Raw genomic sequence first — 144179 nt, forward strand, 5'->3', positions numbered from 1 at the left:
GGATAAAGAAAATCTTTGGCTAGGTCAGTTATGTTTGCAAAAATGCACCGAATATAGGGGGATAATTAGGAGCTATTATATTAAAACCTACTCTTATACATGATTAGTTTAAGAAAATTAATCTTGTTCAGTTGTAATGACAACTCCAGTTTGCGTGGCATGCGTTAAAATCACTTTCAATGATTTGATTCGGACCAATTTGAATTAGGATTTCAAGACTGAAAGTAATTATGGTGAACTCTGTATTAAGGGTATAAATAGAAGTAATTTTGATGGGATCTTTATTTTTAAAATTTAGCATTACCCTAGAGGTTTCTACGTAATGAAATGTTGGGGAGGGGTGGGGGTATTTCATTATATGGTAAGTTGTTTCAATTAAGACAGCGGTTCCACCTGCTGCTTTCCATTATAATTTGTATTGTAATGGTAGCTATAATAGGATACGTAATTTTCTAGAAAGATCTTTTGTGGTCTCAAATACGTTTTCTGAAGTAGTATTATATAGAGGCTATACCTATTCATAAATGTTCTAAATTCATTAATTCTATTTTTAATCCCATTTGCATTTCAGTAAATTATGAGTGAACTATTAAGATAGAACTAGTCAGAAGCTTTATTTACAACCCTTCTAAAAGCCATGAGAAGTAATTGTAATTTGTGTTTTAAGTTTTTTGCATTTTCAAATTCTTTAAAGGTTTGACTGTATAAATATTTTAAGTTTTGATATACCGTGATTATATTAGTTAATTCGTTTAATTCATTAACCATATCTCTGAAATTCGTTGGATCCATTTCGCAAAGGAGTATCTTTATCAATGTTTTTGTTTATAATAAATTCATCTGACTGACGACGTGGTGACATCTGTTGTTTGGAAGAAGAATAAAAAAAAGTTGTGCATAATGGTTTTTTTTTTCCTCTCCAATTTTTCCAGTTTAGAGTTAAAATTTCTTTTGGTATGATTGTAATAATTTTCTCTGCTGTTAGGATTGGTTTGCTGCTTAAGAAAGGCTGTGTGTGTTTGTGTGTAATGCTATCTTTTAATCTAAGTCTTAATTAGTTTATTAATTTTTATCTTAATTTAACCCATGTTAACTTCATTCTAAAATGTTTTCTTATTTCCTGATCTAATTACCACTTTTTTTATTTAATTAATTATAAAACTTCTCACTTCAGCATTTTCTCATACTCCGTGTAAAGGGATAAAAATCCTTAAGCCGATTTTAAGTGTAAGGCTGTAAGCATTCTTAAGCTGAACTTTAAGTGATAATTTGAAATAGGGGTGCTTTTACTATTTAGATAAATTATAAAATTTTTGTTTGTGGAACTTAAAACGGAATGTGGCTTAGAATCAGAAGTGAAAGGAGTTCGAATTTTGCTGTTTCTAGGTATACAATTAACTATAGATTTACATGGATTTTAAGAACTAATAGGCTCGGTTTTCTCAACATGAAAATTATTTTTGACACGTATGTGGGTGTCACAAACATTTGGAGAGAATTTGTAGAAATGAGATCAGATGGTAAACATTAAAAAAAATCCATTGCTTTATTGTTTAAAAAATTAATCATTAACATTATAACGCACTGACAACTAAAACTGAATAAACATAGCAATAATTTCTTTATGAAAAATTAATTGTTTTCGTGTTTTTGCTTTAATAGGTTTGAATTAAAGTAGCGCTGTGAAGGTTGATTCCAATTTTCTGCCCAGTCGATATTATTATCAAACCAATCAGTCTTTTTGAGTCGCAATCGATTGCATGCCTTGACCGATTTTAGTTTTGGAAATTACTTTGTGATACTAATAATAAAAAATGTGATAAATAAAATACATCAATCCATATCTGGAAAAATAATGTTAATAACTGAAGAATTTTTTTGTTTTAAATTTAGTTTGAATCCCTTATAGGTTGATCCTATTATTCGTATTTTAATTTTAATTCTTTTTTTCTGGGTCGAACAATGAAAATGATTCAAAATTGTATGATACACCCAAAATTACAAAAACTTTCATCGGGAGTCTGCATTTCGGATATTCACCAAAAATTCGTTTCAACATTTTTCAAGATCATTATCATTTCGAATGCTCACTAAGAAACATGTCCATATAATTTAAACCATTAATTGCAAAGATAATGTTAGTGCTTTTATCTTGAAGCTATCTATGGTTCACAGTTATTTCAAGAACATAATTAAAGATTCAGTGAATCTAAATTTCATAGTTTTAATACAGATTATTAGCTTTCACAAACATTCAACAAACACAACAAACATTCGGTTTCAAATATTTTAATTTACAAAAAGTTGATTTAAAATTATTACTGTAAGTAAAAATATCAATATTTTAGTTTAAAATGGTCAAAAACATTCAATAAAATATAAATAATGAATATCTAGTAAATAATTTCTGTAAATAAAGTCTTAATAAATATAAATAAGCTTTTTTTATAATTTAAAAAATAATTTAAACAAATAAACTCTTTATGAGACACTTTAAATACAAAAAAAAATATGCAATAAAGTTTCAGATTAAACAGTCACCATACTGATGAAAAAATTGAATATATTCATTCATAAAAATATTTAAGTAACAAAACGACTAAATATACAAAAAGTTTTCTTTTATCTTTTTCAGTTCTTAGATTTAATTTCGAATAAGTCAAAATAAATTGAAATTATAGATTATACGTTATTAAAAAATTAAAAGATTCAGAGAAAAAAAATCGAATGACTTATGAATTCGAATTCATATGTTCATCATTATAGTGCAATTCCAGGTTCCCCTTCATTGCCATTCAAATTATTCTGATAATAAGATATCTCTTTCTGTGCTTCACAAGCTCAAAATAAATGCAATCTCAAAATATCAGCGCCCCAAATTTATTTTCCTGTCGTGTTTCATAATCAATTTTTTAATTAAATCTGTAAAAATAAATTAATAATCAAGCACTCCAGTTATTGAGGTCATAACAATGATAATATTTATTCTTAAGAAAAAAAAACGTAATGTAATTAAGCAAAATATTATTATTTATTTGATAAAATATTGAATGTGATGCTGAACTTCGGTATATGAAAATGTTTCGTATTCATATAAAATTCATACGTTTTTTTTTGTGTTTTTTTTATAGTTTATGAAATTGCAAGAAAATTGGCCGCTAAAATATTTACCATATAATCTTATGCATAGCAAAATATTATTGACTTTAAAGATCTGTTTTCTGTAAGAGGCAAAAAAAAAAAAAAAAAGTCTTTTATGGCTTATTTTTCTATCATGCAACAATTGGAATTTATATAAGCTTTGAACTACATTATTTTTTTAAAACTCACCTAACTATAAATTATTAAACAATAAGCATTCCTTTACTAAAAAACATCGAGAAACAATAGGACACGTTATCCATTAAAAAGAGCTTTTTTGTCTAAGAATTACTTTATATTCCCGATCATTATAAGAAAACGCTAAGAAGTTATTCCATTGATACTTCGTTAATGTTCATCAATACTTCCGCTAATAACACTCAACTTCATTTGCAGATAGCCTACATTTGTTTCAAAACATGTATTTACCAAACAGGACTTGAGTGAAATCAAGCGAATCCATTGATTTCTGCTACTCAAACTAATCGATTCATTATATTTATAAAAATGAATTCTTAAGATTTTTTTTTATTATTTTCTTACTACTCTCATGAACTGAGGAGGGATAAAAGTCCGAAACCTGTAATAATATATGGCAGGTGACATATGCCACATAAATTTGGAGACCACTATCATCATATAGTAGTAAGAAACACTTTTTTCGTTAAATGGCTTCATCTTATTTTTTTCAGTGTATAGAAAAAACACTTTTATGCATAAAGAAAGCTTAAGAAACCTTGAAATAATCCAATCACAAATTTACAGGATACACATAGCTCAAAATTTTTTTATTAATTTTTTTTTATTAAGCATGATTCCTTTGATTTTTTTGTGAACGTATTTACAGCTATATACACAGTGTAAATAATCTGTACCGTAACGTATTTTCTCAAGATTAAATATGAAAGGTACTATCGCTATAAAATAATTGACGAATAATAAAAATTTGGGAATATACATATAAATTTCTCATCTACGAATGAGTTTATATCACCTTTGGAGACATAGAATAAAGAATAAATAATTATTTAAAGTAGCAAACTAGTGGCTGTTAATGTTTGAGAGTAGTAACCCGATGTGAAAATGTGAGTAAACGTGAGTCACCTTACACTTATCACATGACCTAGTTTGACTTATTTCAAAAAACATATTTGCGCAATTTCTATGGTCACTGAGTTGAGTGGGCAGCCTTTTTTTTCTGTTTCTAGATATTAACTTTGACCGTTGCGTTTGCTGAAAAATTAATAAAAGCGACGTTATTCATGTTAGTTTACATTTGTTTATTTATGTTTTCCTTTTTCTTGACAATAGTTGTTATAGTTATTCTGTTTTTTTTATAATTATCTTGAGAATTTTTTATAGTTTTGTTGTATAGTGCATTTAGAATGTTTCAAATTATTTTACAGTATTTAATGTTTGTAATCCGCTTAAGCCGTATGCTGAATAAATTTGTGTGTATTTTTTTAGATATAAATTAATTATCTTTCACCCATCATTCATTGTTTATAAAACATCACAAACTAAATTTTTATCAGATCGGTTTACAAGATTTTGATTTTACGTTAATACTCTTTAAAAGGTTTTTAATTAGAAGGGAACAAATGGCAGAATTGAAATGGTGTTCTGAAGTTCTTATAATAAACGTTATTTTCTTTCGAATTTTTTTTTTTTTAAGTTGATACTCTGCTTGTCATTGTTTTTATGTAATCCAATTATTTTTCTTTGCTTTCTAATGCCTTTAAAATCTAAATTGCTGCTAATTACTTTAATCTAAGTGAAGACTTAAAATTAGTATCTGATTTTAAACTGAATTCATTCAAAAATATTAGCAGGTACTTAATTATTTTTATTTTAAATCTGCTATAATTAAATGGCAATTTTACACTTAATAGTTGTTATATAATCAGATTTTAGTGAGAAATCTACAGCTTTTGGCTGCAGCAATTTTTTTTATTGTTAAATTATTTACAAAGTTTAAATTTTTTTTTTTTTTTTTTTCCTTTCTGATGTTTTTTAACTTGTGTATTTTATTGTTTCAAGTGCTTTTATGAAAGCAGATGATTCTATAAAAATTATTGGGAGCAATTTATTAGTATTTCAGTTACTTTTACATTTCAAAAACACTTCATATCTATTTCTGTTGAACTGTCTCTCAATGAACAGTTGGTAAAATTTATCAATGGTGACTTGGATGCCATTGCTAATGATTTAAAATAGGTATTCTCATGTATATCATGCAAATAACTATCATCTTTTAATTAGATTTAATTTTCAAATAAATTTTAAAACCTATATTTTTGTTGTATAGTTTTAAATATTTGATCTTCTATTGTTTATTTCATGCAGTTAACAAAAATTAATTATGCACCTAACAAATTTTTATTAATATTCTAAGAAAAGAGTGATATCTTAGTATGCTACATAATTTTATTCTTTATATTTGTGTTTTATTTTGTTACTCCATTTTCTTCAAAACCCATTGTAATTGTAGAAGCAGATTGTTAGATTTTTAATCATAATGCAATGCCAATTGTACACTAAAAGTATATATTCTGTTTTTTATAGATATAGTTAGCAATGACAGATGGAATTGAGAAATTCGAAGTTACAGATTGGGATCTTGAAAATGAATTTAATCCTAACAGAGTAAGACATAATTTGACAAAAAAGCAACAGATATATGGTATAGCTTTATATATATTTATTTATATAATATTTCCCACATTATTTTCTTATTTTGCATTTATAAAAATACTAATAATTAATTTTCAGTAAATTTCAAACATGGCACATTGCTGCAGAAACATGGACTTTAGCATATCCATAATTCCATTCTATCAATCAATTCTGATTAATTTTTTTCTATGTAATATTTCTACAATTTTTTAATGTCTTAAGCAATTTTTTTATACTATTCTTTTATTCATTTTATTTTTCAACTTGTCACCTCAGGTGATGAAATGGTTTGCTGCAAGTATTAATTAGTTTTGAATTCAGATAAATGATTTTCTGATTCTGTGTTCATGATTCTTCTAAGTTGTCTGACATTAAAGCTGTGTTATTTTATTTGTCTTTGTTTAAGTTCTGTATATATGAACCTTTCTAATAGAAATAGTCCTATAACATCATAGTGATATTAAAAATATAATTATCCGTTTATATATTGTGTATGCTTCTTTGACAGCAGATGCATTTTTAAAAGGTTGACTTAGAACTATGACATCATAGCAGTTATTTCATCTCCAAATCGGTCGAGCTCCAAAACTTTGCTTGCTAGCTAAAAAAATTGAAATTGAAAGTTTAAAAAAATTATATATATATATGGAGAGAGTGAGAGATAGAGACCGATAGAGAAGTCTCGTGATTGTTTGAAACCAGTTTAAACTGGTTAATGACTTAAATTGAGACAAATAATAATTAAAAAAATAATTATGTTCTCGCATGATAACTTGAAATTTGCAATCTTGGATTTTATTTTAATTTTTCTGCAGTTTTGTATATTTATTTATTTATTTTTGTTTAGGTATTTATTTAGGTTTATTACTGTTACTTGGTTATAAAAAATTAAGCAATAACTTCCTATAGTTTATTCATTGTGAGATGAAAGATATTGTAAATAAAGAAATATGGATTTAGCAATTTAAATAATGATGTAGTAATTTGAATATTTACAGATGATAAATTTGCACAATTTATTTGGAATTTTACAAATATTTAGCTGATTTAATTATTTTTCATTTGTTATGTAATAAAATTTCATCTTTTTTGTTCTTATTCTATATTTCATAACATAATTTCATTTTAACTGAAATTAAAAATGAATATCTGATGCTCATTTTTGAATTTGATATAAAATTAGTCTTATTTATTAGTGATAATAGAAACCGATCATTCATTAAAGGCTCTAGAAAATTAGCCTTTTTAGAGATTTCATATCATATTTCTTGTAATTGTTGTCCTATCATCTAATTATATAGGGGAAAATTTATAAGAAAACCTATTTATTAGTAATTATGTAATTTACATTTTTATCATAAAAAATAATAAATGTACTTATATATTTTCTTCTCATCGTTAATTTTTTTTTAACGAAAAACTTCTAAAAAATATATGTGTTTAAAAATTTATTTGATAGCTGGATGGATTTTAATTTTTCAGGAGTTTTTGCTAGTGATGACAGTGATGAAGATGAAAGGCCTAGTTTTGGACAAAAAAATATACCCGGTTCGACTCAAATTAATTTTGTGAGTGGTGGTGTCCGAACTGTTGGCGAAAAACCAGAAAAAAAAGAATCAGAAGAGGAGGTGAGTGGATTTGAAATTTATTTTTTTACAAATGAATTTTATGAACTTCATTCTGAATTGCTTAAATAGGAGAGGGAAGTGAGAGGCTAAATAAGAAATAGACTTTTTTGAGTAATTAGAGACATCTGTCATATCCAAAATAAAATATTACACACCAAAGCATGATGGAAATGAATAATATTAAATAATTTACAGTACTGAACTACATTATGTATTAAAATAGAAATGCCAATTTCTTTCTATAATAAAGGTTAGATTTTTAACTAATTTTTAAAAATAAAATTTAGTTGCTGTTTTATAAAATTGTGAACTATGTATATTTTGTTCTTATATAGTAAAAAGCATTAAAATTGGAATTCTTCTGACTGCAGTTATAATATGAAAACCTGGATGATATTCTATCAAAGAAAGTATCTGGTGCTTCAGGTTATTCCAAAACTAATTATCATATAGTGAAATAATAAATACCTATAATTGTGGTTTTAATTATATGCAATATTTTCTCATGCTAGGGATCATCTTTATATTTATATTTACATAATTCTTTTCATTAATAATATCTGATTTTGAATACATATCCAAATTCTCTATTTTAAAATATCTCAAATTTGTTTTGGTATTTTGAGTAAATAGGTGCTGAGATATAAACAATTGCGATTCTCAGTTCCTAATTTTAAATTAGTGTTAAGTTTCTCCTTCATGATACTTCACTGTGATCTATTATTAACTAGTTGCCTTTGGTGATAGCCAGTTCATCGGTATTAATACTCGATTAATATTTTATTAACTTCGCTTTTTCAGCAAAATATTATAAAGCTTCAAATTTTGATAATCATATAATTCCCTTGTACTATTACATAGACCATTAGCTATTCTACTTATTTTACTAGGTATCTCTCTACTTTTCTGTCAGTTCCCATACAATTTGAACTTTAATTTAAATAGGAAAAGTTAAACTGTGATTAATATAAAAAAAAATTACTAAAGCCAAGCATTGTTTTTTTTTTAATATGAAAATTAAAAGCAGAGTCATTCGGCATTGAATTCATATGTTCACTATACAATAATTTTCATATGTATCTTTCATATATTATATATATATATATATTAATGCTACTTTAAATAGTTTTGTTTTGCTACCTACAAATATTTTTCTCACTTTTCAACTCTATGTTAAAACAACATATTTCTATACTGTGATTTATTCTGCCTGTCTATGAAATTTTTTAGTGGGTATCTAATTTTGTAGATAGATTGAACGGTCTTTGTTTTATTAGAAGCTATTATCTTTACAAAATTTTAGGAAAATTATTTGGCTTTCAATATATTTTCTCTAATCTGTTTTTTTTTTTTTTTTTTTTATTACTTTCAGAAAGGATCTAGTGATGAAGAACCACCTGTTAAGCTACAACCTAAAAGAACCTTTTCTAATCAAAGAAGTGGGTTGAGTGGTAGTCGCAATTCTCGTCAAATTGCAGGTTTAAGATCGCTTCAAAAAAATTCTACCAGGTTATCTTCTCTCTTTTCCACTCTTTGTGCTAGATTATTTGATATATTTCTTTATCTTTGAAATCATGTTTATAAAAATAAAGTTGTAATAATTTTAATTATAATTTAGTGTAAATTTATAGTTCCATAATTTCATTACAGAATAATCAGATTTTAACCCACATTTTAATTTTGCTTTGTTCAGTAACCTAATTGTAAAATTTTTCATCAAACTCTTTATCCAGATGCTAGGACACTGAAAAATAAGCATTTAATTTCATAAACTTTTCAATATAAATAACTATATTTAAGCAGAACCTTTGAGTTAGACTTTTTTTTATTTTTTATTTTTCTTGGAAATTCCTTAATTTTACTTCTGAAATGAGATGTTTGTTCTTAAAAATATGATACTTCCCTCCTCACCTTCAGCCAAATAAAATAAAACTTTTAGCTAAGTTTTCGGTTTTTCATATTTTATAATTATTAAAGTCTAGATTGACCCGCAGAAGTAGCATTTTTATTTTGTTTTTCATCTGTGAATTTTTGAAATAAAATGAGATTTACTTTAAAAATAAAAAAATGTTGCTTCAAATTTTGATTTATAAAAACTTATTTATTATAAAACACTTTTAGCAATGAATTTGGAAGCTGGGAGAAACATACTAAGGGAATTGGTCAGAAGCTTTTATTGCAGGTATGAAGCTCTTTATTTTTGTTACAATTTTTTTTATTGTGAAGTGGTAATGATTAGATTGGTTAGCAATAACATTATTATTTAAGTCAATGTTTAAATCCAGCAAAAGGGAAAAACACGTTTTTTTTATTTAATTTTTCAGTTTATGATTGATTTATTTGATTAGATTTTTCAAAATGTATGTCAATAAAAAAAAGGAAAACAAAAACAAAAAACATAATAAGTAATTTAAATAATTTTTTACATTTTGATGGAGCTTTAAAATTCAAACAAAATTAATTTAGATTGAAAAATATTCTTAAAAATTATGTAAAAAATAAGATTAAATAAATAAATATATTTAATTATTATAATATATATTTTTAGTTTTTTTGCAGGAGTATATTTGAAAATTAAAATGACTTATTTAAAAACAAATAATATAATTATCTATATTGCAATTAAAAGACAATTTATAATACCAATAAGAAAATACTCCTAATTTAATATTTTATCCTTAATTATTGCCTCTCATATTTTTTTCAAATATTGGTATTTTTATTATTTTTAAAGTATAACAGAAAAGTATTTTGTGCAGAATGTCTGTATTATATTACCACTTGGTATTTTTTATGTTGCCATTTTTCTTAACCATGATGTAATTTTCATTTTTTATAACCATTCAGATGGGTTACAAACCTGGTATGGGATTAGGAAAATCTCTTCAGGGAATAACAACACCTATAGAGGCAAAATTAAGAAAAGGTAAAGGAGCTATTGGTTTGTATGGTCCAGAACAACCAACAATGACTCGTGCAAGTGGGCCTGGTGTTATCCAAGAAGAATCTGGTGAAGAAGAACCTGCAAAGCATCAGCGTCAATGGAAGAAGACAACTGGGGTAAGTACTTGTTTTTCTTGCTTGCTCATTCTAATGCATTAAAGCAAAATATTAGGTAAAAATATATTTCTTTTTAAAAAAAATTCCATATGCAGAAATGTTTATTAATGCTAATTTTTATGAATACAGTGCTTGTTTTTTAACTGTTTGATTTATGAAAGAAAAGTTTTAAAAAGCATTTAGATTTGCCTTATAAAAATGTAACAGATTTTAGTTTTGTTTAATTTCATGTGACACAAGATTTCTTAAAGTTGGAATAGGATTACCATAGGAGCCGGAGAACAGGAAAAATGCAGAGAATTTAAAATCATCTATAAAACAGAAAAAAATGGGAATTTTGAAATTTTTTTTAAAATTTGGAAAAGGATAATTAGTTTTAAATTCCATGATTATTTTTTTTCCATCTAAAAATGTCTATTTCTTTAAATGTTGCAATATTGAAAGATTGTCGCCATAGCACTAAAAACAAGACAACAATAAAAACTCATCTCTTTTGTACTCTCCTTTTTTTCTTCTTTTTCTGTTCATGCATTAGCTCTATTTCCAAGACTGAGAAAAAATTCCAATATTTGAATAGCATATGCAATTAATTTCAATATTAGTGGATTTACTGACATTTAAAAAAGATACCTTTTAGTAGAATATCAGTTACTTTTTATATTTGTGAAGAATACCATAAAAAAATTAAATATGTATCCAAAAATTTTTGCAGTTTAAAAAAAAAGAAAAGAAAAGCAATAAGGCATTATAGGCAATAACATAAATGAATTCTTTGTTTTTAATTTGTTTGGGAATCTACAATTTCATTTGTTGCTCTTATTTAAATACTTACTTGGTTTAATTCTATGCTAATTAGAAGTCTTCCATATGTAAAAAATAAAGGATTCTTTTTTTATAAAATTAGATTTGTTTTTTAAATTTAAATTTCTGTTATCTTTACATGTAGTACATATATAATGGGCAAGGACATATTACTAAATCCTATTTACTATAGAACAAAGCAAATTACTAAAGTCTCATGAATACTTTGTTTAATATTTCAAAATGGTATATAAGTTGAAAGCTTGCAGAAGTTAAGTTACTTTTTTTTTCTTTTTTTTCATATACAAAAAGTTGACTATATTACATTTTAAATTTATACTCTGTTACTTGTTTTAATATTGAATTTGTTGACTTTTTAATTTTATGACCTTGATTAAAGATAGTAATTCTCATATTGCTTGTAGTAGGATAAATGTTATTACACAGTGATTGAATGGACTCAGCATAAGTTTTGACAAACATCATGTTAAAGTAGTATTAAAATTGGAAAAATTATTATAAAAAAACTATATGTATACTTCTAGATTTTCTTAATTTATATTTTTACTATCAATTGAAATAGTGAAACAAATGGTAACTTTATTGTGGGTTTGAATGAGAGGGAAAAGTACTCTTCTTTTAATATATTCTCTTTCTCATTCTATGTGCAAAGAAAAAAAAAATTAACATACTCAAATGAATTTTTCATATCCCAACTAAATACCTTGTTTAAAAAAACATGGGAAAGGATAAAAATCCATTTCTACATTTTTTTTTTTTTTTTTTTTTTGTAGAAATAGGTTTTATTTCTTCTCCAACATATTTGAAGGTAAAGGGAGAAATACATTATGAATTTTGTATGTTAAACTTCTTAGATCCTGAAGATCTCTTCTGGATTTTCTTTTCATGGTTTGTCTACAAATTTATTTTAATATTTCATATTTTAAAAAATACTAATGTTTCATATTAAAAAAATGATATATCATAATCGATTTCATATGAAAATGCATTTATTTAAAAAAAAAAAAAAACTATTTGCATTCACTATATTAGTTCTCTAGTAGTAACATTCAGAATTGTACCTCACATTGAAGTTGTAAGAGCATAAATGTACATATACATCATTTATTTAAATTTTAAAAAAGTTATTGGATGGTGAAGTAGTGTTACAATATTTCTATATGTATAACTTGCTCAGAAAGATAATCTAATGCATCTTAATGGTGAATTTTTTTGCTTAAAAAAATAAGTATTTTAAAAATTTATAAAATTTTTTTTAATGGAAGGTATCTTGACTTAATATAGACAGCTTCTTTATAAATAGCTACTGCATTAGCATTCACTGTTAAAAAATATTAGAAATTAATATTTGCATCATTAGGAAATACTTTTGGTTTCTGTATTTCTGCTGTGCAGTTTATTTAAAATTCCTTCTGAAATTTATGCATGTATATCTCAGTTTCAAATCTAAAAATTTTCAAATATTTGTGTTTTTTGTGGAAGAAACATTTTAAATAAAATAAAAAAATATTTTGAATTTTAAGAACTCAAAAAATGTTTCATTCAGTTCTTCATTCCTTTTTTTTCTGTAGGATCGTAAACCAAAGGTTGAATATTTTACTCAAAGTGCTGAAGAAGCTGTCCAAGAAGGAGCATCCAAACGATTCAGAGGAGATGCCAGCGGTCTTAGCAGTGTGAAGGTAATTGACATGACAGGTCCTGAACAGCGAGTGTTGTCAGGTGAGATTGCTAATTTAAGGATGAACAGGGATCATGTTCACTGTTTCATATTATCTAGGTGTTGGGAAAGAGTTTTCAGCATTCAAAGTGTTCAGCTCATTGGCTGAAATGATTTAATATTGAATGGAAAGCTTCGGACCTCATTTTTCTTTATTATATTTTAAATATTGTAAATTATTATTCATGTAATTATGAATATGAATTCTCATTTATTCGGATAATGATGTTTTTTATCCATAAAGATACATATAGGCCTTGAAATTTCAAATTAGAATAAAACTAAACTATTTTTTCAAAATGTCATAATTTGCATGTTGTTACTTAGGTTCATCTTATTAATACATTACTTTCTTCTAGTTAAAAAAAGAGGTACAGGAATCTTTTATTATGCATTTTGTTATTTTAAAACTGTGTTAGAATTTGACTTTAAAGTATACAAAAACATTTTGTAATTTGATACAACTACTTAGTTACCTACTTACAACTACTTACTTCTCCATTATATTTTCATTGAATATTCATACTTTCTTGGTTATGTAAATGAAAGGAAGGTCTATTGTCTTTCACATTCTCTGGGTTCAGTTGTGAATTATTATGTAGAATAAAGTTTCTAATGAATCGTGTAAACTTATGAGTTAATTACTGAATATTTATCTTAATAATTCCATTTTGATATCAGTATTTCAAGTAAATTTTTAATTATGAAATGGTGAAGTTTATATGGCATTTTTCAGATTTGTCTATATAAAATAGGATAAGGTTTTTTGAATTAATTCTAAAATTAATTTGTTCATTTCGGCCTTAATGTACTATTACATTGTAAAAAATTTTAAATACATTTTCATATCTTTTAGATAATTCCTTGTGTTCCTTTCATTAAATATTATTTTAATGCATTTTTCTTTTGGCTTATCTGAATTTTAGGATATCATCAGATTCATCAACAACATAGTAAACCTCCCGAACAAGATGCCGATGAATCAAAAGCCAGCAAAGGGGAACATTTTTCTTTACCAGAATTGGAGCACAATTTGAAACTTCTCAGGGATGATGAAAAACAGAAAATCATCCGCTGTGACCGTCAGAAGCAATATAATGAGGACAGAATCGTAAATCTGGGGCATGAAAAGAAACGCCTTGAGCAGGTATTAGTGCAGGAAGAAAAACAGATTCTAACTTTAGAAAAGGTTCTTAAGATTGTTGACAGGTAAGTGTATGTGTGTTCATTTGAGATTAAGAATGACAAGCTCACATTGGTTGAAAGAGCACATGAATTTAAAATGCAACTGCTAAGAAGTTTTTAGAATAATGTATCATAGGTTTTTTTTTAATGAAAATATTTATAGAAGCAAACTTGATCAATTATGTTCCCACATGCAATTTCCTGTCTTAAAACTTGCAAGTTTTGCTTTTGTTTGTGAAATGATTATTTGTTTCCTTTTTTATTTATAGTCTAAATTCACATTGCTTTTATAATTACAAATTAAGAGCAAAGTGGATTCCTAAATATTTCTATACTAAATTATATATCATATAATATATTAAATTGTGTAAAATTTATAAGATATAAAAATTTTAAAAGAAGAAAAGTTCCAGAGGTAAGTTTAACTTGCCTAACTTAGTAAGTAAGTATTGAAGTTATATATATGTGAAATTTTTAAGAAATACTTTCAGTGCTGAAAGTTTATTTATAACATTCACATTAATGCAATATTTCATTAATAATTAATGAAAAAAAATGCTGTATAATCTTAGATATTTTATTATCACCATGTAAAACTTTCTGTGGGTGAAAATACTTAGGCTCTTTTTCATAGAAAAATGTATACTTTTCTACTCAAAAGTAAAAATTGAATGAAATATTTTAAAAGAATTAAATACTAATGTAGTCGCTTGGAAAAAGATGCCAGGATATATTAGTAATATTTCTCTTCCGATTGGAATTGGGATGTACAAAACTAAAATAAACTTTTTGTTTTTTCAGTATGGACAGTTCCAGCAACAATGATGATAGTAATGAAACCCTTGAGATAGCTGCCAGAACCTTCAAAGATTTGCAGGATGAATTTTATGAAGAATACAAGATGTATAATTTAAGCGATCTAGCAATTACTATAGTTGTGCCTTTGGTATGTAGCATTTTTAATTATCATTTTTGTATATGTATGAATGAAAGTTATATAAAAGTAGTGCTACTGAAAACATTATATTTTTTATCTCTACTATAGTACTGGAAAAACACTTATATAATGGATTATAGATTTCAATTGCATTGAAAAGGGGACTTCTGAAGATTTTAGGCAGATTTATGGAGTTCATTATAAATATTATGAGTGACTTCAGATATATGCAAAAAATTGATATCTTGCTAGATATTCAGTAATACAGGAAATATTTTTATAGCAACTGCTTCAGAAATACTTTGCTTTTGATTGGTCACCCAAATGACATATTTTTTGCTGGTACACATTTATTTTGATGAAATTCCAAACTGTTATGTTTGTGCACTATGTAATTATGCAGTAATCTATTGCTCCTGTCTTATCTCCCTGAAAGATCCTATCCAAAACCTATAATTAATTGTCAACAGACATATGTATGATTTTATTGGGAGGCTTGGATCTATCATTGAGACAACACTTTTATAACTAAACTTTCGTAATTCTGATAGTATCAGTGAGGCTTATAATTGTACCAATGGGGTTAGAGTAACTTACCATATTTCACTATGCAATGATGCATTTCTGCATTACTGAAGTTGTGCCGTTTATGACTAATTAGTTTGTAAAAATAACTAGATTTTTTACTTGATGAATGTAATTAAAGTCTATAAAGAAACTGTTATCAAGAGAAATTTAACCTCAAAATAAATTTTCCCAAGTTATTTTTCCTACAGCTCTTACTCTTTTTTACAATTATTTATGCAAATGTGGATGAACAATAAGAATATCTTGAAAGTTAAAATAAATACACTAATAAGAAAATTGTGTTTGCATTTATCGTTAATAGCCATTCTTTTTTATTTTTTGGCTCATAATTTTTTTTCTATTAATAGAGAGAGAAAAATTTTAACTAGTTTCTAAATCACCATTGATGCTTTTATCTATAATGCTATCTTCCTTTCAAATCATATGGTTGAAAATGCCGAAATCACTTGGCTTCTATTACAAATGCCAAGTTGCCAATCAGTTTCATCTTTCTAGAAATTTGAATTCATTGTACAATAGAGATAATAATTGCCATTCCAAAAAAGGCGATTCGTAAATAAACACTAAGTTATTGCAAATTTACATTGGGATTTTTCAAATTATTCCCCAACAAAAATTAAAAAAAAAAAAAAAGGCTTAAAATGCTTGTTGAAGTTTTTTTAAATGTTATTATTTTGAAGATTACATTTATTTTTTATATTGTTATTAAAAAAAATCAACAATTTTGTAATTGTGTAACAATCTTTTTGATCTCACTAACATTAATTTCAGCAGAAAAATATGTTAACTTTTAAAAGAAATTTCTTTGCAGTTGTAATTACTTGAGAATGCACATTAATTTTTTTAATTTTTAATATCTTATATAGGTTGAGAAATTAATGAAGGACTGGAAACCATTGGAACAAAAACATCACTGCATAGACATATTTCAAGATTGGAAAGCATTGTTGGAATGTGGTAATCCAGTTAGTGGTCATTCAGGATTAGAGCAAGAACTGCAGCCTTATCATCGCCTTGTTTGGGACGTTTGGATGCCCCCTGTTCGTAAAGCGATTTTGTATGTAATTATATTTATAGAGCTAAAAATGAGATGCCATTTTCCAGCATCTGTGAGAAATGTAGTTTTCTCATCAGTATTGTTCATTTTATAAAACCTATTTCTGAATATCTGCTACTATTTGATTATATTATGAAAAGTTTTCCTACAATGAATTAGAAATATTTTCTTTGAATATTTTCCTTTTCATTTTAAAAAATAATTTTATTTATAGCTTTAAGTAATCAGATATGCATTTAGAAAATACCGCAGTGAGCTGTATTTTAAAATGAATTGTTATAGTTTTTATTCTGTATTTATTTTAGATAATATTTTATTTGATAAAGTAGCATTTTACTTCTCAGTCATTGCATCATATTGAATAGATAACTATTTTCAAATAGCTAATCTATTATTAATTTTGAAAGTCCAGAATGTTTAATTTCTTGATTGTGTAATTGCATTAATTAAAAATATGGGTGATTTTTTTAACACATGGAATTTTTTGTTGTTTTATTTAGGTAGAAAGTTATTATTTTAATAATAGGGATTTATTTTAAATTTTCATTTGATTTTTAATAGTGTTACTGCTGCATTCAAATGAAACTTATATGCAGTAAATATCATATGTTTGATTTTTCAAATTGTTAATGAATCAATTCTTCAATAATTGTATTATTATCAAATTTTATTCTTAAAAGATTTTGTTTAAGTTTGCATTTAACAAAATAGGTCTTTAATTCTTTTGAAATTTATAGATGAATCAGATGGTATTAAATTTCCATTTTGATATTTTAAATGCAGAAGTAAAGAGTACGAGGGAAAAAAAATTCTTTTGATTTATTTTGTGTTTATTCTTTAATATATTTGATTATTTTTCTCAGGAGTTGGAATGCTCGTAATTGGCCTCCTTTAGTTGAGCTTCTTGATACATGGACACCTTTATTACCTCCGTGGATACTTGAAAATGTTTTAGAACAATTAGTGCTTCCTAAATTACAAAAAGAAGTTGAAGCATGGAATCCTCTAACAGATACATTACCTGTACATTCCTGGTTACATCCATGGCTACCTTTAATGGGTATGTTAAAAATGAAATAATTTATCTTGATGCCTTTTTAATTCATTTATTTTATTACAAGCCTTATAAATAAATTATGAAATGCGATTATCCTTAGGTACTCGCCTGGAACCACTTTATGCACCAATACGCCAGAAACTGGCATCTGCATTAATAAACTGGCATCCTAGTGATTGTTCTGCTAAGTTGATTCTGGAGCCATGGAAATCTGTGTTTTCACAAGGCATTATGGATGCTTTTGTTATCAACAATATAATTCCTAAATTGGCAATGGCTTTACAAGCATATGTTATAAATCCTCATCAGCAACATTTAGGTATGATTTTTCTGAATATAATCTTTTATTTTTATTCATACTTCATCATATTAGAAGATCTTCATATGAAAATAAAAAGTGATACAATTTTTATTAAATAGACTCATCTTCTAAAAAGCAAATTATTTGACTGAATTGAGGTGGTTGTTTTCATTCTAATTTCTGTTTAATTCATTAAGCCTTTTATGAATAAAATTAAAAGTTGTTTAAACTTTGGAAATGTTAACTTTTATTAGATATATGATTAATGTTATTAGAATGTAAGAAACTACATTTAATTAATTAATTTTGTAGATGTTTGGAATTGGGTTATGGCTTGGATGGACATGATGCCTGAACCATGTATGGTTACATTATTGGAAAAAAATTTCTTCCCAAAATGGCTACAGGTCCTTTTCACTTGGTTGACACATAGTCCAAACTATGAAGAAGTCACAAAGTGGTACACAGGTTGGAAATCTATGCTACCATCATCCTTATTGGCACACCCAATTATAAAAGGTAATTTAATTGTGCTCTATAATTGCAAATTATTAAAACAAAAATATCTTTTATTCCACTTAAATTTTTTCCTCAATTTTTAAAGATGATATTTTATTTATTCATTGATAGATTCAGGTTTTTCAGTTAATTATTCTAAATTCCTTTTTTTATTTATTTATTTATTTATTTTTTTACTTCTACATGAATGCATTTTTTTTTTGTTCCTATTCTCTCTTCCATCAAGATATGACTCATAGGTTATGAATCTTTTTTTTAGATTTAAATCATTCTTTTGGCTTTCAATTAAATTTGTTGAAAAGTTATTGTATAACTTTGTGTAATTGGCATCAGTATTAACAATTATTGTGCATCCTATTAATAACAGGATTTAAGTCTCTTATACCAAATTAGTATAAAAGAGGAGAAATAAAGAAAGACTTAATTAAAATTGACCCCTAATCAGCTTCTGCTTCCCCTTTTCTGTCATTCCTCTTTATCTTTTCATATCTCATGTCTTGGACTGGGTACTTGTCCTAGCAAGATGTACCTCACAGGTTAAACTGGAATTAAAATAAAATATATAAATAAATAATTGATAAAGAACTAGGAAATACTAGTAGTAATGATCATTAGCATTATGAAAGTTGGTAATCTAGAAATAATTTAATTTTTTTTTGTTTAAAAAGAATTGTAATTGAATTATTTTCCTTAATTCTCACAAATAAGTCAAAATATTTTATTTCCAATTTTTGTATGCTATTGAAACTGTTGTTATTTTTTGATTGTGACTTAACATTTTTGTATTACTTAAATCACATGCTCATCTTAAAAATGCCTACAGATAGTTTGTTAATTGCACTTCTTTACAGATTGCTTTCCCTTTTGATTTGATTTTAATTTTCAATATTAGCATTTTAATTTCCTTGATATTGCAAAATACTGTACTATCTCCAGTATCAACATATATGGGTATTGCTAATGTTAAATAAGAAAAAATTTCAAATGACAGGGGGGGGACACTTTTTATGTAAAATAAATTATATTGTGTATTAAACACAATATTTTCTTGATATATCACATAAAAGAGAAATTACTATAACTTCAGTAATTAATCATATATCCTTCTTAAAATAATTAGATTTTTGAAAACGAATTTCAGATGTAAGTTGTTTCCTTGCTAATTGATATCTTCATCCCATCTCTTAGAAAAGTATCGCTTATGTGCTTGAAGTTTTTTTGTTGTTGTTGTTGATTATTGTATTTAAAGCTACTTTAAAAGCATTTATTCATTCCCTATTCAGCTGTTTATCAAACTTCTCCTTACTATTACTTGCTAGCTGGACTATTTCATTATCTCTTATTTCACATATTCATGAGCAATTATCAATTCATGAATATCTTCCATTGAAACACCTCTCACCCAGAAATTTAGTTTATAAAAAGAAAAAAAATGTGTATTAAATTTTTAATGATTAAAACACTTAAACGTTTTTAAAAACATATGTTTTTAATAGCAGTATTAACTACCATTGTGGTCTAATTAGTTTTGAGTCTTCTAGAACATTGACAGTATGCTGATGGAATACCTTGTATTGATTCGATTTTGACCTCTTGTAAATAGTTAAACTTGCCAAGCAATACTGAAAATTACAAAATACATTTTTATTTTTCATTGTTGAAAAGAACAAAATGTTGAGTGATGATACTCTACTATGGAGTTTTCTTTAAATTGAAAAATTAAACATATAAAAAAATGATAAAGAATTATATCGAAGAGTAGAAAATAATTATATCTATACTTTTAGATAATAAATTAAAGATAGAATGTTGCATGCAGAATTTCATCATTCAAATTCATTTCATAATGCTGCATTTTTTTTTTTTTTTTTTGCTTTTAATAATATTTTATAAAGCAATATCTCATTTAAATATACGTTATTGCTATGTTTTTGTAATAATTTTATTTTCAGAACAATTTAGACAGGCTCTTGAAATAATGAATAGAGCTGTTTCTGCACCCCAAGGACTTCTTGGTCAACAACCCGGTGCCAAAGAAAGCATGGCATATCTCACTAACATTGAAAGGCAACAAGAATTAGAAAGACATGTCAAGCCCAGAAGAGATTATGAAGTAAGCATCCATATTTTTTTTAATGTCTATATACATTTTTAGAAAAAAAGAAAAAAGAAACTAATACAAAGTATAATTTACATAGGAGACTCAACTGTAACATTAGAATTGCAATTAAAATAAATGAGTGATAATCATTTAAGAAAGAGACACCTTTAAAAGTATTTACAATACTTTTAAGAAATGGAAATTTTTGTTAATTTTTTTAATACTTTGACAAAATTTTAAATAAGTATTATTTAGTGAAATAAAATATTGTTTTGATTAGTAAATATGTTAGTTTTAAACTTATTATTTTTTTTATATCTATACTTATAATAAAGCTCAATGTGTGTGTGTGTTGGCGCTCTACAGGCCAGACCGTTTGACATACAGCTACCAAATTTGGTACATGTATACCTTGGAGGTTGGGAATGTGCACCTGGGGTTCCTTTTTTCGAATTTTTAATTAGAATTTTAATTATTAATTAAAAACTAACTTTCCCGCCAAAAAGCTTCCATTTTCCCAACCGCCAACTTTTCCGCCAAAAAAATCTTCCATTTTCCTTTCAACGAGAAAGGCTTCAGTATTTTTTTCTCCCAACAGTAATGAGGCTAGGGTTAAAATTTTTCTGCGGATTATTTCAATCGATTCTGTTTATTTTCTTAATGTTTGATGCATTTAAAATTAAACATTGTTAATGAATCGATCTTTCAGATTTATTCTGAAGTACTTTTGAATTAAAATAAAACAGAATGAAGGAAATTAAAAATTTCTAATCCGCATAGCGTTACCCCAACTGGCGTAGAAAAAATCACGTATTTGCGTTACGTAACCGGCGAAGAAAATTCATGCATGCGCATTCTGTTCTGATTGTTGCCATGACAACCGTTATCAATGGACGATTTAAATTATTTTTGGGTTAGTTGCATGCTTTTGTAAGTAAATTGTATTTATGTTAGTTATATATTTTTTGTATATGCTTATGGTTTTAAGTACATCGTTTTTTAAGTAGTTTTTTTAAAACCTGTTTTCAACCGTTTATTTTAAATGATTCGTTTTATTTTCTTAGTGTTTGATGCATTTAAATTTAAACATTGTTAATGAATCGATCTGCTCATAATGAATCTAAGAAAATTTTGTTGACAAACTCTTGAGATATTACATAAATTAAAAAAGATATTCTTTAGTGCCCATAAAGTTTAAACGCTGAGTGACTCTATTTTCAGTAATCAGATTATAAAAAAAAATGCTTTGTTTCAGTAAAAAATATTATTATATTAATTGAAGATTAATTCTTTCCACTTTAATTTAAAGCATAAATTCTACGGGTGCTAACAGAAAATGAGAGATACATATTACATTATGACTGAAGGCCTTTATAATATTATGAATGAATTATATGATAATCAAAATTTGAAGTTTTAAAATATTTTGATGAAGAAGCTATTAAAGTAGAAATTGCATAAAATATTTAATTATTAAAATTTTAACGAACATTAAGATCGGCGAACCGGCTGGTCGCCAAAGGCGGCTAGTTTTTACATAAATTCTACTTGAAACTTTCAGATTTAATTACTAGATGTTAGTATAAATGCAATATTTTAATTATGTTTTTAGGCAGTTAAAGAGTCTTCCAAGTAGAATAGAATTTAACTGTGCTTATCTTGTTGAGATTGTTGTTTCTTTTTGAAAAATAATGTAAAAAGTAGGCAAATAAGTAGACTTAAATTTTTTTTAATTAATTAATTTATTTTTTTACTTTTACTAATTTGTGCAAAATTGATCTTTGGAGTCTGTTATCTTTGATAGTCTGTTAGGTGCTGTTGATGTTTTTTTGTAATATTTAAAAAAAATAAGAAAACAAAATTTCCACTTATAGTCAGAAAGCAATAAAATATTTCTGCCTATGAGCATAATCTGTAACAGCAGAAAAAGGTTTAAATAGAAAAAACACTTTTTTATAATCTTAGAAAAAAATAAAGAAATAAAAATACTTTAAATCTTAATTTTTCAACTTTTAGTGGCATGTTATGTTAATGTTAAAAAAAATATTGTTAAATTGCCTAATTTATTACTAGATAAATAATTTTTATGGGATTTAAAAAGGATTATTGCAATAAAAGATCGCCAACAGTTATTTTTCAATATAACTTGCTTTTGCCATGATTTTCATATTAAATTTCTAAATATGAACACATCTCTGTATATTATTTAAACTAGAAAATTTTGGCTGTAAAATGATTAGGGAACAAAGGAATTTATATTGGGATATTTTTTTAAAAATTCTTGAGCTTTTTTTTTAAAGTTTTAAAAGCTGGTACAAAAAAGTTAAATACAATTTTTTTATTAATAAATAGTTTTGTGCATTGAGTATTTAATAAAGAAGTGCTAGATCTCAAACTGTGAGTGCAGCTTTGTTATTATTTGATGTATTATTTCTCTTATGTACTTTTAAATGGTACCTCTACAAACTAAGTGGCATGACAGCCTATGTGGGCCAAGGCCTACAGTGCCCGTATCTGCTTTCTTGACTGAGGAGCTGGGGTACAAGTCATGTCTTGGTAGGTGGTCAGCTTAATGCGGAATCCCCAGTGTTTAGTTCCCAAGCATGCTTGGTTTTCAGTTTATCAACCCACTGAAGGGATGAAAGGCTGTGTCGACCTTGCCCAGCCCGAAGATCGAACCTCGGACCATTCATTGGGAGCTCGAAGCACTACCACTACACCATCAGGCATCAGTACCTCTACAAACCATTTAAAAATTTTGCAAATTAGTATATCCCCTCTATAAAATTATTCTGCAATAATATAAAGCTTTTTATATTTCAAACAAGAAGTGGTAAAAGTTTACTTGAATTTACCAATTATATTTATTATTTCCTTCTTTCAGGCTATGATGCAAACTATAAGGGGTGCTACATCCACAGCATCTATTACATCATCATTTAAAGAACTTATTGAAAAGAAGGTAAGAATTTGTAATCAATCTTTTTATGAATGGCTCAGATCATTTTTGCTCAGATATAGCAATACTAGTATTTTTTATTATTATGAAATGCAAACGTTTTTCGCCTGTATATTTTCTTTTGAGATAATTATATCATTTAGATATTATATGTAGTTGACATTAAAACAGAATGTAGAAAATTTGTGAGCTTTGGTAGCCTAGATGCTCTACAAATTATAAAATAATTTCTTATTTTATTATTATTAAACAAAAATATATATGAAATTATTCAACCAAAAAATCTCTCACTATTTTTTGAATACCTTAAAAGCTTGCCTAAATTATTTAGTTTCAAGATTGTTTTTTTTTTTTTTTTTTTTTTTTTAACTTTTATTGATTTTTTTTAATTGTATGTAGATGTTCCATCGGTCTTGTAAAGATGTTAATCATTATTTTCCATTTAAAATCAACTGATGTTAATTTACATATTTCATGTTTTAATCCCACACTTGGTTAAATATTTTCATATAGACCAAGGCTTTTCCATAAAAGTATTAAATACAATATACATGGAAATATTTTACTGCAGTAATAATTATTTACCAGAATTCAATCTCCACCCCCCCCCAAATTTGTAATAACCTAGTAATTTTTTTATCAAGTATTTATTCAAATGTTCTTTTAATAATTGTATAGGTAAGCAACTGTGAAATGTATTGAAACATAAATCAACTTTTAATGAACTGTTCCAGATTATATTTTTTGCTTTGGTAATGAAAAAAACTGTTTGAAAATATATACATGCATGAATTAGTGAATTATATTAATATTTTTAGTTAATGTTGAAATTTTTCTCATTATTTTTTAAGTTAACTCTGTACTAGACTAAAATATTATTATTGTTTTTTATTAATGATACACATTATATAATTTTTTCTTTACAGGCTGAAGAGAGTAATATTCTGTTCATGCCCGTCCCTGGTAGATACCAAGAGGGAAAACAAGTGTATAGATTTGGAAGTAGCTTATTGTATTTAGACAGAGGGGTTATTTTTGTTTTCAACCAGAAAACTTGGGTACCAACATCCCTTCAAAGTTTATTGGACACTGCAGGTTGAAAGTTTCCAACATAAAATGAAAATTGTAAATAGTTTTATGTAAATTGCTTTTAGCATTAATAAATTTATACAAAAATTATTTATATTTTTAATAAAAATGTCTTGTACTTTTATTGATCATCCCATCATTGGGGTTGTAAGTATTATTTCTTAGAAAACAAATGTAAAGGTGGTTATTGAAATCTAGTAAATCATCCTAAATTTTTGTTTCAAAATAAATTAGTTATATATTTCTTAGACATATATATTTTCTAAATGATTTTACTTTGATTTCAGTAAGTAGTGTTGATTTTTGATTTTACTATTTGTTGAATTGAATTAGATAATAAAATAATTATCAAATTATAATTTAGCACTGTCGGAAAAACAAGTTTGACATTCAGGCTTCTAGAGTCACTTTTAGATAATAATGCTTTTCTCCATGCAATGTGATCTTTTCTTATTCTTTCATGTAATCTGTTTCTTATTTGCCATTCATTACGCCTAAAGCAGATATTGTATGTAGACATTTTCTTTTATAAGCATATATGAAGTTGCAAAATCTAGTCAAAAATAATCCTGCATATGATATACATCTAAATTTATAAATCTTTTTATTTTTTCAATTAATCAACTTGTTGCTAATTTTTTAAAATTTATTACTTGGTATTTATGCATCAATAGTGTAACATCCCAGTAATTATTTACTAAAAATCACAAATTGATAGATTCTTTTATGACAAAAAGTTGACTGTTTGTCAATGGCATGCATTGAATACTAAAGTTCACTTGTAGCTTGCAGTTATTATGCAACTATCTTCTATCTTTTCAGACAGTAACTTTGAAATATTTTGTACTAGGGGGAAAAAGAAAAGGACTTTTTTTTTTTAACATAAAAATGATATTATTAAACATAGCAGTTTAATTGTACTACTTTCCATAATTTCTTAGCATTTTTAAAGTCATTTCAATTATAGTTTATAAAAAAATACTTTGTTGTACCATTGTAATCATATGCTGCCTTCTATCATTTGACAAAATGATTTTGTTTTAGAAAGGCTTGATTTTTAAAGAAAAGTCATATATTGTTTAGGTGCTTCACGTTCAGATTGGCATGTTTGTTTAAAATTTGATTTTGTTCATCAATTTACAGGCCAAATTTCACTCATCTTCGAATTAATACTCATAGACATTTCTAGATTTTAGAAATCTTTAAATTTTGATATTCATTAAAACTTTTAAGATCATGTATTTTGATGATTACAATACTTTGTTCATATTGTATGTCAGAAAATAAATATCCTGTTGATTAAAATGAATATACTTCAGAATTTTCTTTTACAAATTCTGCAGTAGTTCATTTCTGTATGAATTATCTTTCTATTAGTTGTTTAGTTTCAAAATTTTATGAATACCATTTAAACCCTTTAACTGGATTAGTAGAAAAAATTTAGGATTTTTGTATTTTAAATTTCCAATAAAATGATAATTTACATCCATATATCTATATTTGCCAAAACCAGAAAAATTGTATGCAAGGCTCAACCACTAGTATTATAAGAAAGCTTATGACTCCTAACTACGTAATGGTTGCCTGTCCTACACTACCTTCATTAATTATAGTATCACAAAATAAAACAACAATCCTAACTTCAATAACTAGACCAATTTTGCCACTTTGCAGCTATAATTAACAATTTAAAACTATCTTTGTTGATTGTGCAAGCATTTAAAATAGTATTTTTTGTAATTCATTCAAGTCGGCTGATATGACTAAATTAATGTGCTGAGTGGACAGCTGGTTACTGAAGACATCTCATTGAAAACTTATATTCAAATAATTGAAGCAGCAGCTTGGTTATAAAATATTTTCTAATATAGCATTTATTTTTTTTAAAAAATTGTCACTGCATTTTATTTACTGAAATTTTTTAAATATAGGAAAACATTTCTTTATGGGTATGAATTTCACAAACTTTCTCAGCAAATCTAATACAAGAAGATGTGCATGTCTATATGAACTTTTATTCTGTAATAATATCTTGGATATAATTGTCATAGATTAATTAAAGAAAATTTCATGCGCTTTGTCAGTGAGTGCTTAAGGAATTAAAAAAAAATTATAGCTTGAATTGCACTTTTGATGCATATATAGCAACATAAGTTTTTACTGGCTGAGGGATCTTCCCCATCCATAATGTTCACTATTTAAGCCAAAACTAATCATAATCAATTTGAAACAAATAGTAATTCATTAACATAAAAATGTGATGCCAAATTTTTATTAATAATAAAGAAAGCATGTGATATTTGATTTGCAACTACCAAATTTAGCATATAAATCTTTGAAAGGTATAATGTGCACCTCGGAGCAATTTTTTAAAAATTTTTAACTAAAAATTAGCTGAATTTACATTTTTCTATGATAACTTCCAAAATTATTATTGTACAAATATGAATTTTAAACTGTTTAAAAATTTTAAGAATTACCTTTTAATAAAATTGTTTAAAATCATGTAAATTTTTCTGAATTCTGGAATATTAAATATAAAGAAAAAATTGTAATCGTCAAAAAAGTCATCTCGACATTTTAAACTTTTCCGAGTTTAAAAAATACATTTTTGGAAAATATTGATCAACCTATAATAAAGACAACTTAAGAGCACTTTGAGATAGATGGATGAAATTTGGTATACAGTCCTAACACCAAATTTTTATATTTCTATTGCATTTTGAGTAAAATCTGTCCGGATGTTCGAATATAAGTTAACATGATGCAGGGGTGTTTGTGCTCCGGGGAAACCCCGGAATTCCGGGGATTTTGAACTTCGATACCCGGAAATTCCGGGGATCGTCGTTCAAAAGGAAGTAGGAATAATAATGAATTATTTATTTTGATCTGGGTAATTTTGTTTGCTTTGAAAGCAGAAAACGCAAGTTCAGTGTGTGTGGTGAAAACTTTTCCTTTCTTTCTCCAAAGGCAGTGATAATGCGTGAAAAGGGGGAAAAAACTTCTTTTTTGTTCTTTCCTTATTGCGAGTTATGACTCATTCCCCCGGTTCTCGGACATTCTCTTCTGGATTCTTTTCGGCAAGTAGGCGCGGCAGAAAAAAAAGGGAGAGACTTCGTTCGACCAGATGTGCGATCACGTGACCTGGGTTCAAAGGTCTTAATTTTGCAAAATTAATGGTTATTAATTTTGCAAAAAAAGTAATTCATTGAACTTTTATAATTAGGTCATTCAATACTTCATAATCGTAATTTTTCATTTCTTCCCCCCCCCCTTCTCGAAACTCCAAAATGTCGGTAGTAAGTCCGTAAAAGTTTCAGGGGATTTTTTGGGGTCCCACAAACACCCCTGATGATGATTAAAAAATGAAGAGAGTTAGATAAATAAAAATTGGCACTCAGATTTTACATCTTTAGCGTAGAAATTTATCAAATTTTAGAGCCAAATTCAAGTAGGAGTTGACCTTTTGTCGATCTGTTATTTTAAAAACGTGATAACTCAAAAATGCAATGACTTAAATATAGAAAATTTGGTATGTGATTATTCTGCGTTGTTTTATATCAAATTTTTGTTTCAATCATTTAGGTAAATGCGGCTAAAACATAAATTCGATTTTCAGACACTATTGGCTGAATGCTTGGGATTAATTAACAATCATATGATAGAATCACATTATAGATTCAGTAAAAATTCTGAATTCACACAAAAAGTTAATATTTTGTAATTATTATACACAAGTGCCATGCAAGGAGTTCTTTGGGATAACATTTTTATTAAAGAGTATCCGAAAAAATTTTGGGGAGACTACTGCCGCTGGTTTAATATATATATATTGTCTAATTTTTAACAATAGATTACATTATTGCCCTAAAATTCAAACTGTTTCCATTGTTGCATCAAATGTTTTAATCGTGTGTGTTGTTGAAAGCTAAAATAAGAATTATGTTTAATATCTGTGTAGTTTAAAATATGAATAAAATAGTGACATTACAATATCGCGAAATGTCGAAGCACGTTAACATGAATCCATTAGGAAGATTCAAGTACACATTGAACAGCATATGCAAGACAATTAGAGATAACATTTAATGTCAGACAGAATGATGAATATAAAGCTATATCTAAATGATTTAAGTGAAATTAAATGTAACCAATATTCCTGGCCAACCAGCTGTTGTTAAAAGGTGACTAATATAAAATAAAATGAAAACTGAGAACATTATGAATCAGGATATCTCATTTCATTAATCTTTTCTACAAACAAGCATTAAGAAAAATATAAATAAACCATGAAGTTCATAATCTCATAACTGTTATTCAGGCTTAACTTTATTTGTACAGTCGTCAACGAAAAAATATGGGAGACCACTGTAACTTTATTTATTGTTGCATCTTCACAAAATTTATGTCGATGGAAATAGTTCGAGGGGGCAGGTTTATTCCAACCAACCAACTGATTAACCGAGTTAATTAACTACTATCAAAATTTTTACCTGAATCGATTTATCAGCTTGTAAATAAACTTCTAAATAAAATTTTATGAAATTCTGATGATAATTTCGAAGGTTATCGTATTTTGAAAAAGGGCACTTCCAATGTTAAATGTAATTTATGCACTTTCGGCGATATCTTGGAAACTATTTTATATTTTTCAAGACTTTTTTCTCTCACTAAAAGAAAATTATCATTTTTCCTTGAATCACGAAATAAGAGTATAAATTTATTATTTTTTTAAGAGTTTTTAAACATGAAGATGGAAAAAAAGTAAACAGTAATATAGTAAAATTTTTAAATGGGTGCAGAGCTGACATGCTTACATGTCTGAATTCAAAAAGTTGTGCGCATTTCTCAAATTGTTTTTGAAATATAGACAAAAGTTGTAAAATTTCCAGTCAATTTGCAATGATCACTTTGTGAGGGACCGTATATTAAATTTTTATAGATTTACTCTTCATGAAGCGCAAGCTTCAATGGCAATTGAAATATCATAGCTAGTTAAAATAATAAATTTATTTTCTTATCAAACAAATTTAATTTAATATGAATTTTGTTTTCTTTAAAAAAAAATTTCACTCAAAAAATTACAATTCCGATTTCATGACAGATTGACTGTTGGAGTAGGCTGGCCCAGTGGATTGGCATTTTTTGGACAGAGTTTTGAGCAAACAAAAGTAAGCATACCTCAAGAACTACTGTGCATTTTGGAACGAAATTTGATACACATGCATAAAATGACCTGCTGAGTTGAATTATTAAAAAAAAAATCTTGGTTTTCATAATGGTAAAATTTTGAGATAAAAGTTAATTAATTCGGTCAATCAGTTTGATTAAATCCCTCCCCTTTAGCCATTTCTATTGACACCAATTTTGTGAATATATAACAACAAATAAAAAAGTTACGGAGGTGTCCTTTTTAGTTGTTGTTGATGACTGAGTTACTGGACGCCAAAACAAAAGTTGGCGAGATGTTTCTGCAGAGACGTTTTTAAACTATAAAATGTAATAGATTGTGCTGGACAATTACATATATATTGATGCTAGGCTAACAATGGACAGTCAATAGCCCACTAAGACCTTTTGTACAGCCTGCCACAAATTTTGAAATGCAACTGTTATATTTTGATACAAATCCTAATATAATGAATTTTCAAGGATGTTGTCATAACTTCATTTACTGAAATATTTTTTTCAGTCTTTGTTAAACTTAAATTATGTAGGAAAAAAAAAAAAAACTTTTTTTTTTTTCTGCTTGCTTGTTTTTAAAAATATGCACATATTTGCAATAGACATATCTGTATCTTTGGTGGACGGATTGGATTAACATGACATCTGGAAGTATTCAGAAATTCATAGATAGGAAAACAAAGCATGTTCTAAAACTAGGAAAACAATAATCAATATTTTATTCAATACCATGAGCTGTTTTCTGTATCACAGAAAGGATTTTCAATGCTTCCAGTTTCATAAAGTAATAATTGTTTACCAAATGCAGGATATCTTTTAAATATTGAGATGTAGATAATCCTAAATCTATTTAAATTTGTCTTTAAATAGATTTCCTAGGGAACATTTAAATAAGTATAAAAAATTTGTATCACAAAACAATATTCTCATTTTTTTTTGGTGTTTAAAAAATGACAAAATCTATTCAAATGCATTTAATTTTACTAAGATTTCTAAGGAGAGAAAGAAAAAATATTATAGACCATTTTAGAGAAAAGAGGGCATTTACACATATAGCTAACACAAATAAAATCAATAAACCCATATTACGTAACATTCGCAGATTGAAAAAAATAATAACTTTAGTAATGGGAAGTATTGCTATGTATGATAAATATGTAATAGAAAATATAACATTAGAAAAATATAAAGACTTAACAGCAATCAAAATTTGAAACCACTTGCATTTATTAGTTAAATAGATATTCATCTAGCTACAAAATTTCTTATATGTAACCTAAAGCAAATTTTACATCCAGAAATCATAAGTGTGCATATAAGCACGTGCATATGGTTGGGCATGAGCATAATACTCTACTGAACAAGGATCTATAATGTTGTCACCAACAGTTTTGAAAACACGATCTCCATATAATGTGCCTACTTCCCAATCAGGTACATTTTTCATTAATTCTTTTTCGTCTTCCCTGTTCTTACGAAGCTGGTCCAAATACCTGCAAGTAAACGAAAATTATTATAGTAAAATCTATATAATTATTTCAACTCTGCAGCTCCCTAAAAACACTTTCAGTTATAGGATTTAACAACATTTGTAACAACTAATAGATCATGCAATTTCACTTTTTAAACCAAAGTGTGATTTGGTTTTGAGCATTTTTTTTTTCAATGAGTTATATATGAAAATTTCATTTATGCTATTAAATTATAGCAAGACAATGAAAGAAAATATGCAAATGAATTGACTTTATGAAGTTCTGAATGGTTTTTAGGAAGTGGGTAAAACAATTTATTTTAAACATTCACAAGGTTTGCAATTGTGTTTAAAAAGAAGTACTGGAAACAAAAATATAGCATTTAATACATCATACATAATACATTTACTATTTAGCCTGTGACTATATCACTGTTTTAGAGTTTTCAAGGATGCTAATGTATTGATTATTTACATAATTGCATTCAAGTATTCTAATATTTAGTATTTATCACACTTTTTACACTTCAGTATTTTCTCAATTTCATTTGAATATCGAATTTGTCTTCATAATTGCCATCATTAGATAAAAAAGGTTTCTTCTTCTTTTTTTTTTTCAGAACTGAAATTTTATTCTGCATTGATTAACTGGAAAACATCAAAGGAAAATTAATTTAAGATATTTATTAATTTATAAAATATTCTAAAGATGTTACATCACAAATTGCCTGTTTTTAGGCTTCTTTTCATACATCTTAAAACATGGTCTACAGTTTTTTTTAAAACAATGTTATAACTTTCTTTGTTAATTTTAAAGCCTTGTTCTTTTAAATGTTTACAATATCAAGGAAAATACCTTTTTCAAATAAACAACTTTTATTCTGAGCAGACATATATTGCAGTATCAAAACTAAATCAACTTTTTTAATATTAAAGTACAAGAATGCATAATGCCCTCATTAGAATTAGCAGGGAACAAAACCTCCTAGAATAAGATATAACACAAATGTATAATAATAGAAAAGTAAAATTTTCTATAAGGATAGCCAAGTGCTTGGGCAGTAGGATTGTCTAGAATCTGAGTAAATTTATTCAGCTTGAATCAGCATCATTTTCAAATCATCTCAATATAAATATATATAATTATAATAACTACCATAAATATTAAAACTGCCACTGAATTTATATTTTGGATTTCAGTTTCAAATATGGAGAAAAAAAGATGTTACATAAAATCTGAAATATATTAAATATGAGAATAGATTTACTTGAAATGAAACATCTTTGTGCTTCTTAATTTAATTTTGCTTGGTAGTTTAATTAAAGTAATTTTATTCAATAAAATATAGTTGAACTGAGGTTAATTGCAGAGCAAAACTGCAAATTTTAATATTATTTGAAGATAAAATCTAATCAAATCTCTACCAGAATAAAGATTTTACAGAGCTTAAAATATAAAATTAACAGTTTTTAAATGTAGACAAAAATTTAGTTTTTAATCCAGTAACCATTCACAATTTTAGTTTTTCCCTTTCCAATGGAAATTGATTGTGCAATATTATTATTTAAATTAAATACAGAAGAAAATCGATTATCTCAAAAATTTATAAGCAGGAATGGTAGGATAATTGATTTTTCAGATCAACAATCATTTATTTAAAAAAAAAAAAAAAATTGCATTAAAAGTAAAATATAGGAAAAAGGAAAAATGATATTAAACAAAAAAATTATATAAACTTTATACGACAAGGTTTACAAATATATTATTTTATATAAACTAATAATGCATTAAAGTAAGCTCACAATTTCAAAAATTTCCTTTTATTTTAGGCTTGAGATATGTTTTGTTCTTTAAATGAATAAATATTGAACACATTTTAACAACAAGAATGGTTAACATCAAAATCTTATTATAACCACTTCATAATAATGTAAAAAACTCACTCACTGGATTTTCTTTCAGTACTAATAGCCCCTAATTGAATCCCATGATGCACAAATTTGAATTTGATGAATGAAATGCTTTCAGTTTATTGGCATACAGACCACCTATGCTCTATTAGTTCGATTTTAATTATTAGAATAAACTTTTTGATGAATAAGTAAAATTTCAACTCATCATCAATTTTTAAAATTAGTCTAAAAGGGTACCATTTCGAGAAATTACTGGATCCTTTTATAAAATTCCTATAGGAATAACCACTATGATTAAAGAAGAGCAAGCCTTATATGGCAATAACTTTTCAATATAATAAGAGTTTATTTTGTTTCTGGTTCTTTCTGTTTTTAAAACCATTCTTCAAATTCACAGTACTCTTATGGATTTTTTTTTTTTTTTTTTTTTGAAGATACAAGCAAATATATTTCAACTACACCTTCAATTTTTTAATCTTTTTAAAACATTTTAACTACCAAATATATAGAATTACTTTACAGAAAATGTTTTTAATATTGGCTTTTAAACTAAGTATGACAAAGAACACAATAAAAAAAATACATTCCATAAAAACAACTTTGGTACTTTCAAGCAACTGCAACAGAAAATGAACATGAACTGACTTTTTCTTTGAAAGTATTATCAAAGAATTTACAAAAGCAAAAATGAAATTAGCTTACAATCTTTTGTAATTAATATCTGTTATAAATAACAATATCTTACATTCTATCTCGCTCAGCAATTAGAAGAGGTTCTATAGCAACAGTCAATTCTTCATTTTCTCGCCTCAATCGCCTAAACAAAGAGAAAATAATTAATTAAATTAAAAATAAAATAAATAAGCAAGTAAACACACTTTATGCAAAAATCAATAACTTTACAGTGTTACTTCTACAACATCTCAAATAAAATATATATCTAATGCCTAAGATTTTAAAATGCTATACATTTTATTATTTATAAACTACCTTCTCAATCGGATATTTTCAAAATATACTTTATAAGATGCAGCTGTAACAACGGCCCAGACAGTAAATAATTTAAGACCTACAAAAGAAAGAGAAAAGAAAAATTAAGAATGTAAAAAAATCATTATATCATTCTTCTGACCAGAGAAATATCAATATGACCATTAAACAGGGCTAATTAGGTAATAGATGGCACCAGGTAAATAAATAATAATGTCACTCCTATCTTCATTGTTTCTCCCAAACAACTACTTTTTTCTAAACATGGTCAATCAATTTTTAAATAAGTAAAGTAACTTTAAACATTTCTTTTTTTTTTTTTAAATTTATAGGTGTTTCATTGATACATGTTATGTTTTTTATCCGAGATTAATCATATAAAAACTTTGTTTATTGAATTATTTTACCTCCAATTTGATTTTTACATCATTAGATAAGTTTTAGTGCAAGATAAGTACAGAAAAGAGTATTTTTTAATTAATTAAAATAATTAATTTAATTAATAATTAAAGATTTTTAACGCCTGCCTTTAGTTGATATCTGCTGCTTGTTGTCAGTTACATAAACTGTTTTTTTTAATACTATCAGAAAAAAAATAGTCATATTATGAAGACATTAACAAGTTTTAAGAAATACATTTTAAGAGAGTAAAAAAAAAAAAAAAAAAAAAAAGATAGCTAAAAATATTTGAGACTCTATAATCTTATTAGTAAAAAGTAATTTGTAAGTATATTTTTTAAAAATTCTATTTGAAATAAATTTTATATACATATATATAATTAAAAAAACCCCATTTCTCTCAGATCATTGTCCATTTACCACAATTTTAGTTATAGTTCTGCTATTAAAATACATATAACATACATGGATATTCAAAGAATATTCTGTTTAAATTGTTATTAACTCTTAGGAAGAACAACCAATTTCATGCAAAAATAAATAAAAGTTACTTTAACTTTAATAAGCAAATATCAATGTAGTTAAATTTTAGCAATTTTATAAAAGATGTAAGGATTATAACATACATATATTTTTTAACTTAAAATTGAAACAAATGTTATTGCATCATTTGGGACTTAATTTTTTTTCCCAAAGACCATTTTTATAATAAATAAATTTTGGAGATAATTACCAATGTAGACAGGTTATTGCAAATATTCTGCAATGTTAAGGAAAATATATAATCAAGTATACTACAAATACTTTATGAAAGATGCATAAGAAATCTCATTTTCAGTAGAATTCCATGTTAATCTATTTCACAGGAAAAGGTATGATCAATTTACTACGAAAACAGCAATAACCTTTTTCATAATTTTTTAGAAAAATTCAACTACTTTCTGTACACAAATATGATCTGTTTGCCAAACATTAAGGATATTATGCTAGTTAATTTAGCCTTATTGCAGAGACAAAGTAATATGATAGACATAATAAGACATCCTGTCACAAATGCAATATATAAACATTTTTATAATATTTGAATATTAATTGCAGGCCAGTGATTAATCAGCAAATATATCATATTTATTGCAACTAGCAATTAATCACCAAAGATGTCATGTCAATCTTTTGACAATGTTTGAGAATGACAAGGGTATTTAAACCTATAATTCGCTAATGGTGTATGTTTAATACGCAAGATCCATTTGGATTTATATTACAAACTAATTACTTATTTTCAAGCATCTTTCCAGGATAAAAAATAAAATACTCTTGTATTCTAATTCAGAAATTAAACAATATATATTCTGCGAAACTTTTAAAACATAAATACCAATAAAAGAGAAACTTAAATCAATTCTAATTTCTATTTTGCGATTATATATATATATATAGAAACTGCGATAGCAAATAATTCATATACCGTTAGCTAGTCTTTTTTTCCACTATCAGAGATGTAAGAATATCTTTTTTTTTTCTTAAAATTAAAAAACAACTTCTTCAAACTGGTAATAAAATAAAATTCATATTGTTTTATGGAAGTAATATATTAAATTATTACCACTCCATGGTTTTTTTAAAGGAATACGCTGCCACTGTACTCCAGCAAATCCTCCCTTAGGAGGCATTTCCTGACGGAATCCTTCAGCTGACATTGTTTAGTTAATGAAAATAAAAACTATTATTGCACCCAAAAAACCCCCATAAAATCACAGTTTAACTTTAATTTTCAAATTTTTAATAAAAAAAGTTTGTAAACAAAAAACAGCTTCGAAGAACAGGTCAGAAATATCACGGTTGCAGCACAGTTAAAAGTTATCTTAAAAATTTCATAATTGAATATACTATACAGGAAGTTTAATCTGATTTAGAAGGTAATATTTCTTCTTAAAATAATTTTAAAAGAGAAGAAAAATATTGAAATTCATTAATATATATAATTTCACATTTTCTTCATTAATCATTCAAATGAATGATGGTAAATAACACTTTTACTTCTCCTACACCGGCATTGTCTGAATAAAAACATATACGGAATGTGATTATTACACGTAGATTTTGGATGTGATTGTGTTGCTATATATTCCACAACGAAAAGTTTTTTAAATTATTTGTTGACGTGGCGTCAAATTAAGTTTTCGTTCTGTCAATCATGTCATTAAATATGTTCCGATTTACTTTTGTTATTATTTGTCTGTTTTTCTATTTTTCAACCGGTTTTGCTCAAAGTGAAGAAAAAAAGCCTAAAGGCCCCAAAGTGACAGATATTGTGAGTAAAGATATATATAAAGTTTAAAAGTATCTTTTTCCATTATAATAATGTGGCATTAAATTATCGTATTAATTAATGATAGATGTTTCAAAAATCTTAATGATCTAATGTCTTCAAAAAGGAAATTCTTCGATCGAACGTACTAAAGTACATAAATTTGCATTTTAAAGGTTAATTAAATTACTTTAAAAAATGCTTTTATTGTAGTGCTTTCGCTTCTCTGCATATAAAGACAAAGAATTCAATAAATTATTACCTATTAATTTCACTTTATTATTTTGATATATCGTTGCTGATTAATATTTTTACAATTGTCACATTATTGTAATGATCATTTGACAGTAGTCTAACGATACATTTTTTACCACTTTTGTAGTAGCAATAATTTTATATTAGATTCTTTCTTCATGAATTTATATTTTTAAAATATCAAAAAACTGATATGGACATAATATAATTCTTTTCTTTTGCATTATTATTTACTTTTACAACCATTGATATATAGTAGACGATTTGAAACCATGGCACAGCAAGAAATGGATTAGAAAGATATAGATAGATTGTATAACAATCTTGGAAAGATAACACCGTTAAAGTGGTAGTATTTGTCTTTTTCGATTTCTGTTTAAAAATATGTCCTGGACATCATTTAATCTCATGTGTCATTATTAGAAAAAAGTAATTTTATACTTATTTTCTTTTATTTTTGTTATATTATTACAAATGATATTAAAACTGCTTAAAATTGGTGATAAAATTATTTATAATTATTGCTAATATCTTTTGTGCAAATTTCATATTTGAATAAGGAAATGTTGATAATAATTTGCTATTTTTCTTTGATTGTTCACTTTATAATTTAGCAATGAAGTTGACTTATATTATGGAGTATAATGAAGTTGGCTTATAGGCTATTATTAAAAATGTTTTTATTTATATCTAGCAGGGGATTTTTTTAATCGTAACAAAATAGCTTCTGTATTATTTTATGTTTGGGGAAAGAAATCATATTATTAAAGGTAAAATTGTATGTTCCTGTAGGTTCTTTTTTATCATATTGTGTTAAAAAAATTTTTAGATAAAAGTTATAAAATACTTATACATCAAGTGAATCAGTATATACCAGAATTTGAAATTTTGATAAAAAGTAAATTAGTTACATAATTTTGAACTATGTTTCATTTGAAATAGTGACCTTTCATAGCAATGTTTTGGTGCAGCATTCTTGTCACCTCTGGATTGCAGCCAGGTATTTATTTTGCATAAGCATGTGTCTATGATTTGTATTATATTTGCATAACAGCTTGAAAGGAGAATTCTGTTAGTAACATTATCATAGAGAAAATGTATTTATGGCTGGAGCTTAATCTGTTAAGAAGGTTTTCCTTAAAATCAATAGCATGTTTTGCTTAATAAAACAACTTATTAATGCTACGTGCACATTAACAACATATGTTGTTGTCATAGTAAATCTTAATGCTATATTTATTCCTGTATTAAATGTTTTAATTCAAATGCTTCACAATATTTATTATACAACTTTCTTTGGCAGTTTGATCATGAAGTACAAATTTGTAATGAAAATAGTATCACTTGTGTCAAAGTATAATTGTGCTACATGAAGTATTGTAAAGGATTTACTGTATAATTTATCTTCAGTTCCTTCATTAATTCTTATATTTACTTATTGTTTTTCTTTCTGTTCATGATACAACAGATTGTTGTATCTTGGCTGTTTTATCTGTTGTAGTCATGTACAGAAACATGATTACAACAGACATAATTTAAAAAATACTGCTTTGATAGTTTTAATTCATTACTAAACACACAATCATATCTAGATTAAAGGTCACAGTATAAAAACCATCCAATGTTGTCTTTTGTTAACACTTATTAGATATTCAACCAAATATTTGAAGTCTATAATGTAATTCAAATCTTATTACGTATTGCTTGATACATATTCTCATTTGCATGAATTATGTTTCTAATTTTAAACGCATTCTACAGCTATGTTTTATTAACAATTGATTAAGACGTATAATTTAAAATTAATTTGAAACACTAGCTGAAAATGAATTTTAAACCTTGTTTTCAGAAAGTTTTACTTTTGATCTTATAACTTTTGTTAAATTAGTTTTCTTTAAAATATTAATTGAATATATTTGTATATTTTTTATTAGTAATTAGCTACCTTCAGTAACAGAATTTTGGCTTGGAATTAAGTTGCTAAAAATTTTCATGAAATATTTTGTAAAACTATGTGTTAATGGAATCTACAACAAAATGTTTTAAACTAAATTTTGGTAGATATATAACTTAAAATGTTTTAGGAGCTTTAAGTCATTTTATTCATTGTACTATGCATTTTTTAAATATATATTTCTTTAAATCTATTTTTACACAACTACCCGCATTGCTGGAAAGAGTAGTAACATTTAAAGTAAACATGTTAAAAAAATTACCATTAGTTAAATCACTATTAAAAGTACTGAACTCTTAGAATTGAAAAATAAGCCAACAGTTTTGTTATGCTCTTAATCATTAATAATGGTGGGGAAAAGGTAGGCTTAACAATAGAATAGTAGCAACAATAAAAACGATTTGAGTTTCACTTCAACAATGTATTGTAGTAAAATGCCCTTAAATTATTTTTTAAAATGACTAGAAATAAGAAAAAAATAATTATGTCGAAATTGATATCACTATAAAATATTTTGAATTTTATGTAAGAATTATTTTTTTGTTCTATAATCTTATCAGAAATTACCATCAAAAAATGCTAAATCCCAAAATTTTGCTTAATTTTTAATTTTAATTCTGATATATTTTTCAAATATGCCCACAGTGCCCATTTCCACCCTCCCAGGTATAAATGTGCCAAGTTTGGTGCTCTTGGTTAAATGGTCTAGCCTGTAAAGTGTGTACATGTATACACACGTATTCATTTTCGTTGTTAATATAGCGGGGGGGGGGGGAGTACTGCATTTAAAATAATAGTATGTCAATTGATATTTTTTTTTAAAAAAAAGCTGTGTAGTTAGTTAAAAGTGTGTGTTTGCATGTACATTCTGAGATCTTGAGCATATATTTGCTTCTATTAATCTACAATTATTACTAGTTACCTATTTATATTTAAAAAAAAAAATAATTTCTATTGGCACTGAAAATCTATTTTTATTCTTTTTTCTAGTTAAATAGATTCTTTCTATAAAATGTCTTATATATTTTTTTTACTTCCTTATTAGGTATATTTTGACATAACTATTGGAGGTGAACCTGCTGGTCGAATAGAAATAGGTTTATTTGGTAAAACAGTGCCTAAAACTGTTAAAAATTTTGTTGAATTAGCTACAAAGCATCAAACTGAAGTAATATATCATTCTTATTTTTTTTATTAAATTAATATCATGAAATTTTTGAACATTATATTGGCTTTCTATTTATTTATAAATAAAAATAAATTTACTGAATTTCTTTGTTTTAATTTAACATCCTTGATATGAAGTATAACTTTTAAGTGTATAATTGAGCCAGTATTAAATAAAAGATTTCTATATGCAGTAAAAATAATATTTATCCCAATAAAATTTACTTTGCGATCCATTTGTATAGTAATTTTCTTGTTTTTATTTTAGCAGCTTAATAGAAATGTGTAAATACTGATTCTTAATTCATATTAATCCATGTGCTTAGAGGATATTTTTCTTTTTGCTATGTATTTAAGACAGATTTGGACCAAATTGATCGACTTTAAAAAGCTTGAGAGAAAATCACTTTTTCTTTTTTAATATAAATAATTAAAGATTAATTAAAGCAATTTATTGTCATAATAAAATAAAATTTTGCTCTAATTTTTAGGCATCATCTGGTGATAAATTGGTTGGATATAAAGGTTCCGTTTTTCACAGGGTTATAAAAGACTTCATGATTCAAGGTGGTGACTTTACAAAAGGAGATGGAACTGGAGGTCTGATTTATAATGATTTATTTCAATTAAATTCATTTAATCTAAGTTTTTGTAATAGATAAACATTTTAGTAAATTTTTGGCATTGTGAAAATACTAGTCATTTATTCTTTTAATAGAAACATAGTGAAACCCATTTTTATATCATTTTGCTGTTGTCCCAATAAAATTGAATCCAGTCCATTCTTTATTTATCACACATTATCTGTTTATCATTCTTTTTTGAGCTCAAATTAATTTCTTTTTTATTTCAGAATAGAGTTACCAAAAGGCAAATTTTTATATCAAGAACTTTAGATTTTGTTCAGACTTTTAGAATAGTTAACAATTAATTGATTGACAAATGTGATGAGAAAGATAATGGCTTGGGGAGATACAAATGTCAGGATTCCTTTTGAAAAATACTTTTGAAAACAAAATTACAATTTTAATCTGCCTTAAAAAAACAAAAGACTATCATTATAAAAGTAGTAACCTTAATTTCTTCTTATTGTAATAAATTGTTTGAAAATATATCAGTATATCAAGTAATGAAGTCTGCATTTTATTGATATATGTTCTGTGTTCTGAAGTTTAGAAACTATGGTACTCTCTCAAGAAAAGGATTATCAAAATAATGTTTTGGAGTGATGAGAAAGATACACTATTATAATTTTAATCTGCCTTAAAAAACAAATAGCAAAAATAATTACTCTTAAATAGCATATTTAACAGGTTTTTGCTATATTCAAAATATTTTATCTATTATTTCTGAAAATCTGTATTTTGAATATTTGAAGGTTCATACAGCAATAGTATTTGCAGTAATACACTATCCAGTTATATGATTTTTTTAAAGATAATTTAACTAAAAATGTAATTTATTAAATTATGTTCACATAGCTTTTTTTTTTAACTTGTGGTAAAATAACCGGAAGAAAGAAGCATATTTTGCTACAGTTGATAGAAAAGTTTTCTTTATATGATTGTAACATATAAATAGCATAAATGTTTAGATATCCAATAATGATATCTTATTATTGGTAGAATTCAACAAATGTTTTAGAGCTGAAACTTTTTTTTTCTATGTTTTTTCCAGTTTCTATCATTTTGATCAATGTTTTGTATTTTTCATTTTTTAATATTAAAACAAAAAAATTAAGAAAATTGCAAAACAATTGAATGATTAATTAAAAAACAATTTGTGAAGTGTTACTTGCATGAACATTTTAAATATTTTTTTTTTTTTTTTTACATCATAGTGAGAAAAAAATTGATGGAAATCTTCAAAAAATGCTGCTTTTGCTTAAGAATATGTAATGAAACTCATTCACTACAAAATCAAATTGGTAAAAGCAGGAAGAGGTGCATAATACCAAGTGTTAATAGAATAATTAAAATATTGTGCATTATAGAAGAAAGCAGTATAGGTGTATTGCAAGTGTAGATGAGTGCAATGGTCAACAGGATTCAGCTTAATGTTATATTGCCAAGTCTCGAAATAGACCAAACCTTAATCTAATGAAAAATCTTTAAAGCAGGTTAAAGAAACTTGTTACACACAAACAACTCGGCTATAAAACCCAATTGTGACATTAATTAGGGTATCGTTTAATAGCTAGGGAACTAAAAGCATTGACACTAAAGGTTACTCAACTTAGTATTAACTGCCTTAAGTCAGAATTTTTGTATATGTCATTATTTCCTTTTTCTTTGTTATAACTGCTATTTTAAAATTAATATCATAAATTTTTTTGTTAAATTGCCTTTTAAATTATATATAATTTTAAGAAATTTATTTTAATGAAATTGTTGTTTTGAGACATTAAATCTTAAAAATTCACTTTTCCTCAGAATTTTCCACTATTCTAATTTCTTTTTCATGTAAGTACTCTAGAGGTTTTTAATAATAAAAGAATTTTGATATTATAGAAGTTATATAGTTATAACTTGAATCTGCTGATTCTTTGCTTAAAATACTAGAAAATTCTATTTAGTTTATTTTAATCTTTGAACTAATATATACATTACATTAAATTTAGCTTTACTATTCTGTGGTACTAAAATTTTTTGAATTTACTATACCGGATTTATAATATTATTTACTTAAAAAAATTATTTGAAATAGTAAAACTTTACTTCAAAGTATGGGTTAAAGTATCAACATTTTTTATAATAAACTATTACAGTCTGAGACTTCATTCAAAGTTAACAAACACGGCAATGTAGCTGATATGTTAATGCTTATGTATTATATTTTTCAGGTCGTAGCATATATGGTGACAGATTTGCTGATGAAAACTTCAAGCTTAAACATTATGGTGCTGGATGGCTGTCTATGGCAAATGCTGGAAAGGATACAAATGGATCACAATTTTTTATCACTACAACTAAAACTGCTTGGTTAGATGGCCGTCATGTTGTCTTTGGAAAAGTGTTGAAAGGGATGGTAAGGATCATTTGAAGTCTGCTTGAAGTTTATATTATAATATCCAACTAGCAATTATAAAAGTTTGCATGATGTTAAATTTTTGTTTTGCAAATTTTGGTATCTACAATTTTAAACATTGTAATTGAAAATATATAAATAATTTTGAACTATGTTGTTTAAGCAATTTAATGGCTTTGTAATTCAGTACATATCTTAATTTAGATAAGGAGCTTTATGTTTTGAAGAAAAATTGTCATATCTGAAATACCACAATACTGTTGTGTATTTTATATCCCTAATTTGTATAAACCATTAAAATATCTTCTAATTTAAAAGTTGAATACAGTATCAATGACTTTAATATATAAATCTAATTAAAAAAGTATTGCATCAATTCTAAACATTAGATAAAAATTACTTATAATGTCTCACGATTAAATATATATATATAGTAAAAATTAAATATGATTTGATGCTAACATTTATAAGTTTATGAAATAACTTAGTTTTAAAATATTGCACTGTAGATAAAATTTAGTAAGGCAAAACAAATTAATAGATATGCATGAATACAATAAGAAGCTTGTATTTGTCATTATACCATTAATGCTTGCTTTCATTTTTAAAAAAATCAATTGCTGAATCATTCAATAGGTTGTGTTAACACTGTTTTTAGCTTGCCAAATAATTTGCAAAGAAAGTATCAATCAATAAGTCTTCAGAATATTATCTTATTTTCAGTAAAATAAACAATATACAGTTAATAATTCTTTCTTTAATCTTTAAAAAAAAAGTAGGAATTTGAAAATAGTTTGCTAATTCATAAACCATAACTTTTGTTATAGATTTTATAATTCTGAATGAAAGCAATGAATAGCCTAGTATTTTTATAATGCATGATTCATTATAAAAAATATATTCATTCTTGTTATATCTACAAAAATTATTTTTAAAATATTAATTATTTTTATTATTTGTAGGATATAGTAAGAAAAATAGAGAGTTCTAAAACTAGTTCCAGTGATAGACCTGAAAAAGAAGTTAAAATAGCTGACAGTGGTACATTACCTGTTGAGAAACCTTTTTCAGTTGCTAAAGAAGATGCAACAGAATGATTGATTGCAATAACTTAATTACTTAGCCTTATGTTTATGTACACACTACTTCATATTTTGTACTAGAAATAAAGTAACTTTTGTATAAATATTTTTTTCTTCTTTTAATGAGATAATTCACTGTACATAAATCTATTTGATGCAAAAATATCCATTTAGTTATTATTTTTTAATCTAATATTCATTGAAGATGTTGCTTGTATAAATAATCTGAAGTATTCTATGCACAATTTCCTGTTTTCATCCTTATAGAATTAAGCTGAACAATGCCTAGGAGTTTCTGAATTTAACATATTATTTCAAAAGTAAAGAATTATCCTCAAAAAAGGCTGGTATTTATTACTTGACGAAAGTTTTAGTGAAATAGTGATAAAATATGTGCCTTAAAGATTAAGTTTATTATGATGTTCCACTGTTTTAATTTCAACATAAAAACTGGCCAACAGTTAACTGAAACTATGGTAGTTTGATGCCAAACTCCAAATAAATCATACTATCAAAGGATAGTAAATTCTTAGTTACAATTTTTTAAAACTCTATGTATGTAGAACTTAAACTTAACTGTCATCTAGTTTCATTTTCAAAATCAAAGCCCCTGGAGATTTTAGAAAGCAATTTAAATTATAATTACTATTTGTGGAATTTCAGTTATCCATCTTTACATACAAAAAAAATTGTTTTGTATAAATTTAAAAGGTTTATCTTGCTTAGTATGCATTCATACTAATACATTAATACTAATAATATAAGACATAAAGATAAAATAAACCAAACCATATTGAATTCAAGAATAAACATTAATAATTTGCTTTCTAAATAACAAAATTCCAAATAAAAATATTTCAGTTTTTAAATTTGTTTATGATCATATAAAGTATTAGCAGAATATTAAACAAAAATTTATCTTTAAGTGAATTAATTGTCTATTGTAATATTGTTTTCTTGTCTAAGTAAATAAAATATTAAAAATAGCATTTATCTGTTTTATATACAATGCTAAAATTAGTCATAGTGGTCAGTATTGTCCAAACTTAATAATATTCATAATTAAAAGTTAATTGTATATTAGTTTGCCTTGAAATTTCATATCACTTTTAATCACTTATTATATATACAAAAAATGAAATCACTAATACTTTCATTAGACATGGAAATTTGCATAATGTTTTATTCATACATTATAAAAATGTTACAATGAAACAAAAATAATTATTTATATTTGAATAGATGTATCACAGAATTTTAAGAATATATAAACATTATAAAAATATTTAAAAAAAATTTCAGCTATACAAATAAATTAAAACATAAAATTGTTCCATGAAATATTTTAATTCTTTTTTTTCAGCACTGAAATTTTTTGGGAACATAATATATAATATATTATGTTATATAAAAAAATAACTTTTTCATCTTGATCATAGATAAATATAAATAACATTTTGAAAAAAATAACTCTTCAAAATAAGTATTGTAATAGAGTGAGATTAATCTTCCTAAAAATTAAAAATATACACTTTTTTATTATATTTTAGTAATTGATGCTACAATTCTGAAATAATTTTTCATTTTTTTTCATTTTAAGTGTAATAGATAAACAATTGTTATTTGTTGCTTGAATAATTTTATGATATGTCTAGCATTATTTATATGGAATTTTTAAAAATATTTAAGTTTTAAGTAATTTTGATTAGAATAATTTTTTATGAATTGTTAAAGAAAAAAAAATCTGAAGTAATATTTGAGTAACAAATATCAGTTTCTCTTGTTAAATCTTTGTTAAAGCATTTATTATTAGGTATGTATAATTATGCTATTTTGATATTTATACTGCGAAATGTTATTCTGGTCTATAGAAAGTTACAATTAATTATTAAACTTTTTAACACTTTAAACGAAAAAAAATCATAATTACCTGTACTATTAACAAAATATAACTTATATTGCAAAGTGTAGTTTTAATGTTTCTTAGAATTCTTGTAAAAGCTAAGTATATTGTTTAAATTTCCAGTAATTTTTAGATATAAGAAATATAATATACTGTTTTAATAATTTTAAGGTGTTCATTCCATTTAAAAAAAATTAATTTCATAAAATTCTTTTTGTTTCATATAAAATAACTAGCAGAAATGTTTTTAATAATGAATTTTGTACAAATACTGTAGAGAGAAAGCCAGGACAATAATATAATAGTAGCTATTAGTCACTGATTTTTTTTTTTTTTTTTTCAGTTTCTGTAGCCATGCTTTTGCAAAAATATCATACTCCAATACAAGTTTTAAACAAGTGTAGAAATATATATAAAATGAGTATTTTTATTTGATAAAATGTAGCTAAATTATGTACAATATATATATATTGTTCCTTCATAAAATTTAATTTTCAATAAGTAATATATTAAAACAGATTTTTAAATCAAAACTGAGAAATATTTCATTTTATCACAGATTTAATATAAGCATTTATTAAAAGAAAATGTCAACAGTATATTTATTAAATACATTTTTAAAATTTAAATGCATTTATAGGTAAATAAATATTAAAGGATAAAATACTGTCTGAAAAAATATATATATCAAATCTTTGAATAAAAGAGATGGAATACTATTGGCTTAGGCAATTCAACATTATTATAAATTTATCATAATTTATAGGAATATAAAACTGCTTCTTGTTACATAGAACCCAATTATAAGAAAAATAAACTGTATTTTTAAATTTTAAAAACAAATTTGAAAATAAAATATTCACAAAAATAAAAAAGTTATCAAATACTTTGTATATAATTTACTCTTGCACATTCCTGTTTTGATAATGTTATTTCCTTTTCATAATTTTTTAAAATCTTGCTACTTGATTCAGAATTTAATAAAAATATAAAATTATTACATTTCCCCCTGGTTTTATTCTTTTTGATAACACTTTAAAAAGCTAAAAATCTACAATAATGCATATTTTATGCTGATAATTAAGTCATAATTTTATACTTAAATCAACTATATTATTTATTTTGGCACACTCTTTTTAAACTCTAAATTACTGGCACATTTAAAAAAAAATCTCTGATTTATTTAGTTCAGATATATTTCTAGAGAATAAAAGAATAACAAAATAGAAAACCTAATAATAAATATGAGATTCAGCATGCTTTAAGAAGAAAATAAAACTACTTAACTTAGCAAAAGAATTTATAATTATTAAGGTGTATCTAATATAAGATTCTAATTGCATAATAAACAATTACTTTGATTTTAACAAAACATTTCTAACTTTTTTTTTTTTTTTTTATAATTGTGCTACTTCAGCTTCAGGAACTTCGGATCCATAGTAATCGTACAATTTTCGAAATTCATTCCAAAACATGAGGGAAAGAACAGTATGTGGTCCTGTACGTAATAAAGAGGCAGTGCTTCCTTTATAAAATCCTAGTAAACCCTCTTTCTTAGTGATCTTGCGCATGCAATCCCACAATCCTGAATAAATCAATCCTCTTCCTTTACTATCAACACCTTGATTATACATACGAGTTGAAACAACATCTAATGGTGTCATACACACTACTACAGCAACTCCACCTAACATACTAGCTGCCAGAGCACAAAGCCAGCTATTAGGTTTGAATATCTGTAAAGAAATTACATAATATTTAGAAACAATAAAATAATTACAAAGCATACTAAAAAATGAACAACAACATATTACACAAAATAAACATTCTCCTTATATGAAATGATGCATGTTCCTACTCAGTGACTCAATTATTAATTTTACACAATAAGATTCAATATCTCCTTGACTGACACAAATAGAATAGTCAGACATGGCATAGGATTGGAACAAAAAAAGATGAACTTCACAAAATAATGAATCGTATCAAACATAAACATGAAAAAGTAAAACTATTATAATTAAATAAATACTTTTATACAAAAAGTGAGATATTAAAATTTTTAAATAATTAAGTTTTATGAGAGAATTTTATAATCTTAAGGATGATAAAATTTGATTCTGAAAATACTAAAATCTACATTTCTGCAGAAAAGTATCATGACTGAATATTGCTTGAGAAATGAATTAATTGGTTAAAACGTACATTTGGATATATTGTCCTTACAATTTAAAAAAAAAAAATTTTAGATGCAAAATTTTAAGATAATACATAAATATATGTGAATCAGCTGTATTTAAGCTTAACTTTAGGAATGAAAAAAAAAAAAAAATCAGTATGACTGTTTAGAAAGATTAAAAACACATTTAAAACCAAAACAAAACAAATATAAATATTTGTAAAAATTACAGACATTTAGAATAGTTCTAACCAGTTTTATTCTTTCATAGTAAGAATAAAACTAATGGGATGTGAACATTTACACTTGTATTGATTTCATACAGAGGAGAAAAGAAGAAGGGGGAAAAAATCAAAATCAAATTATGATATAATAATAATTATAATCAATTATGATCAAATCATAATCAAAGTTTTACAGTCCTCATAAATGCATTCTAATGGTCATAGATTAATATATCCCACTTTCTTTCCTATAAAATAAAATCTTATTTTTAAAATAAAAAAATACTCAATTACATGCACAATCTATTTGTTGTTCTGCAATTGTATCTTTGTATATGTAACTGATATTAACTACCTTTTTTTAAAAGAGCTTTATTTAAATTAGAGTATTTAGGATATCTACGGCTTCTTCAAAAATATAATAATAGAGATAAAAAAAAAAGAATAGTTTTAGAATAGAAGTGAAAACAAATGCTTAATTTTGCTACTGGGCAAACAATAATCAAATCAACAGCATTAATAAAAAAGATGATAATTCATCAAATTTCTTTACAAAATCATAATTCAGTTTGTTAGCTATCTTTAATCATTTACCTATTTTACTTAACAGAAACTTGCATGGAAATTAATTCCTAAACAAACAAACAAAAAAAAAATATTACAACAAAATATAAATAATTCAATATTTGTAATTTTAGTTACATTTAAAGTAAATTTTAAAGAATAAAGTAATAAGTTGGCCTCACAAAACATATAACTGCACAATATGAAGTTTAAATCTTGTAAGGAGAGCTAGCAAGAGATTTCTATAATTAAAACTATAAGTGTTAAATAATTGCATTTATGGTCTAGAAGAAAAAAAAAAAAAAATTTTCCTAATATAAGATATTAATTCTACTTATTGTTTTTTTTAAATCTTTTTGTTTAGTATTAATTATTAGTACTTATTATGAATTTATATTATGATATTATTATCAGCTATTACTTGAGTTGTTACAAGAAAAATAATTAAGCTTATTAGCTAAGGACTCTTTAATATTTCTGTAAATCATTCATAGTTTCTTAAACTTTTATATCCTCTATTTCATAACTCTTTACTGATTGGCATAAAAATGGTTTTACAATCCTGAAGTTTTCTATAAGCATAAGGTATGATTTGAGTTCACCTAATCTCAGTAGTTATTTACCATTCTTCAAAATGATAAAAATATTTTTTTTTAATTAATTGCCAACAGAATTTTCATTGCAAAACTACTGATTAAGTATGTGATGGAGGGCCTTGCTTCTTCTTTGAATATATACTCCCTTCCAAATCTATCAAATTATCCAAGAGCAATTTTTTTCATTATTAAATAAATGTCATTCGATAGCCCCTCACTATATAGTCCAGCTAAATAAAATTCAGTTTAAAATTATTATAATCTATAATCAGGAAATAAAAATTTAATTTGAATCAAGACAAAAAGGACTTTTACACCCCATTCAAAATATGTCAGCACTGCGCAAGTTTAAATATAAATGATGGAATGCAAAAAAATTACCTGAAGTTTTTCAATAAAAGATTTGGAATTCGAAAAAGTAGCAAGTTGTGCAGCCGAGCCACATGTAACTCTTGACATAGCAGCACTCGCTCCTCTCCATAAAGCTAGAAAACCATGTTTACTTATAACAGATTGAAAAGCCTTAAGCAATCCTTGATGCTGATGTTGAAATCCAACAGCTATAGTAGATGATGACTGCGCCTGAATTTGGGTTTTCACCTACAAAAATAACTTGAATATTACATCAGATGATCTTACTTTTACAATAAGTAGACATAACCAAGTAAAGTTTTATTCTAATATAGTAAAGAATTGATTGAATAGTTAGCATGTAGGGAATTTTAAAGCACTCATTCATTTTAAAGCATTCAAAATTTTTACTCTTTATTACACAGTATGAAAAGTATTAATGCATTTTTAAATATTTAATAAAATATTATAGAAGAATGTTTCAAATAAATAAATAAATTTAATATACAAATCAAAAGAAAAAATGTAGAAAAACAAAACCTAAACAATAAGATGGGAGCTTCAATAAACATACTTGACATAAAACATTTCTTGTAAAACTTTATAATAAAATATTCTTATCCAATTTTATACAATATAATTTAAAAAATATTATAACTCGACTCTTTCATAAAGCAATCTTCCAGCATTAATTTGATGTATTAATGATTTTTCTAATCCAGGAGAACTATATAAATATTTTATTTATAAAAATTCAAAGATATTTAAAAGTCCTTTTCCAATAATTTTTTAAAAATTCAATATTATTTTTACAAATTATAGGAAAAACCAATTAACTTTTGAGTCATAATTCTTGACTGCATATATTTAGAATACTGCAGTCACAGTTGGATCAAATTTAGAAGAAATAATTTACAAACATAAAGCATTTCTATTACCTATTTTCAAAAAGTATTGCAATTAATTTTATAAAACAAAAGCTTAATTTTTTTATTATATAGAATTTTTTTTTATAACATGCAGTATGCATATTGCAAATGTAGTAAAATGAATTTAAAATTAATAACTATTCTATAAGGAACACTGAACATAAGAAAAAGTTAAAATTAAACCTAAATTTGAATAAGATAACAAAAATGCAAGCAGGAAAAAAAAAAAAAAAAAAAAAAAAAACACGGATAAAGCACATACACAAACACAGAATTTCTGTTTAAAATGAATAAAATTATTTTAAAATTTTGGTCAACAGATTCTATAATTTTTTAAATAAAAAAAAATTATTATTTCAAACAAATATTTAAAAGAATAAGAAACACCTCAGAAAGATAATAATTGTGCTTTAACTTACCATATAAAAAGGGCTTCCTACTAAAGCTCCAATACATCCAGAAGCAGCTCCAGCAGCAATACTTCTAGGGAAACTAATTTCCCCTCCGGAGTTAATGAAACCACTTTTTTGCAAAAAATCAAAAGAACCAAGACGTACTCCATTCATAAATAATTGATACCACAGAGCTGGAACTAAACCTTTTTGCAGAGCCAAAATTCCATCTTCTTTAGCTATAACATAAAACGCCTGAAAAGCATTCTTGTAATGCCTTGTATATACTCCACGATTTTGAAGTTCACCTTGTAACTGGAATCGAGTTTTTACAACTTCTAAAGGATTTGTAAAAACGCCGGCACAACATGCTGCCGCACCACCAATTACGAATTCCATTAGTAATATCACTTAATTAGGGAACAAAACTTTCGGATTGAGCCAACTACAAGAAGTAAAATCTAAATACAAAGAATCCTTTCATCAGATATCTCATTTGTCAACGAGCTGCCAAATTGCATAATACACTCGCTCCTATGACCTCTACATTGCATTTTTCTAGAAATTTATTGAGAAGAGAATCCGAGTAAAAATGACAGTAAGGCAGATAAATGACTGGATGATGCCGCAAATCCATGTCAAGAAGCTAGAGGTTTATAAACGTGAGAGAGAAAAACAAGAACTTTATTTTATGCAATAGCTAACCTGTTGATGAAGTTCATCCATTCCATCATAAATATTTACATTTTTTTAACTCATGCGAACTATCGTCAAACTCACAGTTAATTTTTTTTAATCCCAAAGTTATCTGGTTTTTTTTGTTTTTGTTTTTTTTACCATAATTAATATATAAATCAATAAATTATTTTTCTTTTTAATTCCGTAGAATCATGATTTTTATAAATAAATATTTTCAAATGTTATGGTTTCTGTCAGGATGCGGCAGTCACGTACACCGTGGCTCTCTGCGGAGTACATTAGAGATGCATAATTCACTGTTTTTTGAATAACAAATAATTTTGCTATTGCTATTTTTAAATATCCGTTACAAATATCTGTTATTTCAATCATATTATTAATTAAAAATTATTTTTAAATATAAAATTTATTAATTGTAATTAATACTTAATTTACTATTTTAAGTAATGTGTGATTTAATTAATTTATCTATATCAGCTTACTTTTCAGTTTTAATTTTTTTCAAAGCTATTAATTAAATTTCTTTATTGGTGTAAAGCATTTATTGAAAAATTGAAATTAAAAAAGTCATTTCTTTAAAATGTTTGCTTTAGTTCTAGATTTTTCCAATAGATGGCACCTGCAGAATGAACAAAAGTATGCTATTAGAAAGTCATGTCACAAGCAACTAGAAATGATCTTCATGGGATAACGCATTGTCAAATGCGATTATCGGAAAGTCAAGCGGAGCGGTTATCATTAAGCGGAGAGGTGACTTCACAATTATGAACACTTTCCTGTGATAGCTCTACTTTCAGTGATATGCGATTCAATGATACGATAATTCAAAGAATAACCGGTCCGTTCACTTTTCAACCCATTCACAGCTTTCTGCTTTTCTCTTTATGACTTTAGTTAAAGGGATGGGCATTCCCTGAGGCCACAAGAGAAGAATGTTTTGTGTTTTTGGCGTTTCCTCTCCTCCCCCAGAAGGGCGGGGATCAGCTGAGACCCCTTCTTTTCTATCAGAGGTGTCAGCTGACGCCGCGTAATGTCAAACGGGGAGTTGTTCCTTTGCGGTTTTTGGTTGAAGGAAGTCCGCCACTCTTTTTATTCCTTTTCCACTTACAACATATTTACCTAATACAGACTTCAAGATTTTACATTAAGATCGCACATAAAACTGAAATCGATTGACTCCTTCGATGTCTTTTTAACATATTCATGCTGATCGATCGTATATTAACTTTAAGCATTATGAATAAAAAAATTTGATCTTTCAGTGCAGAAGGTAAAAATATGAACAGTGAGGAAACTTGAGATTCATTTTACTTGAATTTGCAGTTTTTGATATTTCCATCTCATTTCTGCTGTTTTTGATAACGAAACCTGTCTAGTGTTTATCATGAGGTTTCATGATACATTAAACAGAGAATGCTCAATTTTATATTATTAAAATGAAAAGAAAATTTCTTTTTTTTTTTTTTAAAGTTGATAATTTTATACGACAAGGTGGCCTTATATTCATTTTTGTTAAATATATTTTGAAAATAAGTTAAAAAATGATATCGTGTAAATATTGCTCATACAAGCTACAAACTTTTATGGCGGTGATTTCATGGATCATTGTAAAAGAAACAATTCATCTCTTCTATACAATTAGAAAGAAGATTCCCATTATGACTATCCAATAAAAGTTTTAAGCAAAGTGTCAGTCTGGTCTAAAAGCACAATACTAAGAATAGGAGTGAATTCTGCGCATGTGTGTGAACTTGAATCTGAAAATTTCGATTAAATAAAGGAATATATTGAAATTAAATTTTATTTTTGAAGTATATGATTTGGAATAAATCATAGTAACTGTGGGAATAATGGAGGAAAGTAGCTACAATAAATTAAAAAAAAATAATAAAAACATTTCATCGTTTCAGACTCGAAATGAAGACCTGCAAAACACAGTGACACGCCCTGCCGGTTTAGCCACCAAGCCTCGAATCCCGTCAGCATCAGAAGCGTCTAAGATTCTCATTATGACTATCCAATAAAACTTTTAAGCAAGGCGTCAATCTGTTCTAAAAGCTCAAGGCTTTGTATAAAAAGGAATTCTGCGCATGTGCGTGAACTTAGTTCTAAAATTTCAATTAAATATAGAAATATTTTGAAATTAATTTTTTTTTAAGTACGTATATGATTTGGAGTCTCGCCTCTCCGAAAGGAGAGGAGGGTGAGTGATTCCGTCTCAAATAGGCTCTCCTCACCCAAAATGGAAATGCCTTCTCGTGGCGCGAGACGTTACGGAGGAAGACACTCCGCCAACTTGTCTTGGCGTAGCAGAGTCTTCTTACTCCAAACTAAATTTCCACTGGATACCAGTTGCGAGGAGCTTCAGCTGTGAAAACCATAGCGGCGGTTCTGTTCTTGTTGACGACCGGGCGCCCTAGTTGGCACTTCTACGATGCGACATCCCGTAGTAGGCGTTAGCTTGAACTCCGTCTGCGATTGGAAGCTGCTGAACAACCAACCTCTGGTTCCCCCGCATCCCTCTCTCAGTTCTGGGCTGGGAGGAGACGTCAGTCTAGGCTGTGTGTGCCGGACAGTTGGAGAATGGAGCCCTCGCGGACCAAACTCTGCTGTTTGTGCTTAACCGGTCTAAGCAGTCTTCTCTGTAGTGAGGAGCCTGGGAGGGGGTCTCTCTAGTTAAGTGACCTTTTCGGTCTCTCGTAACCCCTTGAATTAGGTTACCCCTTTAGTGCAGAACAGCTAGACACTTGTTAGTTTTCAGTAATAAATTTATTGAAGTTCCTTTAGACTTAACTTTGTTTTATCAGGCCTCTACAGGCAAAAAATAAATAGTTAAAATAAATACTTAAAATTGCAGGTTTCAAAAACGTTTTACACACACAAACTCTTTCCAAATTCTAGTTATCTTGCTCGCGAGTTAGAACCTTTACGCAGCAAATATTTCATTAACTTTTCCAAAAATGTAAATAATGTAAATATCATTAGTTAGTCAGTTTTTCTTCTTCTTCTGTGCGTATTAGCACCTCTAGACTCCTGATTCAGTTTAAGTGCCGCACTAAAATTACAAAAACAGTACAAAATTAAAAACACAAAAATAAATTAAAATTCCGCACCACGGAAGCTATTATGCACGTTGTGTGGTGACTGGGCTAGTCGTAAAAACCGAGGAAGAGGAAATCTGTCTTACCTGCCCTTCAATGGCAACCATCTCACGCCACTGTTGGGAATCACTGGGGTGACCCAGGCCCTTCGGCAGAACGGGGATGGCGGCAAGACAGATGGAGACTTTCGGAGTGGCACCTCTAGCTCGGTACCTGTTGTGTTCCCTTGCTCTTAGAAGGGGAGACGGACGGCTCCACGTTCCTGACTTACTTGATCTTTTCGAGAAATCCTCTGGGGGGGAGTCCCTTGCTGCGCGTAAGTATGGTGAGGAGGTACCCTCGGATCGTGCTGGGACGGCACGTTGAGACGGGTTAGTTTTGGTAAGGGCCCTGTTAGTTTGCCTTCGTAGACTCCAGGGACTTTCTTGACGGAAACTTTCTCCTGACTAGGAGTCCAGAGGAACGAGGCGGTTCTGGTTTCATCTACCGTAAAAAGAAGAACAAACCCTGTCCCAATTCTCAAATATGGCTACAAACAAAGAAAATACGATTTTGGCGAAAAGCGACTCCCGCTCAAGCTTAAACTTCTTATCAGATGATAGCGATATTTTTGAAAACGCGAAAGAAAATGATATACTAGCGGCAGATTCTCCTCTGCGTAATCCTCCAACTACTTCGGCAGTTGTCGAGAAATTAAAAAATAATAATAAGAAACACTCTCTTAGTTCTAGGTTTCTTATGGCTAAGGCCAACAAGACTGCAAACACCGCAGATACAACTAAACAGCAAAAGCGCAAAAAGCGCCTGGCAAAATCGTTGAAAAAAGCCAAACAAAAGCTGACAGAGAAACATCTCAACCTCATTCCAGAGGGTGTTTCATTTAAACCCCTCCCTAAGGTCAGTAACACTGACATAGACAATATGGAGAGTGAGGACCTCATCCCGGGTACTCCAGAGTCCCAACAGGGAATATTTAACAACTTTGAGAGGTCCCACTTCTCAGCAGTGAATGACCTGCAGACTTTCATTGCCAAACACAAGCTGAAAAGCAATGCTGCAGTTGAGCTTATGGGGATTTTTACCCGTCTTGTTGAAAGCTTAGACATGGGAGCAATAAACAAGAGGATAGAAACTTTAGAACAAAAAGTGGGCATTCCAGCGTCACCTCCAGCCCAACCTATAACAACAAAAACGTATGCCTCAGTGGCTCAGCAGTGGTCGCAGGGTCTCCTGCCCACGCCAAATTTACAAATACAGAATAGGGATCATAATCCTCCTATACCTAATACAGCTAAACCACCAGCTAAACCACCAGCTAAACCATTAGCTAAACAATCAGCTAAAACACCAGCTAAACAACCAGTAAGACAACGGACTCCTGAGCAAGCCAAAAGGCAGAAAATAACACAGAAGGCAGAATTTGTGGCCTTGCCCACAATCCTAGTTGCTCCTCTAAACTCAGACCCAATGGAGGAGGTAAACACTTCTAACCTCAATATAAAATCTCTCCTGGAGGCAAATATACGCCCCAAAGCTCTAGGGGTCAGAATTATTTCTTGTAGGGAGGCAAGATCGAAAAACATCCTGATCTCGGTCCCCACCCAGGAAATGGCCTCAAAACTCTTGGAGGCAATTAATGTACATGCCTACCTCAAAACTATTTGTGAGGCACGCTTTCCACAAAAGCGTGACCCGCAAATTATCATATACGATGTTGACAACACCGATCAAAACAAAAATGTTGAAGAAGAAAACTTCGTAAATAGAATTAAGGCAGATAATAATTTACCGGATGGTAAAATTAGAGTGCTATTCAGAAAACCAGGCAGGGGCGCTAGGTCACACTGGGTTTTGTCTCTATCCCCAAACATCTTTAAGGTCATTCAAAACGACAAAAGGCTGCATTACGGATTCGGATCCAAGAAATTTAAAGAACATCTTGAGCCGATCCGATGCCAAAATTGCCTCAGATTTGGCCATACCAAAAATACCTGTACTGCACCAATAGCTTGCAGCAAATGTTGTGAAAACCATGCAACAAAAACTTGCAATAAAAATAACAAAACGTGTCGGTTCTGTCGCGAAAGTAACAGAAAACAAAAAACTACTTTCAAAACAGACCACTCTGCCACCTCTCTAAATTGTCCCTTCTATAAGAAGAACATCGAAAAACTTAAAGCTCATACCAATTATGACTAGTACACCTTCCTCTAACTTATTTGCTTGGTCAATTTTTCAGGGTAATCTTGGTCGCTCGTTCAAAGCAACCAAGGAGTTACCAATGCTATTCAATAGTTATACCCCAGACATCTATTGCGTCCAGGAACCATATCTGCATGCCGGTTCCTCTTTTTTCCCATCTAAATGGCGCACTATATACCATCCTGAGGGTAGTGTTCTCATCTCCATCAGAAACCCTAACATCGCAGTGGTGACTAGACACATTGACAAGCTTTTCGTCTGTGTAGATGTCTCCCAGGGTCCGGACACGTTTACCTTAATTTCTTTTTATTTTCCACCTTCCTCTAACAAAAACACCCTTTTCCAAAATCTTAATGATATGTTAGAAGTTATCAAACCAAAGCAGTGGTTCCTTGTGGGGGATGGCAACATCCAATCAGAATTGTGGGGTCCTGATAGGGACGACATCAAACGTAAGAGAGACATTGGAGCTCCGATGATTGACTTCATCATTCAAAGGAATCTCCTGGTTTGGAATGATTATACCGCAGGGCCCACATTTGAAACAAACAATGGTAGAAGTTGGATAGATGTCACGCTCTCTACGTCATCACTTTATGACCGCAAAGAGGCGTGGCAATTGGAACGTAGCACACTCAGTGACCATTCCTACATTCTCTTTTCCCTTGCTGGTAATAACCACTTGCCACCTACACGTTCCCGTTTCAGCAAGAGAAAACTAAAGCTTCTTGGAAAAACGCTCGAGAAGCACTTCAACTCACATCTCGAGACGGTTAAAAACATCAAAACATCTCTTGAAGTTAACAATTTCATAGCTTATATCACTGCGCTCTTGCAAAAAACATGCTTCGTTTCTGCAAAGAACAGCCAGAAACATAATACAGTTCCCTGGTGGGATTCGGAACTGGAAACCCAAAGAAAACTAACTAGAGCACTACGTGCTCGCTTCCAGAGATGCCATAATCCAGATGAAAGATCCATAAGGAGAATTAAATATAAAAAAGAAGAGGCAAAATACAAATGGATGATTGGCAATAAGAGTCGGAAAGCATTAGAAGAACTTTGTGTTGAGGCCACCAAATACAATCCCTTCGACCTCCCTTATAAAATTGCCAAAGGCAAATTAAAACAACAACTGATAATTCAAAATGTGACCGACCAATTCGGGTCTTTAACATCCTCACTACAAAATTCAGTTCAGGCCATCATTGATGCCCTCTTTCCAAAAGATGACATTACTAAAGAAACTCTTGCACAAGCAGCTATCAGGGCTAAAAATTCACTTTACGTTTCTCCTTTCTCTGACCCTGACTTTACGCGCCAGGAGATTCGGCACGTTCTGCATACTCTCAAACCAAAAAAGGCACCTGGTCTTGACCAACTTCCTTTAGATACCATTAAAATCCTGTTCAAACAAAATCCAGGTGTCATTGAACAGCTATTTAACACCTGTCTAAAAATAGGGTATTTTCCCGATTCGTGGAAAACCGCTAGAGTCATATTAATTGCTAAACCGGACAAGAATCTCAGTCTGGCTAATTCATATAGGCCCATTTGTCTGCTTTCGATCTTTGGCAAAATTCTGGATAAACTCATCACACAAAGGATTACTTATCTACTACACCAGAAACAGCTCCTACACCAAAACCAACATGGATTCAGAGTGGGCCGCTCATGCGAAACTGCTCATTTCCAACTCTGGAGCAATATTCAGCAGGCTCTTCAGCATAAGGGAAAGGCTTGCGTCCTTTCTGTTGACGTCAGCGGCGCTTTTGACAACGTCTGGCGCGATAGCATCTTACATCAGCTGACCTTGGCGGGTTGCTCTCAAAACCTCTTTGCACTTGTCCAAGATTACTTCAAACAACGCACAGGTTCCATAGAAATGCAAGGACAAAAATGGTCCTTCGAAATAGAGAGAGGAGTCCCACAGGGTTCCTGCAGCGGGCCAGTATTCTGGAATATCATTGTGGACACAGCTTTAAATCTTCCGCTCCCACCTGGATGCTGCATTCAAGCATATGCTGATGACCTCGTGGTTGTCATAGGGGGCTCTTGCAAAGGAGACATTGAGACAAAAGGGGCTACCATCCTGCACACCCTCACTAACTGGGGAAAAGAGCACAAGCTTGCTTTTGGGCTCGACAAAATGGTGCTCATGCCAATAACATTCGGCAACAGGTTAAATTTAGACGACCCTCCGGCTATATCCATCCAAAACTCCACCATTAAAGTGGTCTCTTCATTCAGATATCTGGGGGTCATATGGGACAACAAGCTCACTTTCACTGAACATTTTAGGCATGTCCGTCGGAAAAGCGATCTGCTTATGTACAAACTTAACACAGTTGCTAACAGATTCTTTTCCAGACATCATCATCTCCATAGACGCATATACACAGGCGCCTACGAGCCTTATGTCCTATTTGGGTATGGGGCATGGGGCCACCGTCTGAAATTTAAGCAAATAGCTCGCACTTTTCAAATTATACAGAGAAGGCCTCTAATTAAAATTCTAAAGGCCTATAGAACTACAAGCACGCACGCGTTGCAAGTTCTTGCAGGCATCTTGCCTCTTCACCTTCGTGCAAAAGAACTTTTCGCGAACTTTCTAATCAAGGTGCAAAAAATTCAAGTTAAGTTCGAAAACACAATCCTAGATCCCGAACTGTATGAACCAACTTGCAACCCATACGACCAACATCCCTGTGAATGGTTAACTTTCCCATTCCTGAAAAAACAACCATCTGGTGAAGGTATTGAAATTTTTACTGATGGTTCTAAAATTGGCGATCGGGTGGGATCTGCCATTGCTTGCTTTTACTTCGGTAAACTTGTTTTTGTTGACTCCCATCGCCTAGACGACCACTCAACGGTATTCCAAGCAGAGGCCTATGCTTTCTTCATGGCCCTCAATTACATAGATCTCACTAATCCTTGGAGCAAAGTCTCTATATACTCGGATTCGCTCTCGCTACTTTCAGCTCTGGCTTCGCCTAAACACAAAAGCTGGATGCTAAAACAAATAGCAGACAGAATAAAAGCAGTCAACTCCCATCTACGACTGTCCCTCCATTGGGTCAAAGCCCACATTGGAGTACAAGGTAATGAAGAGGCTGACAAGCAAGCAAAGCTTGGTACCGAAAAAGATTCCATCGACACACATGTCACCAGGTCGCATGGTACTTTGAAGGCTGACATTCGGCGCTGCATATTAGCAGAATGGCAAAACGAGTGGGCAAGTAGCACAAAAGGCCCAAAAACACACAAATATTTCCCTAAAGTATCAACTAAAATGAAATCATTCCATCCTTTCCTGATACAATTCCTCTCCGGTCATGGGAGATTTCCCTTCTACTTTAACAAATTTGGATTTACCAACGATCCACTTTGCGACTGTGGCAAAGTTGGTACACCGGACCATTACATATATGAGTGCAAACATACTCATTTACTCAGGCAAAAATTAATTAACGTGCATGATAAACATCAGCTTCTTAAAGCTCCTAACAACATTCATGTCATCCACCAAATCATTGCGTGGATAAACGACCGCATACCTAGGCTTTAACAAGCCGCCGCTGTTTGCTCTGCCAAACGGGTGGGTTGGGTGTGTCCCTTGGTGAAGACCTCTGTGGTAGCTTCCTGTAGATAATTGCTCGGGTCCCACCACTCGCACCAACGATGTGCTTCGCGCACGGTGTTGGGGTGGTAACTCCGTACATAAATGTATATGATTTGGAATAATTCATAGTAACAGTGAGAATAATGGAGATAAAGAGGGAAAATAAAATAAAAAATAATAAAAAAATAAAAATATATGAAAAGATTACTTTGTTTCGAGACTCGAGATGAAGACCGGCCTAACTGATTAACACTCCCTTCCGATCTAGCCTCCAAGCCTCGTATCCCAAGAGCAAAGGAAGGGTCTAAGATTATCTTTATGACTATCCAATAAAAGTTTCAAGTAAGGTGTCAATCTGGTTTAAAAGCACAATGCTTTGCATAGGAATGAAATCTGCGCATGTGCGTGAAGTTGATTCTAAAAATTTCCATTAAATATAGAAATATTTTGAAATTAAATTTTTTTTGAAGTATATGATTTGGAATAATTCATAGTAACAGTGAGAATAATATAGAAAAAGAGCGAAAATAAAAATAATAATAATAAAAAAATAAATAAAAATATATGAAATGATTTCATTGTTTCCGGACTCGAGCTGAAGACCTGCAAAACTCAGTGACACTCCCTGCCGATCTAGCCAGGAAGTCTCGTATCCCGAGTTCGTCTGAATTGTCTAAGATTCTCTTTATGACTACCCAATTAAAGTTTTAAGCAAGGTGTCAATCTGGTCTAAAAGTCGATTTTTATCAAATGGCAAATGATTACTAGTGATTAAATTTCCAAAGCAGCATTATGGTTAAACTGGGTTTGAATTGTTTCTTTAAATACTTAAATACTTATTTAAAAAAAATTGGAATTAGAATACAAAAAAAAATGGTAGCAAATTTTTGACACAAATATTGACAAAAACACAAATATATTATTATAAATATTGCAATACTAAAAGTGAAATAAGCAGTGAAATAATTTTAAAGTGAAAAAGTTCAGGCATTGCTTTTGTTATTTTCCATGTTGGATATGGAATTGAATTAAGAAAATGCCAGAATACAAGCAATTATTTTTTGAGTTCTCGGACAAATAGGCATTGAACATGATTTTCTAAAACTTGCGACAGCCGTATTTATATTAAATTGATATCATTACACTATTTCATTTGTATGCTTTTAAATCCATCTGCTTCGTGTAAAATTCAGGATTATACTAGACTTTTAAACATTGGGGGAACGGAATTTTTCTACAAGTTCATTAATAAATTGTTAATAAATATTACATTTAATTAAACTTCGAGCAATTTGAAGCTAATTTAATCGAGTTAAGAATGAGCTTATTGAAATTGAAAGTTCAAAAAATTAAATGGACTTAAAATATCAATATTTTTAATCAAAATGAAATTCATTTCCATTTAATACTTAATATTTTTTCTGCATTTGGTAAAAGGGAAACACTGAGATTATTTAATTAAAAAATTTAAAAAAATCCATTTAAGCTTAAAATTCTCCATTCTTAGATGCTTTATCTGATTATCAAGGAGAGCCCGACAGTCATAACCCTGCAAATAAGAATCAAAATTCTCATTTTTGAATAAAATTTTCATTAAAGATTATATGTTAATTGATTTAATGATTAAGGGTACTTTATCATTACCAAGATGAAGCGACATATTGAAAAACTCAAAAACTGAAATAAAAATATAAGGCACAAGATTTGAAACTTGGCCGCTTCTTTCATGGAGCATGACGAATAAGGATGGGTTGAAGAAAATCAAAACGGGGAAAGAAGGAATCGGCATTCGCAGAGCCATGGCAGAAGAGCATGGGCAGGGATCGCAAAAGAAATAGCGAACTTTATTCTAGAAATTCTGATTTTGTTGTAACACTAAGACAGAGCTTCCATATCCTAGCTGGTAAAGGATTTGGATTTCTATCCTGCTGAAATTCCAGGTATAATTTTGACATTATGTTCACATTAACCAACGAAGCTAAATATTCATCCTTTGAAACGTTCAACTACAATCGGCATTTATAAAAGAACCAATCTTATGTGCTATATCACAAAAAAGACTGGATAAAAAGGATTGAAATCTCAAATTTCATAAAAATGCATTTTATTAGAATTATATAAAAATACAGTACAATAAACAATTTTACAAAACGAAACTAAAATTTATTTTATACATTACGAAAAATATTTAATTGTGTACATTCACCATATTATCAGGAACACATTCTAAAAATATGAAAACGAATTCTTGATAAACTTGCACACAAATATTGACGATTAACATTACACAATTATGCAGCAAAAAGCGCGTGAATACAAAATTTCTCGAAATGCAGAATACTTTTAGAAATAATTCAAAGCATATCTTAATAAACAGTAGTTTAATGAGAAGTAGCAAGAGATACAATACGATACAAAGCATTTTTTAGTCTGAGTGATGTACATGTTAAAGCAAGTTTGCACAAGTGCAACTCCTGAAACTCGTGATTATAAATTTACGCCATGATAATTTCAGAGTAAGTTAAAATAAAGCACAACATTTAACTTCAAAAAAAAAGTTTTTAAAAGCGCGAAATATTAATTTTCGATTTCACCTGGAAATTTACATGAAAAGACAATAATAGCCCCATTTCCAAACGGAAAAAGAATTTGATACCAGCATGTCGGAAGACAAAGGCAGATTCCTTCCGTGGGATAGGGAGGATGAAGGAGAAATAAATTACATACACCCCTGCCATTTTCTGCTTCAGTTTCGCAAGACTTGGTGCTACGAAGAGAGAAGGAATTGAACTGAATAGATAATAAATATCCCACAATATGTAACAAGCGTAGTTTCAAAATATAAATTCAGTTTTGTAGAATATGTCTTAAAAACTAATTTACCAAGATTTATAATAGCAGATTCTATTTTAAGCAATAAAATTGGCATTTGGCAGCAAAAGAGGTGTTATATTCTCTCAATGAAATGTTAAATCAATCATTATTCCATAGTGTGCACACAATGAACAAACAATACGGAGAGAGAGCAGTTCTGCGGAAGGCTTTTGATACAAAAGTATCAATTGATAATGGAAATTGCACCAAACCTGCAGTCGGTCCTAAGTGATTACTTCCTTTCCTCCACAACTGATGGACAAATTTATTTTGAACAAAGATCTCTACAGACAATGAGGTAAAAAGATGGAGGACAGGATGTGGATAAATGAGCATTGACATCCTTTCTATCAAGCACAACAGAACAAGTTGTTTCTGCCAATGCTTCGGTCGATTTGGAAGTCGCAGTTGGAACATAGGAAGAATGCAAGCACATTACGTGGGAGAGCATCCATAACACCTGCAATTTTATTTTGAGTGACGTTATGACGTTTCTTTCAATCTAAGTAGAATATTGCATTTTAAAACCCAGAATGATCCAAATTCTAGCGAATCACCTTCAAGATTAGAGTTAAAAACATGTGCACCATGTCATGGAATATTCGAACATTTATATTTGTCTTCCTCGAACAGCGACTCATAAATACCGATATACCAGGATTTTTGTTCCTAGATTGCAGTTCTGCGTCCAAAATAAATCTAGATAAAGCTAACCATGCGAGACAAATTGATGATTCAATACAAAATAAGACTAAGAATGCCAAGTATTGAAGAATAAAGAGGAAAAACAAACGAAGGCGGATAAATATAATTTAAACACGGGGAAAATTCTGAAAACTTTCTTTACTACACAAGAAAAGCAGAAATTCATTAGAAACTGAAACTAAATTCGGATATCAAGAGTAAAATTCTAGATATTTGGGTGAGGAGGGAAGAATGTTTGTATTATTCCGACATAAAACACCATTTAGGTACAATTTATCCTGAAAAATTTATAAATATTTAAATATAAAAAAAAGGAAATTAGAGATAAAATTTTATTTGCAAAATAATCATAAATAATAATAAATAATCGAGTAAACGTATTAAATAATAAAGTAATCGAGTTAAAGTGTCATTCCTGATATGCCCTATTCCAATAATTGAAAATGAAAAACGCTAGTTTAACTCGTTCAAGCTTATTAATAACTTACCGATAGAGCCAAACACTATGTTTCGGGGGAATAAGAAACCACACATACACACACACATCACCGAGGAAAGCAAAAAACCACACACACACACACACCACCGAGGAAAGCAAAAAACCACACACACACACACACACCACCGAGGAAAGCAAAAAACCACACACACACACCACCGAGGAAAGCAAAAAACCACACACACACACCACCGAGGAAAGCAAAAAACCACACACACACACACACACCACCGAGGAAAGCAAAAAAACCACACACACACCACACCGAGAAAAGCAAAAAAACCACACACACACCACACCGAGGAAAGCAAAAAAACCACACACACACCACACCGAGGAAAGCAAAAAAACCACACACACACCACACCGAGGAAAGCAAAAAAACCACACACACACCACACCGAGGAAAGCAAAAAAACCACACACACACCACACCGAGGAAAGCAAAAAAACCACACACACACCACACCGAGGAAAGCAAAAAACCACACACACACACCACACCGAGGAAAGCAAAAAACCACACACACACACCACACCGAGGAAAGCAAAAAACCACACACACACACCACACCGAGGAAAGCAAAAAACCACACACACACACCACACCGAGGAAAGCAAAAAACCACACACACACACCACACCGAGGAAAGCAAAAAACCACACACACACACCACACCGAGGAAAGCAAAAAACCACACACACACACCACACCGAGGAAAGCAAAAAACCACACACACACACCACACCGAGGAAAGCAAAAAACCACACACACACACCACACCGAGGAAAGCAAAAAACCACACACACACACACCACACCGAGGAAAGCAAAAAACCACACACACACACACCACACCGAGGAAAGCAAAAAACCACACACACACACACACCACACCGAGGAAAGCAAAAAACCACACACACACACACACACCACACCGAGGAAAGCAAAAAACCACACACACACACACACACCACACCGAGGAAAGCAAAAAACCACACACACACACACCACACCGAGGAAAGCAAAAAACCACACACACACACACACCACACCGAGGAAAGCAAAAAACCACACACACACACACCACACCGAGGAAAGCAAAAAACCACACACACACACACCACACCGGGGGAATCAAAAAACCACACACACACCACACCGAGGGAATCAAAAAACCACACACACACCACACCGAGGGAATCAAAAAGCCACACACACACCACACCGAGGGAATCAAAGCCACACACACACACACACCACACACCGAGGGAATCAAAAAACCACACTGAGGGAAGCAAAAAAACCCACACACACACCACACCGAGGAAAGCAAAAAACCACACACACCACACCGAGGAAAGCAAAAAACCACACACACCACACCGAGGAAAGCAAAAAACCACACACACCACACCGAGGAAAGCAAAAAACCACACACACACACACCACACCGAGGAAAGCAAAAAACCACACACACCACACCGAGGAAAGCAAAAAACCACACACACACACACCACACCGAGGAAAGCAAAAAACCACACACACACACACCACACCGAGGAAAGCAAAAAACCACACACACACACACCACACCGAGGAAAGCAAAAAACCACACACACACCACACCGAGGAAAGCAAAAAACCACACACACACACCACACCGAGGAAAGCAAAAAACCACACACACACACCACACCGAGGAAAGCAAAAAACCACACACACACACCACACCGAGGAAAGCAAAAAACCACACACACACACCACATGGAGGAAAGCAAAAAACCACACACACACCACATGGAGGAAAGCAAAAAACCACACACACCACACACCGAGGGAATCAAAGTCACACACACACCAAGGGAATCAAAAAACAACACATACGCACACCGAGGAAAGCAAAAAACCACACACACCACACACCGAGGAAAGCAAAAAACCACACACACCACACACCGAGGGAATCAAAGCCACACACACACCAAGGGAATCAAAAAACCACACATACGCACACCGAGGGAATCAAAAAACCACACATACGCACACCGAGGGAATCAAAAAACCACACATACGCACACCGAGGGAATCAAAAAACCACACATACGCACACCGAGGGAATCAAAAAACCACACATGCGCACACCGAGGGAATCAAAAAACCACACATACGCACACCGAGGGAATCAAAAAACCACACATACGCACACCGAGGGAATCAAAAAACCACACATACGCACACCGAGGGAATCAAAAAACCACACATACGCACACCGAGGGAATCAAAAAACCACACATACGCACACCGAGGGAATCAAAAAACCACACATACACACACCGAGGGAATCAAAAAACCACACTGAGGGAAGCAAAAAACCCACATACAGACACACCGAGAGAAGCAAAAACCACACATATACATCGAGGTGGACGAAAAGCCATACAAGCACACCAAAGACATTGTTTCCAAGCTTGCGCATAACTGGAAGAATTTGTAATGCATATTGTTTGAGATTAAAAATTTAAATAACGGTATTTCCATTAAATGCCAAAATCGAAATTTTCGTTTAATTTAAATGACTATATTTTATCTAGAGTAAATTGCTTGGCAAATGTTTGACATATTTGGCTATTCAATTACATACACGTGTTTGTTGTAACAGTCTGTGGATTTTTAAATTCCTGATCTCTAAATCAGAGCATTGATGCTGTAACTACGGAAACTTATTAGAAAACCAAACACCACCAAATGATTCACAGAAAAAGTAGCCACAGAAAAACAAGTATTGTGGAGAGAATCATCGGCTAAGTACTGATTTCTATTGTCTATACACTGAAGTATCGCCAAACCGCCAAAGCAGATTTCATACAATTAACTAAAGAGGAGAGTTTACAATGAAAGTGAATTTCGATGTGCGCATTCATTCCGAGGAACGATGGTAAACAATGAATGCCACAGTTTTATTTGGAAGTGCGTATAAATGAATAGAACCGGTACCGATGAACGTGAAAAATCTCTTTGCAGATGTTCATCTTTAAATAAAGACTTCCAGCTGATATTTACCACTCAACAATGATTTTCAAAAAGGAACTCAAAAATGAGAGGTTTCAGATAAGATAAAGGTTAGTGAAATATTAAATTCTAGCTAAATTTTAATGTTTTTTTTAATAACCACATGTTTAATTACGAAAGTTCTGACCATAAATATTTGTCTGAAAGATGTTTGCTATTCCCGATAACGTGTTTGAAAGTGGAAATATTAGTTACATTTACGCTTCTTCGCTTGATCAAATATTGCTTTTTTTTACTATTAGAACTTAAGATGTTTTTTTTCTCTATTGTCATGGAAAAATTGACTCGACACATTGTTTTAAAATTTAGGCATATACCAGAAGGTCAGCTTTATTCAACAGAACATTGTATTGCATTAATGCATTGAAATCAGCTGGATTTTATTCTAAATGAGAGATCCGAGATTCAGTGATATCGATTCAATCTACTATTTTGTTTTGCACCAATACATTTTCAAGGCAATTGATTTATCGGTCCCGTGACAAAGGGAATAAGATGCATGCTCAGATATATTTTTGCAATGTCTTGGTTTCTATAATTTTGTCACATTGTTTGTTAATTGTTAAACTGATGGCAGTTAAAAATCTTCGGTACGGGGAAACCATTACAGCAAGAATCACGAATTCATAATTTACAGACAACTGTAAAATCTTCGACCATTATGGAAGAGCACGTTAATCGGTGTTAGAGGTGCGGACTAAACAAAGTATAACAGCTCGTTAGGATGATATTGAAAAAGTTAAACACCTACAGAAATAAAAATTCATTCCTTTCTTATTAATTTCAGATTTATATAAATAGAGACTTTATTAAGGCGAGAATATTGGGACTGAAAGAAATGCAAATTTTGGCAAAAAGAGCATTTTATTTTACTTTGTTTTATGGAAACATTTGATGACTGGTTCCATTATGAAGCTACAATCCAGAGAATTTCTTCAAAGAATAATATAGCATGATGAGAAAGGCACAAGACAGTGAGATATAATCACTGATTCACGATTCTGGAGACATTTTAAGTATAGGTACCTTGGAATATTGAGAGATCTCAAAAACCTTGATTTTTCCTCTTAAAATGAACCAACATTATGATCTAAGCTCTTTAAAAAAAATGATGCAGCAGCAAGGAATATTAAAATACTACAAGTAATTTATGTTTTTGTTATTAAAGAATAGACTGGAAAATCATTATACAAGCTACGTTTATAAATGGATGGGAAGAAATATATTTCCAATTTTTGTCAAGACTAGCTTCGAGGTGTCGAAACAAGCAGTAAGTTTGTAATTTAAGATATGGTCGACTGAACGAGTTTAATGAAATTTAACTTAAAAAATTCCTCTCAATTTTCACAAGCAATATATTATATAAAATTCTAACATTTAGGATACATTGATAAGCATTTAAATCAGATTCCAGTTAGCATAGAAATACCGATTTTGTATCTGCCGACATTGAAATGAAAATAACCAAAAAGGTTTTACGTACACATACATTTCAATTTTTTTTTAATAATGCAGAACTACTGTTTCGTAATCAAAAATTAATCCTTTTCCTCTGCGAAATATCACCCAGCCTTGACAGTAAAATTATTTGCTTTAAATTCGATATTGATGCACTAGACAGAAAATATTGCACACAACATATTGAACATTCAGAATACATTAACAGGCTTAGATTGACTACATAGTATTACAATAACTTTTAAATTAATTGCAACCATACAAAACAATACAAACAAAGACAATGCTGCATATAAAGCTACTTACGCAATTTGCTTAAAACAGTTTATTTTAAAAAGTAAATAAATCATTAATATAATTATTTCTTTCCAGACATAACATTTTCTTTTTCCAACTTCTGCAAGGTGAGTGGAAATTTTTACATTCACAATTTTCGAAGTTGAACGAAAACGCATGTCACTAAATCATAAATGCATTTATACTTGCATTTAAAAATTTCTCGTCTACATAAGAAATCAAAATTTGATATATATTTAAAGAAATTTCGCACCTTTCTTAAATCTGTTTACTTAAATTTAGGAACTTCAGTTATTTAAATTTCCCATTGTCTTCATTTTCCTAAATTTAGATAAATTTTACTTTTAAAAAGAAAAAAATGAGTAATGTTTTCTAGGGACAAAAATTAATATTTTTCCAAATTTTAAAACGTTTATTTACATTTCCACAACATGAAACAAAGGATCCTTTGATGGAAAAGGATTGATTCAACAGCTTTAAAAAGTGATCAATTACTTGGTATAAACTTTCATATCGAATGGCAATGGGCTACAGAATACCGCAAACTATGTTTAATTCGTGAGTTTAACATGCTTGAGCTGAAGTGATATATGCGTAAGATTGAATAAATATAAATGAAGATCACATTTTTTTTTTACAAAATTAAGTCCAAACCACTGTCAATTAGCATGCACAACCTTGGAGTAGTTCAACCATTTCAATTGTAACATTTAATGCTTCTACGTATTCATTACCAAAAGATTTCCAACAGAAAATCAGGCTCAAAGCAAAAACAAAGGGAATTACTTCAACCGTTTCATATTTAATGTTTACAAACCAGAAACAAATTTGAAGCTTCCAATTTCTCTTCTATGTCATAGGATGAATGGATTAGAAAATTAGGTACTCAGAATTTCTGAAATCGTTCAGATGTTTCCCTGCAGTATGTAGTAATTGCAAACAGAAAAAAAAGGAGCAAAAAAAATTTAGGATACAAGACATTTGCGTCATGCAATGTCAGGCTTTTGGCAACGAGGAAATCATTTAAATAAATCTTAGTTGCAATCAGTTTTAATATCAATATCATAGAATTGGAACTCGGATAAGTTTGAAGGAAAGCGATTTACTATTGAAATTTCCACTATTGGAATGAAACTGGATAAAAATTCGAGGAATTCAAAATTAGAAATTCTACAAGACAGATCAACCAACTGTTCTAGAGTAAAAAAGAGACGCAGCCAGCTAAATATTAATTGCTGCTTCAGAGAAAATTATCACTAAAATTTTAGATATATTATGTTGGGCGCTTTAAAGCATCGATTTAATTTTAAACAAACATTAATTTAATACTAAAAAACAACTATCAAATATTTATGAAGACAATTCAAACTACGGATAAAGATTTTTCTATGTTTTTCTTAATTCCCCGATCGAAAACTTAAAATCAATAGCTGGTCTTTTGACCAACCTAAGATTGCATTGCGACATTCAAGTGCAAACTTACAATTCACGCATACTGAAATATTTTTTGAAGAATATTAGAAATTTTGTCCTGTACACTAGTACTGACTGCAATAATTTGTTTTTTTTTTAAGTGTTTGTAGAATCGATTTATTTTCCTTCCAGAAGTGTGTCTTATTTTAGCATTTTGATTTTCGAATTATTTGTGTCTTCCAAAACAATTCATGAAACTTCAGAGAAGAATTGAAATTAAATAACAAAGAGAAATGTACAGTCAATCTGAAGGTAAATAATCTGATATCAAGTGGTTATCGCGCTCCAACCATGAATATTCAGAAAAATATTCAAATATACACAGAATCCCGATCAATGCACAATATCCTATCTATATAATATACACAGTGCCATATCTGGATGATTTTAAGAATTCGGTTTCTATTCTCGGCAACTGAACATTAAACTTAATTTTAATTGATTGAGGAAGTTATTAAAATTTCTAATTGCAGTTTATACACAGGAACGTTGCAAGTTTAATTTAAAAAAAAAAGATAAATTGTTTTACGTTCCTTTGAAAATATTCAGATATCCCCCATTATTCAAAAGTTGAAAATATATGTTAAGCTTCTTTATAAAAAATACGTCTATTAGTAGAACTAGAATGTTAATTTGCAAGGTTATTCAATATTAAGGTGGGTTTTCTTAATCTATTTCCGTATACTCCCTCCCTCCCTCTCACCAGCCGGCTGGTACCTACCCACCCTTGGAATTACGATTAGACGATTTGAACTATTGTTACCCCCCCCCCCCCATTCGTAACCCTCCCATCTCTTATTCCGCGCTTGTAGTTATAAAGAAGCTTAGCATGATACTTCAAACATCAGAATATGGAAGAAATCTGGAGATTAAAGACTAAATGAAATTTACACAGATCCTTAATCCTTAAACTCAATCCTTAATTACATCCAATATTTGAAGTTAGTAACTGGATGAATAATTTACGTATATATTAACATTTGAATCGCAAATTTTAAAACGGATGGATTATAATGGAAACTAATGGATAGATTTTCGTTTACAATTCTTAAATATTAAAATTTAAACAAATTTTCAAACAGTTACAATTTATTCTTTTGATAATTTTCTTTAAATTTACACACTGGCAAGTCGAACAGAAAACCGATAGCGTGTCATTTGAATACTTTCTCAATATTCATGGTTAAAGCAGAATTACTTGCCGATTCAGTGCGACTAAACTTTAATCTTCACTTGAACTCGGTAAAGAAATACTTTAGTTCATATTTCGGCGCTTGCAGGAATTATTTTAACACATTTTTGAATAATCACAGAGAATTATATAAAACATTACAAAAAATAATTTGGTCTTCCATATTTGCTTTACCTTTTGAATTTGTTTAGAATTTATATTTTACAGTATTGATATTTTTATTATGTGTAATCCAGTACTTGTGTTTGTCCTTGCATTGAAACTAGTTTTAAAAATTCAAATTCTTCTATCAAAATCATTATCGTACACTGTCTAGACTGTATCTTTATCACTCTGTACTGGCGTGGGGAAATAAAAAAGAATATATTTCACTAGAATGATGTCTAGACTGATTGTACAACCCTTTTGGTTTATTATATTGCTGAAGTTTATCAAATTATGTGAAGGGTTTGTTTTCCGATAAAGAAGTTTTATTTGCAGATTTGATGCACTTAATATCAGTCAAATTAATATTGAAATTTATATTAGAAAGCGCAGTGATTAGCTTTTTACCCAGTTGAAAGCAAGGAGTTTACAGTATTCAAAATGTATATGGAATTCTTCTATAACCGTTTCTAAATCAGAAACTAAGTATTTTTTAAGACTCTTTATTTGAACCAAGTGAAAAAGCATTTCTTTTATGCTTTCTGGCGCGCTTTGCACTGTTCAACATACAGATAATTCAGCATCCTCAACTGGAACTGGAAATTGCATTCAATTCAAAAAATTAAAATTTTGACACTAAATTTAGTTGACATTCGTACTGCAAATATTAGACACTATATAAATATAGTTCATATTTCAAAATCTTGCACTCTATTTTTTCTATTTCCTTCACAATTTTAAGATTTAAAAAAAAAAAAATATTGGGAATTAAGGCTGGTAATGTTCAAGTATCTTACATACCTTATTTTGCCACCATGTTTGAGCTCACAGAACCAGTTCTTGGGCCGGATGGATGAAATGTGATAGTAGTAGTCTGCTAAGTTACGCCAAACAAAAACTCAAACCGAAGTCAAAAGACTTCAAGTAAAAAGTACAGTCGAAAAATATTTTTAAAATTTGGAAGGGAACTAAAAATTTATAAAGAAATATTCTTAAAACAGAGCTAGGAAACAACTAGAAGGAAGTAAACACGCATGAAATACAACTTATGAATTAAATTCGGTACAGAAATATTTCAAAGAAAACAGATCTGGACGGGATCTCTTACGCATTGAATCCTTCCGGTCTAAAGCAATAGCTTTTAAATTTTGATTGAGTTTAGTTAAAATCAGGACATTAAAATGAGGTCAACAGTTTGAATTGCTTTGCAGATTGTAAACATACGTATTGGATTTCTAGAGAGCAAGTATATGCTTGGGTAATATCTCCGAAATGAATATGCGCAAGTGCTAATAGCCGACAACAACGAAATAGCAAGCGTAATATGATTTAATATCTTTGAAAATTACATTAATGCTGTCATTTATTAAGAATATGTTTCAAAGTTGTGCGAATGTATGCAAAAGGAACAGGGGCTGCTCAGTTGAGTTTTGTTCCTGTTCTTTGGCGCAAAAGCCATTTTTGGTGTGCTGCGCCAAACTGATTGTACAGGAATATTTTTTTTTTATCAAGTTATAATAAAAGATGAAGAGGATACCTAGTTCCAACGCAAAAAATAAGAAAACCCTGTGATGAGAGAAAGAAAATAAAAAGATATATCAGAAACCAAAAAAAACAAAGTTAAAATGTTTCAATATTATAAAAAACAATATTTCAAATAAAACGATAAAGCTTGACATATGGATTTTTTTAAATCACTGAAATCAGTGCAAGACATCTGAAAGAATGCTCGCCGCTGCGGAGCAAATGTGGACACTATTAGAATGATCCGCGAGACATACATATATAAGTGTGCAGTACCCAAGGAACAGATCTCTGTGAGTAAAAGCTGATCAGATTTTTTAGTATGCTTTGCTCTTACTGAGAACATGGTAAGGATTAGAACAAAAGATAATAGCAAATATTATTCTTCAAAGGGTGAAACTCAATGTTGAATAAATTGCTGTTGTCCCAACACCGAATGCAATAAATGCGTTGCAGAGCATGAAGCAGAGGTGAATCAATTACAAGTTGAGCAAAATCTGGAGGCAAACGGAATCGTTAATAATGACACCAGAAACAACGTGTACGTGCATTTGAATCAACTGTAAAAGCAATTCTGTAGTCGGAATGCGGATAGCTAAGGTAAAAAATTATTTGATTCGTTGCTGGATTCGTGTTATTTTATTGAAGGAGATTGATTCATATTCAGATACAGAAAAAAATACTATCCAAACGGCTGGTGGTACGACACAATTTTAAAGTAATTAATAACGTCCGATGCATCCAAGAGTTAATTTTTGGAATTTTTATTAGGTTGCATCACTTGATAATGGAAATGGTGAACTACTCTAAGAATGCACAAAATAAGCTAAAAACAATAATTCACTAAAGCAGACATATATCATTTCATAGTATCTTTTACCAAGACTTCTTGATTAGAAAGGAAAGTAAGTCCCAATGTCACAATCTCAGCTCCATGGTTCAATCAGTGCAAGAAGGTCTGTTTCAAGAGGTCCTGAAAAAAAAAAAAATTAAATATTTTCACAACACTAAATAAATTATAAAGTTGATCTATGCTTCCGTTATATTAACTAAGCAACATTAATTCCACGAGATTGCAATATGTTAGAACTTTTGTCTATGGAGCGATACAAATATGAACATCAACTACAGCAAACGATACTTTGAATTGTATCTCAAAACAGAAACAAAATGAAAAAATTAATCTGAAATATAAAAATAAATATTTTACTTACTTTTTCACCCATGTCTAAATGATTGGTCTATCGTAGCAATGATTAATGGCTTCGAAAGCAATGAACCAAAAAAAACCTAATTGAAAATTTCAGAGTTTCTTCGGAGCATACAAATTAGAGGAATGACTATCTGTAAAGAGAAAAAAAATTACGCTTCCATTAGAATGATCCAATAGGCACACTTTATAGGCACATTTTTTTACAAATAATCAGCCTGACCTAAAGTAAATACTGCAGTTTTTATTCATTTCCGAAATTTCGTAATTAAATTAATAGAAATATTCATTGTTGAAAAAAAAATATAATTTTTAAACGTTCTCAGCTATCTTCTTAAGAAAAAATAAGTATAATAACCATAATTCCAAAATATCGAATATCATTAAACCTTATTTAAAATGCAGTTGAAATTCCAGATAATAATATGCCTATGAGACATTTCGCAAGGATATATTACACAATCCATAACCAAAAATATCCTTCCATTTAGCTGTCAAATTCTAAATTTTTATGGTGCTTGTTGCCAGTGACTGTTTTAGAAAAGTAAATAAGTCCAGACCCTTAACCTCTTTGAGGCCCATTGATTTTATTAGTGCTGGTAGCTGGGTGCGATATATAGAATAAAATAAGTTTTTAAAAAAATGAGAAAAAAATTGAATAAGTTTTATGGAAACCAAATTAGAAATTTTATATCCAGTGGTGCCTGACAGTGCACTATATAAAGGGTTAATCCTCATTTTCATTCTGGAACCAGTTCTCCACTTATAATTTAGTTCACTCAACTGGAATATCATCCGTATTTGCTCAATTCCAGGAGTGAACTCACTTATTTGGCGCCTTTTTTCCCTTTTGAGATTTTTACCAGATTTATAACTGCAGCAATCGTGGCATCCAAGTGGATTTCTACTGGAGAGTATTTTTCTGAGCAATTTCCGAAAGTCAATATGTCAAATATTTTTTTTTTTTTTTGTCATGTTGCCTATTTTAAGAAAGAAGGCTGTGTTATAATGGTGTATGAGATGGAGGGTTTTATTCTATTATCAGTTTTTTTTGGCGTTAGAGTGGGTGAAACTCCAAGAGAAAAGATGCGTGAGCAGCCAAATTTGCCGCTTTATCTCGGTTCCCAAGGGGATTTTGAAAATCGCGCCAAGGCAGAGGACGATTCTTCACTTTCCCTAGATTACAATTGCTGCACAGATAGTGTAGAGAAACAATTTGTTTTCAACATTAGACAAGTAAATATTCGCTATGAGATTTCAGAATGCCGTTGCTTGAACAACGCAATGCAGCCTCGTAATCACAGAAACAAAATTGAATTTCTTGCAAACAAAACGAATAAAATTTCTTTAAATATCCGATACGACCACGAAATTGCCGATACTAGACATGATAAAAAGTAATATTTGTTATTGGATACGGAAAATCTATTTCATTAATAACATTTGGAAAAATTGAGGTATTTGTATTGTGTGCCTCATAGTTAGGATGCTTTTGAAAATTTCTGAAATTAAGATCATTTGTGAAGAATTGTTATAGATAATGTTAGAATAAATCTTTCGCAATTACCACAATCAAATATTCAATTATGTATTAAATTTTCTTTGCTTGTCTATTTATTGAAATTAAAATCCATGTAGCCTTTTTTGTGTCTTAACTAAAACACTTGAAAATTAAGAGCAATACCCAGCTGGTGTGTCTGGACATTCGCAGTGCAATATGTGCACAATGTACACGTTCGATGGAAAAATTAGGCTGGAAGACTTGATCCATCTTGCAGATTTTTTAAAATCGAATAAGAAATACGAACGTCTAGCTTGAAACTATTTAAACTATTTATAAAAAGATCTAAAATCTGTATAATATTTTAAGCATGAGTCAGCCATTTTAAAATATACTACATGGCAGTAATTATATGGCATTTGCAAAAGCACAAAAAATATACTTAATGTCGTCACAACGCATGAGAATATAAATTCAGTAATTAAAAAAAGTAAAAGTTTTGCAAAATATGCTTAAAGCATTTTGGAATTTATTAAATTTAGATAAAAATTGTGCGGAATATATTGGAACATTCGGAACATATAATAAACAAATAGATTATTAAATCTTAAAAAGATACTAATTTTTTTTACAACAAAATGCTTCTGATGATAAATATTAAATCCTCGGTTAATTTCGAATTAAAATATAGCAAAAAGTTTTCGTGAACATTTACCACCCAGGAAATAATTACTGGTTCAATTCGTTTACACTGTAAAAAGATTTACTCTTCAAACCGTACATAATGCACTTCACTATGCATGTCGCAAATCACTGAAAAAATGACTGCTGATAAGAATTTTGTTTGAACCAAGGCTTTATAAAAATTTTATTTGCTCAAAATAATATTTTTTATCAAAATTGTATTAATTACCTCCCTTTTACGACATTTCGTTCATAACATCTCTAAGACTTTAGCTACCACAATATCTTCTCTAGATCTTTCAGCGTCCTCCTAGAAATCATACAAAATTTTCAGACTACTGAACAAATTGTAACTAAATCGGTCAGTGACTAAAACAATGTCCATCTTTTATTTTAAAAAAAAAAATTAAAGATTCGAATCTTAAACATCGCAGCCTAACCAAGGAACATTTTGTATAATGTGTTTTATAGATATTTTTTTTAACAAAAAAACATAAGCAAGTATGTTGAATCTAACCCTTATTTTTGTAGAAATATTCTATCCAGAGAGCTGTAAAATTCTTTTTCTAAAGGAAACATAAAAGTTAAACTGCAAAATTAACTATTCTCAGATAACAATCAAAGTTATGCTATTTGTTATGAATTATCAACTGACGAAAAATAATTTTTATATAGAAAGTAATTAAAAATATAGTAAACCTTTACACAAGATTTCTTTCTATACATATTCTTGCGACTTACAATTTTTGCAGCTTATTTTTTGAAGACGATTACTCTTACATTCATACACGCGTTCTGTCTAATTCAGTAATTGATCAAATGAAAGGGCATGAAATGACAAAAGCAAGTATGAGCTCCATATTTAGTAATTAAATCAGCTTTTGAACAAAATCGTCATGCCTCTTTCACAGTATTGCTTTACATTGTATCAGTTGTAATTAATCTACAACACAAATATATACACTAAAGGCAAGCATGAGAAATTTGGTAAATTCATGCTAAAGTCAGCTATGCGTTCGTTTTTCTTGGTTGAAGATAAATCGCACAACTACGAATACTCGTACCTTAATCTATAAAAGGCTCAGTAAATGGACTAACTAGTAAATATATAACCTACTGAATCCAGAGATCAATGTGTGACTGAAACTTTTGTTAGTAATACAAGATTACTAGATAATTATAAAACGGCTCTAAATATACCAATGTATAAAAAATTAATCTGTTTTAATTTATGCTTTATTTTTTATTTGTTTTTTTTTAGAAAAATGGACAATTATGAGCATAAGTCCATATGCTTTTGACTAAAAGAAAATGAAAAAATACTCAAAAATAAGTTGGAATTATTACAACTTATTTAGTATTCTTTTAAAATCCAGAAACATTTCAATTCATGAAGGAGAAATTTAACAAAATCATTCAGAGTCCCCATGAACTGAGGAAGGCGATGTCAGGATTGAGGAGGGAAATAAAGTGAATAATTCACTTAGGGTTTATGTTAGAGTCCACTGTCCTTTTAAGCGGTAATTATTGAATTCGCGTATTGTAGAATTCCTTATATCCTGAATTCACGAACAGCATCAAGACTTCGTTTATATTGTAAATAAAACAAGCTATGTTCAATTTAAATAATTTAAAACTAACAGCAATAGTATTAGAATAACAACGAAAGTTTTTAAATCATGGTATCGGAAACTCTCGAATACAACATATCAATAAAATTTAACTTCAAATAAATGTTGCAGAATAATTAAAATATTTGAAATTCATATACGGAATAGAACATTTTATTAAAATAATTTATCTCAAAAATTCAACTAACATTTTAATGATTTAGTTATAAACATCTCATGATATACATAAAAAATAGAAACAATATTAAAATAATCAAAGATTATAAAAACACATACATTATTGAATCAAATACAGACAATTTAATATTCCTATAAAGAAACTACCTAATGCTAAACGTGCAATTTGAATCAAGATACTCACTTTTAAGCTAGCCATAATTTCTAATTTTTTCAAAGATTTTTTCGAATACAATGATATAGCAAAGGAAAACAGATAATAAATTGAAATGTTAGAAGATTTAATGCTTCAAAATACCAAAATGCAACCCTAAAGAAGTTGTCATCTCTTTCTTAGTAAGAATACGCCAATTTTACACATAAATTTCTATTTGGCGAGTTTAATTGGCTGCTCTTGACTAGCTAGGATTCAAATGTATTAACCAGAAATATCCGTAATCATACTTTCTACTTTTTGTCTTATTCTTCATAGAAATGTAGGAGGAGATATTTTTAGTTAATGCTGATTATGCAACAAGTAAACTATTGATTGTCGAAGCGAAATGTCATGAAAATGAAATAATGAGTTTACTGTTGACGATTCGATGGCAGAGAACAAACATAAATTCCTCCCATAGGTCGGATTCGAATCTACGGGTGACAAAAGATTGGACGTTATGAAGGAAGGGCGAGAGGTGATAATTCCTCCTATATTTTTAGGAGTCGGCCTTTCGGCCAGTAGTAACATGATTGTTTATCAAATTTCATTTATTTAAGTACTTGCATTTTTTGACTGATAGTTTTTACAAACAATTGAATATATAGATCAACAGATGGTCATCATTTGATGGTTTTTGGATCAAAATGTGATAATGATCTGAAAATAATAAGAATATGTACCGGATTTTATCTACTTAGCTCTTTACGTATCCTGAGTTATCGCGCTGATTCTTACTCGAAGAGATAAATAACAAATTTGTTCTTAATGTATTTCTTTAAAAAATCGATAGAAATGCATAATTTGATGTAAAGACAATGAATCAAATTTCAATTATCTAAGCATTTTTGTGTCATCGTATTCACAGAAAGAGTTGTTGTTTCTTATAGCACTTGCCATGGACAAGCCCACTGTTCGAAGACAGCCGATTTAAGCCTGAGGGGGTGCACCTCTTATTTCTATAGTAGCGCCATCTAGGGCCAAGAGAACGACTTAGCTACATACACGTCACAACCCTTTTTACGGGGCGGACTTCATTCACGCATTTCATTCACTCATCCACAGATCGTAATTTAGACCGGAATCAGAGAACGATCACCCCTGATCCAGTATCCCCAGTGGTATTACTCTCGACATGGAGGACTTTGTGACCACGACAGATTTATACGCGCGTCAGCCACCCAGCACGCGGGACAGAAAGAGTAAAACACAGAAACAATGCCGAAATTGAAATTTTCCATTTGAAATAAATCTGAAATATTGAAACTCATTGAAACCTCGAAGGCTAATTTTTTAATGAAAACAACACTTTTCCTCTTCTAATAATTCACAATCTAAAAAGTAAAAAGGGACATAACAGCTACAGCTTTTGATTCTTACTACCACTATCTTCTAAAATTCGGCACACTTCGAAAAATAACAAAAGTCAATCTCTATAATGCGGACATTCACATTATTAAAATAAAAATATATCGTCTGGGCTACGGAAAAAAAAAAAAAAAAAAACTACAACATATTACCTTCCCATCCAACAACGAACTGAAAAGAAGTGTAAATGCGCGCGCATATGAATTAGGGTAATGGCGTTGATTCTGTAACGTCTCAAAGTAAAATACACAGGTGGATTAAAAGATGCATAACTAACCGGATCTCCATTCAGATTTTCTATCTCTCTCTCTTTTACAGCTTATTTTTAATTCCGAAAGTTAATTCCTTTCGTCTATTGTTGCATTATGGTCTGATCCCTCAAGCGTAGCACTTGTCATTTTAATTCAAATCTGATTTAAGCTGCCCCTTCTGAATTATCCTAGAACTATTTCAGTGATAGAAAATGAACAAAAGATATTAATTCTAAGGCGAGAGTTATGCGATACTAAAAAGAAGAAATTATTCACTTAATAAATTTGCTCGTTTATTATTATTTGTGGTCTTTCGAGAATTCCAAATAACTGAACACAGGAATAGACTCTAGTTGTGTCCATAGGTTGTCACGGAAGCATGCCGTTCGGGAGAAATTAAATGAAGAAAATGGATTTGAGCATATCAACAATCCCTTTGGTGTTAAAGTTAGTCCTATAAAGTTACCATTGTCGGAGTATTGGAGAAATTTTTCGAAATTTGAAGGGGCGTAATTTTCATTGAAATTGAAAAGATTTAAGTTTATGGAAATGCTTAGCACTTACATTTTCCAAATTGAGCTAGGTAAGAATTTTTATTCAAGTTAATTTAAGTTCAATTAAGTAGTTACTATATAAATAGCCAATTTTAACAATATTTTTAAACTAGCATATTTTCTGCTACTTGCATGAAGTGAAAATCCACGGTCATAGAATACACTTCTCTGCAGGGAAGTCCATTGGATGTAGAGGTACTAAATTCGTCCCTTAAATTTCTTCTTGCCATGTTGGGTACTCATTGGGGAAGAATTAAAATACTTGTTTTTAATTAAAAACTAATAAATTCCTTAACACTTTCCTCAATAACTTTAAAGTGCATTATTGTATACACGTTAATTATACACCAGGTTTTAAATTTAAAAGAAATATGCTTTTAAACGATATGAATTAATTTCTATATGAATATATTTCTGACTTTAATAAATTTGTATATGTACTTTTGAATATAGGCTTCAGCGGTACTTTTCAATTTGTTCAAATTGGCACTTATGGGCACGCATGTTGCATTAAATGTATGTGTGTGTTATAGTTATGTATTTATTTGTAAATTCTTAATTTTTTTTCTAGTCATGGCAAGCAGAATACGATCTCTTGATGGCAACATTGTATCCTCTCTAAATTGGGAAGTGCAAGGACAAATTTTTCAACTGTTGACTTGACTTTTGATGAAATAAAAAACGACCAATATTCCTCGTGTTCTGGGAAACACAGGAATATACAAGATGCTGATGCTACACAGAAAAAATAGGAAGAGGATTTCATCGTCTTAATGGTATGTTGAATAATTCTATTTTGATAATAAAGTTGAAAATTAAAAATAAAAGATCAGTCTTGGATATATAATTTTGCTAGACAATGTCTGATTATTTAAGGTTTATATACAATGGGAATTTGTTCATTCAATTAAAAAGCAGATTTAATATATTTTTAATGTCAAAATTTCAATTCGGTTTTCTAGAAAACTTCATTTATCTGCAAATAAAATTGATTAAATAAACAAGCGGTGAATTTGATCTGCCTATGAATCAAAATTCTGCTCAAATGCTAGTATATTTCCTGCGTTGCTTTGCATTTTAACTAGGTGTTAATGTTGGCCTGCTATCTATAATTTCTGTAATGTGAAATATTTGATTAAACCGGGGCAAATCTTCAACAGGCTTTTCGAGTGAGCCTATTGTTGTAAAAGTATTATCTCGTTAATAGATTTCTCTAAAAAAAAATGTAAAAACTTAATTTTTATTAAAAACCAAAATTTTGCTTGATCTAAATTCCGGAGCATAGTATGCGAAAATCAATTATAAGCCATTTTAAATCTAAAATAAGTTACATACGCCATTATAAACGTAAAATCTACGTTTATACGCCATTAAATCTATGCTGCCATTTTAAATCAAATAGGTTTTGAAAGGTCAGTTATTACTTTCATCTGTACGAGGTATAATAAAAAAAATTGAATTAGAGATTTTGAATCTCCATGTTTTAGATCTTCCTCGTTTCAAAAAATACATTTTTAGTAAATATCCGTCTGTTTGTCTTAAAAAGCTAACCGAAATGCATTGAGTTAGCCGGATGAAATTTCTTAAGCATTTTTTACACCAAATTCGTATTTCTATCAAATTTTGAGCAAATTTCGTTAAGAGGAATTTTGTCTGACCTACTGTTCGAATACAAGTTAACACGATAATTAGAAAATGGAGAGCTATATAAATAAAATTAAGTACATATTTAACCTCTTTTGTATGGATCTTTCAAATTTTGATCTAAATCATTAAGGGGTTGACTATCTGTCGGTCTGTATTTATAGAAATATATAAAGGGATCATCCAAAACTCCAGTAACTTTAATATGCAAAATTTAGTATGAAATTTTCTTACTACAAGAATACCTTAGGATCAAATGTGTTTCATTAGGTTGTAAAAAACCCTATAAAACGAGATTTTTTTGTACTAATTGCATACCAGGGATTAACTCCCGAAAAAATCGGCAAGAATGGCAGATTCAGTGAAATGCTAAATTTACGCCAAATCATATTTTTCAACTCCTGTAAAATGCCTGCGATTCATCCTGAGATAACGACTTGACTAGAGAGTATGCGAGAATCTTTTAGGAAGATCATTACCGTTGGCTTTTCTAAAACATTGTTTACATTTAAAAAATGTTTAGTATACACTTCAGAAAATTTAATTGATATACTCGTGCGCATTAAAATAATAAATACATTGTTTTAGTGTGAGAGCAAATAATCTTTGCAATAATTGGGAATAAATTTTGACCAACATGAAATTGGAGAAAAGTTGAATGTTAACCATAAAATAGAAGAATCTATCCTCAAATATTTTCTTTCTATATCGGAGTAGCGTTCGAACCTCGCTTATTTGCTGGTCTGTTATATAAATACCTTAAATTTACGAAAAGTTAGATTGCATGTTGAAATGTAACTATTTCTGTTGCTATAGCGGAAGTAACATACACCATTCTTAACTTATTAAGTTAGTCTATTTTGAAGTTTTTTGTTAGTCCTCAATCGGATTTGGTATGTTTACAAACAGAAATCAGTGTAGGTTCCGATAAGACGACATATTTAGTTGCTCCATTCTATGATTTTAAAATACAATTTTTAAAATGAATATCCTTAGTCAAGAAGTAACGCATCCGGAACGACAATTATATTCTTATTCAATAGTGATTGATGCAGTCTGATCGAAAAATGAGTTGGTCACGTTGAGTAATGAGGTACGAACGAAAAGTTCAGCGCTAGTCATAGGTGTCTAAAATGGCGCTTAATGTATTAAAAATTGTATCTACCTAATATCTTTTTCATTCAGTTGCTATACTTTTGATTCGTATTTTCAAGCAACAATTTTTCTGAATTTTGTACTATTCTAGGAATAAAGATTTTAGAATATTCTAAATCTCATAAGACTTTTCTATAAATAAGGTTTATTTTTTAATCACCTGCATGTTAAAAATTCATATTTATTATCTTTAAGATGCCCGAGTCAACAGGGGAAGTTATGCCCTTGGTTTTCGACTCTTCATCAGATGCAAAGCATGCAGCGTTTCTATTCATATGCATGCGATAGGTTTTGAAATGAGTCAAATCATCCACTGAAATACTTACCAATTTTATTCATATTGGTATAAATATTTTCGTCGTTAAGGCGGTTTTGAAGTTTGTCAAGTCACTATCAGCAACCAGCGGAGTATGCTGATGGTATTGATGTCAAAAACAAGCGACATCTGAATGGGTCTTGAACTTTCATACGCTCGAGACGGAAATTTTTTCTGAAATAACAGTTCTGGAAATTCCTAGGTTAGTGAATTTTTGCAGGTTATATCGAATGAATGCAAAACAAAGCCTTCATAAATGAGCATAGAGGTTGGAGAAAAACAAAGCAAAGGGGCTTATAAATTTGAAATAAGTGAGTAATATTTTTAGATATAAGTGAGTAATATATTATTCTAAAAATCCAGTTTAAATCCTGTATATGCAGTAGAGCTTCTACCTAGGTCTCTGCCGACTGATGTCTGTTAACGAAGCTAGCAGATAATTGAAATGCATTTTTAATCTTTTACTCCCTTATACAAGTACCAGCCGCCTTTGGCGACCAGTCAATCCGTCAATATTAATACCGACTAAAACTTTTGTTACTTGTCTCCTAATAGCAGCAAAACATTTGCAAGCTTCAAATTTTGATACTCCTAAAATTCTAGTGCTATCATGGAGACTTTAAGACGTTCTGTTCACTGTACTATGCGTCTCATTTTTATCCCCCATAAAATTCAATTTTAAACTGCAATTAATATTAAATATTTTTGACACTTGGCATTTTTTAAAAAATGAGTACTGAAAATATTCTAGTGTGCATTACAGAAAAATTAAATGTAATGTCTCGAAGTATTGAACAAAAGTTCTCGGATATCTCATAAAATTAAATTTAGTTTTACTATCAAAAGGATTTTAATGACTTTAATACCATTTTATTTCAGTCAGGAGACCCGAGTTAGATCCTGAGCTAGCCTTTTATTTTTTTTTTCTAATCTCTTTCCAATTTAACAATTTAATCTTATTTAATGTTCTATGCAAAAATACTCGTTTTCCTAATTCTTGATTAATTATAAATATGAATGCATTTTTTTAAATACTCCGAATTACTTAAATTATCAATTTAAAGATGGTTTCAATTTATGATACTCATTTTTATATGGGAAAAAATAAATGCATGTTCTCTTAATAAACCGGTTAAAACTTTTTTAAAGAATAATTATTTTCGTGTATATTCTTTAATTCTAGTTCAAAATTATAACTATAAAATTATAACAAGTTAAAATAATTACATATAATTTTAACTATAAAAATACTTAAACTATTTTTATATTAATCATTAAATTTTACATTTTTGGATTCTAATAGAATTTAACTCAACGAAGCTGTATTTATATTGGGAATTAGAGAAGCTGAAATTAATAAATTTATATCGGCAAACATTCAAAATGTTAATAATCGAAAAGAAAGTAGAAAGCAGGTGTTATTTGCTTTGTGCGCTGCCCGATCTTCTGAAGAAAAATATTTTTTAAAAATGAAACTTCTTTATCGATTCCTTTAAGGTTTCTCTTGTGGATAATCATGCGAGTTTTGCAAGATACCAAAATGTATATATCTTGCTTGAAATATTTTACGATAATTACCATTCTGACTCATTTATGTAATAAAAAAAATTAAACATTTTTATCATGCCAGTAATTGAACATGTATCATTTAAGTTGTATATAATTTTTCTTGTTTAAATTTATAATTCAAGTATTAAGTGAATGAATATTTAATTTTGAGGGAGATTTATTTTTAAAACATTCATTTTTATTTATAAGAGTTGCATGTTAATTAAAGCATCTGTAATCTTTATATTTTTTTAAAAGAAACGCGTTCATATCTTAATTTTTAACAAATTATAATTTAGGCATTAAGAGAATACATTTATTTTTATAACCTCTTCAGTCCCGAGGTACACATATGTGTACCTGTAATTTTTTATTTTTCTTATCCGGTAAAGTTAAATTTTGACGAAATAATGCATGCATTTTAACGTTTATGAACGTAGCTTCCCTTTTGCATCCATAAATAGCACTCCAGTTCGATATTTTTTCATATCCATCGCTATTAATTAGAGACGTAACGAAAATGGCGTTGAACAGAAAACGCAACACATATAAGTACATTTTTTAATATTTATTAAAATAAACGCTTGTATATTTTTTTATAAAATACTAAGTATCTTGTTAAAGTCATTACCAAATTATATATTGTTATCTATAATAGAATCGATGAAAATACAAACTTAACTAAGGTACACATATGTGTACCTTGGGTGTTTTCGCGCCCGTTTGCTGACTGCTTGAGATCCATTGCGCTGCTTATCTTTTGAGCGTTTTCAAATTGTCATTTCTTGTCCTTGAATATATCGTATAACTTTTTATAATAAATAATTCTTATGTTCTGTAATGTAATAAAATATAAATTTACAAATATTTATTTTTTAACTTTAGTAAGAAATTTAATTTTATAGCTGTCTTGAAGTTAGTAATTGATATTTCAAACCGACATTATGTATAGAATATACAGAATTTTATAAGCTAATATTTTTTTCATGTCAAGTGGCTTTAACTCAAAAGGAGGTTTTTGAACTTTTAGAAAAGAGAGTTTATGGGAAACAATAGAATTTTTCAGGTATCAAAAATAATGAAAGCTGGCAAATAGGATGAATGGGCCACAGACGATAGTCAAATGTGCCTTGTCAAGTAGAAAGATAATAAATCCGTGACTATTATCCACATGTATAGGTAATGAGTCAATTGGAATAGGCAGAAGATAGACAAAATAATTGAAACAAAAAGCTGATATAAAATAATCTGCTTTTATAAAAACATATAATATCGGTGGCATCAATCATTATTTTGCATATTACCGGTATGCAGTAATTAGAAAAAATGACCAACACGAGCATTCAAGCATTTTGTAGATTTAGTAGTTGTCAATTTCTTGATGTACTATAAAATGCTGGCAAAGCGACAAGCTGAGTGGTCAGGAATGAAATTGAAAATCTTATGACCTTATTGCAATTTCAAATGCATATAACTCGGTCCCTGTTGAAATATGAGGGAATTCTCATCAGCAAGAAAGGAAACAAAGAACAAGTAAAAAAATCGTCTTTCAATAAAGACAAATTAATAGAAGGGTCATCAAATGATGGAAATGCAACTACAAGACCAATGGAGATTTTATTACCACCATCTGGTTAAAATACCTCTAAAAGAGCAAGAAAAATTGTCCCTTCCCAATTAAAAAGAAACAAGACTAGATATGTCAAGCCATCTACAACACTTCATGGACGATAAGTATGTATCGAAATGCAGGTATCCAGGATGTAACTCTAGGTGAAGAGTCAAGTGCTCAAAATGCAATATCTACTTGCGTAAAATAAAAAATAATAAAAAATGAAATTTCCTTTAAAATAAGGTTTAATTGATCATTAATATAATAAATTTTGTATTTTTTTCATTTATAAGGCCTTAGAATAAGAAAAGTATAGCTATGAAGTAACCAGGAAAATTAAATATTTTTTTTGTTGAGGATGCTTTGACTTAAGACCCAAGGTACACATATGTGTACCTTAAAATTATGGGACTTAAAATTGTTTGATCACCAAAATTTTTTTTCCATATACTATTGAGGTGTACAAAGGTAAAAGATCTTGAAATCAAATTTTTAAACCAGATTTAAAAAAATCAGGACTGAAGAGGTTTTATAAAGATTGGAGTCATATAAATTGAAACCATCTTTAAAATCTATTTAATTCTGAGTATTTGAAAAAAAAATGCATTAATATTTATATTCTTCTAAAAATTAAATTATAATCCAAAAATTAAGAGAACAAAAAACATATCAATTGAAACTGTGAATTGTTAAATAAATTTGAAATTAGAAAAAAATAATGCAAAAATAGACTAGCTCAGGATCGAACGCGGTTCTCCTGACTACTATTCCAGCGCTTTATCCACTATACTATTCGCACCTCTCCAGGGGCGACGCATTAGTAGTATAAAAGTTAAGCAGAAAATTTGAGGGCCATTTTCTCGAAATTGGTTAGCTATTGAGCTTTAATATTTTCATGAGTGAACATTCTAAATGTATACTGCCATTACATGAAATCTTATTTCGAACTGAATTTTCAACCTCATGCCTTCCCCTTGTGAGACGAGTTACGTTGGTAACGAAATATAGCCGGGCACCGATTGCTCGGAAATAATCGGGTGAAATGCTTAATATATATCAAATTATGAAAGGCACGCTGGCTGGAGAAGCCTTCAAGATTGCGTGTTCCAAATGCAAAATCCATCTGTTATTACTCGCCAAGGGTTGCAACTTGTAACATCTCTTCTGTTACAGTAGTTCCACTGTGTGTGTTCCTGTACCATTCCGCTTGTGTCTTCAATAAATGTCTACTGGGGGAAAAACCAGAACATTTTCTAGAATCGCATTTTCGCATGAATGCGACAAAATTAATATTCAAACTGTCATAGCCGATCCAGTCTTGGATGTAATAGAATGGGATTTTCCTTTTATTTAATTTGTTATCGTCTTAGGAATGCGTTACTAAAAGATTCATAAGACCGAATGGCTGCAAAATGTATAATCCTTTATTCATCGGAACGTTCGACTCAAGCTACCTAAATGGTATCCTTTACTTAAATTTATCATTTTCTTTATTAGATGTATATACTTAATAGCAATTTCTACCTAATTAGGTATTGGGCCCCAATTAGAATAGACATCGTGTGTCATAACTAATAGAGAATTTTGGAATCTATCGTCAAAATATTTTAAAAGATCACAGAAAACCATCTTTTCAAAAATTATCACGCTTCGCATTTATTTAATACATAGGTTAAAATTAATTTTTTAGATTTAGTTTCCAGTAAATTCAATTTTTAAAAAACTTAAATCAAAGTTTTAAGCCAATGAGATAGGAAAGTGTTGGAAAAAACCCAATTGTTTCCATTTATGCGTAAATGCTCGAATAGGGTAATTTGTATTTTGTTAATTGTTGCAAATATTAGGATATTTTAAATTTTATTAAAAATAAAACATATAGGTTAAAACCCTGGTATCATTGAAAAAATGAATTTTAAATACGATGCAAAAACCATTCTTGAGCTGTATTTTGAGAATTTATTATGAAAAGATTTCAAGTTCGGTTAAATTAAAAATTTAGAAAATTCCTCAGAGTTTAATTTTTTATTAAAAATGGATAAATTTGTTTAAAAATTTGGTATCATTAGAAAGAGTTTTTAGAATTTTCAATCGTTTAAAAAAATTTTACTGTAATTTTGGATATAATAGCAGGGAACACCAAAAATTTGCTGAACTTTTAATTTAAAAAACATTTAAAAAAATTGACCCCAAGTGCCCATTTACACCTTATACCTCATGTATACTTCAAAGTATACATGTGCCAAGCTTGGTTGCTCTAGGTCAAACGGCCTAATCTGTATGTGTGCCTCACGGCTAAAGAGTGGCGCTCCACACGCACTCAATTTAAGTAAAAACGACTTTGCATCCAAAATTTTCCACAATTTCAACGAAATCTGCTTTATTTTGTTGTGGTTAGATGAAAACTGCATAGAAACAAATTTTAAGCTTTATTGCTTGGAAATTTAAAGCTTAAAATTGTTCTTAAGGTTACTGTTTTGACTTCTTAATTTTTGGATATTGACATCTTCACTCTCTAGAGCATTTGCTCACGTTGCAGTTTTCGATTTTAAGTGAATTTCCTTTCGAAAATTGAATCGAATATTTTAATACCATGAGTGTGGGGCAGTTTCGCCGAAAATGGCGTTTGGGACATAAGACACAACCAACTCTTTTTGAAAATATAAAAATCACCAAAGGGGGCAGTAAGAGAAGGCAAGTTAAAAAAATTTCATCAACAAATCTCAAATATGATGAGATAGGAATTAAGTACCGATAACCTTAAAAGTATGCAATCTGGAGTTTTTGCTGATCTTTAGTTGCTGTTTAAGCACTAAACGTTTTTATGCATGGGCAATGTTCAGCAGTAGCCAACAGCTGGTGCTAATATCAATAGGCAAAGATACATATAAAAGTATTGGAATAGCCATTGGATTTGCTCAAAGTATTATAAAGCCCATATGCATGAAACTCTTATCAAAAGTGGCTGAATAATGTCCTGCATAGAACGACGCAAAACGCGAAATGTTGAATCGCGTTAACGTCTTATTTTAGAGCAACAAAGCTGTTTGGAAACTCCATCTAATTTTGAACTTCAGATGGCAAAGTAGACATCTGAATTAACACCCAATTTTCCAAACTGCTTCACAACACAAAAGGGAAGGGAAGGGGAGTGGTCCACGATGGATTTAGCGTGCGCCAAACCCATTTGCACAGCAGTTTTTTTAGTGAAAATCTTGAACCAGAACTAACTCGAAGGTCCTGAAGCTGAAAATCGTACCACCAGTTTAGATGTTATTGAAAGCTTTAATTTTTGCTTTATAATACAATTCAGAACAGCATTTCATTGAGCTATTTTTAAATCGAATGAAGCTAGTGCTGGTTTCTGGGTGTAATAAATGTTGTAGTAAATATTGGTAGTTATATGCAAGAAAGTCCAAGTCTAAAGCGTTTTGATTATGAAAATATTTGCAGCATAAATGGACACTCATTACGTCCTAAAAATATCCACAGAAATAAGCTGAAAACACAACTAAAGAAAAGTGTTTAACATATGAAGAAAAAGGTTTCATTTATAAGTGAAAAGAATTTTAGACTATTTTCTAAGGAGGGGATATTTCTTACAATAACTACGAACTTTAAATGTGTTTTTCTCAATCTTTTGAAATTTTCAGCAATTAAAATTTTAAACTCGAATATCTCGAACACTAATTAAACCTTTTTGATGAAATTTTTTGGGGAATGTTTAGTATGCTATTAATATTGAACTGAAAATTTGATATACATTGTATACTTTTATACTTATAGAATTTTCTATTAGAAGATACATGAAAATTTTAGAATAAACACTATTGTAGCTAGGGATTGCAATACCGGACCAAAATTTCAATACCGGTATTCGGTATTTTTTTAAATCTTAATACCGGGATACCGGTTTTAATACCGGTATTAGAAATTTTAGAAAAAGAAAGAAAACACGGGTATTTCTTTGTTTTATTTGTCAGTTTTGTTAGAGAGTCTAAATATCACAAAAAATAATTTGTAACTTATAAATTATAACAGTATATAATCACAAAAAAGTAAAGGGACATCTTATTTATTTAAATCACAAAAAAGTGTAAATATCGCTATTCAGTCTGTGGTACTATTACGAATTTTTGAAATGTGATCTTAAAAAACATAGTGCCTCATTTGTACTGTCATTAAGCCTGAAAAGTAATTTTGTGTAAAAATCACCAGCTGTCGAAAACGCTCTTTCGGCATCTTCGCTAGCTGGTGGTACTGTTAGCAATGCGCGATATATTTTTTTCAAGTATTTACCTCTAAATCACTCATCTTCAAAAAAAATCGATTTCTCGTCGGATGGATTTGGATATAGCTGATTTCTGTATTGTATTTTGGTTCGGTGAAATTTTTTTTATTTATCGCTGATTCTAATTTTTGTTCAAAAGACAATTCCTTTTCACTATCGACAGTAGTGACATCATAGTCTTCGATAATTGAACCGAATTTTGAATGTGGATAGGTTTGTGGGTAAAAAGTTTTAAGAAAATTTACTCTAAACTTAATCAGATTTGAATTGGTTATTTTCTTTTCTTTTTCAATTTCATTTTTAAAATCATGATAATTATTTAAATACCATAAGACATCTTCTATTTCAGTATGCCTTTCTTCTGTACGATTGCTCAATGTAATATATAATTCTTTAGATAGTGATATATGCTGTTCTTTCAGTAACTGCAGCATGAAATTTATTTTTGCATTAGCTGTTAATAAATTAGAATCTCTCCGACATAATGCCTCAATAGTCAGTTTTATTGGAAGTAGAGCTGATCTAGTTCTGGACATTAAGTCGAATTCACTACCTGAAAAATTAATTTACGGGTTTAAGTCGATTATTGCTTTTTGGATTGGAATTCTCAGTTTCAAAAATCGTTCCATCATTAGAGTAAACAGTTCCAACGTGTTTTAAAATCTAATATTAACATATTCTGTTTCATTTTCAGTTAGTATATATTTCAGTAATATATCCTTTTTTATAGGGGAACGTTTAAATATCTTAACAATTTTTGGAACTTTATATATTATAGGAAGCAATTCTTGATAGGTTAATATTTCATCCTCATTAGCAATATCTTCTTCAACAATTACATTGACATTATCTTCATTGCCAATATCACTCTCACTCTTACTCTCAAAGTTGGAATCCGAAGTTTCTATATCCACAGTATTTGGATTCTTCTGTTCTTTACTTTTTTGGTATAATACATCTATTCCACCTAATTGAATTCCATGTGCATAGCACAACTGCTGATTTGCACCAATCCAATTTCCAACTTTTTTCATAATTGTTGCTCCATCAGTCGTTATGGATAATATCTTCTTTCCTGGATAATCCATTCTTCGCGAATTTTGATTTAAACAATTAAGACATTCATTAACTAATTAATTTCGCCCTTTAGGGAGACATAAAAACAAAAACGTATGCTATTTTGTCATATAGGCGATCCCTGAACATATAGTGGAGAAATTTTAAAAATTTCTAGTAAATACCGAAAAACTGGTATTTAAACTTGTGAATACCGGTATTACAAAATTGTACAAATGGCTCAAAATACCAGTATTCGGTATCCCGGTATACCGGTATTGCAATCCCTAATTGTAGCATATAAACATTTTTGCATTTTATTCTATGTCTTAGATTTTCATTCGTTTTAAAGATAACTGTATTAAGTGCTTAGTTTGTAAATAAGTTAGATTATCCCATTAGAATTTTGTGTAGAGTGAGTCTTGGTGAAACATTTTTGAAATATACTTCCCTATTTTTCAATTTAAGAAAAATGGGGCGTACAGAAATCTGTTTAGATTTTTATTGTGCAATTGTTAATTAGAAAACACCAAACAAAACTTAATTTTTTTTTAAATGAGCTCTCTCATTTATTTGACTTGCAGACTAAATATCCTTAAATGCTCATAATGAACTTGTTAGATTTGGGCATCTAATTTTGGATATCTAAATTGGTTTTGGAGGAAAGTTTCTTAATTTATCATTTAAAAAAATATCAGATTCCTTTATTTTAAGAGATTTTTATTTTAAAGACAGTAATATTATGATCAAACCAGTCATTCCTCGCAGCAGTACCTCTACATAAGTATAAATGCAATGATTTTATGAAACTTTATCATTCCCTTAATTGATAGTAGCCCTAATTTGATTTGGCCATGATTAGAGAAACTAAAATTATATTTCGAGGTAGTAATTAATATATTTAGAAATTCGTGTTTGTTTATTTTCATTAAATTTCTATTAATATCTAAACAATTTAAACAAAATATAAATACAAAACCCGTCTTGACAGTTTCTAGAAAAACGAATCAAATAAGAAGGCATTTAGAAACATCTATATAATCTTATAACTAAACAAAAATCGCCTATCAATTCGTGGATTTCATTAACGTCGCTATCAAACAAACAGTTTTTCATGTACTGTTAAATCACAAGGAAAAAATTCCACATCTTTAAATTTCTTTAAGTTTCCTATTTTCCAATTTCGGAATTGGAGCACAAATCGTTTTTTGTTCCATTACATTAAGCGTGCAATCGAAACTATTATCTACATTACTCAGATTAAGAATATATTTTCTGTTTCTTTTTTTCTGTAAACCTCAAATAATCCATGCACAACAATTTCCTGTCCTATATCTTTTTAATTTTAACTTACGCGCAGCAAATTCCGAAATATAACTACAAGAACTACCTGTATCGATTATTCTAATCAAATGTTTCTGTGTAGCTCCCGAAATGTTTACAATAAGCATTTGTAACATAACCTTTTCTCTGCTAGAAGTATTGCTTAAAACACAATCAGCATTTTTTTTGTCTTCGAGAAATCCTTCCTCGATGTTTTTCCTTTACCCATACGTTATAATTGTCTTAACATTATCACGTTACCCCTACATTAACATTTCCTTTACCCATACACTTTATAATTAAGTGTCAGAACATAAATCACATTTAACATTAGTCTTGCACGCCGAAGAAAGATGTAATTTTTTTTTAATTTTAACATTTAAACATCTAAAACAAGAGCCAGATCGCTTGCACATTTCTATCTTCTCCTCCAAACTTGATTATTCATACAGGAAACCGTGCAACGTCTGTTGGATTTATAAAATAAACCTGGTCGTATTCACTTTTCTTATTACAGACTCATAATTAATGCTGACACCGTTGATGGGCGCCGGTATGGTTGATTCATTCTAGCAGGTGGTTTCGGTTGCGAAACAGAATTGTTTATAGTTAAGAAAGTTCATTCTTGAGCCGTGAGTTGTGACGATAAAAAATCTATTAACTAGCTAATTTCATAATCGGAAGTATAGCTTTTCCTTTATACTCTAAAAGTAAGTCACGCGGCAACAATTTTGTTAAAATAGGAACTAAAATACTTGAATAGCTATCCTTTTTCACAGATAAACTTTCTGAACTTCCAATATTTTGTAATATGATTAAAGAGGTTACGGAAACTTTTTACATCATTGGAGTTTTTTAATGGACTTGTTTGAAGTAGTTTTTCAATGTGTACATTGATTAATATATTTTAATCTCCAAATCTTTGTTTCAAAATGTCAATCGAGTGGACATAATGTTCCGCCGTTAATTCTAATCCGTCGATTAAGCTAAAAACAGAACCTCCCAAAAATGATCTAAAATAGTTAAATTTATCAATTTTACTCAAATTTTCATTCTCGTGATCGGCAGATTTAAACGAATTCCAAAAATTTAACTATTTATTTTATCAAAGAATTTCGGGATAGTTAATTTTAGAAATTTTATGCGTTCTTTTTCATTTCTTTGTGTTTCGTTATGGTTTGTTGTTCAGAGTAATATTGGAATCTTGCAAAGAATTATTAGATTCGGATTCGTTATTTATTTTCCGAATTAATCTAAGTGTTTTTAATCGCATTTTTGTTACTTTTTCTTTATACTCTTCTACGCTTTCGAATTATTCTATTTAATTTTAATCGAACTTTCAATTTGTGAATTACCCTTAATTCCTAGCCTCTTTCTTTTAAAAGTTCGATAGATTCTTCTAGCACTTCGACTTTCACATCTGGTTTTAAAATATCACTTTCGATTTTAGTTATTTGCTTTGTCACTGCCCATCGTAAACAACCACGGTTACGTCTTAATCTATTTAGCTCTTCATTTTCAATTGTGAATTTATTTCTATCAGATTCAACCAAGTTTTCAAATTATCAATATGTCTGAAAGTCAGTGTTTATCTTTCGTTTTCAAACATGCAAAATATCTTAAGTTTACTCTTTTGCACATATGAATCAAAATGTTTACAAATACTTATTACTCCTTAGTGGCGGTTCCTGTTCGGGTGCCAGATATCATTTTATCAGCAAAAATGAAGGGGAAAAAATCTAATTCAAATAAGGTAGTTAGATTTGTTTCCATTTAGGTTGCCATTTTTCAAAACTTTAACTCTTGAAATTATCATCAAATACTTCAAAATAATTTCGATTAGAGAAAAAAAAAATTTGGTAGGCATAGTCAAACTTCTAGAAACTAATTATATTAACTAGAGTAATTTTTGCATCTATCCAAACTTGCCCTCTGTGGCTATTTCCATCGATACTATTTTTGTATGTGAAGATGCGATAGCAAATAGGATAGTTAGAGGTGTCGCATTTCTTTATTGGAGATTGTACTTCAGACTTTATTCCATGATTCAGATGAGTTATGGCAGCCCTTGCCGAAAAAAATCGTTCTTAAATTTCTTAAGCAAGTTTTTGCTTATCTTTGATAGTTTTGGTCCGAAACAACTAGGATGATCGATTTTCTGTTTATACTGTTACAAATCTGTAATTTTGCTATCCGGCACGGCGTGCCGAGCTTGGCGACCATTTGGCGACTTGGCGTTGAATTTGGCGAGTTTGGCGAATAAATGGATAATACCAGAAAGTTTGAGAAGTCTCATGATCCATCCAGTAATAACAGATACACCCAGGTACGCCCTGATTGGTCTGCAGTTTCTAGCCCCGCCTCCCGGAACTATAAAAGACGAGCACTCTGAAGCTGCGGAGAAGTGTGTGTGGATCGTCAGAGAAGTCGTGTGTGAGAGTCGGAGTCCCCGACAAGAGAAACTGGAGGATTAGCAAGCAAGCAAGTTGCTGAACTAATGATTAGCGATTAAATGTGTTGCGATTGATTAGCGGTATTTGTAGAAGAAAAAATTTTGTAACAATACTATGCATACAGAAAGAATTTACTTCTATAAGCTGCACAACACTTTTTTACAGTATATTTTAGATCCTTTAAAACAAGTGTTATTTCCTTTTACGAGAATTTTAATGCTCTATCCAAGTATCTAAATATTTTGTCACGAATCTGATTGCTTCCTTCCTCAATTAGTGTTGTATTAAGCAAGTTTTTCATATTTTAGCCGATAAAAGAATTATGCTGGAATCTGTCGAGATTCAGCGATTCTTCTGAAACATTCGGTCATAAAGAATTGGTAGCGAATTACCTGTGATCGTAGAGTGAGCATCGTAGCTCCAAATTGAAAGATTGCGTTGTACTTTTATTCAATTAAGATTACAGATTTCTGCAAGGGCTGTCTTTAATAATCTTCTGCAGTGTTTTGCCTTTTTTGGATACAACATCTATATCCGTTATTTAACTTGCTGCCTTCTCCCCGTACTTCCACAGGATAGATTCTCATAAAATATTAATAACGTTTTGAAAGTTGAGCTAATATTTGTGTTTTATCTTCTGAAGGTTTTTCTAATATTTTTTCTTAAAAGGTTTCATCTTATGTTTTAAATTATTTGAAAATATTAACATTCTTTACTATTCGATAAATAATATAAAGTATTCGCATTTTGTCATAACCATTCATTAAACTGTCCTTTTCAGATTTATTTCCTCATGTAATGCTTTATTTTGTTAATTTTTGACGGATTAATGTAATGGTTTCAAACTCAATTTATTCTACATATATTACATTTCTTTCTATATTTTGTAGGGCCTGATATGAATTTGCATCTACTAAGAGGAATTTCGGATCAATAGACAATTTAAGATGTCGATTATTGGCTGATTTAAGATGAAGACAGCAAAAGAAATGTAAACTATGTAAGTATTTAAAAATTCCGAATTCAGTGAAATTTAGGGCTTAGATTCAATAAAATGTCCGTTTTGAGTTGCATTTTATATTTTAACCATGTGTGCATGAAAGCTTATTTTCGCGTATATGAAATATACAAGGAGAAAGTATAAGCTTCAAAAATTAGTTTGATAATGTGATGAATTTCTACAATTCGAAATCCGCGAGTGCAAATAATACACTTTAATAATCTGTATAAGAATGCAATACAAAAGCTTTCAGTTAAACAGATAAAATTTGATGTGGTTTTTATATCAAGTTTATAATTTTGAACGAAATCTATGCATAGGCAAGTTCGTCTCTCCGGCTGCGCAAATAGAAGTTATCGAGTTAACTGCAAAACGGAAATTTAGATGAATAACATTTGTGTAGGTTTAAAATAAGTATTACGAATCTGTGATGCTGTTTCCCAGCATAGTTGGTTCCATTATCAGTCTGTTTTACAGTCATCTGTATTGGACGGAGTTCGGGTGTCGCGTCGGAGGTCCCAGAGCTTGGCGATCATTTGGCGGCGACTTCGGCGCCAAAATAGATTATACCCGAAACATCGAATTTTCCCGATCCGTCCATTAGGAACCGAGATACGCCTCGAAAGTTCCTGATTGGTTGAGAGGCTTCTAGCCCCGCCTCCTGAGACCTATAAAAGGAGGCAGTCTGCAGCTGCCGGTAGTAGTAGTCGGAATCGAAGGTGAAGAACGAGTCTTCCAGAGATTAGCAGAGCAGCGACGGAGTCGAGCTGTGCGCTACCGTCTGCAGTAGTCTTGCTGTGTGCACGTCTCGGCTGAAGATAATTGTCTTCTCTATGCTCTATATAGTTGTCTTTGTACTATCCTGTCCTGTCCTGTCCTTGTGTAAATTAAAGTTGTTGTTTTTTTCTACTGCCGCCTGCTGATTGAGCGTTCTCCACACCATATCACTTCCACTATCCAAACGAACCCGGAAATTTCGTAACAGTATAGATCTCCATCAAATTTGTTACGAGTTTGACCATCTGTCAGCTTTCACTCTTTCATTCATATAAACGCTTTTATCTGTCAGTATTTACTTCATAACCATCACTAATGGCACACGGATAATAATGCACAAGCAAATTCATTTAAAACATTAGATTACCATTGCAACTGATCTTTCCGAGAACTGTCTATAATAAAACGTAGAAAGGTGGAAGATTCATACAACTCTTTTCATACACGTTTATTCCATTGATATAGTTTACGGATAGCAGCAGATGCCTCAAAAGGTTATCGGTCTCTGTAGCTATGTTACAATGTTTAAAATTAAAATTTTTAAAATATAGAAATGTTAAATGCAAGAATTGTCAAATTTGAATAAATGAAGTTTCCGGTTTAGTTCTACTTTATCCGTTAGCTTGATAACTTTGTATCATTTCTAGGATGATGCTGAGGCACTTGGATATGACATTGATGCATCTAACGTCTTGAAGCTGTTCGGAACGAAATGGAAAGAAAAATATTTTGAGGTAATTATCGCATTGACACATTATTTTGAGTAAAAATAATTCTTATGAAACTATTGTTTAAACAAAATGTCGTTTGATATTTGTTCTGTGATTTGTAATACGAATGAAGATCGTTCTAAATTGCAGATCATTTTTAGAACAATAAAATTTGATAAGTTATTTCCTGGATGATCAATGGTTACCAAGAGTATTTTCTCCCAGATATTTTGAAATTTAACCGAACAGTTTTTGTTCAATAGCATTTTATTGCAAAAAAAAAAAAGTCAGGACCATTTTAAGTTTTAATAATTTGATTTTTGCCACTAATTTTAATTCCTTAGCATTTTCTAAATTTTTCCATTGTATTACAATACTTCTCACTGCTTTAATGGCTGGATTTAAACTCGCACACATTGCGACGATATCGAATGCATTTAATTTTGCATGTTTTGCCTACTTCATAATTACGATTAAATTCTGAAATAAAAGAATGTAACTGGAGATATTACTCTACATAATTTCGGGTAGAAGCGCGAATCTTTTGTAGATCTCCCGAATGCAAATTTTGGAAAATCTGTTGGACTGATCATCTAGTCTTCAAGTTTAAAGCCTTTCCATTAAACTTGCGAGTTATGTACATATTACAGTGTGAATGCTTGTGATATTCCGAATGGAAACTCGCAATTTGAACATCTTTTCAGCTTAAGCAAGAAAATGTTGCATGACCTTTAGTTTTCATAAACTGTAAGACGAGGTTACTATTGATGCAAAATCGAGTTTCTAAACACCCAATTGCAAAATATTTGTTCTGACATACCTATAACAACTGTTCCGCCATATCAACAATTGTTACCTATAACAACTGTTGATAAATATTATGAATTTTTTAACTTTCGTAATGTATTGCTACATGCATCCCGACTTCGCGCAAATGATCACTTCATCACTTCGATGTTTCCAAATGTTAAAATGAAAAGATTTACCGAAATCGAACGAATATTACTTTTTTCGTAACTAGTATGAAACCTTCAATACATCACGTGAGATGCGAAAAAGATTCAAAGGTTTATCGTACTCTGGAGTTTTGACCGCTCCAGTCGGTGAGAGAATGAAACCCTTTTTCATACACGATTCTAATACAGCTCTTTCAAGTAGGCAACATAAAATCCTTTCAGAATACTTTATATACTCATACATGTGTAAATTGCGCCGAAATATATTCCTCTAGAGACGCGAAAAGAGCTTGGAAACTACAATTGGTGTACTTCGTAAAAAATGAAAAAAAAAAATGCTTTTAATGAGTAGACAATTCTTCAATTTACCACTGGAATCGAACAAAAGTAAATGATATTAAGTTAAATAGGATAAAGCTAATTACAAATGAAGCGCGATTTAGAGTAAAAAATGCGGATCGGCTTTTTACGGCTCACTGTTCGGTTCGTTGGACATGAAATTCCTTAGTTTCTTTAAAACTGATGTTAAGTTGATTTTTTTTTTCATTTTTTTCAAATTAATTTGTTCTCTAAATTGACTTGGGCCTACCTCTAGCACTCTAAATAAAATCAATGGGCTTTAAACTGTTAATGGTCCAGGCTTCTTCACTTTTATAAAATTGCATAATTGATCAATCGTTCATTGGTTTAAATAAAGCAACTAAATAGGTTACTTTCGATTACGGATTGGGCAATATACATTTCGGACAGTCATTTATGGTCATAATGAAATTCTAGATATTATCATTTGACTTTAACTATATTTTGGTCAGGCATTATTACGGATACTCTGGAATGTGGATTGATATGACTTTCCAATCAAGCTAGAAGTAGATGTTTAAAGATTGTAAATAAACTAATAAAAATGTTGATTGGAAAAATTTAGCTGATGTTGGTAAATGAATAAAATTGGACCACTTTTCTAATGGAAGGTTCATTTCTTTTCAGATGGTGATTATTAATCTAAATTCCGAAGAAACTCGGAAATTTTCAATAAAACATCTAAATTTTTTTGGGGCATGGATCAAACGATATTTGTCGAAGAATCCCTAAGGAATCGCTATGAAGAATGCATGGACTGCAAAATAGGACCACTTATTTTGAAAATTCATTGAGGACAAAAGAGTAAGTAAAATATTTCTAATCTTTGTTTAGATGCATTTCTTCACTTCGTTTGTTTTGAGATAAAATACAAATTATAATGATATAGTTGATATTCATATTTGTCTCTCTTCATAAATAATAGTTCTAAGTATATTGCAATATTGAGGCCATGTCTTATTAATCTATTGAAAGCATCGATCAATTTCATAATTTATAAATATTTTCATAACGCTAAATAACTTTTTTAGGACCTCTTAAAACCTATCTTCTTGCTCTGAACCATGGAACTCGGCTTGTGACGTCTCTATATGAGGTACTAGACAGAATGAATGCGGAAATTCAGCATTTGAAACAGCGAACCTTGTTTTCATTTCCAATCAAGAGGACTTGGTAAAAATACAATGAATTGATGATTGTCTGCTTTAATGATATTTATTAAATTTTTTAGCTTAAGTATTTTGTGCATTCCTGGAGTAGTTCACTATTCCCTAGATCAAATCATACAAAATAGATATTAATTTGAACATCCTCGGTACATAAAACTGTTATTCTTCGAGACATCAAAAGTTGTGGATAATTCGAAAATTGTATCAATATAGATCTAAACAGATATATCGATTTAAATCATTCTCTTTGTAAGCTTCCAATAAATCCCTACCTTGATAACGCCAAAAACGTGCTGCTTCAATTATGCTTTGCTAATTTGCAAGTTCAGAATATTGTTTATCTTCATTCGCTTGTTGAATGTGCCGCCGCTTAGCCAAAGATTTTTGTTATTTTAATGCAGACTCGATTCATCTGCTTGTCTCGTATCCCAATCCATTTGCTAAATTTAAACGGATACATGCACAAAACTACGCTTGAAACAAATCATTTTTTACCACACCTATCGGCATTCTGACTACAGAATAGTATTTACAGATGATGTAGACACGTTGTTTCTGTTGTCATTACTAACGATTGAATTTGAATCCAGATTTTGCTCATTGCTTCAGCTCTACTTCATGCTCTGCAACGCATTTATAGTAGTCGATATTGGGTCAACAGCTACAATATAAGCGTTTCAGAAGTTGAAAATATTTAACTTATCTATTTTTATTAAACATTCAGCTATATACTAGAATTGTCAAGACTTGCTATTATCTTGTTCCCCTCCTGACCATGTTGGCATTCTCACTGAGAGAAAATCATACTGAGCAGTCTGATCAGTTTTTACCTACCGAAATCTGCTCCTTGGGACAGCACACATATTCAAAATGCAGCTGCTCTTGCGCCTTCTCGTGGAAAATCCACGATGTGCTTCACAGCGGCGAACATCTTTTCAGATGCCTTGTTCCGATCTGCGTAATTTTCTATAAACTCATGTCAACTTATATATTTTCAAAAAATTTTTTCTATACTATAGAAATATTTTAGCTTTGCTATTTGGTTTTTACCTTCTTATGCATTGGATCTAGGTCTCCATTTCAACTTTCATCATAGTTTGCTAAAAAATAATAGTTTGCCGTAGCATATGCAAAGGTGGATATTGCACAAAAAAATGGAAACAAAACTCAACTGAGCAGCTCCTACTCCTTTTGCATGCATCCGCAAATCCTTAAACATATCCTTAATCAATGGCAGCAGTAGTGCAATTTTCAAACGAACGAATTGCAACATATTACGCTTTACCTGCTTCTACTCGACGATTGGTATTAAATTAACATTGCGTATTTATTCGGAGATATTACACGAGTATATACTTTTCTACAGATGCAGTATCTATGTGCGAAATCTGCCATACAATTCAAACTGTTGACAGTATTTTAATGTTCTGACTTAAACTAAACTGAAACTTTCAAAATTATTGCTTTAGACTTGGAGGACTGAGATCTCGCCTAGATTTTCACATTTCAATACCAAATTTAATTGGTTATGCTTCTGTGCGATTTTACTTACGACTGGATTGTTTACCATCTCGGCTTCAGGAATATTTTAAGTTCTCTTCCAACTTTTAAAAATATTTTCCGACTGTATTTTTCATTTGGAATCTTCTGACATCGGTTTTTCTTTTGGATTTGTTTGACTTAGCTTAGCTGGCACCTGCTATTGCCACATTTCATTCAACCGGCCCAAACATCTTGGCAAATTAAAGCATGTAAAATACGTAAACATTACCAAATATTGGTTTCCGATATTTTTGTTCTAAAAAATTTTAGTGTTCGAAGAAAGCCGAGAAATTAAGCACAATATTTTAAAATATGAGCCATGATGAAATTTTAATAGTGGCTATTGTTTGTCGTGCGAATATCAACTTGCTTTACGTCAAAATTTAAATCATTTGAATTGAGGGCAATTTCTAGTTCTAATCAAGAATGCTGAATTGTCTGTAGGCTAAACAGTACAAAGCAAGCCAGAAAGGACTAACGAAACACCGTTTTAGTTGGAATGGAAAACAGCTAGAAAAAAAATCCTACTTTATTATTTGGAAATGACTATAGAATGACTATAGTTTCCAGTACCACTTTCATACTGGAAAAACTTTACTTGCAATTAGGTGCAAAGCCAGTTATTGCGTTTTCTAATATAAATTTCAATATTAACTTGGTTGATACTTAGTTCTGATGAACTTTTTAATAAGACTTCTCTATTGGGAAATAAGTGTCGCCTATTTTAGTAATCTTCGGCAAAATAATATATAAAAAATAGTTGTACAATTTCTCCGTCTGGATACAATATTTGCCCTTGCTGATACTTCAACAGAGAGTGTGAAATAGTGATTTGGATGAAAGAATTTGAATTCTCAAAAGCAGTTCAAATGCAAATGCAAGCATTGCACAAATACTGAATTACACGTAATAAAAATATCAATATCATAAAATATAAATTTTTTAAATTTAAAGACAAAGCAAATATGATTTTTTTTCTAAATTATTAAATCGTATTACAAATACATCCAAATTTATCATCTTATCTTAGAATTTAACAAAACACTACATTTTATAAAGTGGTCATTCCAAATAAAATGTCTGTAAACGCCAAAATATCAAAGTATTTCATTCCCAAGTTCAAGTGAGGAATAGAATTTGGCCGCGTTGAATCGGCAAGTAATTCGGCTCTAAACATGAATATTGAAAAAGTATTCAAATGACACGCTACCGGTTTTCAGCAGGGCTCGTCAGTCTAAATTTCAAGATAATTGTCCAACGAATAAATTATAATCTTTTGAAATTTTGTTTCCGTTTTAGTATTTCAGATTTGTATGCGAAGATTTAATTTAAAACCGATGGACCATTCCTAGTTCAGTTCGAATGTTAATACACGCGTGAATTATTCATCCAATTATTAACTTCGAATATTAGCGTAATTGCGGCTTGAGGAAAATTTAATCTCCAGATTTCTTCCATATTCTGATGTTTGAAGTATCATGCTAAGCTTCTTTATAACCACAAGCGCGGAATAAGAGGTGGGAGGGTTACGAATGGGGGGGGGATAATAGTAGTTGAAATCGCCGAATCGTAATTCCAAGGGTGAGTTAGGTGCCAGCCGGCTGGTGAGAGGGAGGGAGTATACGGAAATAGATTAAGAAAACCCACCTTAATATTGAATAACCTTGCAAATTAACAATCTAGTTCTACTAATAGACGTATTTTTTATAAAGAAGCTTAACATATGCTCTCAACTTTTGAATAATGGGGGATATCTGAATATTTTCAAGGCAAGGTAAAACAATTCTTAACAAAACACATTTTATAAAATCCTTAAAATTGAGTTTTTTAAATATCGTATCGTGTATGCATGGTTTCCGTGTATAAATGTAACAGATTTTAGTAACTTCCTTTATCAATTAAAATTAAGTTTAATGTTCAGTTGCCGAGAATAGAAACAGAATTCTTAGAATCATTAAGATAGGATACTGTGTATATTGTATAAATAGGATATTGTGCATTGATAGGATTTTGTGTATATTTGAATATTTTTCTGAATATTCATGACTGGACCACAATAACCCGATTGCCTATAGATCATTTTGGTAATTAGTTTCGTCTTTGAAATCACATGAATTTCCAGGTAAAAAAATAATTCGATGAGAATACTCTTGAGACACAATTTAAAAGATAAAACAAATTACTACAGTCAATACCCCTATAAAGGGCAATTTATAATATTTTCAAAAATATTTCAGTATGCCTGAATTTTTGCTTGTATACCGCAATGCAATCTTAGCTTGGTCTAAAGTCCATAGCAAAAGACCATTAAGTCGGTCAGATTTAAATTTACTAGTCGAGGAATTAAGAAAAACGTGTACCAAAAATTTCATCCATAGGTTGAATTGTCGGCAAATATTTGATAGTTGCTTTCTGGTTTTAAATTGAGTTTTTAAATCTAAATCCTAAATTTAAAGTGCCCAACATAATAAACCTAAAAATTTGTTGTGATAATTTTTTTAAGCAGCAATGTAATACTTAAAATAGCTGGCCACGTTTCTTTTCTAAAACAGTTGATTAATCCTTCTTATATAAAATATTACTTCGAACTTCCTTAGTTTTTATCTTCATTCCAGTAATGGAAATTTCTTGATTAAATCATTTACATTCAAAGTATTTTGAGTTGCAATTCTGTAGTCTTTATCAAAACTGGTTGCAACTAAGATTATGTAAATGATTTCCTCGTTGAAAATGTCTGGGTAATGCGTAAGCGAGTATATTGTCATTCTCGCTCCCATTTTTCTGTTTGCAATTACTACATACTGAAGGGAAACATCTGAACGATTTCAGAAATTCTGAGTATCTAATTTTCTAATCCCTTCATCTTACGACATAGAAGAGGAATTGGAAGCTTGAAATGTGTTTCTGGTTTGTGAACGTTAAATATGAAACGGTTGAAGTAATTCCCTTTGTTTTTGCTGCAAGCCTGATTTTCTGTTGGGAATCTTTTGGTAATGAATACGTAGAAGCATTAAATGCTACGATTGAAATAGTTGAACTACTCCAAGGTTGTGCATGTTAATTGACAGTGGTTTGGACTTAATTTTGTAAAAAAAAGTGATCCAGTTCATTTATATTTCAATTTTTTCGCATAAATCACTCCGGCTCAAGCATGTTAAATTCACGAGTTAAAGGTAGTTTGCGGTATTCTGTAGCCGATTGCCATCTGATATGCAAGTTTATAACAAGTAATTGATCACTTTTTAAAGCTGTTGAATTGATCCTTTTCCATCAAAGGATCCTTTGTTTCATGTTGTGGAAATGTAAACAAGCGCTTTAAAATTTGAAAAATTATTTTTGTTCCTAGAAGACATTACTCAGTTTTTACTCTTTAAAAGTAAAATTAGATAATTTTAAGAAAATGAAGTCAACGGAGAAACTCAATTTCACTAAAATTCCCAAATTTAAGAAAGGTGCGAAATTTCATTAATTACATCAAATTTTGATGAATTATGTAGACGAGAAATAATTTTTAAATTTTAATCGTCTTCATTTATGATTTAGTGGCATCCACCTTTGTTAAACTTCCAAAATAGTGAATGTGAACAGCACCTTCCCCTTGTAAAAAGAGGAAAAAGAATGTTGTGTCTGGAAAGAAATATTTATATAAATACTCTTTTATTGTGCTTTTCAAAATAAACTGATTTACACAACTAGCTTTATATGCAGCATTGTCTTTAAGATATGCTAGTATTGTTTTATGTTTATCTTCAAGTTGATAAGTTATTGTAATACTACGTAGTCAATGTAAGCTTGTTAATGTATTCTGAATGTTCAAATATGTTGTGTGTAATATTTTCTATCTTCTGTCTAGTGCGTCAACATCGAATTTAAAGCAAATAATTTTACTGTCAAGGCTGGGTGATATTTCGCAGAGGAAAAGGATTAATTTTTGATTACGAAACACAGTAGTTCTGCATGATTTAAAAAAAAATTTGAAATGTATGTGTACGTAAACCCTTTTTGGTTATTTTCATTTCAATGTCGGCAGATACAAAATCGGTATTTCTATGCTAACTGGAATCTGATTTAAATGCTTATCAATTTATCCTAAATGTTAGTATTTTATATAATATATTGCTTGTGAAAATTGAGAGGAATTTTTTTAAGTTAAATTTCATTAAACTCGTTCAGTCGACCATATCTTAAATTACAAACTTGCTGCTTGTTTCGACACCTCGAAGCTAGTCTTGACAAAATTTGGAAATATATTTCTTCACAGGCATTTATAAACGTAGCTTGTTTAATGATTTGCCAGTTTATTCGTTAATAACAAAAACATAAATTACTCGAGTAGCATTTTAATATTCCTTGCTGCATCAGTTTTTAAAAAATGCTTAGATCAAAATATTTGTTCATTTCAAGAGAAAAATCAAGGTTTTTGAAATCTCTCAATATTTCAAGGTACTTTCACTTAAAATGTCTCCAGAATCGCGGATCAATGATTATATCTCACTGTCTTGTGCCTTTCTCATCATGCTATATTATTTTTTGAAGAAATTCTCTGGATTGTAGCTTCATAAAGGAACCAGTCATCAAATGTTTCCATAAAAAAAAGTAAAATAAAATGCTCTTTCTGCCAAAATTTGCTTTGTTTCTTTCAGTACAAATATTCTGGCATTAATAAAGTCTCTATTTATATAAATCTGGCATTAATAAGAAAGGAATGAATTTTTATTTCTGTCGGTGTTTAACTTTTTCAATATCATCCTAACGAGCTGTTATACTTTGTTTAGTCCGCACCTCTAACACTGATTAACGTGCTCTTCCATAATGTTCGAAGATTTTACAGTTGTCTGTAAATTATGAATTCGCGATTCTTTCTGCAATAGTTTCCCCGTAGTCAAGACTTTTAAATGCCATCAGTTAAACAATTAGCAAACAATGCGACAAAATTATAGAAACCAAGACATTGTAAAAATATATCTGAGCATGCATCTTATTCCCTTTGTCACGGGACCGATAGATCAATTGCCTTGAAAATGTATTGGTGCAAAACCAAATGGTATATTGAATCGATATCGCTGAATCTGAGACCTCGCATTTAGAATAAAATCCAGCTGATTTCAATGCATTAATGCAATACAATGTTCTGATGAATAAAGCTGACCTTCTGATATATGCCTAAATTTTAAAACAATGTGTCGAGTCGCTTTTTCAATGACAATACAGAAAAAAATCCCTTAAGTTGCAATAGTAAAAAAGCAATATTTGATCAAGCGAAGAAGCGTAAATGTAACTAATATTTCCACTCAAACACGTCATCGCAAACATGGTTCAGACAAATGTTTATGGTCAGAAGTTTCGTAATTAAACATGTGGTTATTAAAAAAACATTACAAGTTAGCAAGAATTTAATATTTCACTAACCTTCATCTTATCTGAAACCTCGCATTTTGGGATGGCTTTTTGAGTTCCTTGAAAATCATTGAGTGGTGATTATCAGCTGGAAGTCTGGATTTAAAGATGAACGTATGTGAAGAGCAAGATTTTTCACGTTCATCGGTACCGATTGTATTCATTCATATGCACTTCCGTATAAAACTTTTGCACTAAGTTTTCCATCGTTCCTCGTAATGAATGCGCATATCGAAATTCATTTTCGTTGCGATTTCGAAACATAAGCTCTTTGGTTAAGTGTGCGGCTTAGGAGATTCGAAGATTTGAGTCTATATTATACATAAATCGGTGCTTAGCCGATGCTTCTCTACGCAGTACCGGTTTTTGTGCAGCAACTTTTTCTGTAAATCCTTTCGCGGTGTTCTGCTTTCTAATAAGAATGTCATCCGTAGTTGAGTGATCCATGTTTCCGTTTCGTGATCAGGAATTCCTAAATTTATATATTGTTTTAATCAACGCGTACCTTTGTCTGTGTAATTGAATAGCCAAATATACTAAATATTAGCCAAGACATTTAATTACACTGAATAAAATATATTCATAATTTAAATTAATCTAAAGTTAAGGTATTCGCATTTAATAAATACCGTTATTTAACCAGACATCCATAAATAGTTAAATATGCATGAAAAACTACGAGTTCTGCGCTAAAATGGAAATATTGTTTTTGGTGTTTGTGTGCCTTCCTCTCTACTTGTCTCTTTGTTCGTTACTGCCCCACGGAGTGTGTGTGTGGCTCTTTGTTCGTTACTGCCCCTCGGAGTGTGTGTGTGGCTCTTTGTTCGTTACTGCCCCTCGGAGTGTGTGTGTGGCTCTTTGTTCGTTACTGCCCCTCGGAGTGTGTGTGTGTGGCTCTTTGTTCGTTACTGCCCCTCGGAGTGTGTGTGTGTGGCTCTTTGTTCGTTACTGCCCCTCGGAGTGTGTGTGTGTGGCTCTTTGTTCGTTACTGCCCCTCGGAGTGTGTGTGGCTCTTTGTTCGTTACTGCCCCTCGGTGTGTGTGTGTGGCTCTTTGTTCGTTAATGCCCCACGGTGTGTGCGTGTGGCTCTTTGTCCGTTAATGCCCCTCGGTGTGTGCGTGTGGCTCTTTGTCCGTTACTGCCCCTCGGTGTGTGTGGCTCTTTGTTCGTTACTGCCCCTCGGTGTTTGTCTGTGGCTCTTTGTTCGTTACTGCCCCTCGGTGTGTGTGTGGATCTTTGGTCGTTACTGCCCCTCGGTGTGTGTGTGGATCTTTGGTCGTTACTGCCCCTCGGTGTGTGTGTGTGGCTCTTTGTTCGTTACTGCCCCTCGGTGTGTGTGTGTGGCTCTTTGTTCGTTACTGCCCCTCGGTGTGTGTGTGGCTCTTTGTTCGTTACTGCCCCTCGGTGTGTGTGTGGCTCTTTGTTCGTTACTGCCCCTCGGAGTGTGTGTGTGGCTCTTTGTTCGTTACTGCCCCTCGGAGTGTGTGTGTGGCTCTTTGTTCGTTACTGCCCCTCGGTGTGTGTGTGTGGCTCTTTGTTCGTTACTGCCCCTCGGTGTGTGTGTGTGTGGCTCTTTGTTCGTTACTGCCCCTCGGTGTGTGTGTGTGTGGCTCTTTGTTCGTTACTGCCCCTCGGTGTGTGTGTGTGGCTCTTTGTTCGTTACTGCCCCTCGGTGTGTGTGTGTGTGGCTCTTTGTTCGTTACTGCCCCTCGGTGTGTGTGTGTGTGGCTCTTTGTTCGTTACTGCCCCTCGGTGTGTGTGTGTGGCTCTTTGTTCGTTACTGCCCCTCGGTGTGTGTGTGTGGCTCTTTGTTCGTTACTGCCCCTCGGTGTGTGTGTGTGTCTCTTTGTTCGTTACTGCCCCTCGGTGTGTGTGTGTGTGTGTGGCTCTTTGTTCGTTACTGCCCCTCGGTGTGTGTGTGTGTGGCTCTTTGTTCGTTACTGCCCCTCGGTGTGTGTGTGTGTGGCTCTTTGTTCGTTACTGCCCCTCGGTGTGTGTGTGTGTGGCTCTTTGTTCGTTACTGCCCCTCGGTGTGTGTGTGTGTGGCTCTTTGTTCGTTACTGCCCCTCGGTGTGTGTGTGGCTCTTTGTTCGTTACTGCCCCTCGGTGTGTGTGTGTGTGGCTCTTTGTTCGTTACTGCCCCTCGGTGTGTGTGTGTGTGGCTCTTTGTTCGTTACTGCCCCTCGGTGTGTGTGTGTGTGTGGCTCTTTGTTCGTTACTGCCCCTCGGTGTGTGTGTGTGTGTGTGGCTCTTTGTTCGTTACTGCCCCTCGGTGTGTGTGTGTGTGGCTCTTTGTTCGTTACTGCCCCTCGGTGTGTGTGTGTGTGGCTCTTTGTTCGTTACTGCCCCTCGGTGTGTGTGTGGATCTTTGTTCGTTACTGCCCCTCGGGGTGTGTGTGGCTCTTTGTTCGTTACTGCCCCTCGGAGTGTGTGTGTGGCTTTGTTCGTTACTGCCCGACGGAGTGTGTGTGGCTCTTTGTTCGTTACTGCCCGACGGAGTGTGTGTGTGGCTCTTTGTTCGTTACTGCCCGACGGAGTGTGTGTGTGTGGCTCTTTGTTCGTTACTTCCCGACGGAGTGTGTGTGTGTGGCTCTTTGTTCGTTACTGCCCCACGGAGTGTGTGTGTGTGGCTCTTTGTTCGTTACTGCCCGACGGAGTGTGTGTGTGTGGCTCTTTGTTCGTTACTGCCCGACGGAGTGTGTGTGTGTGGCTCTTTGTTCGTTACTGCCCGACGGAGTGTGTGTGTGTGGCTCTTTGTTCGTTACTGCCCGACGGAGTGTGTGTGGCTCTTTGTTCGTTACTGCCCGACGGAGTGTGTGTGTGTGTGTGTGTGTGGCTCTTTGTTCGTTACTGCCCCTCGGTGTGTGTGTGTGTGTGTGTGTGTGGCTCTTTGTTCGTTACTGCCCCTCGAGGGGTGTGTGTGTGTGGCTCTTTGTTCGTTACTGCCCTTCGAGGGGTGTGTGGGGGGGTAAATCCGGTTCTTTTCCCCTAAAACTTTAGTGTAGCTCTTTCGGTAAGTGATTATTGAACTTCAACTAATTAAAGCGCTTTTCATTTTCGAACACTAGAGTTAGGGCAGGTCAGGAAAGACTTTAATGGTTTTGATAATTATGAAAATAAACTTTTATCTGTAATTTCCTTTTTTTTATATTCTTTAAATATTTATAAATTTTTCAGGATAAATTGTACCTAAATAGTGTTTTATGTCGGATTAACACAAACATTCTTCCCTCCTCACCCAAATATCTAGAATTTTACTCTTGATATCCGAATTTAGTTTGTTTCTAATGAATTTCGGTTTTTCTTTTTAGTAAAGAAAGTTTTCAGAATTTTCCCCGAGTTTAAATTATATTTATCCGCCTTCGTTTGTTTTTTCTCTTTAAGACTAAGCATGCCAAGTATTGAAGAATATTTTGTATTGAATCATCAATTTGACTCGCATGGTTAGCTTTATCTAGACTTATTTTGGACGCAGAACTGCAATCTAGGAACAAAAATCCTGGTATATCGGTATTTATGAGTCGCTGTTCGAGGAAGACAAATATAAATGTTCGAATATTCCTTGACATGGTGCGCATATTTTTAACTCTAAACCTGAATGTAATTCGCTAGCGTTTGGATCATTCTGGGTTTTAAAATGCATTTGTCTATTTTTATTAATGAAAGAAACGTTAAAATGCCAATAAAAATAAAGTTGCAGATGTTATGAATGCTCTCCCACGTAATGTGCTTGCATTCTTCCGGTGCTCCAACTGCGACTTCCAAATCGACCAAAACATTGGCAGAAACAACTTGTTCTGTCGAGCTTGATAGAAAGCATTCCAATGCTCATTTATCCACATCCTGGCTCCTTTCTTTCGATATCTGTAGACATCAATTTTTCCATCAGTTGTGGAGGAAAGGAAGTAATCATTTAGAACCGACTAAAGGTTTGGTGCCATTCCCAATATCAACTGACACTTTGCGTCAAATCTGGAGTTTTGTAAAAGTGCGAAATCTTTCTGTTTCATTGTGCGAAATCTTTCGGTTCATTGTATGTAAAATACTTGTAATAATCCTTCGTATAACATTATTTTGAGAGAATATTGCAGCGTTTTTGCTGCCGATTTCAGTGCTTAATATATGCTGTTACTATAAATCTTGGTAAATGAGTTTTTGAAACATTCTATAAAACTGTATTCTTATTTTGAAACTGCGCTTGTGACATCTTGGGGAGCTGTATTCTATACAGTTCGATTCTGTCACTCTTCGTAGCCCCAAGCCTCACAAAATTGAAGCAGAAAATAGCAGGGGTGAATGTAATTTCTCCTTCATCCTCGCTATCCCACGGAAGGAATCTGCCTTTGTCTGCTGACATGCTGGCATCAAATTCTTTCCCCTTTTGGAAATGGGGCTATTACTGCCTTTTAATGTAATAATTTCAAGGTAAAATCGAAAATTAATATTTCGAGCTTAAAAACACCTGTTTGAAGTTGAATGTTGTGCTTTATTTTAACTTAATCTGAAATGATCATGGCTCAAATTTATAATCAGGAGTTGCACTTGTGCAAATTTGCTTTAACATATACATCACCCAGCCTTAAAAAATGCTCTGTATCGTATTGAATCTCTTGCTCTTTCTCATTAAACTACATTTTAGTAAGATATGATTTAAATGTATTTCTAAAAGTATTCTGCATTTCGAGATTTTGTATTCACATGCTTTGCTCTGCATAATTGTACAATGTTAATCGTCAATATTTGTGTGTAAGTTTATCAATGATTCTTTTTCGCATTTTTAGAATGTGTTCCTTAAAATATGTTGAATGTACACTATTAAATATTTTACGTGATGTATGACATAAATTTTAGTTTCGTTTTGTAAAATTGTTTATTGTACTGTATTTTTAATATAATTATTCTAATAAAATGCATTTTTATGAAATTTTAGATTGCAATCCTTTTCTTCCAGTCTTTTTTATAATGATACAGCACATAAGATTGGTTCTTTTATAAATGCCGATTGTAGTTGAACGTTTCAAAGGATGAATATTTTGCTTCGTTGGTTAATGTGAACATAATGTCAAAATTATACCTGGAATTTCAGCAGGATAGAAATCCAAATCCTTTACCAGCTAGGATATGGAAGCTCTGTCTTAGTGTTACAACAAAATCAGAATTTCTAGAATAAAGTTCGCTATTTCTTTTGCGATCCCTGCCCATGCTCTTCTGCCATGGCTCTGCGAATGCCGATTCCTTCTTTCCCCGTTTTGATTTTCTTCAACCCATCCTTATTCGTCATGCTCCATGAAAGAAGCGGCCAAGTTTCAAATCTTGTGCCTTAAATTTTTATTTCAGTTTTTGAGTATTTCAATATGTCGATTCATCTTGGTAATGAAGTAAATCATTAAATTAAATTTAATAACGTGTAATTTTTAATTAAAATTTTAGGCAAAACTGTAAATTTTGATTCTTATTTGCAGGTATTATGACTGTGTAAGGCAGGCTCATTGATAATCAGATAAAACATGTAAGAATGGAGAAATTTAAGATTAGATTATTTAATTAAAAAATTATTTAAATGTTTACCTTTTACCAAATCCAGAAAGAATATTAAGTATTAAATGGAAATGAAGAATTTCATTTTGAATGAAAATATCAATATTTTAAACTACTTAATTTTATTTAAACTTTGAGTTTTATTACTCATTCTTAACTCGATTAAATTAGTTTCAAGTTGCTCGAAGTTTAATTAAATTTATTAATGAACTTAAATAAAAATATTCCGTTCCCCCAATGTTTGAAGTTAGTCTAGTATCGCAAGAAGCAAATGGATTTAAAAACATACAAATGAAATAGCGTAATGATATCAATTCAATATGAATTTCGCTGTTGGAAGTTTTATAAAATCTTGATTAAATGTTCAGTGCTTATTGGTTAGTAGAACTCGGAAACTAATTGCTTATATTCTGGCATTTTCTTAATTCATTTTCATATCCAACACGGAAAATAGCAACTGGTAGCAAAATCAATGTTTCCAATTCTGGATTTGCTAGTTTTTCTAATCTAATCAATGAATACTACGAAATTTTTGAATAAGCCAGCTTAGTTTTTAAAAAATCGCCATATTTTTTTCAACTTGATCAAAGTCAACATGTTTATTAATACTGTTAACGTTGCGAAAATCAATATTTGGCATCCATCATGACTTGCAAACAAGTCATCCATGTTCTCGCACAATACTCAAGTAGGGTTTCGTTAGATATACAGTAATAACTAAATAAATTGGATAAAATAAGAATAATCGGAAATTTTTTGATATTTTATAATCAAACGTATTTTTTTATATAAATTCTAATTTATGGAATACTTACCGGGCACTTCTTAACCTAACGTCCCTAGCTGCCTGCCTAGTCGTAAATATGTCATTGGAGCTATCGCAGATATCGCAAGCTGAATTACCATGCATTGAAACATCAATGTAACTGTTTCATGTGTAACTTTTTCGTAATTCTTAACTTGATGTAAAAGGCTTAGTATTAGGGATTGCAATACCGTACCAAAATTTCAATACCGGTATTCGGTATTCTTTAAATCTTGATACCGGTTTTAATACGGGTATTAGAAATTTTGGAAAAAGAAAGAAAACACAGGTGTTTCTTTTTATTTTCCAGTTTAGTTAGAGAGTGTAAATATCACAAAAAATTTAACTTATAAATTATAACAGTATACAACCACAAAAAAGTAAAGAAAAATCTTATTTACTCTTTTTTTGCGATTTAAATAAATATCACTATTCAGTTTGTGGTACTATTACAAATTTTTGAAATGTGATCTAAAAAAAACATAATGCAACAATTGTACTGTCATTAAGCCTGAAAAGTAATTTTGTGTAAAAATGACCAGCTGTCGAAAACGCTCTTTCGGCATCTACGCTAATGGGTGGTACTGTTAGCAATGTGCGATATACTTTTTCCAAGTATTTACCTCTATATCCCTCATCTTGAAATAGATTTCTCGTCGGATGGTTTTGGATATAGCTGATTTCTGTATTGTATTTAGATTCGTTGAATTTTTTTTATTTATCGCTAATTCTAATTTTTGTTCAAGAGACAATTCCTTTTCACTATCGACAGTAGTGACATCATAATCTTCGATAATTGAAGCGAATTCTGAATGTGGATAGGTTTGTGGAAAAAAAATTTTAAGCTTTACTCTTACTTAATCATATTTGAATTGGTTATTTTCTTTTCTTCTTTTCATTTTCACTTTTAAAATCATTAGAATTATGTAAATACCATAAGATATTTTCTATTGCGGTATGCATTTCTTCTGTTCGATTTTTCAATGTAATATATAATTCTTCAGATACTAATGTGTGCTGTTCTTTCAGTGACTGCAACATGAAATGTATTGTTGCATTAGCTGTTAATAAATTAGAATCTTTCTTACATAATGCCTCAGTAAGTTTTATTGGAAGTAGAGCTGATATTTGGATATTAAGTCGAATTCACTATCTGAAAAATTAATTTACAGATTTAAGTCGATTATTGCTTTTTGGATTGGATTTCACAGTTTCAAAAATCGTACCATCATTAGGAGTAAACTGTTCCAAAATGTTTTAGAATCTAATATTAACATATATTCAATTTTATTTTCAGTTAGTATATATTTTAGCATATCCTTTTTATAGGGAAATTTCGTTGTTTATAGGGGACGTTTAAATATTTTAAAAATTTTTCGAACTTTATAAATTATAGGAAGCAATTCTTGATAGGTTAATATTTCATCCTCATTATCAATATCTTCTTCAATAATTACATTGTCATTATCTTCATTGTCAATATCACTCTCACTCTTACTCTTACTCTCTTCAAAGTTGGAATCCGAAGTTTCTATATCCACAGTATTTGGATTCTTCTGTTCTTTATATTTTTGGTATAATGCATCTATTACTCTTAAATTGAATTCCATTTGCATAGCACAACTGCTGATTTGCACCTATCAACTTTCCAACTTTTTTCTTAACTGTCCTCCACCAGTCTTTATGGATACAATATCTTCGTTCAGGGATAATCCATGTTTCATTAATTTAGATTTAAACAATTAAGCCATTAATTAGCTAATTAATTTCACCCGTTAGGGAGACATAAAAACAAAAACGTATATTATATTGCTATTACCAGGACGTGCGGCACAAAAGCAGTCTAGACCTTTCAAGGCCATGCCACCGCGAAAGAAAAGCTGCATTGCACCACTGCGAACGGCGCAAAACCCGAAAAAAACAGTCCAGGACCCGCCGCGAAAACTGCAATAACACGAATTATACCAGGACGAGCGGCACAAAAGCAGTCTGGACCACTCAAGGCCATGGCACCGTGCATGAAAAGCTGCATTACACCACTACGAACGGGGCAAAAATCGAAAAAAAAAAACACCAGAAAATACTGTCCAGGACACTCCGCGAACCAGAAACTGCAATAACACGAATTATACCAGGACGAGCGGCACAAAAGGAGTCTGGACCACTGAAGGCCATGGCACCACGCAGGAAAAGCTGCATTCCAACTGGACGAAAGGGGCAAAAACTGTAAAAAACTGTCCAGGACACGCCGCGAAAAAAAAAAAAAAACTGCAATGACATGAATTATACCAGAACGAGCGGCACAAAAGCAGTCTGGTCCACTCAAGGCCATGCATCGCGCAAGAAAAGCTGCATTCCAAAAGGACGATTATGCTGCAGCGAAAAACAAACTGCATTAAAAAGGATTACATGAGGACGAACGGCGCAAAAACTAACAGAACATTATAGGACATGCTACCGGGAAGGGAAAAATGCAATAAGAAGAATTACACCAGGACAAGCGACACAAAACTCGTCTAGAACACTAAAGGACATGCCGCCGCGAAGAACAAACTGCATTAAGAAGGATTACACAAGTACGTACTTTGCAAACCCGGAAAAGAAAGCTCTATGACCCACCGCCGCGAAGGAAAAACTGCAATAAGAAGAATTACGCCAGGACGAGCAGCGCAAAATCCGTCAAGATCACTCAAGGGCATGCTGCCGCGAAGAACAAACTGGAATAAGAAGGATTACACCAGGACGATCACCGCAAAAACCATCATGTATACTCTGGGACAGACGCCGCAAAGAACTAATTGCAATAGGAATTAAAACAAAAGGACGAACACCACAAATACCGTCATGAATTGTCTAGCACAGACGCTGCAAAGAATTAACTGCAATAGGAAGGAAAACACCAGGACGAACACCGCATAAAACTGCAAGAATACTCTAGAACAAGAAGAAAAAACCACAAACCACCACATTGTGGTGTTCTTGTGGTTTGAGGTTTCTGAATATTTCTCCCTATTTTCCCCAGTATTTCTCCTTTTTTTCTCTAAAATTTCCCCTTTTTTTTTCCTAAAATTTTCAGAATTTTTACCAGTTTTACACTAAATTTTTCACTATTTCTCTCGAAAATTTCCTCTATGTTTCTGAACATTTCTCCCTATTTTCCCCAGCATTTCTCCTATTTTTCTCTAAAATTTCCCCTATTTTTTCCTAAAATTTTCAGAATTTTTTTCCAGTTTTACACTAAAATTTTCACTATTTCTCTCGAAAATTTCCTCTATGTTTCTGAACATTTCTCCGTATTTTAACACCTCCGTAACACCACAAACTGCAATAAGAAGAAAAACACCATGATGAACACCGCACAAAACCATCAAGAATACTCTAAAGGTTAAAGGATGTCTACACCATGTTCTTCTAAAAAAGTGCTCCAAACGTGTTCCGATATCCTAAAAATTCCCGCAATATAAAGAAATTAATGAAACAAAAGTCTAAATTCTGTTGAAGGTCCTGAATATGCCCAGACATATATTGTTCTAATATGCACATGGCTTGCTTTCATGCAGGGATAAGCACTATTACAGAATATATATATATATATATATATATAACGGCTAGGGATTCTAAACCATTTAGAGTCAGCCGTTTGACATTAGAGTAACTGTAGTGGAATGATGATAAATAAAAGTCTCAAAGAATTGAGTCCGACAAATGAAACGTTTAAATCAAACACAATTTATTAAGAGGGACAAAAATGAAACACATGATGAAATATTTCAGTTATGATTAGCAACTTGTTAAGGCATGGACGGTTATTACAGAACCTGTGACAATCATTTAACCTCTGTCACCCGAAGAGAACAGAACAGCAAATCTGAACATGACTCTCAAAAACTAAAAAAAAAAAAATTACAAACGTAATGACACGTATTTATACCATGTCTAAAACCTTATATTACATATTAGCTACGGTTATTGGGTTGACTAAATATCAGATACGATACTGATTAAATAGCTGTATGTTTGATGTCAAGTGAAGTGATTTACCCAAACTAATGACGCACAATAGCAGGTTCAAAATGCTTTGTATCATTTTAGAATAAAGTACGAGAGACAAAAGAATTTGGAATTTAAAATTATGAAATAATCTTTAAGCCGAAATTTCCCAACAGAATATACACAGAACACTGAACATGTTGTTTTAAATTCCACCTTTGGACGATTCATGTGCATTCGGGTGTTCGTACTCCTTGTGGTTGGAGTGTCTCAAATGCTACATTTAGAGAAAAATATTATTTTTCTTGTGATATTTTTTCAATAATTGAAAAGAATTTCAATCTTTTATTTAAAAATCCTTCCAAAATAAAGAAATTAATGAAACAAATCCTTCAAATATGGTGGGAATCTGGTCAAATAGAATAATGCTAAGAATAGCGATGATTTCTGGGTATGTGCATGATCTTGAATTTAAAATTTCAAATAAACATATAAATATTTTAACATAAAGTTTTATTTTTAAATTATTAGATTTGGAATAATTTAGAGTAACTATAGAATTAGTATTCAGAAGAATAATTAAAATAAATTAATAAAAAAAAAGAAAATACATATATATATATAACCATTCTGCGGTTTCGAGACTCGAACTGAAGAAGACTAACAAAAATCTGTGAATTTCCCTGTCGCACTAACTATTAATCCACACATCCCTAGAGCGTATGAGGGATCTAAGATTCTTAAAATTAAAAAAAGTAAAAAATATCAGCAAATTATGTGTGAATTATACTTTGAAAAGCACATCCCCTTTGCGATTGTTTAGTAAGCAATATCATATCTCATAATCTAAAATTATCATACCGATCTGAATATTACTTTTAACACAAACAACTGATTTTTTACACTCATTTGTAATTCAGTTCTACACTGAAAAGTGTTTTGGGATTTAAAAAAACCCTAAATGCTTGAGATATTTATTTTAATAAAATAAATCAAACTGTAGCCTAAATATATTAAGTTTTTTTTTATATATTTGTATGGGAAAATGTAAAATCCCACTTTCATATTTTTATTTAAGCTAATAATGTTATTTCTTAATAATATGCAGTATGAAAGAGATTCTGTTATAAGATTAACGAAATACATTTTATTAGAAATTGATGTGTGAAAATGAATTTCTTCAGCAAAATGTATGTCTGGATAGCAGGTCATTAGTTTTCTTTTCTCAAATTAGAAAATGCTTATTAAATACAATATATATTTTCCTTCGATATTCTTTTTATTAAAATTGAATAAAGAAACAGGTTCCAAATATAAAAAATTCCAGAAGCATCTTTCTATCGAAGTGTTATAGATTTAATGGCAGTACTATTTAGACGGAATGAAAAAATAATAATAATAAAATAAAATAAAAGTACTCTGCAAAAAGGAATGTAAAGTACTTTGCGAAAAAAAGGGGGAAACTTATTTATTTTCCCATGAGAAAATTTCTACAAAACGTGAAGAAAAGGTAAACCTGGTTGCACACATACATTTTCATTAAATTTAAATCAAGATGAAAATAGAAGCATCAATTTATTCTGCGAGATTGCCTCAGTTTTGCGATTTTTCCAATATGAAGGCGGATTTGCTTTTGTGTAAAACGTTGTTTTTTTTATGCATATGTATAGAACAAAAATTTCTAAGTTATAAAAAAATTAAATTGAATTCGAGCTTCAAAACCGAAACACTGTGGGATGAAAATATTTTATTTTATTTTTTTATTTTGTTAATATTTTATTGCCTACCTGAATTTTACTTTTCAGATTCATTTAATTATATAATGCATGCAATGAGCACAAAAGATGCATGTAGATTTAATATTATCATGGAAAACGTGTGTAACTGAAAGAAGGAATAGTATTGTAGAAAAATATGTATAAAATATAGTTAAAAATTATAAAATAAGAGAAAAGTATCGTACCGAAATAAAATCTGAGCAAATGAAAAGCTCATTTTCAAAATTTCAAAGAGGTAAAAAATAATCTTTTTTGTTCTCTGTTATATTCCGAAGTCATTGAGAAAAAGCATTAAAATATTGATTAATTTATAATTAAAAATGTAATATAGATTTTGAAAACATTTCATAGCCAACACCTATTATTCAAGTAGCAGCTTCTTACTACTGTATGCAGAAAGTGCAATGCCTTGTGGAGCGTTTTCAACGATTTTTTTAAACCTGGCATTTCCAGTCCTATTTCTGCACTTTGTATTTCCATTTTAGATATCAGCGAGAAATTAATTTAATTTTTAAATTTTGCATTTTTTTTTTCTTTTTAGCTCATAAGGATACAATAACAAAATATTATAATTTTCTCCATTAAATAAAAATATGGTTTAAAAAAATCAGTTTTGAAATTAAAAAATCTACATTTCTAGAAAGTCTGCCGAACACTAATTATATGCCCACTAAATATGTACACAAAATTCCATCGCATATCATACGAAGCTTGAAGGTAACCATTCTATTCAAAGAAGAGAACAGAAACAGAATTACTGAGAAATAATGAACTAAATATGTAAAAATGCACTGTTAATATAGTCATTGTGATCTTCTGATTATTACTTTAATGAACATAGGCACTGCCAAAGAATTCCTGCTTTCATACCTCAATAAAAAGGGTTTGTATTTTTCGGCTTTTTTTCTTTTCAATTAGCCTTGAAATAATATTTATAAAACTATAGTTCGTGTTTTGAATTAATACCTCAACCATGGGCCCATATGTCACATGAGCATCATCGCTTTCGTAACATAAAAGTTGACATCAAAATATTGTAAATCGCTTTAATTCGACACAAAAATTGCGCAAAGTCCACAAACCACTTATATATTTTATTTTAATCGAATCTAAAAGACAATAGGAATGGAAAGCGACATATAATTAGATCATGAAAAAAGAAGCTGTGAAAGGGTTAAATTGTACTGCTAAAAAAATTTAATTTTCAAAATATATTTTTTTTAGAAATTTTTTTGAAGACATGGACACAAAAATTCCTTTGAAATTATTCAAAAGGAATTTTACTCGTTTCGTCTTAGCAATGTATGAATAGCAAAGAAGAAAATATATAAATAACAAGAATAATATGTAATGAACAACAAAAAAGAAAATAAAACTGGCAATGCTAATAACGCCTTGTATGGTTTAAGAATGTCATTAGAATTGTTGCTGCAAAATAGACTCGTGAATTTAGACTTCATAATCCGATTGCTTTAAACATCCGTTTTTTTATTCTTTTTATTTTGATGTGATATGAAATACTTGCTGCGATTGCTTGAAGTGTTGTGGTTTTAGCTTAAAAATTAAGCATTTCCACTTTGTATCGGTGCCATCGATTGAAATGAATCACAGTTCTATTTTTAAAAAAGCGTCTGCGAGATGAGTAAAAAATGTTTACATTGCTTTAGCTTATGAATTTTGGTGGACTCCCATTTGTTATTTTAGATTTTTCCAGATGTCTGTTTTCGAAATCCAAACGATCTAAAAGTAAGGGGAAAAATCGCTTGCGTTGCAATTGAGAGTGGGAAAGTAATTGTTTGAGTTGAAACAGCATGGTCTGCACCACCAAGATCCGCCTAATCGAAAGGGCATAAAACCTTGATAGTCGCCGGGAAACAGCTTTGCTGTGTTTAATTCTACTCATAGCATATAAGTTTATGTCATTATTATCGACTGCATTTTTGAATCATTTTTATAGGACTTTGATTCCAGCTTTGTGCTGAATTATAATTTCTTCAAAAGAGATCCTCTAAAATGTTTTTTTGCTTTCATTTGGTGTTAATTTTAAATGTTTTTACCCTCGACATGATAATTCAGACTTTTATTGCTTTTAAATAATTATCTTATCTAATTTATAATTTTTAAATTGAGGAAACATAAATTTTTCTCACCGATATATATATATTAAAAGGATTTTATAACTCTTATATTGTATTTTTAATAATTGAATGTTTAATTGAATCCAAAGCATAAATCGTGTTAAGAAAAAAATTTTAAAACGCTTTACAATTTTTTTTTAATTATATGTATATGATTTTTTTTCTGAATTGGTGGCAAAAAATGCTGAAATATCACAAATAAGCAATGAAAATGTTATTTATAGAAATAGTTTTATTATATGAGTTTAAAAAAATGAAATAGTTTGGTTTTAAATATTTAACAAATTTTTAGGGAGATCGGATTACAAATTATTTTTTAAATCACGTATTTTCTGTTATGCATCATACATTTAAGAGTATAATTGCAGACGAGTTATGTCTTTTCTATACTTTAATATTTTCAATTTTAGAATTACAGATAGAGAATTACGAAGAGATATTAATTATCAGAGGAAAAATTTCTTTTACTAATTCTCTCCGACTTGTGATTATTTTTATTACTTTATTCCAAAATCAACGGCTTAAATATAAAAAATATTTTAGTAAAATATTATTAAATAAAATTCAAAACCAATTTAATTTTAACATTTATGCAATAGATTTGAAATTACATATTGGGTTAGCAAAATATTTCTATGAAATTCACTTTTATTGACTTAATCAACGATTTTCTTTCGGATGAGATTCATATTTTAAAACTACAATTAAATACCGGGGAGCAAATACATCATTTGTTAAAGACTAATAGATGCACTTGTTAAACAAATTTAGGATTCTCGTATTTCTGACAGTTATAAAAAAATATTATACCAAAAACGTGTCTTGAAAATTCGACAAAATATACTCTACAGGAGTTGATTTTTTTTTAATTGAAAAAGAATGTTTTTCATAGAAATGAGTATTAAATTATGATTCACTGAATGAGAAATTATAGCTTTTTCTAATATTATTTTAAAGTTATTTCAAGCTAATTAAAAATACTGTAAATTATGTACAATCGAAACTGTTATTTTGTGTAATCTAAATTTGTTTTATGAATTTTGGAAACTGTTTTCAAAAAGTTTTGGAAACAGACTTGAGTGTCTGGAAATATAATTTTTAATGAAAATTTTGTGAAGAAATTTTTTGGCTGTCTTCAATAATTTTTTCATAAAATTACATTTTAAATGTTGGATTTAAATTCCAATCGAGAATAAAAAATATCTAAAATGTCATATTAAAGAGTTGGTTTTGGGAAAAAATATTATTGCAATCAATTGAATATTTTCGAACATTTTTTTTTTTTTTGTATATTTATAGCTATCGAAACAAAACAATATCAGAATGAAGGGCTTCCCCATCTAGAATAAAAATTAAAAAATGGAAAACTAAAAATGTTCTTTTGTTAAAGTTTATTTATTTAGTTTAGTTGCATTAATATCTCGTATTAAAGCAACAGTCTGTCTTGGGACGGACCTCCTAATTTTGAGCCGCGGTCAGATGACGGAAGGTGCCTCCTCGCCAGGCTTCCGCACCACATCAGTGGGAGGGCGTTTGGTCCCTCCCACTGATTTGGTGTTCGCCAGGCCCGCTTGCACTGCGGTTCTTCGGTGGAGTCGGTTCTCGAGCCTGAAACCTTCCGGTTCTGAAGCTGAGACTTTACCACCACGAAAGTTTATTAAAAATCATCAGCATTGTCACATTATGTTTTTAAGACAAAAACGAATGCTATATTGCAAAGCAAAATGTAGTTTATTACTTGTCCCAATTAAACCGTGATTCATTTTTTGATACAAAGGAAATTAAATTTCAAAGAAAAATCTTAAACTTCTCTATACATTTTTAAATATCTAATTTCTTTATTTATTTGAAGAATAAAAACGTCCCAGTATTGATAAGATTTGTATGCTTGAATCTAGAATTTAAATTTTTTTGGCTCTCAGCTTTTCATTAGTAAATGAAAATCTAGTAACGAAGCAGCTCATGAATAAATAAGGAAACAAGAAAATGCAATTCATTTTTCATTCTAAACCATTGCAGTATTTAATACCTACACTGAAAGACACGTTCACAGGCAATGATTTCAAGGACTGATTTTAAATGCTCTCTTTCCGAAATTCATAAATTCTTAGAAACAATGTTATTTCATGAAACAGCGGTGAATCTTTTAATAAATTGAAAATTTGTTATGCTTTATATTTCTTATAATCTTAAAAGCTTATATTCTAAAAGCATTTTAGAGCTGCCTTTACTAATTAGTTAAGTTCTCAGTTACAGTTATTGCATGCATAATTCCTGATTTCCATACAAAAATTTCAGGAATAAAGAATAAAAATGATAAATGTGTTTATTTATTTTCAAAAATAAAGAAATAGAATTTTTTGTATATTTTTTTGTTTCTGTTCATTTTGGATATAGAAAAAAAAATTGATATATAGCTATAACCGATAACTAGTTTGTTATTTTCATGTTATATAAACATTGGACAAATCTATTCATTACAAAAAAAGAAATAGCGGATATTGTCTTTTTTCTTTCTGAAATTGTAAGCAATTCATTTTAGAAGTGTGAAGATAAAAAAAAAAAGCCAATATCACTAACAGGTGATAAAAAGCTTTTTCATTAGATATTAGGAAATGCCGATTTCATTACAGCAATGAATAGTATTCTGTAGAAATTTATGCTGATATGTTTTCCGTTCTCTTCAAATAAGACACAGAGACATTAAACACTGGATAAACTTAAAAACAGGATTTTTTTAAAACGTTTTCCAATAGACTAATGATCGATAAAATTTTAAATATGATTTCATTTGAATTTAATTTCAAATAAGTTGAAATATTTTATCTCTCTTCAAATATATATAAGAGCTTAAGAAAAATGGACTTATTCCAGTAATAGTAAAAAAAAATATTTATGTGATCTCCTTCATCAAAAAAGTGTGAGATATGATATTAAATCATATCGCTGACTCTCCGCCCCGCCCGAAGGCACACAGATAATAAATACTGAATGACCGAACCGCTTCAACAGCAACATTAGTGGGAACTGTGGTTGAGTCCTAAGGACCGTCACCGGCCACGGTACAACCCTTCCCAAAGGAAGTACGTTCCTTCATCGATGGGAGGAGCCAGACCCCCAACCATTTCTTTACCCTACACGGTGGCGAGATCCAACCACCATGAGGGATATTAAATTAAAAAAAAAACACCACAGTATTAATCATTTTTGATGCGAAGAATAATTAGCAATATCGAATTCCAATATTTGCTATATTTTAATGTTTCAAATAATACTGAAATTTCAGTTGCGAAGGTGATATTAACTACCGTTAGAAGCACAAAGACTACGCTCATTTATTTATTTTTTTCGGATATAAATTTTGAAGAGAGCTATAGTTACTCTTAATTTATCTCATATAACTGTTAATAGATACGAACATGGCAATGAATAAAATAGAAAAGTTGCTTGCTCTTTCTCGAATTTATTTATCCCGTTCAAAATAATGTAAAAATATTTTAATGCTCAGATCAATGTAGCTTCCAGCTAAATGCACATGTCGATGTTTAAATATTTAGCAAGATTGATAGAATATTTAATTTTTCTAAAATTTGTGACAACAGCTCACAGTAAATTGATTAATTAATATCAATAATTCATTAAAGAGATATTGATTCATTTATGATTTTTGTGAGTTTTAGAATCCAGAACCAAATGATTTTAACTATGAAATTTGATCTTGAATTATGATCTCTGATCTTGAAAGAGTTTTGAGAGATTGACTGAGTGCAGTGCCAGTGTCCCTTATTTGATTCAAAGAAAGTAAACCATCTGTTGGTCTATACTTTTTCATCATATAAAAGCTTAAAAAACACGTCTAAGGTAAACGAAATTTGATATGGGAGCTTGATATTAAAACTGTAGTTCTTTCTTTAATTTCAATATCAATCAGTTAAAAAAAAGGCGTTCACTATGCATATTTGATTTTTTTTTCATTATACTACGGAGCACAAAATTCTCGTGTGCGAGTGTCTGAAAATAAAAATCTGAGAACTTGTGGCATTCACGGCCTTGAAGAGGTACACAATTTTATAGGGTAAGAGAAGGACATATTTATTAAAGAGGTGTTATTAAAGAATTCTTATTTTTTCCATGGAATCAAAACACTGTTTCGGCAAATTCTTTTCTAAAACTTCTTTAGTTCAGAATACTTTCTCATTGCCTCTCTTTCCTACTTTCTGCCTTCTTATTCGTATGCTAAAATACCTACCAAGGCTCGGACAAAGAATCTTGATAATGTATAAAAATTGAACTATTTCCTTGATCTAAACTATTATCTTGATCCTAAAAATCGATAGGGAGCTCCACGGCTGTTACTCCTATTGACGCATTTCTAGAATAATTCAATGGTGTAGAGTATTTAAAAAAAACACATAGTATTAAAATGCTGTTGAAAAAAAGTATATTATTTGTACAAATGTTGATAAATAAAAGTTAAAGATGCATTAAATAACGCATTGAAATTCCCTTCAAATTATACAGCGATATTAGAAAATAAGCATAAAGATAAAGTTAAAAACTAAGTTTAATGCATGTTAATTTCTTGTGATAAATAGTCTTTCTAAGGAAAGGAACCTCAAAATATTTCAGCGCCTGTCGCTTCATATTGTCAAAATCAGCCACTGATAGAGGGGCTCTTTCACACACCTCACAGATGGAGGACAGGGTGGATAACAGCCATGCCCGAACCAGGACTCCCAAATCACGGGGAAGGCGTGCTGCCCCTAGACCAGGTCGTTGGTATGTGGCATCTGATTAACAGGTGAATAACAGTCTGAAAATATTATTATATTTTGCACTGTATCGACGCCAGTTTGTAATATTGATCACTATTTGAGGATCTTTGCTTGCATTAACAAGTTTTTTTTGTTTGTTGTTTTGCAGAAAACAGACCTAAAAAGAACAAAAGTTATTTAAAGCAAAATAGAATTTGGTTCGCATCGGTGGGACAAAATTTTTTTTTGTCTTGTTCAATGATTTTGAATAATGAAAAGGTGCCAAAATTATGGTTTGTTTGAAGTGCTGTTCTCATCATCGTTTCTGATTCTAGAGTGAAAGAGTGATCTTACAAATTCTTAAAAACGTTATACATTACTCTACTTAACCAAAATTGGACAAAAAAATTGATTATCCAAAAAACTTATGTTGAAAATATATGGAGAAGTAAACCATTTGGTTGCTTCTAGTTAATATACAAAACAATTATTGAAATAAATAAAATTTTGAAGCCTATAAAATTAATCAAAAAATCTTACAAAAACTTCATAAATTTAGTCGTGAAAATTTCATAACTTTGCATGAATGATTTGTTTAACAGTTGTTTTTTTTTTTCGTTTTTGAAATAAAATTTGTTTTAATCAGAGTTTAGTTTTAAATTTATTTTAAAATTTCTTGTACTATTGGTACAGAAAAACTTGTACAAATAGTACAAGTTCGTATTTCTGTGAAATATTCTTCTGTTTGTCCAGAATATCTCTTCTTTCGTTCTAGCCTGTAACAGCCTTTAATGAATTTTTCAGGTTTTTTGATGGATAACATTTGAGATTAATGGATTGTTTAAGATGTTGGTATTTGAAGTCAATTCGCTGTATGATAGTCGGCTATTGATATGACAAGATTCGAACGTACTTCTAAAGACAAATGGCCCAAATTTCTGCTTGGGTTAAATTAGTATAACTTAAATATATGTATGCATTTTTTATGCCAAATGAATTGTATTTATTTTGAATTTTAATACATTTATAATTTTTATTGAAGTACATGATATTATGAGATCTAGAAAATTTCTAAATTATACAATTGATTCTAAAATTGTGAATAATTAAATTTTATCCCTTTGATAATAATTAATTTAATTGGTCTCATTTGTGTAATTAAAGTGCACCGAATAATTTCTTAGGTTTAGTAATATTTTTTAAAACTAATATTACAAACAAACTGTAATGATGCGTCCGCATCATTTTCCTGGCATTAAAAATAATGAAATAACTGAATTGATGAAATTTATATGTTTTTAAAGATCTTAAGTTTCGATGAAAATTTGGAAAGCTCTGAACGCGAATATAAACTCTCCGATAACAACCTTTTCCTCTTCATGTGTTACAATAAAGAACCAACCTTCCAATAACTTAAACATTCGAAACTCTGAATAAACAAAACGCAGAGATAAGAACTCTGGACTAATGATGGACTCCAGAGTGTTGTGTCTCCAGTATATTGCCGCGCCCATCTCCTAAACTAAAAAGGCAGCTGACTTTTTACATAAAGTATACAAGTTCTTACGGGGAAATTCCCGTTTGGTATATCGTTTACTAATTCCCTAGGTTTGCTTTCACACTCAAACGATTCGAAATGGCTAGAAAAAAACATCTGCGCTTGCAAAAGATTGCAACACTATTAAAGGTCCTCACGTTCGAATATTATCGTCTGCAGATTTTAGACTGTGACTTGCGTTGCGATTATTTTGATCTGATTCTACATTTTACTGCTATTTAGGAGCTTTGAAATAACATTATTGAATAGTAGTGAACGAATTTGTTTCGTTCTATTCCTATTATCATTTGATATAGTATAAGAAGAATTTCTTTTTGATTACATAAGTACTGTTGTTGATTGTGGTACTGTCATAGACAAGCCCGATTTTAAGCCGAGATTTCTTCTTTCAGTAGCCCTATCTAGAGCCAAGAACACGTCTTAGCTACTCATGCGTTACGGAGCAGACTTCATTCATACATTTCATTCATTCATTGTAATTCAAACCTGAATCAGAGAACTATCGCTCCTAATCTAATACCTCCAGTGGTGTTGTCTCGACTTGGAGGACTTTGTGGCTACGATAGATTTGTACGTGCACTAGCCGGATAAATGTAACCAACCAACCAGGAGAAATGTAACCATCACCAGGATAAATGTAACCAACCAATCAGGATAAATGTAAGTACATATTTTATATATGTACTTATATATGATGTTTAAGAACTGCGCTCGATTTTTTTTCGACTTAAGGCATTCTTGCTTAAAATCATTCTATAGTGAAATAAAGATTTCTGACTAATTTTAAAAATAAGCTTGGGGAAATTAAATAGATTTGAATTTTGTAGAATTTTTTTCATAAATTAATTAATTTTCTAGAAATAAAAATAAAATAAAGCTTATATTAAAATCTTTTTGAATGATTGAAGTGCATTTAAGATTTCACAATTTAGGAAGCCACTAATTTATATATGTAATTTAATTAATACATTATATCGGTATATATTGAATTCAATACATTATGAAATCTCCAAGGTAAATAACACTTGAATTTTCATTTTGCAATAATTGCACCTTGCTAAAAAAGATCTATAGTCAGTTAACATATTTTACTCGATTTAGATTTTTATTTTGCATCATTAATAGAAAAATGGGGATTTGTGAGTGTTGTTCCTTTGACACATTGCAGTTTGAACCATTTCACTGTGTGCGATGAAAAAAATTTAGAAGTTTCTATATTTATTACAATTTACCGATAGCTAAGTTAAGCTTCTTTTAGAAAAAAATACTAATTGAACTAAATAAATGCATTTACTGATTTCACCATTGAAAAGTAGTTATGGCAAATTGATGTTGCTTTATAAATTATTTACCTTTATTTTTTTTATTATTATTATAGGGAAACGTTATTAGTGTGAGCATATGATAGTTAAACTGATTTTATTTTATGCGAACTTTTAATTTTTCCATTCAAACCAAAAAGGAGTATAGAAGTTAAAACTATTGTATTGCACATTTGACTACTTCTATATATTCTGTATGATGTTACTATTATGTACTATAGCGTCATACAGTACTACATTCTGTATGATGCTATTTCTTTGACTACTGTTATACATTCTATGGTTCATGGAACCTATTGTTCCATTGACTGCATCAGAGGTCTCGTTCCTTTTTAGAGAAAACTATATTTACTTGATCCCAAATGATTTCCTCAAATCGTGACATAATTTTTGAATTATTGTTTTATTTTTATCTCTGTTTGAATGTTGGTCATAAGGCCTATTATAAGAGGTATTTCGATCTGAAAAACCATTGCAATGGTAGATAAACGTTTGAGACCAAAGTGAACGTTTCTTTTTTCATTTTTTTTTCTTTGCATTGAAGATCAATTTTTAAAGAAGTGACGAATTAAAATATTTCTGAGTTTTAAACATAATTCGATTTATAATTCAATATACAAAATGATACAATATCTTACTTCTGAATGGTTTAGACTTTAGATTATTAAGTAAAAGTCATGTTACAAGGATATTTGACCGTATTTTATTAGATACTGGATCTAATCAAAACGCCAAGTATTTTTACCTAGCTGGAGTCGGGTATCACCAAAACCAAATTAGAATTTACATAGGCAACATATTTTAAAATGCACTGCTATTACTTCGGAAGTGCGTTTGCTAATAAGTCCGAAGGTTTAAAAAAATCATGGATTGGTATCATTAATTTTCAATATGATATGTTACTAATTTTTTATGCACAATTATGTTCATTAAATGGTACTGGAATTTTAATTCTAATTAAATTTTCAAACCTTAAAATATAAATATAACTATAAAAATGGTAAATAATTTAAATAATTATTATAATCATGAAATATGAGAAGTTTGAATTTTTTTTATTTCAATAAAGTTGATTATTTGTTCTGATTCAACGAAACTGTATTCATTATGAAAATTAGAGAGTAGCCAATAATTCATTAAATATAGTATTAAACGTCTTCCTAATATTCAAATTGAAAAGAGACGGAAACAGGTGTTAAGTGATTGAATGCAAAGGTGGATGGTTCAAAATTTTTAATAACATAATACATCACCCAATTTTTTGACGAAAGGCAAGTATTTTTTAATGTAAACGAAACTTGTTTTCCTAAAGATCTATTTAATGTTACTCTTGTGAACAATCATTAGTTATCAATTGAGCATAATGTTAAAATATATTTTGTTCCCAATGATTCTACTATAAATGCCATTTCGGTTGTTTTATGTTATTAAAAATAACAAATTTCTAAAAAGAAAAAAAAAAATTTTTCAAAAAAATGCGGTTATATTTATAATTACTTTTTTAAGAATTAAATTATAATCTGAATATTGAGAGAAAAACATTAGATTTTGTATACAAGATTAAATAGCATATTGATTGAAATTATGGGCAAGTTGATAATTTAAATAGTTTTAAACATTTTGAAAAATGCATTTAAATTTATAATTATTTTTCTTTTAAAAATTAAATTATAATTCAAGAATTAGAGAAAAATTTAAAAAATGGATTTAATTAAAATAAATGATATTAAAATTGATAATATATTAACCCTTTCTAGGGCCGTTGGAAGTATGCTTCCCACCAAATTTATCAATCTTTGTATGAATTTATATAGGTTGGCAAAAGTTCTGAGAAATTTTTTTAGAAAGACAGAAACTTAGATGCTTTAGTTCTTTATCTCACACAAAATAATGTGCCTTGATTTGTTACTTAATTATTAATTAATCAAATTAAATTTATCTAATAAGTTAAATGAATCCCTTTTCTTATTCTAATTTCAAGCCTAAAAATATTTTAATATATTAATGACTAGAAAAAAATGGCCCTTGAAAGGGTTAAAGTGAAATATCTGCAAGTTAATAATTCAATTTAAATATTTTTTCTATAAAAATACATCTAATTCTTATTAAAATTAAATTACAATTCAAGAATTAAGAGAATGAACACTTTATATGCATTAGATATTTAAAGCCTACTTATTTGAATTATATGTAAATTTGAAGTATATTGAAAAGAAATGAAAAGAAAAAAGAAACATAAACAAATTCAAGTTAGATCACTGGTTTCGCAGACACGAAGCCGCTTCTATATCAAACCATCAGGATTTCAGTTTACAACCTATGTGCAGAGTTGGAGGGTCATTTTCTCGAAGTGGCTCGATATTGCACTCTATAAAACTTTACTGAATGAATATTTTAAAGATAATTGTACATCATACAAAATCCTACCCGATTTTTTTTTTTTTTTTTTTTGCAATGAAATAAAGTTTTGACTACAAAAAAATATTTTAATTGTATTTATGATATCTCGAATAAAATTAGTTGCTTATAAAAATTTATATTAAATAATCATTTTACATTAGATTGTAATAATTCATTAATTTTTTGGTGAAAGAAATTTATTAGTCTCTATTTTCTGTTATAACTTTTTGATTTGCTGATTGTGAACCATACTTGAAGTTAATTATGTTCTTGAATCCCGTTAATAATCGCATGCTTACTTGAACTGAATCCTTGATGTAGTTATTTTTAAAAAAATGGTTTTATTATCACATTTGCTTCTGAAATATTTTATTGAAAATCTTCATTTACTGAATTTAAAAACATTTCAAGTATTTGAATATATATTTATGGGATTAAATTAGAAAGCATAGATAAATATTAAAATTATTGAAAAATTATTTTGTAAATATTTTATAATTATCTGGGTTCTCGACGTCCATGTCTTACAATTGTTAAATGTAAAAGTTATAACAATATTTGAAATATTTTCTAGATTTCCATTAATAATTAAGACTGATAATATATATAAAATTATTTTAAAAACTTTGTTTCTACTCCTTTTCAATTTTTTTTACTAATTTCTATCCATTGTACTACTATATATATATATATATATATATATATATATATATATATATATATATATATATATATAATGAATATTCAATTTCTTTTTCTTATATAATACCATTATGTATATATTTATATATATTAAAATATGTATATATATTTTTTAAATCATTCATACATAAAATTGATAAATAGAAATATTTGTATATTTAAAAAAATAATTAATTTTGACGACTAAGATATTCCGATTAAGTCTTAAGGATTTGAATTATTAATTTCTACTCATGACCTAATGTACAGCTAAGACCAATTTGCCTAGTTTTAAATTGTTAAACTGAATCCTAGATAGATTGAGACCCAAATTTCAGTTTTTCTACTTTCAGTTAGTTCAAAAACATCGCATATTATGTAGTTAAGATATTTCTTGCATATTTATATTGCTTTTAATGACAGATCTATTTCACTGGTGACAAAACTTCTAGTCGGTCTGTTAGATGGAAAAGAACAAATAGCAACATTCTGTGCTGATTATTTTTAGACAACTTTTAAACATATCCTAAAGCATCACACACAGAATAATCAAAATTTTGGAGAAAATTTTAGATTTGTGCATTTTTTCGTATTTCTCCAGAAAATCTGACCGAATTGCCTTTGAATATCAACCATGCAATCAAAAACTTGAATTTTTGTTTCAAAGTGGATATTTCTCGCCGAGTGATTCATTAGAAACTGATGAAAATAACTAAAGCGCAGTTCTTTCAGGAAAAGATAATTTTGAGCAATGGTTTTGATTACTATGCGCAATTCTTAAGTGCACTTTTGTAAGAAGACAAGTACTATCGCAAAGACATATATTATTTCTAAATAAAATTTTACCATGTGATTTTTGCTAACATACAAGATTTTTTTTTTTTTTACCTAATTATTCGAAATATGTGAATCAATATCATACAAAAATGACAATATGCGATTGAAGCATATTATTAAAACTCAAAAATATTTTAAATATTCAATATAATGTGAATATTTAAATTCAATATTTTTATTACATTTGTGCAATATGTAGATTTTTCTTTAGATTTCGAAAATATCTTTAAGGCAGCTTTTACAAATATCCCATTTCCATTCATAAAAGCTAAACGATGATTAATAATAATTTTTATCATTGTTAATTTTTGAGTTTGAATCTTTGAATGGCTTTATTGAATTACGTAAAAAATAATCCCTGCATGTTTATAACTTGAATACATAATTTACATTGCAAGAAATTAATTATCAATGCCCGCAAATTTTATTGTATTATTAGCATACTTTATGCAAACATTAAATTGTAACTTAAAAATTATACAAACTTGCAACTCTAAATTATATAATCACGTAAATAAATTTCTGCACGTCCCTTATAATTGTCAGAAAGGCTTAAAAAATAAGCATGTAAAAAATATTAACTGATGAGCAATATTTTTTAATCCTAAATGTTAATAAAATTTTGCACAAAATAATTGCATTTTGCTGTTGGATATTCTCCAATTTGTAATGATTTTATAGTATGTATGTTTGTGCGCTTGCCGTTGGAGCTTGTTGCTCTATAGTATTTCAGTAGGACATTGTGCAGGGATGGGTAAATTTTTCTACGGTATGGGCTACTTTTAATTTTTCAAGCTGTTGCGGTCCATCTAATGGCGTAGGTGTGTGAACTAAAAAGAAAAGGATCTACAATATGGATTTTAATTTAATAATAAACATAAAATATGTACTTACCATCATAATGACAAATATTATAAAAATAGCAAGACGCGAACATAATAATAATATTCAGAGTTATAACGATATCAAATGATGGATTTAGTATTAATGAATTCAAAATACATTAGAAAATAAATCATTTTTATCTAAAGTTAGTTCCCGTAATTATGGATAATAGAAGACCGTGTTTGCATACTGTCCACCATTCGTGAATAATCCACCAATCGATATATAATTACTAACTGCAAATTTTGCGCAGGATTCTAAGTGGTTATCTGTAAGACGGGAACGATATGTTATCTTAATTATATTTAATCTTTGAAAATTCAGATTCATACAGGTAGATAGAGCCAAAGAACGATGTTAAAAGATAAGCAACTTTTTTTAAAATTAGGATACTTTACTTCTTCGTCCATTAGATTCCAAAAGTTATTCTTAAGTTCTGAACTACATGCTTTTAAAATTGTGCCATTTTGGAGGGGGGGGGGACTTTATTTTCCTCAAGAGATAAAGTGGATATATAATTTATGTTCTCAATTATTTCTTCCTCTCAACATTGCCAAATGGGTAACACATGAATGTAACAATTGATTTTAATCTAGTAAATTCTTGAAAATGACCCTAGAATTGGAAGAAAAGTTTTATTTATTCTGTTGACAATAAATGGAAATTTCCCTTCCCTTTTGATCAGCAACATCTGGTGGATGCAAATTTTTTGAACCTATTTAATTCCATACAGTCGCACAAGAGCAAATATGTAGTATGATAAGCTAATAAGATGACTCTAATTAGCATATCATTAAAGAAGAATCAGTTTTTTGTTTATCACCGCATTTACATTAAATGTCGGAGTTGCAGATTGATATTTTGTTGTTATCGTTGTGTGTATACAAGTAGATGTGCGTCATTGATAAGTATGTTTTTTCTTTTCCTTCTCTTTCGTTTTGGTTAAGAGATGTTAACCGCGATTTAATGTACAGTGGGTAAAAAAAGTTTCCGTACGCAGCTATGACTGTTAATAAAAGTTTAATTTTTGGCACAAAATATTTTGTTATGAAAATGAAAATTTTAAAATTGGTTTAACAGAATTTCATTTATTATTTATGAATATTATAAAGGAAAAACTATGAAGAAAATTAAATACTTAAATTGAAAGAATAAAAAAATGTCACTAATGAGGAACAAAGAGTTTCCGTACGGTATTTATATAGTACATGAAAAAAATTTTTCATGCTGACCAACTTGCATTCAATGATCGGTAGGTCTTCCTTAGGCCTTTGTCACTTCTCTCAAATGTTGTGGCATAACCCCCATCAGTTTTTTTGTTGTTTCTGGAGAAATATTATTCCGAATGTTTTGAATAACCCTTTTGAGTTCGACCTTGTTTTTTGTATCATATTTTTTTTAGTTCACGACCGATTTTTTCCAATAAATGTCCTATAAGGATTAAATCAGGAGATTGGAGAGGGCTACGAAGCTGTTTTTTAACATTATAGAGACATTACTCTTGATAAATCTTGGAGATGTGCTTAGGATCGTTTCGTTGTTTTGTTAAAAAGTGAAGTTCATTCCAAGGGACAGTTTATCTACATTGGTAAAAACGTTTTGTTTTAGAATGTCAAGATGTATGTACCAATCCATATTTCCATTTATAAAACATAAATATCCGACACCAGCAGCACTTACACCCCCCATACCATATTCCAACCATCACCGTGCTTGACAGTTCACATAAATTTTTAAGTAATATATACTGTTTTGATTCCTTCCAGATCATAACTCGACTATCTGACCTACGGATATTAAATTTTGATTCATCACTAAAAAGGACCGATTCCCAAAAAGATAGAGGCTTGCTTATATGCTTCTTTGTAAACTCGAGAGCTTTTTCTGTAGCAGAGACTTACAACAGGCTTCTTACGGGCTCCACATCCATTAAAACCTTTTTTTAAATGACATTTCTCACAATTTAAAATACAAATTTAATGTTGTAATTAACCATTAAATCAGTTGCAAGTTGAGGTGCACTATCTGAGAGATTATCTTGCACCTTACACATGATATTTCTTTTATGCAAGCGATTTAACTTCAGAGTTCTTCCGGATCGATCTCTATCCTCAAACGTTTACACATCACGGTATCCTTCAATAATATACTGCACTGTAGACTTTGGTTTGTAAGTCATTTCGCTGATTTTTTTTCATAAATAATCCATTTTTTCGCAACCGAATCACTAACTCTCGAATGGATTTCTGAATTTCCATTTTAAGACGATCAGCGAAACATTGAAATTAAACAACTGTTGTTATGTCGAATTCTTCACTCTGACAAACCATAAAACTTCGAATATTTATGTGGATTAGTTGTAGAGCACGTCAAGAGAAATTTTCATATTGCGTACGGAAACTTTTTTTGCATGATACTTCGTCATTTATCTTAAAAATTGCAAACGGACTTGCTGAATTTTGCAAAAAAGAGAAATTTATTATGAAAATCCCTTTTAAAGAATCACATTAACAATATACAAGTAGTTTATAAAGATAAAAAGCAAAGATTAGAAATTATGCTAGTTTATTTTTATTTTAGTCTTCCGTACGGAAACTTTTTTTACCCACTGTATATTCAAGTTATCCTGTAATCGTCATTGTATGGATCTCTTTCTTGATAGATAGATGCAATTTATTAATTTAGGTCACATTTACCTCAAGAAATTCATCCTGATATTTCTTTTTGTTTAATGTACTTCCCTTTTAAACAACTCGTCAGAAATATTTTTGAAATATTCCATCGATGTTTCATTAATATGTTTCTTTTAGTATGGGCGTCTTGGATATTAGAGGCGGTCACCTCAAAATGTCTTGGCGGTCCACTGGGCGATCGCGATCGACTTAATGGCCACCACTGACATAGTGAGAATTAAAATAGTGATATTAAAATGCCTATATGTTGGAAAAGTTACCCATTAAGAAATCTATTTATAATACAAAATCTTAGCAAAATCAAATCTTTGGTTGAATATATAATTTTAAAGTTCGCTTAATTTCCCACAAAATTTACAGCATACATTTATAAATTATAACAATTTTGATTTGTATTATAGGAATTAAACAGTAGGCGAAATCAAATATTTGACACTTATGACTTTTTAAGCCTAAAGGCATGCTCTTCAAATGTGTCGATTTTAGGAGAGCGTCAAAGAGTTCTGGAATTCGAAGTTCTTAACTTTCGGATAGAGCTGATAAGGTATTGAAATTACTTAGCAATAGATTATGCATTAAGGAGATGGTTATCAATTATAGTGAGCAGTAATGATAAAATATTAGCAATATTTCATGTGTATGCATGAGAGAAACTTTCCCTTTCTTGGTGCACGGAAGCTGGCTGATGTTAGAATCATCTTTGTATTTAGCGTTAAAGATGATTATTTTTCAATTTTAATATTGCTTATTTCATTAAGTTTGTGTTATGTATTTTACATTTCAAAATTTATTCTGGGTGTATGTTTTTGAAAGGGGTTAACTTTTCCCCCCAGTTTTTGAACAGCAGACTTTCTAACCAGTAGTTTCTTTATTAAAATGTTGCAATAACTGATGAAACAGCATAATGGATATGTAATTAAACCAATCAAGAATCGGAAAGGACTTCCCGGAGCCAACTTTAGGAAATACGAGATCTAAATGAAAACAATTTTGGATAGCTCCGTTTATTCAGTTGACTTTGACTCGGTCAAAGTGTATAAAATAGTATGAATGTCAAATTTAATAAAAACGGAAATTTTAATAAAAATTTAAAAACAGAAAAAATTAATAAAAATTTTTTTGAAACACGCCGTTTTACTATTGTGTTAGATCGTAGAATTTTTAATGATTTTAGTTAAAAAAGTTTCCCTGTTATATTTTATTCTATAGTAACGAAGAAACTGTTGGCTTTAAGAATTTCAAAATTGCTATAACAGACTGAAAATTTATACATATTGTACTTAAAAAAGTCAAAATTTAGCTTAAACATAATTTCCATTCATTAGGTTACAACTTATTCCAGAATCCAAAGAAAGCATTCTCCAAAGCACAATCGAATAGAATGCAATTTCTTTCTCAAAGAATGAAAATATTGGCTGCTATGATACAATTTCTAGTTTTAGTTATATTTTTACTTTTCAAAATCTTCTTTATTTTTTTGTTCTTTTCTCGTTGGTGTTTAGATATTTTATCATATTACAATTTTAGTAGACCCCATGGAAGAATTTTGTTTCCGATGTCTGAGATGTGATTCAGGATCGTGTTTCCAAATTAGTTCCAGCGTTATGGGTGTATTGAATTTATTGAATGGAGGTGGGAAATTCTTTCAAAAGATCTTCCGCTAACGCGAATTTAAACTTGTAGAAGGTATTTAGGAAGCGTTGCCTGAGTCCTCGTTATCTGAACAATGTTAAAATTTTTTTTACTTCCGTCTTAAAATTGCTCTCATAAACCTTCAAAATGAGATGTTAATATAATAAGAATAAACCAAAAACATGCAAATTCAACAAGTTACGTTTTTGCTGATAAGCCATTTATATTTGAAACTCGTTATTCTGACTGCTCAGATCGGGCAACTTTTTGCTTAAATAATATTTAAAAAAAATCAAAAATAAGAATCTGTGGTAAAAATTAACGCATAATCAAAAAAATTACGCATAATCTTAACAAATTGTTTACTTTTTCCTTCTTTCGTTTTCATAAAACACGGTTTAATTTTGCTTAATATATGGTAAAATTTTGTTCGCTCAAAAGTGTTTTTTAAAAGAAAAAAAAATCAAACCAAACCCATTTCGTTTCATTAACTTTCAAGTTTATTTTCATTCGTACATTTTATTGTTTATTTATCGTAATTGAAATATATTTTAAAGTATCAAAATATTCTTAAAACTGTATAAGTTTTTTAAAGTTTTTTTCAAAATTAATTCTATTAAATTAACAAATAGCTTTAATTATGTTATTTATTTTAAGCAAAAGTAAATGTCCATCCATCTAATGAATTATAATTTAATTTTTAAAAAGAAAATAACTACAAATACGGATGCATTTTTTTAAAAAAAATTTAAGAATATTTTAATTAGCAACTTAAAATGATTTTATATGTTGCTCAAGCATAATTTCATCTTCAGTCTGATACAAACAATATTTGAATCGCAGAATATTTTAACTATAATATTTTATTGAATTAATTAAAGATGCTATAATACACTGCAATCACAGCAGAATCAACGAAAAATTGGCATGCCTGCCGAAAATATCTAGAACGGGAATTGGAGAATTAGAGAAGAATTTTAATTAAGTTAGTGTTCTATCATTTAAACTTTTTTATTATTATTATTATAGAATATTACAGATGCTTTCTACTAACAGTTCTTTGTTTGAATTATTGCTCATATTTTTTTTCCGGCCATCTAGATGTGAAAATGAATGTTTGTTTGTAAAAGATGTACTTCTTTAGTCTGCGTCCGAATTTGAACGATTATTTACATTTTGCGCCTATGCCTTTAACACATACTTTCTACTGTTTCCTTACAAGTATTAACGTCATGAACGTGGTTTGCTAAAATAAATACGCAAAACGATTAACAAAAGCAAGAACATTTGCTTGCTTCTGTTAATAAATTTGTATTGTTATGTTTATTGATTATGTATTGTATGATTTGTATTATGCTTGATTTTTTGAGTTAAGCATGGTTGAGTGAAGTTACGACAAGTAATTTGTAACTATTACAAACTAAAAATCAACATTTTTTAAGAGATAATAGTAATTAACAATATAGTATATCATTGATTATTAATTTACTGCTTGAATTGAAATTATAATTCAAGTCATAGATTAATGAACATTTATTTTTGATAAAAGAATAAGTAACATTATTTCGTCTTATAAATTGTTAATTTAATTTGTCATAATTTAAAAAAGGTTATAAAAACCGCTACTAGGCATGACACTCTAATTACTAAACGAATTCTTTGACGACTACTTCTTCGGACATCGAATGATTGGAAGACTTGTTAATATTTAAACCATGCGAAAAATTTTAATGCCATTTTTTTGAAATTTGCTGGTTATTGCTCTTTAATATCATAATAAATGAACACCCTAAAATAATATCAACCCTTATATTAAACCTCATCCCGAGATTCGATTTCTCAGCTTATACCCTCCCTTTGTGAGTCTTAATGTTTTCATCACTAAATTACTTTTCAGCTAAGTTTTGATAGTTATACCGTGCTTACTATTTTAGAAGTTTGGCAGTTTTCTTTATTATGATACGCAAATTTAATTTTAAAAGAAAAATGATTAAAATTCCAATCAATTACAAATATGTGGAATTTAGAAATAATACAGGTAGAATAAAATACAAGTAATAAAATATCTGAATGAAATTACATGTAAGCATGAAAAAATTAGATACGTTATGACTTATGGCACTTTACAAGCCCGCTCACAGTTATCGCGTCTCTTGTTTCTTCAGTAGCGGCAACTAGGGCCAAGAATAGACAGCTACTTCAAGCGTCACATTCGCTTGCACAACCCCTTTCTGCGGGAGGGCTGGGGAGGGTTATGTGGCCAGAGCGGACGTGGTCAGAGCGGACAGTGGCTACAGCGGACACGCGAGAGAAGCTGGATGGGCAGAGCGGACATTTTTGCACCTATTATGTTGTTTCCCTAATCAGTCATATGTCATCTATTGTGTAGTTTCGAGCTTTGCACCTGCTGTAGAGATAAGCCGATATTTTTGAGAGAGAAGGCATTTCTCCAAATATGCCCCTTAAAGTATGAAATGTATATGGACAGCGCCGTCGGACAAATAATTCTGTTGAAGGGTGGAATTCTACATTAAATGTAATCACTAGCAAAAACCAGCCTAATGTTCACTTATTAGTTAATATACTAAAAGAAGAAACACAAAAAGTGTCTTTTAATTTGAAATCCAGAGAGTTAGGCAACCCTGGAATATAAAGAAAAAAAAGCATATGTAAAATTGGATGAAAGAATTGAAAACATCCTAAAAGAATTCGAAACATCAAACAATTTAGAAAAATGTCTAAAATCTTTAAGTTTTGTAACTAGGTTGGACTAAATTCTATGGTAAACGATATTTATGCCTTTATAATAAAGGTTAGTTAGTATTTATTTACTTGTGTTTATTTTACTTTTATTTACTTGTATCTGTTTTATATATTTTACTTCTACTATTTATTTTTACTTACATTAATGAAACTAATTAAATTTATGGCAATTGCACCTGTTCTAATATTTATTTGACTCTAAAATATAGTTTTCCACAAAATCCCTGAAATTCGTTCATACCCTTCATTATACTGTTACTATTAATTTTTAAATTTTTCTCTGAAAGATTTTATTTTTATTACATTTTGCTATGTTTAAAATGCATTCGCACTATAATATAATATAAATAATTAAGTTTGATTGGCAAAAATGTATTTATCCTTGTAATTCGATAATCGAGTGCAAAAACAGAAAATTTCGGTGAACGAAAAAACAACAACAACGTTATCTCACGTGAAACAGATTGGCCACTTAAAATACTGTTTTAAATTATATTTGTGATTTTTAAAAGTATTTATTTACTTATTTATCTGTTCTAAGATGGGGGGAAAATGTGTCCGCTCTAACCATGATGAGTTTCGGAGTGTCCGCTCTGACCACGAAATCTTATGTGTCCGCTATAGCCACGTCCGCTGTAGCCACACCACCCTGGGGAGGCACTCACAGATAGAACACAGAAGAGTAAAGCCGCGGTCCAACGGCCGGATGATCTTCACAGATGTGGTCATAAAACTGTCACCCTTCCTTCGTGGTGCCACCCCCGCCTGTGGCAGCGGACCCACGACCAGAGAAATCTTCAGACGGCACGCGTTCCCCTTTCGACCGCTCAAAACCCTCAGTTTCTTTGACTCACTCCTCCCCCCCCCCATAGCCCAAACAAATTTTCCGGTTCTTTGATGTTTATCCATCTACCGACACTTTGCGGGAAACTA

General features: G+C 29.9%; 5 protein-coding genes and 2 long non-coding RNA genes across 8 annotated transcripts; 4 read left to right on the forward strand and 3 right to left on the reverse strand.

The window, feature by feature from the left end:
• The first annotated feature begins 4331 nt into the window (after positions 1-4331).
• Positions 4332-24926, forward strand: LOC129981157 (tuftelin-interacting protein 11-like). Of its 2 annotated transcripts, none has more exons than XM_056091861.1 (16): positions 4332-4405; positions 5707-5824; positions 7300-7445; positions 8818-8954; positions 9567-9627; positions 10293-10505; positions 12899-13046; positions 13971-14253; positions 15031-15175; positions 16621-16811; positions 17675-17871; positions 17969-18187; positions 18482-18688; positions 20641-20801; positions 23674-23751; positions 24675-24926. In XM_056091861.1, exons 2-16 carry the CDS (start codon positions 5719-5721, stop codon positions 24846-24848), a joined length of 2466 nt encoding a protein of 821 aa, XP_055947836.1. In that variant the 5' UTR covers positions 4332-4405; positions 5707-5718; the 3' UTR covers positions 24849-24926. The 2 variants fall into 2 exon arrangements, with proteins under 2 accessions (XP_055947836.1, XP_055947837.1); XM_056091862.1 differs by lacking the exon at positions 4332-4405 and adding an exon at positions 4495-4592.
• A 6298-nt stretch (positions 24927-31224) lies between these two features.
• LOC129981271 (NADH dehydrogenase [ubiquinone] 1 alpha subcomplex subunit 13-like) lies at positions 31225-36638 on the reverse strand. Its single transcript, XM_056092042.1, has 4 exons — positions 36402-36638; positions 34397-34475; positions 34152-34223; positions 31225-31514 (listed from the first exon to the last, which is right to left on the reverse strand). Exons 1-4 carry the CDS (start codon positions 36493-36495, stop codon positions 31310-31312), a joined length of 450 nt encoding a protein of 149 aa, XP_055948017.1. The 5' UTR covers positions 36496-36638; the 3' UTR covers positions 31225-31309.
• A 213-nt stretch (positions 36639-36851) lies between these two features.
• Positions 36852-44697, forward strand: LOC129981673 (peptidyl-prolyl cis-trans isomerase B-like). The gene is made up of 5 exons (XM_056092608.1): positions 36852-37109; positions 40361-40483; positions 40974-41082; positions 43325-43509; positions 44472-44697. The coding sequence occupies exons 1-5, from the start codon at positions 36993-36995 to the stop codon at positions 44604-44606; spliced, it is 669 nt and encodes a 222-aa protein (XP_055948583.1). The 5' UTR covers positions 36852-36992; the 3' UTR covers positions 44607-44697.
• A 1520-nt stretch (positions 44698-46217) lies between these two features.
• LOC129981905 (solute carrier family 25 member 35-like) lies at positions 46218-52483 on the reverse strand. Its single transcript, XM_056092955.1, has 3 exons — positions 51757-52483; positions 50439-50657; positions 46218-48230 (listed from the first exon to the last, which is right to left on the reverse strand). Exons 1-3 carry the CDS (start codon positions 52126-52128, stop codon positions 47892-47894), a joined length of 930 nt encoding a protein of 309 aa, XP_055948930.1. The 5' UTR covers positions 52129-52483; the 3' UTR covers positions 46218-47891.
• Positions 52484-56054: 3571 nt separating this feature from the next.
• Positions 56055-57728, forward strand: LOC129981508 (uncharacterized). Its single transcript, XM_056092365.1, has one exon. The coding sequence runs from the start codon at positions 56055-56057 to the stop codon at positions 57726-57728; it is 1674 nt and encodes a 557-aa protein (XP_055948340.1).
• A 17265-nt stretch (positions 57729-74993) lies between these two features.
• Positions 74994-80109, reverse strand: LOC129981857 (uncharacterized). The gene is made up of 4 exons (XR_008785378.1): positions 79982-80109; positions 78219-78299; positions 75809-75938; positions 74994-75567 (listed from the first exon to the last, which is right to left on the reverse strand). It is a non-coding gene; the product is annotated as an uncharacterized LOC129981857 (long non-coding RNA).
• A 2000-nt stretch (positions 80110-82109) lies between these two features.
• LOC129981754 (uncharacterized) lies at positions 82110-103137 on the forward strand. The gene is made up of 6 exons (XR_008785354.1): positions 82110-82195; positions 82738-82942; positions 98452-98561; positions 99986-100072; positions 101992-102168; positions 102396-103137. It is a non-coding gene; the product is annotated as an uncharacterized LOC129981754 (long non-coding RNA).
• The last annotated feature ends 41042 nt before the right edge of the window (positions 103138-144179 follow it).

The sequence above is a fragment of the Argiope bruennichi genome, chromosome 8 (genome assembly GCF_947563725.1).
Source record: "Argiope bruennichi chromosome 8, qqArgBrue1.1, whole genome shotgun sequence".
NCBI lineage: Eukaryota > Metazoa > Arthropoda > Arachnida > Araneae > Araneidae > Argiope > Argiope bruennichi.

Bases quoted from the DNA above. Each gene is read 5' to 3' on its own strand.
- LOC129981157 (XM_056091861.1), top strand. From the start codon at position 5,719: ATGACAGATGGAATTGAGAAATTCGAAGTTACAGATTGGGATCTTGAA. The intron at 9,628-10,292 runs GTATGAAGCTCT...ATAACCATTCAG, and splicing joins GTCAGAAGCTTTTATTGCAG to ATGGGTTACAAACCTGGTAT. The intron at 18,188-18,481 runs GTATGATTTTTC...TTAATTTTGTAG, and splicing joins TCCTCATCAGCAACATTTAG to ATGTTTGGAATTGGGTTATG.
- LOC129981271 (XM_056092042.1), bottom strand. From the start codon at position 36,495: ATGTCAGCTGAAGGATTCCGTCAGGAAATGCCTCCTAAGGGAGGATTT. The intron at 34,476-36,401 runs GTAATAATTTAA...TTTCTTTTGTAG, and splicing joins TTTAAAAAAACCATGGAGTG to GTCTTAAATTATTTACTGTC. The intron at 34,224-34,396 runs GTAGTTTATAAA...CTCTTTGTTTAG, and splicing joins GAAAATATCCGATTGAGAAG to GCGATTGAGGCGAGAAAATG.
- LOC129981508 (XM_056092365.1), top strand. From the start codon at position 56,055: ATGGCTACAAACAAAGAAAATACGATTTTGGCGAAAAGCGACTCCCGC.
- LOC129981905 (XM_056092955.1), bottom strand. From the start codon at position 52,128: ATGGAATTCGTAATTGGTGGTGCGGCAGCATGTTGTGCCGGCGTTTTT. The intron at 50,658-51,756 runs GTAAGTTAAAGC...TTATTTTTGTAG, and splicing joins TAGGAAGCCCTTTTTATATG to GTGAAAACCCAAATTCAGGC. The intron at 48,231-50,438 runs GTAATTTTTTTG...ATTTCTTTACAG, and splicing joins CTTTTATTGAAAAACTTCAG to ATATTCAAACCTAATAGCTG.
- LOC129981673 (XM_056092608.1), top strand. From the start codon at position 36,993: ATGTCATTAAATATGTTCCGATTTACTTTTGTTATTATTTGTCTGTTT. The intron at 40,484-40,973 runs GTAATATATCAT...TCTAATTTTTAG, and splicing joins CTACAAAGCATCAAACTGAA to GCATCATCTGGTGATAAATT. The intron at 41,083-43,324 runs GTCTGATTTATA...TATATTTTTCAG, and splicing joins AAAAGGAGATGGAACTGGAG to GTCGTAGCATATATGGTGAC.